The 144,179-nt window shown below is 41.9% G+C and overlaps 1 protein-coding gene and 2 pseudogenes across 1 annotated transcript; 1 reads left to right on the top strand and 2 right to left on the bottom strand.

Moving 5' to 3' along the window:
- Nucleotides 1-58,364: 58,364 nt before the first annotated feature.
- On the bottom strand, nucleotides 58,365-58,835 carry LOC135679696 (brassinosteroid-responsive RING protein 1-like). Its single transcript, XM_065193675.1, has one exon. The coding sequence runs from the start codon at nucleotides 58,833-58,835 to the stop codon at nucleotides 58,365-58,367; it is 471 nt and encodes a 156-aa protein (XP_065049747.1).
- A 4,343-nt stretch (nucleotides 58,836-63,178) lies between these two features.
- On the bottom strand, nucleotides 63,179-65,209 carry LOC135679037 (transmembrane 9 superfamily member 12-like; annotated as a pseudogene).
- A 700-nt stretch (nucleotides 65,210-65,909) lies between these two features.
- On the top strand, nucleotides 65,910-122,463 carry LOC135679694 (protein CCA1-like; annotated as a pseudogene).
- Nucleotides 122,464-144,179: the final 21,716 nt, after the last annotated feature.

The following is a 144,179-nucleotide window of genomic DNA, read 5'->3' as shown; positions in this document are numbered from 1 at the left end:
AAGATCGTTAGTGGATGCCGGTGGCCTCGACGGAAGAGGAATCAGAGGAGTGGATGTAGGTCATGATTGACCGAACCACTATAAACTGTCGTCTTCTCTAGTTTATATTTTATTCTTGCCATTTACATACTATAAACTACTTAGATAGTCACTATGCTTCCTTACGCTTCCATGTTATTAACTTTCCAAAATCGATTTTCAACGTAAATGACTTTTATCGTACGAAGGTTTTTTGAACCGATGTAGTTTTTACCGCTGGACTAATTCACCCCCCCCCCCTTTAGTGCCGACCCCTGATCCTAATAGCTAGTACCCGGGATGAGACCTTTTTTTGCTCTAATTTTGAAGCCATTTAGGGTCTATAAATACCCCAACTATTCCTGCATGGAGTAGCAAGAATTGAGCACAAAATTGAGTTGAAAAGGGGGAAAGAATACTTGAGAAAAGGGTAGTTGATCTTCGCTCATTGAAGGAAGATTGTTATTGGATACCGGTGGCCTCAACAGAAGAGGATTCGGGATTGGATGTAGGTCATGACAACTGAACCACTATAAAAATCTTGTTTGCATTTACTTTAAGCTCTTTACTTTAATTGCAAACTGAATTCTTACTTACATTACACTTATATATGTTTTCAAGTCAAACATCTTTACGATATCAATTTTTATTGTATGAAGTTTTTTGAAATTAATTAAATTTATGTTTTTATCTAGTGCATTAATTCATCCCCCCCCCTCTTAGTGCCAACTCGATCCTAATAGTTGGTACTAGAGCCACATTTTTTCTCGTTTGGTTTAACAACCAAGTGAAATGATTTTTTTCAGCTTTCAAAAGGGTCACTCTATTATTCATCCTCTAATGTTCAATGGGATGGACTATACTTATTGGAAAACTCGAATAAGAGTTTTCTTGCTTTCTATGTATTTGAATTTATGGAATATTATCAAAAGTGATTTTCAAAAGTCTTCTACTCCAATGAACAAATGAAATGACTTGGAGAAAAAAAAAATTCTTTAAAAGCTAGAGCTATAAATGCTCTATTTTGTGCTTTGGATAAAAATAAATTTAATTGGGTTTCTATTTATGAAATGACTTATGACATTTGGCATATACTTGAAATCACACAAGCACGAGTAGGGTTAAACATTCTAAAGTTAATCGTTTGATGCATGATTTTAAGTTGTTTCATATGAAACCAAGCAAAACCATTAGAGACATGTACACTCGTTTTACGGATGTCGTCAATGGTTTAAAAAGTCTTGGTAAATATTTTTCTAATTTGGAACTTATGAATAAAATATTGAGATCCCTTCCAAAGTGTTAGGACCCTAAAGGAACGATCATTCAAGAGGCCAAGGATTTGAATAATTTTTCTCTCGAAGAACTTATTGGATCTTTGATAACCTATAAAATAGCATATAAGACACATGATGACCTTTATGAACATAAGGACAACTTTTCAAAGAACAGGAAGGATTTGACACTTCGAACAAAAGAAAACCACTCGAGCGAAAGCTCAAGTGATGATGACATAGAACTCCTTACAAGTAAATTTATAAAATTTATAAAATATGAAACTAAGAATAAATATGAACTTAAAAGGAAAAAGTTGTCAAAGAACAATAAAGCACTCAAGGTGACTTGGGACAAAATGAGTGCATATGTCGATGAGGAGCAAACCGATAAAGACGAAATGGTGAACTTCTCCTTAATGACTCTCGACAATGAGGTAAACAACTCAAACGAAACAACTTTATCTTATTTTGAAATTACTTGATGCTTTTTATGAGTTGTTTTTAAATTAGTTAGTAAAAATAAGAAAAAAATACAAAAAATATAAAAAATATCATGCTTCTCTTTCTAAGTGATTTTGAAAAAATTAAAATTTGAGAATGAAAATTTCATGTTAATTCCTAGCACTAAGCATAAAAATTTAGATTTACTTAAAAAAAAAAATACATTACTATAACAAACAAAATAATTTTGAAAATACTTTATATTTGATGAAATTAATTTTGATTATTTAATGATGTATAATGATGTAACGATGTAATGAAAACATTAAAAGTTTTTGAACAATGCTTGATGATTTTATTCTATGCATCAGATTTTAAAGTTATACATAATGATTTTTGTGATTTATTGATCTTGATGATTTTTATGATAAATCTTGCACTTTCATTTTAAATGATGATATATGTTTTGATTTGGTAAAAAAAGACAAGTACATGCTTCTATGAAATCAATAACATGAATTGAAACAACTAAAAAAGGAATGCATTTTAAAATTTTCTCTATCTTATCAATTTTTCAATAAGAAATTGATAAATCTATTTATGGCATTTTGAATCTCTTGAAAGTGATTTTGATGATTTGTTAATTTGAATTTGGATGAGTTTCATCTAATCATGATTTTTATCTTGATTTCTCGAAATTTATAACTTGAGATTTATTCTATATGAATCAAGATCTTTTATCCTCGATGTTTCTTTTTGTTATCTACTATCCAAATGAATCATGATTGATATTATTATTATGAATCGAGATCTTTTATCCTCAATGTTTTTTTTTGCTATCTACTATCCAAATGAATCATGATTGATATCATTGCTATGTTTCTTCTTATTTTTTACTAAAGAGGAAAATTTTCTAAGTGAATCATGATTTTTCAGAATTACAATTTTTTTATGATTCATAAAGAATTGAAAGATATTATACATGAATCGAGATCCTTTATATGTTCTCTTATGACTCCTTTTGCTATAGGAATGTCTTTATCTATATCATGATCTTGAATTCTTGATATTGATACTTGAAATCTTTCTATGAATCAAGATCTTGTTTATGAACTCCCATAATTCTTTTTTTTTACTATTTACTATGATTCTTCTTTTCGCTATTTAAGTCATAAAAAAATAATCATAATTTTTCTCTTGATATTTGATGATAACTTGAAAGTTTTATTATGGATCAAGATTTTTCACAAATTGTCCCCCTACAATTCTACTTGGTATGCTCTAAAAAGGGGGGATTCATTCAAATTAACCATGATACATCACTAGACTTCTTGATGTTTATAATTTGAAGTTTATTATGTACAATTTTATTGTATTTATGATTTGTATATCTCGTGATATGATTGAATCATTGTTGTAAAAAAAAGAAGGAAATTGTTAGCTTGTATATTGTAAAAGAGAACAAAAAAAGTGCTAGCTTGAATGATAAACTTAAATCTCACAAATGCATAAACTCTTCTTATACTTTTTTTGGATCTTGATCTTAATTTCTTGATTTTTATGACTTGAGTGTTCTTTTTAAATCAAGATTGTTTCCTATCATTCCTTCTATTTACAAAAGAAAAAATTTGTCAAAAATGACACATGGTCTTTTGGTATTCATGAATTAATCTTTCATTTTTTATGATTGAAATATTGATGCAAATTTATCTTTATTGTTTACCCTTGTCATTATATGAAAATTGATGTACAGGGAAAAGAATTATAAAATTTTATTCTTCCCTTCTATTTGACAATGACAAAGGGGGAGATAAAATTTGCTAGCTTGCACACTTCAAAATGCAAAAACAAGCTATCTTGCACTTCTCAAAAGAGAAAAAGAAACTCACTAGCTTGAATGTTCTAAAGTGATGAAAAATTTGTTAAATAGCTAAGCTTTCATATCTCTAAAACTTGATAGTTGCACTTCTCCTTTTTGTTGATGACAAAGGGAGAAAAGATATGATGATATGAGAATCATACATGGTAGGATGTAATATACTTTGATATTTTGATACCATGATGTAATATACTTTGATATTTTAACCATGCAAAACTTATTATAATGATGCATGAAATGCAATGATATGCATATAATGTGTTGCAAATATTCATAATTAAATTTGCTTTGACTTGAATTCAATTTGAATTCAAGGTTCTATTAATATGGCATATTGATAGGGGGAGTTAAGATTAACTCTGTCATCAATTGGTTGTCAACATAAAAAAGGGGGAGATTATTGAATCTCATATTTTGATAATGAAATCAATTGATGTGTTTGTGATCTAATCTACGTTTTAAGTGACACAGGATTAGCTTCAATCAGGAAAGACATTAAAGTATGAAGAATCAATGTTGGGCCGGAGTGAAACATGTTAGAAGATTGGACGTCGAGCCAGAGGATTGATCGACGTATTGATAGAAGGCTTTGTGCCATAAGTTCCAGCATTGGACCTAGAAGAGCGGACATTGCGCCAAGGAGATCGGAGTTGCAGAGGTCAACATGCTGATTGAGCAAAAGGCCGCAAAAGAGGATGATACGCCGAAGGATTGGATGAAGCACCGATGAACCAATGACATGCTAAAAATATTTGATTAACACTTTATAATAATTGTCTAGATCGAAGTAGTGTTAAGATGTAATTGGGTTGGAATTAATCTAACTCAATTAGGGGGGCTATTGGGCTTGAGTTTGGACTATTTTAGGCCAAGTGAAAGGCCCATTCAGTCATCCTAAGTTAAGAGGAACCACCCATGAGCTGGAAAAGTCAAGAGCATACTTTTTTATACTGTCAGGCGGTGGTACTGCCCAGTATCAGTGCTACAGGCAATGCTACCGCCAGAACTCGGGAAACCCGAGATGAGACCTTTTTTTGCTCTAATTTTGAAACTATTTAGGGTATGTAAATACCTCAGTTATTCCTACATAGAGTAGCAAGAATTAAGCACGAAATTGAATTCAAAAGGGGAAAGAATACTTGAGAAAAATTGGGAAACTCTCTTAGGATTTAGGATCACTTCTTCCTAGTATTTAGAAGTTTGTCTAAAGAGAGAAGTGAGGTCTAAGAAAGAGAGGCTTGTAAGGGTTGCCTCCTAAACATGTGAAAAGGAGAAAGAGTGTAAAAGGGTAGTTGATCTTTGCCAATTGAAGGAAGATCGTTAGTAGATGTCGGTAGCCTCAACGGAAGAGAAATCGGGAGTGGATATAGGTCATGACATCTAAACAAGTATACAAATCTGGTTTGCATTTATTTTAAGCTATTTACTTCAATTGCAAACTGAATTCTTACTTTCACTATGCTTCTATATGTTTTCAAGTCAAGCATCTTTACGATATCAGTTTTCATCGTACGAAGTTTTTCAAAATTAATTAAATTTATTATTTTTATTCACTGCATTAATTCATCCCCCCCCCTCTTAGTGTCAACTCGATCCTAACAAGAATAGCCTCTAAGCATATAGAGGAGAGAACTCAACTTTCTAATAGGGTTTGCAACCTTAGAATCATAGAGTATTGGGGTATTTATAGACCCCAAATGACTTTAAAAATTAGAGCCAAAATTTAAATCCCTGAGATTTTGGAGTACTGGTGGTACCACCACTTGTGCTAGCTAGTACCATCGCTTATAGTACTAACACTAAGCGGTACCACCGCCTAGTCTTGTAATACCACCACCTGAAACTAGGTGGTACCACAGCTCAATCTGGCGATACTACCACTTGACATAATCTTGGAGATTGTGTCTTGGAGACTATGCTCTCCACTAGGCTCAAAAGAGTCCCAACTCAGGCCCAATGGGTCCCTAATTGAGTTAGCATGGTTACACTTGAAACAACTCAATTATGACCTAACTATGACCAATTAAAATAACTGATTACATGATTAGAATTCTATGTTATCCGGCATGTCATTGGTTCATCTGGCGCTTATCTAATCCTTCGGCGCATTGTCCTCTCCTTCGGTGTATTGTCCAATCGGTGTGTTGACCTATCATAACTTCCAATCTCCTTGACGCAATGTCTGATTGTTCAATCAGATGCCCAAATTCACAACACGAAGTCCTTTTGCCGGCACATTGACCGATCCTCTGGTCAATGTCCAATCTTCTGATATATTCAATCCTTTTGCCGGCACATTGACCGATCCTCTGGTCAATGTCCAATCTTCTGATATATTCAATCTAACTCAACGTCTGATTCCTCCTACTTTAATCGATTTGCCTTTTCTAATTAAAGTTAGTCCTACGTCACTTAAAATGTAGATTAGATCGTAAACCCATCAATTGATTTCATCATCAAAATCCGAGATTCAACAATCTCCCTTTTTTTATGATGACAACTAATTGATTATGGAGTTTAAACTAAACTCCTCATATCAATATGCCATCATTTCAATCATGAATTATATACGATACATCATATCATTACTTACATCATAAGTTCAAGTATTGCATCCAAACTATTATACATAATAAAATTTCATTATATCATACATGATCATCACCATACCTTCTCCTCCTTTGTCATCAACAAAAAGGAGAACTGCAACTAGTAAGTTTTTGAAATATGCAAGCTAGTAAGATAGCAAGTTTTGAAAATGCAAGCTAGCAAGTTTTAGATATATGCAAGTTTAGCAATTTTTTTGCTTCTTGAGATGGGCAAAATAGCACTTTTGCTTCTCTTAAGATTGCAAGCTAGCAATTCTTACTTCTCTTTTGAGATAAGTTTGCAAGTTTTGCTTCTTAAGATGGGCAAGATAGTAATTTTTTCTTCCTTTTATATATGTCTAAGGTAGCAATTTTTCTTTTCTTTGCGATGTGCAAGCTAGCAAGTTTTCTCCCCCTTTGTTATTGTCAAAGAGAAAGAAGAATACAATAGTATAATTTTTCTCCCTTTTTTATATCAATGATTCAATTATATCATGAGATATACAAATTATAAATATAAGGCAATTGTATATAATAAAATTCAAGTCATAAACATCAAGAAGTTAAGTGACATATCATAGTTAATTTGAATACATCTCTTCGATAGTTAAAGCAAAATTCTTGATTTATAGAAAACTCAATTCATAAAAATCGAGAAATCAAGAAATCAAGATTGTTAGGATGGAGAGCACTAAGAGGGGGGGGGGGTGAATTAGTGTAGCGAAAATCTTTCAGCGATTAAAAATGAAAGCTGCGTTCGTTCGATAAAAAACGATTTCGATGTAAAAGCCGATTCTAAGATAACTTAAGATTAAGCGCAATTTACGTCTGCACGCAGTTTGCGTCTGAACGCAGTTTGCGTCTAAACTCAGTTTACGTCTAAACTCAGTTTACGTTTAAACGCAGTTTGCGTCTAAACACTGTTTGCGCAGTTTACGTCTAAATGCAGTTTTACGTCTAAACGCAATTTTACGTCTAAACGCAGGTTGCATAGTTTACGTCTAAATGCAGTTTTACGTCTAAACACAGTTTGCGTCTAAACGCAGTTCTACGTCTAAACACAGTTTGCACAGTTTACGTCTAAACGTAGTTTTACGTCTAAACGTAGTTTTACGTCTAAACGCAGTTTTGGAAAGATCTAAACTTAGAAACTCGTTCGTAAAAGCACAGAAGACAGTTTGCAGTTATAAATGGAATCAGAATGTAAATGTAAACTGCAATGTAAAGTTTGTGCGAAAACACCGATTTACGTCTGAATGCAGATTCGGAAAGATCAGAACTTATAGACTTGTTCGTAAAAGTGCAGAGGGCAGTAGCTATGTAGGAGGTTTGCAGTAATGATAAAGTGCTCAAAGTAAAAGCAAACCAGAGATTTAGAGTGGTTCGGTCAGTCTTGACCTACTCCACTTTTGGCTTCCTCCACCGACGAGGTCACCGACGTCAACTAGAGGCCTTCCTTCAATAGGCGAAGGCCAACTGCCCTTTTACAGTTTCACTCCTTTTGACGGGATCAGGAGACAACCCTTACAGAACCTTTCTCTCCTCTCTTTACAACTCAAGACTTTGAAGAACAGAAGGAGGAGAACTTAAAGGCTTTTCAACAATTTTGAGCTCAAGAATCATAGAGAAGATCAAGATTTCGGTGTAGGTCTCTTGCTCTTTCTGTGCTGAATGGGTGAGGTATTTATAGGCCCCAACCTAGTTCAAATTTGGAGCTCAAAACGATCAAATCCCGGAATTCCGGGATCAGGCGGTTGCACCTCCTGACTGGAGAGGTTGCACCGCCTGGCAGAGCTCGGAGACTGAGCCCAGGCGGTTGCACCTCTCTGTCAGGGGCGGTTGCACCGCCTGAGTCTGGCTCGGAGACTGAGCCCCAAGCGGTGCCACCTCCTGACTGAGGCGGTTGCACCTCTCCTACTAGAGCTCGAAGACCGAGCTCAGGCGGTGCTACCTCTGTCAGGAGAGGTTGCACCGCCCAGTCTCGCTCGGAGACTGAGCCCAAGCGGTGCCACCTCCTGCCTGGGGCGGTTGCACCGCCCAGCTTCGCTGGGAGATCCTCTCCTGGGCGGTGCCACCTCCAACCCTGGCGGTGCCACCTCTTTCACTATTTCAGCTCACTTGGTTTGGCTCCAAACTTGGCCCAAACCAGTCCGAACTTGAGCCTAATTGGCCCCTACTTGGGTTATATGATTAACACCTAATCATAACCCTAATTAACATGCTAACTATGAATTTAAAGATATTTTCTAAGCTATTATAAAGTCCGTAAGTCAAGACTTCTTCTGGCGAGCTTCCGGCAAACTTCCGGCGGTCTTCCGATGAACTCTCGGAAAGCATTCTGCGAACTCCCGGCAAGCTCCTAGACTTCACGATTTGATCTTAGCGAGTTCCAATGAGCTTCTTCGGCAAGCTCCGATCTTTCTCGGCGAGCTCCGGTAGCATTCCCGACGAACCTTCGGACTTCCGTCGAACTCTCGAACTCGCAACAAATCCTTCGCGCTTGACTCCGACACTTTGTTTCGCTTTATGTCTTCATTGTTATCATAGTTAATCCTGCACAACAAAAACAAAACTTCGATCGAGACAATTAATCCTAAGCAATTTAACCAAGTTGTCCGGCATGTCATTGGTCCTTCGACGCTTCGTCCGATTCTTCGGCGCATCGTCCTCTCCTGTAGCCTATTGCCCAATCGGCCAGTTGACTCCGCAACTCCGATATCCTTGGCACAATACCCGCTCTTCTTGGCCCGATGCCCGAGTCCACGCCCCGAAGCCTTCTGTCGATACGTCAACCGATCCATCGGCCCGACGTCCAATCTTCTGACATATTCCTTCGGCATAACATTATTTTCCTGCTTTAATTGTCTCATCCTGATCGAAGCATCCTGCGTCACTCAAAATGCAGATTAAATCATAAACATATATCAAGTAGTTTTATCATCAAAATACGAGATTCAACAATCTCCCCCTTTTTGATGATGACAACCACTTGATGACGGAGTTAAACTTAACTCCCGGAGTTTAAACAAACTCCCCCTATCAATATGCCATAGTGATAGATCCTTGAATTCAAACTGAATTCAAGTCATTGCAATATTCATCATGAATACTTGCAACACGTCAACATGAAAATATGCATAAACTTATGCATCACATGTCATGTCATCAACATACTTTCATCAACATACTTCTCCCCCTTTGTCATCAACAAAAAGGAGAAGTATCATAATCAATCGTTTGTGATATGAATTCAACTCATTGCATGAAAAACATAGTATCAAGTTTTATCATCATGCAATCTTGGAGCTAGAAGATTTAACAAGTGTTACATCATGCTTAGAACATTCATGCTTTCAAGTTTTAGATATGCAAGTTTTATATCATTTAAGATAGCACTTTTGGTAATGTTCAAGATAGCAAGTTCTTCTCTTTTGAGAAGTGCAATTTTTGCTTTTTCTTAAATTGTGCAAGCTAGCTATCTCCCCTTTTGTCATTGTCAAAAAGAAGGGAAAAACCCTTTACATCAATTTTTTAAATCATGACAAAGGTTAGTATCAATCTTATTTGTGCATCATTATATTTTCAAATTAAAACATGCACATTTTCAAAACATATAAACTCATTATTATATGCATGATTCCAAATCATCATTCATATTATTTCAATCATTGTTTCAATCACCACTTATAGCTTATCATGCACAATATATAAAATCATCTAACATGATACAATCATTTATTTTCAAAATATTTATCACTATTTTAATGTATGATAATGAAGTATTCATGATACCGAGCATTAAATCAATATTTTTTAAGTATTTATCACTTCATTTTAATTATGATTCCAAACATTTATCATTTAAAGCATTCATGATACACATCATAATAAAAAGCATATGCAACATTCCAAATCATAGATATTTCAAATCATCATGGTATTAATTTGTCACATTGCATCCTACCATGCATGATCGAAACTTCTCATTTGCATACATCAAAATAAATTCATGAATATTTCATGCATTCATATCATCACTTGAGGAATATTGAAAAGAAATAATTGGGTGATGAGATGAATATTTCATGAGTACACAGAATTGCATAAAAATCATATCATGAATACAAGGAATACAAGTCACAATCATTCAAGAGAAAAATCATCATTCATTTTTAATTCATTCAATTTGATAAATCAAGATCATGATTTTGATAAAACTCATTTCAAATTTAAATCATCAAAATCATTTTTATGGCTCACAAAATTTATAACATAAATAGATTCATGATTTCATTGATAATATATTTTTCCTATTTTTAAGTGTTTCATTTTAAGTGGTCGATTTCATGTTAGCATGCCTTTTCATTTATGAAGACATGCATCAATTTTTTAAAGCCACTGTTATTATCATGAAAATCGATAATCCATAAATATCAAGAATCATCATAATTTCAAATATATACTCATTAATCATAACTTCAAATTGAACATGATTTCATATACTCAAAATCGAGAAATAATAATGGAAATCAACATGATACACATTATTACTTTTCAACCACATATAACATGATTTCATAAGGTATTTTTAATCAAAATCATTTTGTTTATCATAAACATACAATTTTCATGATTATTTTCAAAATTACTAGAATGATAAGCATGATTCCTAATTGTTTGTATTTTCATTATAAAATTATTAAACATGTAATTTTTAAGAAAATTTAATAAAAAAGAAAAATGCTTTATGAAAAGCATCATGTAATTTCAAAGTAAATTAAAGGCATTTTGATTACCTCAGCATCGAAAGGCGTAAAGGCGTAGTTTGCCACCTCGCCTTTGTTGACTTTCTCCTCGTCCTCGGAGGAGCACGATTCATCCCAATTTTTGTTCTTCTTCTTGCGTTCAAAGCAAGTAGTTCCGTTCTTTTTACTTTTTAATTTTTGTTTCATTTGTAGTTTAAGTTCACCATCACTTGAGCTTATGCTCGAGTGGTCTTCAAATGTTCTATGTCCCAATTGTTAGGATCGAGAGCACTAAGAGGTGGGGGGGGTGAATTAGTGCAGCGGAAATCTTTCAGCGATTAAAAATGAAAGCTGCGTTCGTTCGATAAAAAACAATTTCGATGTAAAAGTCGATTCTAAGATAACTTAAGATTAAGCGCAGTTTACGTCTGCACGCAGTTTGCGTCTGAACGCAGTTTGCATCTAAACTCAGTTTACGTCTAAACTCAGTTTACGTTTAAACGCAGTTTGCGTCTAAACACTGTTTGCGCAGTTTTCGTCTAAATGCAGTTTTACGTCTAAACACAATTTTACGTCTAAACGCAGGTTGCGTAGTTTACGTCTAAACGTAGTTTTACGTCTAAACACAGTTTGCGTCTAAACGTAGTTCTACGTCTAAACACAGTTTGCGCAGTTTACGTCTAAACGCAGTTTTCCGTCTAAACGTAGTTTTACGTCTAAACGCAGTTTTGGAAAGATCTGAACTTAGAAACTCGTTCGTAAAAGCATAGAAGACAGTTTGCAGTTATAAATGGAATCAGAACGTAAACGTAAACTGCAATGTAAAGTTTGTACGAAAACACCGATTTACGTTTGAATGCAGATTCGGAAAGATCAGAACTTAGAGACTTGTTCGTAAAAGCGCAGAGGGCAGTAGCTATGTAGGAGGTTTGCAATAATGATAAAGTGCTCAAAGTAAAAGCAAACCAGAGATTTAGAGTGGTTCGGTCAGTCTTGACCTACTCCACTTTTGGCTTCCTCCACCGACGAGGTCACCGACGTCAACTAGAGGCCTTCCTTCAATAGGCGAAGGCCAACTGCCCTTTTACAGTTTCACTCCTTTTGACGGGATCATGAGACAACCCTTACAGAACCTTTCTCTCCTCTCTTTACAACTCAAGACTTTGAAGAACAGAAGGAGGAGAACTTAAAGGCTTTTCAACAATTTTGAGCTCAAGAATCACAGAGAAGATCAAGATTTCGGTGTAGGTCTCTTGCTCTTTCTGTGCTGAATGGGTGGGGTATTTATAGGCCTCAACCCAGTTCAAATTTGGAGCTCAAAATGATCAAATCCCGGAATTCCGGGATCAGGCGGTTGCACCTCCTGACTGGAGAGGTTGCACCGCCTGGCAGAGCTCGGAGACTGAGCCCAGGCGGTTGCACCTCTCTGTCAGGGGCGGTTGCACCGCCTGAGTCTGGCTCGGAGACTGAGCCCCAGGCGGTGCCACCTCCTGATTGAGGCGGTTGCACCTCTCCTGCTAGAGCTCGAAGACCGAGCTTAAGCGGTGCTACCTCTGTCAGGAGAGGTTGCACCGCCCAGTCTCGCTCGGAGACTGAGCCCAGGCGGTGCCACCTCCTGCCTGGGGCGGTTGCACCGCCCAGCTTCATCGGGAGATCCTCTCCTGGGCGGTGCCACCTCCAACCCTGGCGGTGCCACCTCTTTCACTATTTCAACTCACTTGGTTTGGCTCCAAACTTGGCCCAAACCAGTCCGAACTTGAGCCTAATTGGCCCCTACTTGGGTTATAGGATTAACACCTAATCATAACCCTAATTAATGTACTAACTATGAATTTAAAGACATTTTCTAAGCTATTACAAAGTTCATAAGTCAAGACTTCTTCTGGCGAGCTTCCGGCAAACTTCCGGCGGTCTTCCGATGAACTCTCGGAAACCATTCTGCGAACTCCCGACAAGCTCCTAGACTTCACGATTTGATCTTAGCGAGTTCCAATGAGCTTCTTCGACAAGCTCCGATCTTTCTCGGCGAGCTCCGGTAGCATTCCCGACGAACATTCGGACTTCCGTCGAACTCTCGATCTCGCAACAAATCCTTCGCGCTTGACTCCGACACTTTGTTTCGCTTTATGTCTTCATCGTTATCATAGTTAATCCTGCACAAAAAAAACAAAACTTCGATCGAGACAATTAATCCTAAGCAATTTAACCAAGTTGTCCGGCATGTCATTGGTCCTTCGACGCTTCGTCCGATTCTTCGGCGCATCGTCCTCTCCTACAGCCTATTGCCCAATCGGCCAGTTGACTCCGCAACTCCGATATCCTTGGCACAATACCCGCTCTTCTTGGCCCGATGCCCGAGTCCACAACCCGAAGCCTTCTGTCGATACGTCGACCGATCCACCGGCCCGACGTCCAATCTTCTGACATGTTCCTTCGGCACAACATGATTTTCCTGCTTTAATTGTCTCATCCTGATCGAAGCATCCTGCGTCACTCAAAACGCAGATTAAATCATAAACATATATCAAGTAGTTTCATCATCAAAATACGAGATTCAACAAAGATTATGATCCAAAAAATGTATAAGGAGAATTTATGCATTTGGGAGATTCAACATGCTTAAGTTTAATATTCAAGCTAGCAATTATGGTTCTCTTGAGATGTTAGCAATTTTATTTCTCCCCTTTGTCATTACAAATAAGAAAAAAGAAGAGGGGAGGTACAAAAATTTACATCAATGATCATCACATGAAAGATATTAAAGATCATGAAAGATTAATACAAAAAATCATCGGTCTTTTGTATTATAAAGAAAATTTTCAAAATATAAGAGATCAATTTGATTATCAATACAAAGGAGTCATAATGAATCTCAAGTTGAGAAATTAAGATTATAATTTATATAAATCTCCTCTTAAATAAAAACATCATAGAGAATTTCAAGAATATCGAGAAATCAGGAGAAGGATCATGATTAAAAGAAATATCCTTTTTAGTGAATAGCAAAAGGAAGAATCATAATAAAGGATCTTGATTCAATAAAAAATGTAAGTCATTGAAAACCAAGAAATCAAGATAAAAATGATGATTCGTTTGGATAAATTAAATAGCAAAAAGAAGAATTATATTAAACAATCTTGATTCATAAAGATCTCAAGTTTTAATTATCAAGGAATCAAGATCATGATTTGGATAAAACTCATTTAAATTCAAATCGTGAAATCATCAAATTCACTTTCAAGAGATTCAAAATGACATAAATAGATTTATCAATCTCTTATTGAAAAATCGATAAGATAGTGAAAGAGAAATTTTTAAGAAAAATCATTCCCTTTTTATATGTTTCAATTTATGTGATTTATTTCATATAAGCATGCCTTTATCTTTTATGTCAAATAAAAATATGCATCATTGTTTAAAACTGAAAAAGCAAATTTGATCATAAAAATCATCCAAATCAATAAACCATAAATCATAAAAATTATCATTACTTCAAATCATCATGCATAATTAAATCATTAAATCATCATTTCATTAAACATAAAGCATTTTCAATCAAAATCATTTTGTTTTTGGCTAGTGAGCTTTGTGAAGTATGTTGGATCTCCGATCATAAGCCTTGAGCATCCACTATCAAAATTTTATGTTTGCTCCTAGCTTTCGATTGTAGATATATCTATAAGAAACGTGAGATTCTTTTAGGTACCCATTTGACTTTAGGTCCCTCATAGTTGAATCTATCTATTTTAATTTTTTGCATTAAGATATTCATGGTTCTTTTAGGAACTCAAACAAATTTATGTGAGTCATACTTTTTAAATGAACATTTAAAAGTAAAATGACCACATCTATCATAAAAATTACATCTATTTTCATGGGATACATATAATGTGGGTCGTTTAATGAAGATAGTTGGCTTTTGTTGAGTGGTATTCACAAAGCCAATTCCTTCCTTTCTATGAACATGACTCTTATTAGCAAGAATCATGTTTAAATATTTACTACCAATTTTAAATTTATCTAATATTTGTTGTAATAATAAAATTTTCTTTTTGCATAAATCTAATTCTTCACATTTAATGCAAGAGTTTAACATGCAATTATAATGCTCATATTTTAATTTTTTAATTCATTAGAAAGTGAAGCATGATCCTTTTTTAGCAATTTATAATTTTTATCAACTAATTTAAATTTATCATACAAATCATTGAATGCATCAAATAATTCATTATAAGATAAAGACATTTTGGTTGAGTCATTTATCTCGTCATCGAGAGCCATTAAGGTGTAGTTCGCCATCTCGCCTTTGTTGGTTTGCTTCTCGTCTTCGGATGAGCTCAATTCGTCCTAAGTTGCCTTAAGTATTTTATTCTTCTTTGGCAACTTCTTTTTTTTAGTTCATTTTTATTTTTTGATTCTTGTTTTATGAACCTTTTAAATTTACTGGTGAGGAGTTCAAGGTCATCATTACCTGAGTTTTCGCTCGAGTGGTCTTCTTTTATTCTAAGTGTCAAATCCTTCCTATTCTTTGAAATGAGGAGTTCAAGGTCATCATTACCTGAGTTTTCGCTCGAGTAGTCTTCTTTTATTCTAAGTGTCAAATCCTTCCTGTTCTTTGAAAGGTTGTTCTCAAGTTCATCATATGCTATACACGTCATTTCATAGGTAATCAAAGACTCGATAAGTTCTTCAAGAAGAAAGTTATTTAAGTCCTTTGCTTCTTGTATTGTCATTATTTTAGGATCCTAACTTTTTGGAAGGGATCTTAGAATCTTGTTTACAAGTTCGAGATTAGAAAAATATTTGCCATAAGCTTTCAAGCCATTGATGACATCCGTAAAACGGGTGTACTTGTCAATAATGGTTTTACTTGGTTTCATTCGAACTAAGTCAAAATTATGCATCAAAAGATTTATTTTAGACTCTTTAACTCAGAGAGAAATGTGGCTCTGATACCAATTGTTAGGACCAAAATCGGCACTAAGATGAGGGGGTGAATTAGTGCATTCGTAAAAGTTACGTTGATTCAAAAATCTCGTTTGACAAAATCATATTAGAAATATGTTTAACTTGAAAACATTCATAAGAATATAATAAGCAAGTAAAACAATTTGCAATAAAGGTAAATAGCAAAATAGAAATACAAACCGAGTTTTATAGTGGTTCAGTCATCACAACCTATGTCCACTCCCGATTCCTCTTCCGTCAAGGCCACCGGCATTTACTAATGATCTTCTTTCCAACAGGCGAAAATCAACTACCCTTACAACTCTTTCTCCTTTTCATAGGTTCAGGAGAGAACCTTTATACCCATCTATTATAAGTATTCCCTCACACTCTCCCTTAGAACAGCCTCTATGCATATGGAGGATAGAACTCGGCTTTCTAATAGGGTTTCCAACCTTAGAATCATAGAGTTTTGTTCTACCTTTTGTGCTTTCTTAAGCAAGAGAGATTAGGGTATTTATAGACCCCAAATGACTTCAAAAATTGGAGCTAAAATTTAAATCCCTAAGATTTCGAGGTATTGGCAGTACCACCGCTTATGTTGGGCAATACCACTACTTGTAGCACTGACATTGAGCGGTACCACCACCTGACATAATCTTGGAGATTATATCTTGGAGACTAAGTCACTAGCGATTCCACCGCTTGGACCGACAGTGCCATCGCCTGACCCAACTTTTAGGTCACTGAATGGGCTTTCCACTAGGCCCAAAACAGTCCCAACTTAGGCGCAATGGGCCCCTAATTGAGTTGCCGTAGTTACACCTGAAACCAACTCAATTATGACCTAACTACAACTAATTAAGACAAGCGATTATAAGACTAGAATTCTATGTTGACCTCCCGTAACTTTCGATCTCCTTAGCGCAATGTCTGATCCTTCGACCTGATACCCGAACTCATAGCACGAAGTCCTTCTACCGGCACATCGATCGATCCTCCGGCCGACATCCAATCTTCAAACATGTTCAATCCGGCCTAACGTATGATTCTTCCTACTTTAATCGAATTATCTTTTATAATCGAAGTTAGTCCTATGTCACTCAAAACGTATATTAGATCGTAAACTCATAAATTGATTTCATCATCAAAATCTAAGATCTAATAAAATATGTAGTTTGAGTCCTTTTACAAATATAGTTGCCTTTTGACATGTGTTACTTCTTGTGAAACCAATATATTCTTTTCTAAATACACAATCTTATTTAGTAAAAAATTATATCAAGTGATTTATTTTTTAATTTTAATTTTTTATTTATTTATCATAGCAATATATTTTCTTTTTTTAAGAGATTCTATTATATTATTATTATTAATTGATTCTCCTAACCAATATTCTAGTTTCTCATTCATGGCAATTAGGCCCTTTTTTTAATTTTTCAAAGCATATAATTTTGAAAATAACTCCTTTTTAAGTTTAAGATTAGATGATCTTAAATCTTCACATTTATAACAAAGAGTATAAGATATTAATATATATTTGTTATGAATAATTTTTAATGTATCAAATTCATTAGTAAGTAATGTATGATCTTTCTTAGTGAATTATATTTTTTACCAGTCTTTTTGAGTTCATCATATAAATCATGAAATGCTTCAAATAATTCTTCATGCGATGAGGAAGCTTGGAGAGAGTCAAATGCCTCATCATTGAGAAATATTAAGGCATAATTTATCATTTCTTCTTCAATAATTTGCTCTTTTACTTCTAACTCACTTGATATATCTTATGTTACTTTGAGTATATTCTTCTTCTTTTAGGTTAATAACTTCTTCTTCAATTATGGATAATCATTTTTTAAATGTGTCGGCTTTTTTCATTCATAGCATACGACTATATCTTAGGCTTACTTTTAGTTTATCCTTCTATTCTTGCTAGATTTGTCTTGTTTTTCCTTATGAATTTTTTAAATCATTTTGTAAGAAGTGTTATTTCTTCATCATCATCACTTAAGCTTTCACTTGAGTAATTTCTTTGGATTTAAGAGTTATATCCTTTATTTTCTTTGAAATGTTTTCCTTTTCTTCATCAGAGTTTTGTATATCATTTAATAGGTCATTAAAGATCCTATGAACTCTTTAAGAGAAAGATTGTTCATATCTTTAGCTTCTTGAATTGTTATTACTTTTGGATCTTAAAATCCTACTCACTTTAGAAAGAGACCTTAAAATCTTACTCATTAATTTAATATTATTATAATTTTTATCAAGAGCTTTTAATCCATTGACAACATCAATAAAATGGATATACATACCACCAATAGATTCATTTAACTTCATTTTAAATCACTCATAAGTATAAATAAGAAGATTAATTTTATATCCTTTTATTCTACTTATACCTTCATGAGTGTGTGTATGTCATATATATGTTACGAACGAGTCGACACTGTAGGGGGGGGGGGGGGGGGGGTGAATTAGTGCAATAGATAAAATCACCAGTTTAAAAAATCTTTAATTCGATTAAAACTGATCTCAGAAAGATAACTTCAAATCTTGTTTGTAAGCATAGTGAAAGCAGTAAGTAGGTAAGGTAGTTTGCAGTAAAGATAAATTGCAAGAATAAAAATACAAACCGGGTTATAATGGTTCGATCATTGTGACCTACATCCACTCCGCCGATTCTCATTCCATCGAGGCCACCAGCATCCACTAACGATCTACCTTCAATAAGCAAAGATCAACTACCCTTACAACTCAATTCTCCTTTTGACAAGTTCAGGAGAGAACCTTTACAACCCCCCCTTCACTCCTCTCTTAAGCAAGACTAACACTTTAGAGTTTGAAGAGTTCACACAAGATTACAATAGCGTTTTCTTTTCTTTTTATTCTCAGTTGTTGTGTGTTAACCAAGGATGAGAGGGTTATTTATAGGCCTCACGTTGATTCAAACTTGAAGCCTAAAAATATCTCATCCCGGGTTTCCCGGGTCTTATCGGTTCCACCGCTTGTGCTAGGTGGTACCATCGCTTGGGAGACTATGTCTAGGCGGTACCACTATCCAGATTGGTAGTACCACTACCTAACACTACCATTGGGCGGTACCAATGCCCAGTCTGGCAGTACCATCGCCTAATATAGTCTCGGAGACTGTGCCACCGACGGTGGCACCAGTTGGGTCATTGTTTAGGACTTTCACTTGGCCCAACACAGTCCATAAATGGGCCCAACTGACCCCTAATTGGGTTGGCCCAATTCTAATCCTAATTATATGCTAATTACGATTTCTAGGGCATATAGTAAGCAAATTCGGTCCGGTTAGTCTTGGTTTCTTCCAGCGAGCTTCCAGCGATCTTCCAACGAACTTTCGATGGTCTCTCGGCAATGTTCCAATGGACACCCAGAAAGCTCCTGGACTTCACGATGATTTTCTTTGGCAAGCTCCTAGACTTCTCGGTCAATTCTGGCAGAACTTCCAATGAACGTCCGGACTTCCAACGAACTCTCGAACTCCTAACGAAATCTCATTCTCGACTCCGGGACTTCATTTTGCTTTATACCTTGATCATTATTATAGTTAATCATGCATAAATAAAAACTACTTCGATTTTAGACAATTATTATAAAGTTTGAATCATGTTGTCCGGTATGTCATTGGTTCATCGATGCTTTGTCCTATTCTTCGGCTCATCGTCCTCTCTTGCGGCCTATTGCCCAATTGGCCAGTTGACCTCCGCAATTCTGATTTTCTTAGTGTAATTTCCACTCTTCTTGGTCCAATGCTTGAACCCATGGCTCGAAGCCTTATGTCGATACGTCGATCGATCCTCCGGCTCTATATCCAATCTTCTAACATGTTCCATTCTGGCCCAATATGATTCTTCCAACTTTAATTGTCTCTCTGTGATCAAAGCTTCTTGTGTCACTTAAAATACAGATCAAATCATAAACACTATCAATTGGTTTTATTATTAAAATCTGAGATTCAATAATCTCTCCCTTTTTTATGATGACAACACCAATTAATGACGAAGTTTAAACATACTCCCCCTATCAATATGTCATATTGATTGAATCTTGAATTTAAGTCGAAGCAATATTTCATCATGAATATGTGCAACATAAAATCATGCATAATCAAATTTTCAATACATCATTCCATGCATGATCATCATTATAACTTCTCCCCCTTTGTCATCAACAAAAAGGAGAAGTGCAACTTTCAAATTTTTTGAGATATGTAAGTTTTACAATATACAAGCTAGTAAATTTTTTCATCACTTTACAACATGCATAATCATCAAATCATCATTAATTTTAAAGATGTGCAAGATTGTAAATTTTGCAAGTTTGCATTCTTGCTTCATGAGATAGGCAAGATAGCACTTTTGCTTCTCTTGAGATGTGCAAGCAAGTTTTTCTATCTTGCAAATGTGCAAGCTAACGAATTAATCTCCCCTTTGTCATTGTCAAAAAGAATGGAAGAATATAATTTTATAATTCTTTTTTCTTTTACAATAATTTTTAAATCATGACAAAGGCAAAGCATCAATCTTATTTCAATATGTTTGTGCATCGTTATAATTTCAAATTAAAACATGCATAATTTTAAATCCTTACATTTCATCCTTCATGCGTGATACAAAAAATAAATCATTACTATGGGCATATCATACATGATACTCAAGCATTCATGATATATCATTAAAAAAAATTATAGTATTGCATACATCATTCTAAATCATAAATTTTTCACATCATAATGGTATTAATATTTTAAATTATATTACATCCTATCATGCATGATCATAACTTCTCATTTGTACGAATCAACATAATATCATGAGTATTTCATGCATAATTTCATATCATCACATGAATAATATCAAGAAAAATTAATTGGGTGATGAGATAAACACTTCATGAATACAAGGAATTGTATATAAAAATCATATCATGAAATATAAAATATTAAAGACCATGAAGGATTAATTCATAAATACTAAATGACATGATTTATCTTGACAAATCTTCCTTTTAGTAAATAACAAAAAGAAACATGGGAGTTCAAAAACAAGATCTTGATTCATAGAAAATTTTTAAATATCAATATTGAGAATTCAAGATCATGATTTGAAAAATCTTTAAGAAGAATTTATGCATTTGAGAGATTTAACATGTCTAAGTTTATCATTCAAGCTATCAAATTTGGTTCTCTTGAGATGCTAGCTATATTCTTTACACCTTTTATCATTATAAGCAAGAAAGAAGAAGGGTAGAAATGCATAATAAAACTCAAGTCTTAAATTCTCAAGATGTCAAGTAGCATACCATAGTTTTTTCTTTTTAGAATAAGTCTCCTTTTTAGTGAATAGCAAAAAGAATTGTAGGAGAACAAAAACAAGATCTTGATTCATAGAAAAATCTCATATATCAAATATCAAGAAATAAAGATCACGATTTGAATAAAACCCATTAAATTCAAATCAATTTCATAATCCAAGAGATTCACAAAAGTATAATATACATGGATTCATAAATCTTTTATTAAAAAATCAATAAGATAGAGATGTTTCATTTGAAGTTGTTGGTTTCATAAAAGCATGCTTTTGTCTTTTTATGCCAAATAAAAACATGCATCAATGTTTAGGATCGAAAAATAAATTTCGTCATAAAAAATATAAAGACTAAAAAAAATATAACACATTAAACATAAGGCTTATTCAAATAAGAGATTTGATTCATCATTTTAATTTCAATGATAATATATTTTCCTTTTTATATGTTTTATTTTATGTGATTAATTTCATATAAATATACTCATGTTTTTCATATAAATACCATTCATCTTGTTTAAAACCGAAAAAACAACTTTCATTGTGACAAAGATCAATAAGCCATGAATCACAAAAATCATCATGCATAATTTCAAAATATAAACTTATTAAGCATGATTATTATGCATCAATACTTTGGGCATGACATCAAAACATAGTTTCAAGTTTTCAAGGTATAACATAAATAATTTCAAACTATAAATTCATTAAGCATGATATCATCAAAAATGATTTCATAAAGCATTTTCAATCAAAGTCGAAAATCATCAATTTAGATACATATTATTTTTTTAATAAAAAAATACATAGGATTAATCATTAGATTTAAATCTAGCATTTTGTTGTATTTTCATAAAACATGGAATTGTCATTATCATTTTCAAAATTAGCTAGAAAAAGAAAAGCATGATCCCTTTTTCTTATTTATTTAATATAATTTTTTTACTAACTAATTTAAGAATAACATATGAAATGCATCAAGTAATTTCAAAATAAACTAAGGGGTTTTGTTTGAGTTTTTTACCTCATTGTCGAGAGTCACTAAAGTGAAGTTTGTCGTTTCATCTTCATCGATTTGCTTCTCTTCTTCGAATGCACTCGTTTCGTCGCAAGTCACTTTGAGTGCTCTCGTCTCCTTTAACAACTTCTTTTTAAGTTTATTTTTACTTTTTTATTCTTGTTTTAAGTACTTTTTAAGTTTTATCGTGAGAAGTTCAAAGTCATCATCACTTGAGCTCTCGCTCGAGTGGTCATCTTGAGTTCTAAGTATCAAATCCTTCATATTCTTTGAAATGTTGTTCTCATGTTCATCAAGTTTCATATAACTCATTTCGTAGGTTATCAACGACCCAATTAGTTCTTCAATAGAAAAATGGTCTAAGTTTTTTTATTCTTATATTGTCGTTACTTTCGAATCTTAATTTTTTGAAAGAGATCATAAAACTTTATTAACAAGTTTAAAATTCGAAATATATTGCCCAAAGATTTTAAGCCATTGACGACATCCGTAAAACAGGTGTACATGTCAATAATAGTTTCACATGGCTTCATTCGAAATAGTTCAAAATCATGCATCAAAAGATTTATCTTAGAATCCTTTACTCTACTAGTACCTTCGTGTGTGATTTCGAGTGTATGTCAAATGTCAAAAGCCGTTTCATAAATAAAAACTCTATTGAATTCAATTTTATCTAAAGCGTAAAATAAGGCATTCATAGCCTTAGCATTTAAAGAGAAAGTCTTCTTCTCCAACTCATTCTAATCATTCATTGGAAGAGAAGACTTTTGAAAACCATTTTCAATAAAATTCCATAAATTTAGATATAAAGAAAGCAAGAAAACTCTTATTCGAGTTTTCCAATATGTGTAGTCCATCCCATTGAACATGAGAGGACGAATGAGAGAGTGACCCTCTTGAAAGCCAAAAAGGGTCATTTCTCTTAGGTGTTAAACCAAATGAGAAAGACGTGGCTCTGATACCAACTGTTAGGCACAAGTCAACACTAAGAGGGGGGTGAATTAGTGCAGCGGATAAAATCACCGATTTGAAAAATCTTCGATTCGATTAAAATCGATCTCGGAAAGATAACTTCAAATCTCGTTCATAAGCATAGCGAAAGCAGTAAGCAGGTAAGGCAATTTCAGTAAAGATATATTGCAAGAATGGAATTGCAAACCAAGTTATAGCGGTTCAGTCGTCGTGACCTACATCCACTATGTCGATTCTCCTTCCGTCGAGGCCACCAGGATCCACTAATGATATTTCTTCAATGGGCGAAGATCAACTATCCTTACAACTCGATTCTCTTTTTGACAGGTTCATGAAAGAACCTTTACAAACCCCCCCCCCCCCTTCACTCCTCTCTTAAGCAAGACTAACACTTTAGAGTTTGAGGAATTCACAAAAGATTACAATAGTGTTTTCTTTTCATTTTGCTCTCAGTTGTTGTGTGTTAACTAAGGATGAGAGGGGTATTTATAGGCCTCAAGTTAATTCAAACTTGGAGCCTAAAAAGGTCTCATCCCGGGTTTCCCAAGTCTTGGTGGTACCACCGCTTGTAGTGTTGAATCTCAGATTTTGATGATAATGTCAATTGTCATTTGTTATCTAATCCATATATTGAGATAAGTGTGCAGGATTAACTACGATGAAAGTAAGACATGCAGTAGGAGTTGCGCCGGAGTCAAGACTATGATCACGTTGGGAGTTTGAGAGCTCGACGGAAGTCCGGATGGTCGTCGAAGGTTCTATGGGAACAAATCCGAGAAGTCCAGGAGCTTGCCAAAAGAAGCTCGTCGGAACTCGCCAAGTGGATCGTCGCAAGTCCAGGAGCTTGCCGGAAGTCCGCCGGAGCATCGCCGAAGGTTCGTCGGATGTTCGTCGGAAGTTCACCGGAAGCTCGCCGGAAGAAGCGATTGACACACCAGAGCAAGTTGCAGTAAATGTCTTAAGAAATTCGTAGTTAGCACGATGATTAAGTTAGAAATTGGAGGTGATCCCATTAACTTAATCTTGGGGCAATTGGGCCCTTTACAGACCCAAATTGGACCGAATGGATCAACCCATTCGGACCCAGATTTCTTGGCCAAAGGTGGCACCGCTTGGGTCGGCGGTGGCACCGCCCAGGGCTCAGTCTCCGAGCTCCGGCTGGGCGGTACAACCGCCCCAGTCAGGCGGTACAACCGCCCCAGTCAAGCGGTGGCACCGCTTGAGCTTGGTCTCCAAGCTCTGGCAGGAGGTGCAACCGCCCCTGACAGGAGGTGGCACCGTCCAGAGGCTCAATCTTCAAGCTCTGCCAGGCAGTGCAACCACCCCAGTCAGGCGGTGCAACTGCCAGACCCCGAAATTCCAGGAATTGATAGTTTTGAGCTCAGAATTCAAACTGGGTTGGAGCCTATAAATACCCCACCCTTTCAGCAATGAAAGGGCAACAAAAACACCAAAATCCTGATCTTATTATATGATTTTTAAAGCTCAAAAGTGTTGTAAAGTCTAGAAGTTCTCCTCCCTCTTTTCTTCCAAGTTTTGATCTTTCAAGAGAGGAGAGAAAATTCTATAAGGGTTGTCTCCTAAGCCCGTCAAAAGGAGTGAAACTATAAAAGGGTGGTTGGCCTTCGCCTATTGAAGGAAGGCCTCTAGTGCACGTCAGTGACCTCGTCGGTGGAGGAAGCCAGAAGTGGATGTAGGTCAAGATTGACCGAACCACTCTAAAATTGCGGTGCTCTCTGGTTTGCATTTACTTTGAGCATATTATCTTTACTGCAAACCTCCTCAATAGCTTACTGTCTTCTGCGCTTTTACGATCGTGTTTCAAAGTTCAGTATTTTTCGAATCGGTGTTTAGACGTAAATTAGTTTTATCATACGAACATCATATTTCAGTTTGCGCTTACATTCTAATTTCCATTATAACTATAAACTACCTTTACAGATTCACTTTAACTGCATCTTGCTTGATCACAAGTTAAAGTGATTTACGAATCAACTTTTCTACCGAAATTGCTCTTATCTTACGAACGCAGTTTTAATCGTTGAAAGTTTTTCACTACACTAATTCACCCCCCGCTCTTGATCCTAACAATTGGTATCAGAGCGGGGTTTACTCTCAAATGGATTAAAACCCAAGAGAGATGGCATACGCCGGAAACCAAGGGGGCCATTCTATTACACGTTCACCCATGTTCAATGGGACGGACTACACCTATTGGAAGACCCGAATGAGGATCTTCCTTATTTCAATGGATTTTGAACTTTGGAATCTTGTCGAAAATGGATTTTCGAAGTCTTCTCTTCCAATGATCGATTGGAATGAATTGGAGAAGAAGACTTTCACTCTTAATGCAAAGGCTATGAATGCCTTATTTTGTGCGCTTGATAAAAATGAGTTTAATCGTATTTTGGTTTATGAAACCACGTTTGATATTTGGCATACACTCGAAGTGACTCACGAAGGCATAAGTAGAGTGAAAGAGTCAAAAATCAATCTTTTTGATACACTCTTTCAAACTTTTTCGAATGAAACCGAGCGAGACTATTGGCGACATGTACACCCGTTTCACGGATGTCGTCAATGGTCTAAAAGAACTCGGAAAAAGTTTTTCGGATTTTGAGCTCGTAAATAAGATTCTAAGATCCCTTCCTAAGAGTTGGGACCCTAAAGTCACTGTTATTCAAGAGGCTAAAAATTTAAGCAACTTCCCTCTTGAAGAACTAATCGGGTCATTAATGACCTATGAAATGACATGCAAGGCTCATGAAGAGCAAGAAGACATTCTTCCAAAGAACAGGAAGGATATGACACTTAGAACTTCAGATGACCACTTGAGAGAAAACTCAAGTGATGAGGACTGTGACGATGACTTGGCACTTCTAACAAGGAAATTCAAAAAATTTATTAAGAGAAACAAGTTTAAAAATGACACAAAAAATAAACTTGAACCCAAAAAGGACCAAGTTATTTGCTATGAGTGCAAAAAGCTGGAACACTACAAAAGTGCTTATCCCCAAGCCAAGAAGAGAACATCAAAGAAGAAGGTGCTCAAAGCAACGTGGGATGACTCGAGCGCGTCCGAAGAAGAGGACTCCAACACCGAGCAAGTTGCTCATTACGCCTTAATGGCCATCGGAGAGGAGGTAACAAATTTAATTGATGCAGATTTATCATTTGATGAGATATTAAATGCCTTCCATGACTTATTTGATGAATGCAAGATTATTAGTAGAAAATATAAATTGCTAAAAAAGGAGCATGATAGTCTTACTTGTAATTTTGATAAGTTAAAAACTAAATATTATGATAGTTTAGGTTCTTGTATAAAATGTCATGATCTAGAAACTATCCAAAAGAAAAACTTGCTACTTAAGGACACCTTAAAGAAATTCGAGGTTGGTAGCAAGTCTTTGAATATGATCCTTACAAAAAATGGTCACATTCCCAAAAGAAGTGGAATCGGATTTGTGAGAAATCCTCATCAAAATCCAGCCACCTTCATAAAAGACCCCAACCTACATGTTCGACACCAAAACAAATGCAACTTTTGTTGCAAACATGGACACAAAATGTATTATTGTCCATTCAAGAAAATTAGTCTGAACAAAGTAATTTAGGTTCCTAAAGGAACCATGATAAACTCTATGCAACATGATAAACAATGTAGATTAGTTTTTGAGGCACCCAAAAGTAAATGGGTACCTAAAAATTATCCTGTCTCATAGAGACGTAAACCATCCTAAGTTGGGAGCATGAAATAATATCATGCTTTTTGGATACTCGATATTCATAACTCGAGATCCAAAAAGAACACACGATGCTCCCTAGCCTAAATAACAAAAAGAGGATTAGAAAATTAAAATTACAAGAACAATGCAGATACAATCCTATCTGATCCCTCAGAATTGGAAACCCATGATTATCCCTTCACATATCCTTTGGATTTTCGAACCCATCAAATTGACTTGTTCGAATCCAACTATATCATGAACTTACGTCTTGTAAGCAAAGTTTGTCATGGACTTGCAAAGCTTACCAACTTGGACAATCTGTCATAAACATGCGTACAACAATTGAAGTAGAGTATGCGCGTCACTAGATCTATCTTGATCGTGCAAAATTTCTCATCTTAAAATGAAAATTCTTACATAATTGCGTAAGTAAAGTTGACTATTCTAAATACAAATTCTTCTCAAGTCAAAAATATTCAAATCAGATCACACAGTAGTCAAAACAAGTGCTCACCGCCCCAGCTGGAGGTAGCACCTCCGGCTATCACTTATTGCAAGCGGTTGCACCGCCCCAGCCAGCGGTGCAACCGACCGCAATCCTGCCCCCTTTTAAACCAAGCTAGGGCCAGCGGTGGAACCGACCCCAACTCACTCCCTTCCCCTCTTTACTCTTCCAAAGCTTCTCCACCTCTATTTCTCCCCTCTTAGCATCCCAAATACTCCTCATTTCAAAGCAAAAGATCAACAATCTCTCCTTCTCTTGAAGATCTCACTTAAGGTATTCTCTAAGAAGCCTCTAAATTCTATTTTTGATTCATTTACTCTTGCTCATTCCTATCCTCTTAAATAACAGTAGTTGTGGGCTCTAGAAGATCCTCAAGGGACAAAGGGAATAGGATATTAGTGGAAGACTTTGATCTTACCCTTTTCGATTCAAAATATCATGCTGAAAAATTTTCCTCTTTCGAATTCAGAAGTGTCAATAAGGGAAAACATGTAGATTTAGATGAACTAAGAGACTTAGAGACAATCCAATGGTTTGCAAACCTATATCTACTCCCTATCTTATAAATTAGCGAACCCATCTATCCAAGACTTGTTAGACTATTTTACAACAATCTACAAGTAGATAAAGAAGAAAGAATGTCTACCTATCTCTTAGGACAACACATCTCCATTACGGATAAATTTATTTGCGACATGATAGGCATTCCGGTAAAAAATAGAGGACTCTATTTTAGAGGATCGTGGGACAATGAAACAGTTGGGACAATATATGTTGAAGCCTTAGGAACTGTTTTTGGTAATCCCAACCTAGTGATAGTTCCTAAAAGCTGTGAACATCTACTACCACTAAACACTAAAGTACTTCATCATATCCTAACTAGCATCATTCTCCCTAAATAATATCATCATGATGAAGTAAGTCAAATGGAATTAGGAACTATGTATTGGATCATGAAAGGATATAACATCTGTTTTGGATACCTTATACAACAAAACATGATAGAACTATCCAAGAGAGACATGATGCTTCCATATGGTGGTATAATCACTAGAATACTTAAAGCCTACGATATTCCAATACCACCCAACGAAGAAGTGATGAAAGTAGATAGGTTTAGCATAATAAACAAAAATCTACTTCACTGATTGAGATGTGTTTATAGAAATGGTAATTGGGTTAGAATGCCTAGAAGAACTGATCCCCCTCAATCTGAACCAGAACCCGAAACACTAGTTTTTAGGGGTACTCAATCTCCTCCGATCTGTCCCTTTGAGGAAACACATCCATTTGGGCAAGCTCCTGCATCATCTATCGAAGACATTGGAATTCGGATGGACCGATTTGAACAAAGACAAGATCGGCTTGAACTTCGAGAAGATCAAATCCTATCTGAACTACAGCAAATTCATCGACAATTTGACTCTTTATTTAGGCACTTTAATTTTTCACCTCCTGAATAAGCTTGTATATATGGACACAATCACCTCTTGTTGTAACAATTATGTTGTTGTAAACTCTTTATATTACTCACCTTGATCATAATGCCTTGATGACTACTAATCGCTGATATGGTTACTTAATGTATTAATTAGTGAGAATATGCTCAATCTTGTTACTCATTGTCGCATTTAATGTTAAAATTAAATGTTTCTATAATGTCTACTTTGAAAACCTCGTGTCTTGGTAAATATGATATGAGAAAGTAACATTACCATGATGTTAAATATTACCATGATATTGATGTATTGTCATAATGTTAATATATCTGAATGCATAAATTTGTTAAAATTATTATTCGGACTTTATTGATTAAATAATCAAATCACTTAATTGCCATTACATGCATAAAATAACATGTTGGAAATTAATACAAAAATTTTCATAACAATGAGCATGTCTTCATGATTGTATAGTCTTGTCTGATTGCATGAAAGTATTAAATTAAATTTTCAGTTCCAATCAGATTTCATGAATACATTATTCTCTTTCGGACTTTGATTCACACCATTGAATTTTGACAAATAAAATCATCTAGCAAATGCATATCTTTTAGACTTATCATGTGAAAAATATTCCCTTTGAGAAATAAATTTAATGATTCCTTCTTATAAAAGCAAGATATTTTTTTGTGTAAGGATTTGATTCACACAAATATCCTGATCCTTGTAAAGCATGCCTTAATATCCTATCAATTTGAACTACATAATTGGCTTTCCTCCTTCATGCAAAAAGATAATAACAAATAAAAAGGAAGAAGTTTTCACTTCATGTCATGTTTTTCTTGAGATGTTTGTATCCTATCACTCTATGTAGATAAATGACATGAACCTACTTATGGCATCACACGTATATTTAAATGTTGTTTATACTATTCTCCTTTTTGTTGATAACAAAGGGGGAGAAATATATGAATTGATGCTATAAATGCCATATTATGTTGAAAAAAAGCAGATATATGAATTGATGCTATGATTATGCCATGCTTGCATCAACGAAAATATATGAATTAATGATAACTATGATTGCCATATTAGCAATATGTCATGTTTGCATTATGTTAAGATAACAAGAACTTGCATCGTAGTCCTATGTGTTGATATCTTACCATGTGATGAAATGCTATGGTTGCTAATAGACTTGAAATGTGTGCATCATGTTAAGATATCAAAATCTTACTTCGAAATTTTACATGTTGATATCTTACCATATGATGAATTGCTATCATTACCATAATTCACATTTGAAATTTGAAAATGGATGTCGAGTCTTGACATCATACATCATTTTCAGAGAGATACATCATGATGGGAATTCAAAGGCTTTGAATTCAAGAATGACTTATCTCAATTATGGCACATAGATAGAGGGAGTTAAGATTAACTTCGTTATCAATTTATTATCATCATAAAAAAGGGGGAGATTGTTGAATCTCGAATTTTGATGATGACGTCAATTGTCATTTATTATCTAATCCATATGTTGAGATAAGTGTGTTGGATTAACTACAATGAAAGTAAGACATGCAGCAGGAGTTACGCTGAAGTCAAGACTATGATCACGTTGGGAGTTCGAGAGCTCGACGGAAGTCCGGACGGTCGTCGGAGGTTCTACGGGAACAAATCCGAGAAGTCCAGGAGCTTGCCAAAAGAAGCTCGTCAGAACTTGCCAAGTGGATCGTCGTAAGTCCAGGAGTTTGCCGGAAGTCCGCCGGAGCATCGTCGAAGGTTCGTCGGATGTTCGCCGGAAGTTCGCCGGAAGCTCGCTGGAAGAAGCGATTGACGCACCGGAGCAAGTTGCAGTAAATGTCTTAAGAAATTCGTAGTTGGCACGATGATTAAGTTAGAAATGGGAGGTGATCCCATTAACTTAATCTTGGGGCAATTGGGCCCTTGACAGACCCAAATTGGGCCGAATGGATCAGCCCATTCGGACCCAGATTTCTTGGCCAGAGGTGGCACCGCCCAGGGCTCAATCTCCGAGCTCTGGCTGGGCGGTGCGACCGCCTCTGACAGAGGTGCAACCGCTAGTCTTCGAGCTCGGGTTGGGCGGTGCAACCGCCCCAGTCAGGTGGTGGCACCGCCTGAACTCGATCTCCGAGCTCTGGCAGGAGGTGCAACCGGCCCTGACAGGAGGTGGCACCGCCCAGAAGCTCAATCTTCGAGCTCTACCAGGTGGTGCAACCGCTAGACCCCGAAATTCCAGGAATTGATAGTTTTGAGCTCGGAATTCAAACTGGGTTGGAGCCAATAAATACCTCACCCTTTCAGCAATGAAAAGGCAACAAAAACACTGAAATCCTGATCTTATTCTGTAATTTTTAGAGATCAAAAGTGTTGTATGTTGAATCTCGGATTTTGATGATGAAGTCAATTGTCATTTGTTATCTAATCCATATATTGAGATAAGTGTGCAGGATTAACTACGATGAAAGTAAGACATGCAGCAGGAGTTGCGTCGGAGTCAAGACAATGATCACGTTGGGAGTTCGAGAGTTCGACGGAAGTTCGGACAATCGTCAGAGGTTCTGCAGGAACAAATCCGAGAAGTCCATGAGCTTGCAAAAGAAGCTCGTCGGAACTCGCCAAGTGGATCGTCGCAAGTCCAGGAGTTTGCCAGAAGTCCGCAGGAGCATCACCGAGGGTTCATCGGATGATCGATGGAAGTTCGCCGGAAGCTCACCGGAAGAAGCGATTGACGCACCAGAGCAAGTTGCAATAAATGTCTTAGGGAATGTCGTAGTTAGCACAATGATTAAGTTGGAAATGGGAGGTGATCCCATTAACTTAATCTTGGGGCAATTGGGCCTTTGAAAAACCCAAATTGAGCCGAATGGATCAACCCATTTGGACCCTGATTTCTGACAGGCGGTTGAACCGCCCAAGGCAGGAGGTTGCACCGCTTGGGCTCAGTCTCTGAGCGAGACTAGGAGGTGCAACCGCTCCAGCCAGGTGGTGGCACCGCCTGGGCTCAGTCTCCGAGCGAGACTGGGCGGTGCAACCTCCCCTTACAAGAGGTGGCACCGCTTGGGCTCGGTCTCCAAGCATTGGCTGAGCGGTGCAACCGCCTCAGTCAGGAGGTTGCATCGCCTGAGCTCGGTCTTCGAGCTCTGGCAAGAGGTGCAACCGCCCCTGACAAGAGGTGGCACCGCCCAGAGGCTTAGTCTTCGAGCTCTGCCAGGCGGTGCAACCGCTCCAATCAAGAGGTGCAACCGCCTGATCCCGGAATTCCGGGAATTGACAGTTTTGAGCTCCAAATTTGAACTCGGTTGGGGCCTATAAATACCCCACCCATTCAGCATTGAAAGTATACAGAATACACTCCGAAATCTTGATCTTATTCTGTGATTTATAGAGCTCAAAATTGTTGTAAAGGCCAAAAGTCCTCCCTCTTTTCTTCCAAGTTCTGAGCTGTAAAGAGAGGAGAGGAGAGAAAATTCTATAAGAGTTGTCTCCTAAGCCCGTCAAACGGAATGAAGCTGTAAAAGGGTGGTTGGCCTTCGCCTATTAAAGGAAGGCCTTTAGTTGACGTCGGTGACCTCGTCGGTGGAGGAAGCCAAAAGTGGAGTAGGTCAAGATTGACCGAACCACTCTAAATCTCAGTTTGCATTTACTTTGAGCATTTTATATTTACTGCAAACCTCCTCTAAAGCTTACTGCTTTCTACGCATATACGATTGGGTTTCAGCTTTGCACTTTTCGAATCAACGTTTAGACGTAAATCTATTTTTTTTGTACGATCATCATATTTCAGTTGGCGTTTACGTTTTGATTTCTATCTTAACTGCAAACTGCCTTAATATCCTTGCTTAAGCTGCATCTCACCTAATCAAGTTATTTACGAATCAGCATTTAGACGTAAATCAGTTTCTTCATACGAACATCATATTTCAGTTTGCACTCGTATGCTGGATTTCATCATAACTGCAAACTGCCTTCATAGATTGACTTTAACGTCATCTCGCTTGATCTTAAGTTAAAGTAATCTTAGAATCGGCTTTCACACCGAAATCGTTTTTATCGTTCGAACGTTTTTATCGTCGAAAGATTTCCGCTGCACTAATTCACCCCCCCCCCCCTCTTAGTGCTCTTGATCCTAACAATTGGTATCAGAGCGGGGTTAACTCTCAAACGGATTAAAACCCAAGAGAGATGACATACATCGGAAACCAAGAGGGCCACTCTATTAAATGTCCACCCATGTTCAATGGTATGAACTACACCTATTGGAAGACCCGAATGAGGATCTTTCTTATTTCTATGGATTTTGAACTTTGGAATCTTGTCGAAAATGGATTTTCGAAGTCTTCTCTTCCAATGATCGATTGGAATGAATTGGAGAAGAAGGCTTTCGCTCTTAATGCAAAGGCTATGAATGCCTTATTTTGTGCACTTGATAAAAACGAGTTCAACCGTGTTTCGGTTTGTGAAACCGCATTTGATATTTGGCACACACTCGAAGTGACTCACGAAGGCACAAGTAGAGTGAAAGAGTCAAAAATAAACCTTTTGTTACACTCTTTCGAACTTTTCTGGATGAAACCGAGTGAGACTATTGGCGACATGTTTACCCGTTTCACGGATGTCGTCAACGGTCTAAAAGGACTCGGAAAAAGTTTTTCGGATTTTGAGCTCATAAATAAGATTCTAAGATCCCTTCCTAAGAGTTGGGATCCTAAAGTCACTGCTATTCAAGAAGCGAAAGATCTAAACAACTTCCCTCTTGAAGAACTAATCGGGTCATTAATGACCTACGAGATGACTTGCAAAGCTCATGAAGAGCAAGAAGACATCCTTCCAAAGAACAAGAAGGATATGACACTTAAAATTTCAGAAGACCACTTGAGAGAAAACTCAAGTGATGAGGACTGTGATGATGACTTGGCACTTCTAACAAGAAAATTTAAAAAATTCATTAAAAGAAACAAGTTTAAGAATGAAACAAAAAATAAATTTGAACCCAAGAAGGACCAAGTTATTTGCTATGAGTGCAAGAAGCCGGGACACTACAAGAGTGATTGTCCCCAAGTTAAGAAGAGGACATCAAAGAAGAAGGCGCTCAAAGCAACATGGGATGACTCGAGCGCGTCCGAAGAAGAGGAGTCCAACACCGAGCAAGTTGCTCATTACGCCTTAATGGCCATCGGAGAGGAGGTAACGAATTTAATAGATGCAGATTTATCATTTGATGAATTATTAAATGCCTTCCATGACTTATTTGATGAATGCAAGATTATTAGTAGAAAATATAAATTGCTAAAAAAGGAGCATGATAGTCTTACTTGTAATTTTGATAAGTTAAAAACTGAATATCATGATAGTTTAAGTTCATGCACAAAATGCCATGATCTAGAAACTCTCCAAAAGGAAAACTTGCTACTTAAGGACATCTTGAAGAAATTCGAGGTTGGTAGCAAGTCATTGAACATGATCCTTGCAAACAAGGGTCACGTTCCCAAAAGAAGTGGAATCGGATTTGTGAGAAGTCCTTACCAAAATCCAACCACCTTCATAAAAGGCCCCATTTTACATGTTCGACACCAAAGCAAATGCAACTTTTGTTGCAAACTTGGACACAAAACGCATAATTGTCCATTCAAGAAAATTAGTCCAAACAAATTAATTTGGGTTCCTAAAGGAACCATGATAAATTCTATGCAACATGATAAACAATGTAGATCTATTTTTGAGGCACCCAAAAGCAAATGGGTACCTAAAAATCATCCTTTCTTGTAGAAACCTATACCATCGCAAGCTATGAGCAAGAGATGGTACCTTGATAGTGGATGCTCAAGGCATATGACCGGAAATCCATCTCAATTCTCTAAGCTCACTAGCATAGACGAAGGCTATGTCACCTTCGGAGACAACAACAAGGGTAAAATCATTGGCAAAGGAACCATAGGTAACAAATCCAACTTCTTTATCGAAGATGTTTTGTTAGTTGATGGTTTAAAATATAACCTCTTGAGCATTAGTCAATTATGTGATAAAGGATATATTGTCATATTCGAGTCTAATGCTTGCATCATTAAAAAACCACACAAAAACACGTCAATGATTGCATTAAAACAAAATAATGTATACACTATTGACATCAATGAGTTATGTAATGAAATGTGTTGTTCGGTTTTGAATGAGGATGCTTGGCTATGGCATAGAAGATTAGGTCATGCTAGCATGAAACTAATCACTCAAATATCATCTAAAGAACTTGTAAGAGGTATTCCTCATATCAAGTTCATCAAAGATAATGTATGTGATGCTTGCCAATTAGGTAAACAAATTAAGGGCAGTTTCAAATCTAAGAATCAAATAAGCACCTCTAGGCCCTTACAATTGATCCATATGGACTTGTTCGGACCAATCTCTACATCAAGCCTAGGAGGTAGTAAATACGCCTTCGTCATTGTGGATGACTATAGCAGATACACATGGACTTACTTCTTAAAACAGAAAAATGAATGCTTTAGATATTTTACCAAGTTTTGTAAACTTGTTCAAAATGAGAAGGGTTCTATGATTTCGTCAATTAGAAGTGATCACGGTGGTGAATTTCAAAACCATGATTTCCAAGAATTTTGTGAACTCAATGGATACAACCATAATTTCTCTACTCCTAGAAATTCTCAACAAAATGGAGTAGTAGAAAGAAAAAATCGAAATTTACAAGAAATGGCAAGAACCATGTTGAATGAACATAGCCTACCCAAATATTTTTGGGCCGAAGCCGTAAATACTACATGTTATTTTTTGAATAGAGTTCTAGTAAGACACTTACTCACCAAAACTCCCTATGAGTTATGGAACAACAAAAAACCCAATGTTTCATATTTTAAAGTCTTTAGGTGTAAGTGTTTTATCTTGAATGAAAAAGATAACTTAGGAAAATTTGATGCTAAATCCGATGAAGGAATCTTTCTTGATTATTCTTCGGTTTCTAAAGCTTTTCGTATCTTCAATAAAAGAACTTTAATTATTGAAGAATCCATTCATGTTGTCTTCAATGAGATTTCCGAAATCAAGAAAAACGATTTTGATGATGATGTTAATTTTAATTCCTTGAATTTAAATGAAACCCCGTCTCCAACTAGCAACTTGGATGCATCCACTTCCGAAACATCCTTACCCAAGGATTAGAAGTATGTAGATGCTCATCCTAAGGAGCTAATCCTAGGAGACACATCAAAGGGGGTTCAAACATGTTCTTCTCTTAAAAATTTTTGTTCCAACGCCGCTTTTCTCTCCCAAATTGAACCCAAATGTATTGACGAAGCCATGAAAGATGATTCATGAATTATCGTAATGCAAGATGAATTAAATCAATTTGAGAGAAATGAGGTGTGGAAGCTTGTTCCTAGACCAAATGACCATTTAGTTATTGGTACTAAATGGGTTTTTAGAAACAAGCAAGATGAATATGGTATTGTGGTTAGAAACAAGGCTAGATTAGTGGCCAAAGGTTTCAACCAAGAAGAAGGTATCGATTATGAAGAAACCTTCACTCCTGTGGCTCAATTAGAAGCCATAAGGATGCTCCTTATCTACGCTAGTAGTAATAATTTTAAGTTGTTTCAAATGGATATTAAAAGCGCTTTTCTAAATGACTTTATTTCCAAAGAAGTCTATATTGAACAACCTCTTGGATTTGAAAATAATAGCGTCCCTAATCATGTGTTTAGATTAACCAAAGCTCTCTATGGTTTAAAACAAGCTCCGAGGGCTTGGTATGAGAGATTTAGTTCTTTTCTTATTGAAAATAATTTCACAAAAGGCAAGGTTGATACTACATTGTTCATCAAGAATTTTGAAAATAATTTTCTCATTGTTCAGATTTATGTTGATGATATTATCTTTGGTTCTACGAATGAATCTCTTTGTGAATCTTTTGCTAAAACTATGAGTCTTGAATTCGAAATGAGTTTAATGGGAGAATTAACATTCTTCTTAGGCTTACAAATTAAACAACTAAGCAATGACATCTTTATTAGTCAAACTAAATATGCTATGAATTTGCTGAAAAAGTTTAATATGAATAACTCAAAAGCTATTAACACTCCTATGAGCACCTCCACTAAGTTAGTAATTGATGAAAGTGGAGAAAGCTTCGATCAAAAAACTTATAGGGGTATGATAGGAAGTTTACTTTACCTCACTGCAACTAGACCAGATATCATGTTCAGTGTAGGACTTTGTGCTATATTTCAATCAAACCCTAAGATATCTCATCTCAAAGCAGTTAAAAGAATACTTAGATATCTTAATGGTACCACAAATCTAGGATTATGGTACCCAAAATCAGAGAATCTTGAGTTAATTGCTTATGCTGATGCGGACTTTGCTGGTTGTAGATGTTGAATCTCGTATTTTGATAATGAAACTATTTGATATATGTTTATGATTTAATATGTGTTTTGAGTAACGCAGGATGCTTTGATCAGGATGAGACAATTAAAGTAGGAAAATCATGTTGTGCCAGAGGAACATGTCAGAAGATTGGACGTCGGGCCGGTAGATCGGTCGACGTATCGACAGAAGGCTTCGGGCAGTGGACTCGGGCATCGGGCCAAGAAGAGCGGTTAGTGTGCCAAGGATATCGGAGTTACGGAGTCAACTGGCCAATTGGGCAATAGGCCGCAAGAGAGGACGATGCGCCGAACAATCAGACGAAGCGTCGAGGGACCAATGACATGCCAGACAACTTGGTTAATTGCTTAGGATTAATTGTCTCGATCGAAGTTTTGCTTTAAGTGTGCAGGATTAACTACGATGAAAGTTAGACAAGCAGCAGGAGTTGCGCCGGAGTCAAGTTCATGATCACGTTGGGAGTTCGAGAGTTCGACGAAAGTTCGGACGGTCGTCGGAGGTTCTGCGAGAACAGATCCGAGAAGTCCAGAAGCTTGCCAAGCGAAGCTCGTCGGAACTCGCTAATGTTAGGATCGAGAGCACTAAGAGGGGGGGGGTGAATTAGTGCAGCGGAAATCTTACAATGATTAAAAACCAAAAGCTGCGTTCGTTCAAAAACTGTTATGATGCAAAAGCAAATTCTCAGTTTGTATCTAAGTGCAGTTTGCGTCTAAGCGCAGATTGCGTCTAAGCGTAGTTTTGCGTCTAAGCGCAGTTTACGTCCAAACTCAGATTTACGTCTAAACGCAGATTTACGTCCAAACGCAGATTTACGTCTAAACTCAGATTTACGTCTAAACGCTGTTTTACGTCTAAACGCAGATTTACGTCTAAACGCAGATTTACGTCTAAACGAAGATTTACGTCTAAACGCAGTTTTACGTCTAAACGCAGATTTACGTCTAAACTCAAAAACTTGTTTGTATACTTGCAGAAGGCAGTATGCAGTTGGAATCAAGATATAAATGTGAACTGAGATCTGATGATTGAGCGAGGAAAGCCGATTTACGTCTGAATGCAGTTTTACGTCTAAATGCTGAAAATCGTTCGTAAAATCGTAGAGGACAGATTGCAGTTATCAATAGGATTAAAGTGTAAGTGTAAACTGCAAAGAAGCTCGTTCGTAAAAGCACGAAAAACAGTTCTGCAGAATCAAACGTAAACGTAAACTGTAATGTATGAAAATACGAATTTACGTCTGAATGCAGATTCGGAAGAACAACACTTGGAACTTGTTCGTGAAAGCGCAGAGAGCAGTAGTAATGAGGGAGGTTTGCAGTAATGATAAAGTGCTCGAAAATAAACGCAAACCAGAGATTTAGAGTGGTTCGGTCAGCCTTGACCTACTCCACTTTTGGCTTCCTCCACCGATGAGGTTGCCGACGTCAACTAGGTGCCTTCCTTCAATGGGCGAAGGCCAAACTTCCCTTTTACAATTTCTCTCCTTTTGACAGGCTCAGGAGACAACCTTTACAGACCTTTCTCTCCTCACTTTACAATTGAAAACTTGAAGAACAGAAGGAGGAGACTTAAAGGCTTTACAACACTTTTGAGCTTCTTAGAATCACAGAAAAGATCAAGATTTCGATGTAGGTCTGTATCTTTTCAGTGCTGAATGGGTGGGGTATTTATAGGCCCCAACCCAATTCAAAATTCGAGCTCAAAACGATCAAATCGATCAAATCCCAGAATTCTGGGATCAGGCGGTTGCACCTCTTGACTGGAGAGGTGGCACCGCCTGGCAGAGCTCGAAGACTGAGCTCAGGCGATTGCTTCTCTCTGCCAGAGCTCGAAGACTGAGCTCGATGGTTGCATCACTTGGCAGAGCTCGAAGACTGAGCTTGGTGATTGCATCACCTGGCAGAGCTCGAAACTGAGCTCGGTGGTTGCATCACCTGGCAGAGCTCCAAGCTGAGCTCAGGCTGATGCACCTCTCTGCCAGAGCTCGAAGACTGAGCTCGGTGAATGCATCACCTGGCAGAGCTCGAGACTGAGCTCGGGCTGATGCACCTCTCTGCCAGAGCTCGAAGACTGAGCTCGGTGGTTGCATCGCCTGGCAGAGCTCGAAACTTGAGCTCTGGCGGTGCTACCTCTTGGCAGAGGAGGTTGCACCGCCCAGTCTAGCTCGAAGACTGAGCTCTGGGCGGTTGCACCTCTCGGCTGGGGCGGTTGCACCTCCCAGCCTCGCAGCCCTGGCGGTTGCACCTCCTGGCTGGGGTGGTTGCCCCTCCCAACCCCACAGCCCAGGCGGTTGCACCTCCTGGCTAGGGCGGTTGCACCTCCCAACCCCACAGCCCAGGCGGTTGCACCTCCTGGCTGGGGCGGTTGCACCTCCTGGTGCAATCAGGGTCCGAATGGTTCACTCCATTCGGCCCACTTTGAATCTTTTCAGGGGCCCAATTGCCCCAAGATTAAGCTAATGGGATCACCTCCCATTTTCATGCTTAATCATCATGCTAACTACGATTAACTCTAAGACAACTTCTGCAGCTTTGCTCCGATGCGTCAATCGCTTCTTCCGGCGAGTTTCCGGCCAACTTCCGTCGATCAACCGATAACCCTTGGTGATCCTTCTGCGGACATCCGGCATACTCCTGGACTTGCGACGATCCACTTGGCGAGTTCCGACGAGCTTCGCTTGGCAAGCTTCTGGACTTCTCGGATCTGTTCACGCTGAACCTCCGACGACCGTCCGAACTTCCGTCGAACTCTCGAACTCCCAACGTGATCCTGATCTTGACTCTGGTGCAACACCTGCTGCTTGTCTTACTCTTATCGTAGTTAATCCTGCACACTTATCTCAACACATAGATTAGATAACAAATGACAATTGACTTCATCATCAAAACCCGAGATTCAACAATCTCCCCCTTTTTGATGATGACAATCAATTGATAAAGGAGTTGTCCTTAACTCCCCCTATCTAAATGCCATAGTTGAGATAAGTCAACCTTGAATTCAAGACCGAAGAATTCAAGTGACGTATTGATAAGTTAGATCAGTTAAACTTATCAATGCTCCCATCATGATGCCCATCATGATGTATCTCTTCAAGAATGATGTCAAGGCATGACATACATCATCAAGTTTGTATGATAGTGTTTGTAACTGTTCATCATGTAAACATATAAAGCTACGAAGGACTTTTTACATGATGCACACATTTGAGATTTTCTAGCAAGTTTGCATTTTCTTCATAATATAGAATATCAAATCAAGATATGATGCAAACTATAGCACATGTTCACATATCTCTTGGTGATGCAAGGATGGCATAACATTGTTTATAGCATCACTCAAGTATTTGCAACTATGACATGATTATGATGCAAACTATAGCACATGTTCACATATCTCTTGGTGATGCAAGGATGGCATAACATTGTTTATAGCATCACTCAAGTATTTGCAACTATGACATAGACATGATTATGGCAGTTCAGCTATGACATAGTGTTTATCAATTCATATGTTTCTCCCCCTTTGTCATCAACAAAAAGCATGATAGCATTATCAAGTATATAAAGGAAGTCATGACACATATATCTCTTTATTGTGTTTGCTTGACGGAGGAAAGTCATTTTTCGAAGAGTTTTCATAAGAGTGTACAGGAACATCCCATACAAATCGAAAAATGAACTTCTTACATGCATTTGGTTAAAAATATTTGTCACATAATTTGCAACATGTTATTTGATCAAGCGTTGTCAAGGCATGTAATAGTAATAACATCCGAAAGATAATTTTAACTAGTTTAAGTATTCGGACACATCAACATTCCTAATTCTCTTCTTATGTAATCAAATTGTTCTTCACATAGGGGTTTTGTGAAGATATCAGCTAGTTGATGTTTGGTATCAATAAACTCTATGGTTACATCATGATTAGTGACATGATCTCGTATAGAGTGAGGTCTAATATCAATGTGTTTGATTTTTGAGTGTTAAGCTTTTGATATAGTAACACAATCATTTCAAGTGCAGTATTCTACCATATTGCATAACAAGATTTTTATTTCAGCAAGTGTAGCATTGTATCATACTGCATAGCAAGATTTTTATTTCAGCAAGTGTAGCATTGTATCATATTGCATAGCAAGATTTTTATTTCAGCAAGTGTAGCATTGTATCACATAGCAAGATTTTTTGTAGCATTGCATCACATGGTGAGATATCAGCTCGTACGATGCAAATTTTTGTTTGATATCTTGATACATAGTAATCATATTAGTAATAGCAACCATATCAATGTCATACTGCTGACTTAACAACTTACATTGGTATGTTGCTTCATATTTTTCAAGGCATAGGCTCTTTAAACCTTTTTAGTTTCAGTGCAAAAATCGAGATAAACAACAAGAGATGTTTGCAAATATGCTTACACAAACAAGGATAACCATATCAGGGTAACATATGTACAGCATATCAGGTAACCATAAAGACAAAGTCTTTCATGAATAACATAAGGCGTTTACAACATGTCATATCAAAAACATCATATGTTCATACAAGCTTATTCATGAGGTGGAAGATTAAAGTGCCTAAGTAAAGAGTCAAATTGTCGATGGATTTGCTGCAGCTCGGTTAGGATTTGATCTTGTCGAAGTTCAAGCCGTTCTTGTCTTTGTTCAAATCGGTCCATCCGAATCCCGATATCTTCGATGGACGATGTGTGAGTTTGCTCAACCGGATGTGTTTCCTCAAAGGGACAGATCGGAGGAGAGTGGGTACTCCTAAAGACTGAGGTTTCCGGCTCTGGTTCAGGTTCAGGTTGAGGGGGATCAGTTCTTCTAGGCATTCTAACCCAGTTACCGTTTCTATAGTGACATCTTAGTCGGTGAAGTAGATTTTTGTTTATTATGCTGAATCTATCTGATTTCATTACTTCTTCTTCTAGTGGTATTTGAATGTCGTAAGCTTTCATTATTCTAGTAATTATTCCACCATATGGGAGCATCATATCTTTTGTAGATAATTCCAACATGTTTTGTTGGATCAGATAGCCGAGACAAATGTCACGTTCTTTCATGATTAGGTACATAATTCCTAATTCCAATTGACTCACTTCATCATGATGGTATTGCTTAGGAAGAATTATACTAGTCATGATATGATGAAGTATCTTAGTGTTAAAGGGCATTAGATGTTCACAACTTTTAGGAATATATTCTATGTTAGGATTGGCAAGGATTGTTCCTAAGGCTTCAACGTAGGATGTTTCAATAGTTTTTTCATCCCATGATCCTTTAAAGTAAAGTCCTATGCTTTTCATGGGAATACCTATCATATCACAAATGAATCTATCAGTGATTGAGATGTGTTGTCCTAAGAGATAGGTTGATATCCTTTCTTCATCATCTATTTGCATGTTGTTGTAAAACAATCTAACTAGTCTAGGATAAATGGGTTCGTTGATCTACAAAATGGGAAGTAGATTTAGGTTTGCAAACCAATGGATAGTCTCTACATCTCTTAGTTCATTCAGATCTACGTATTTTCCCTTATTGATGCTTCTTAGTTCGAAGGAGAGAAATTTTTCAGCATGGTTTTTGGAATCAAAAAGAGTGAGATCAAACTCTTCTACAACTCTCCTCTTTCCCTTGTCCCTTGAGGATCTTCTAGATCCCATTACTACTGCTGTTTTAGAGGGATGAAGATGAGCTAGAGTAAATGAAGAACAAAACAGAATTTAGGAGCTTCTTAGAGAGTACCTTTGTGAAATCTTCAAGAGAATGAAGGATTCTTGATGTTTTGCTCCGAAATGAGAGGTATTTGGAAGGCTTAGAGGAGTGAAATGGGAATGGAGGAGACTTGGAAGAGTAGAGGAGGAAATGGGGGTGAGTTGTGGTCGGTTCCTTAGCCGGCCCTAACGTGATTTTAAAGGGCAGAGCTTGCTGGCGGTTGCACCTCTGGCTGGAGCGGTGCAACCTCTGGCAACCCGTGATGGCTGGAGGTGCCACCGCCAGCTGGAGAGGTGCCACCGCCTGCAGCAGGTGAGCACCTAAGATGATTTGATTAGGGAGTCTTTGCCTTGAGGAAAGTTTCAGAGCAATTAATGATTTCGTATGAGTTTTTTTTTTTTTTTTTTTTTTTTTTTTAAGCTCTTTGTACGATCAAGATAGATCTTTTAACGTGCATACGTATGTTTGTTTGGTATCCCTTTTAAGATCATGACATATTTAGTTTCTACAAGAATTAATTCGTAGAAGAATGGGTTTTGAAGATCAGGGGGGGTATGTGAATTTGGATATCATATGTTTCTAATAAGGTTGTATCGTTTTTGTGATTTCACAACTTCCACTTGTTACTTAAGCGTTACGAGTTCCTTTTTGATTCTTGGTTTATGACCATTGAGAGTCAAGGAGCAGAAAATTATTTCTTGCTCCGGCCTAGACTTTTAATGTTTTTATAGGAAGGGATGATCTTTAGGAACCCATTTGCTTTTGGGTGCCTCATAAATAGATCTACATTTTCTATCATGTTGCATAGAGTTTATCATTGTTCCTTTAGGAACCCAAATTAATTTGTTTGGACTTATTTTCTTGAATGGACAATAATGTGTCTTGTGTCCAAACTTGCAACAAAAGTTGCACTTGGTTTGGTGTTGAACATGTAGGATGGGGCCTTTTACAAAGGTAGTTGGATTTCGGTGAGGACTCCTCACAAATCCAATCCCACTTCTTTTGGGAGCATGACCCTTGTTTGTAAGGATCATGTTTAATGACTTGCTACCAACCTCGAATTTCTTCAAGGTGTCCTTAAGTAGCAAGTTTTCTTTTTGTATAGTTTCCAAATCATGACATTTGATACATGAATTTAAACTATCATGATGTTCGACTTTTAACTTAACAAACTCACAAGTAAGATTATCATGTACCTTTTTTAGCAACTTGTATTTTCTATTTATAACTTTGCATTCATCAAATAAATCATGGAAGGCATTTAATAATTCATCAAAAGATAAATCAGCATCTAATAAATCTGTTACCTCCTCTTCGATGGCCATGAAGGCGTAATGAGCAACTTGCTCGGTGATGGATTCCTCTTCCTCAGATGCGCTCGAATCATCCCATGTTGCTTGGAGCGCCTTCTTCTTTGTTGTTCTTTTCTTGACTTGGGGACAATCACTTTTGTAGTGTCCCGGCTTTTTACATTCGTAGCAGATTACTTGGTCCTTCTTAGGTTCAAGTTTATTTTTCACATCGTTTTTAAACTTGTTTCTTTTGAAGAACTTCTTAAACTTTCTTGTCAAAAATGCTAAGTCATCATCACAGTCCTCATCACTTGAGTTTTCTCTCAAGTGGCATTCAGAAGTTTTAAGTGTCATATCCTTCCTGTTCTTTGGAAGGATGTCTTCTTGCTCTTCATGAGCTTTGCAGGTCATTTCGTAGGTCATTAATGACCCGATTAGTTCTTCAAGAGGGAAATTTCGCAGATCTTTTGCCTCTTGAATGGCGGTGACTTTAGGATCCCAACTCTTAGGAAGGGATCTTAGTATCTTATTAACAAGCTCAAAATCCGAAAAGCTCTTTCCGAGTCCTTTTAGACCGTTGACGACATCCGTGAAACAGGTAAACATGTCGCCAATGGTTTCACTCGGTTTCATTCGGAAAAGTTCAAAAGAATGCAGCAACAGATTGATTTTTGACTCTTTCACTCTACTTGTGCCCTCGTGGGTCACTTCAAGTGTGTGCCAAATATCAAAAGCAGTTTCGCAAGTTGAAACACGATTAAACTCGTTTTTATCAAGTGCGCAAAATAAGGCATTCATAGCCTTTGCATTAAGAGCGAAAGCCTTCTTCTCCAAATCGTTCCAATCGATCATTGGAAGAGAAGATTTTGAAAATCCATTTTCAACGAGGTTCCACAGTTCAAAATCCATAGAGATAAGAAAGATCCTCATTCGGGTCTTCCAGTAAGTGTAGTCCGTTCCACTGAACATGGGTGGACGTGTAATCGAATGCCCCTCTTGGTTTCCGGCGTATGCCATCTCTCTTGGGTTTTAATCCTTTAGAGAGTTAACCTCGCTCTGATACCAATTGTTAGGATCGAGAGCACTAAGAGGGGGGGGGTGAATTAGTGCAGCGGAAATCTTACAATGATTAAAAACCAAAAGCTGCGTTCGTTCAAAAACTGTTATGATGCAAAAGCAAATTCTCAGTTTGTATCTAAGTGCAGTTTGCATCTAAGCGCAGATTGCGTCTAAGCGTAGTTTTGCGTCTAAACGCAGATTTACGTCCAAACTCAGATTTACGTCTAAACGCAGATTTACGTCCAAACGCAGATTTACGTCTAAACTCAGATTTACGTCTAAACGCTGTTTTACGTCTAAACGCAGATTTACGTCTAAACGCAGATTTACGTCTAAACGCAGATTTACGTCTAAACGCAGATTTACGTCTAAACGCAGTTTTACGTCTAAACGCAGATTTACGTCTAAACTCAAAAACTTGTTTGTATACTTGCAGAAGGCAGTATGCAGTTGGAATCAAGATATAAATGTGAACTGATATCTGATGATTGAGCGAGGAAAGCCGATTTACGTCTGAATGCAGTTTTACGTCTAAATGCTGAAAATCGTTCGTAAAATCGTAGAGGACAGATTGCAGTTATCAATAGGATTAAAGTGTAAGTGTAAACTGCAAAGAAGCTCGTTCGTAAAAGCATGAAAAACAGTTCTGCAGAATCAAACGTAAACGTAAACTGTAATGTATGAAAATACGAATTTACGTCTGAATGCAGATTCGGAAGAACAACACTTGGAACTTGTTCGTGAAAGCGCAGAGAGCAGTAGTAATGAGGGAGGTTTGCAGTAATGATAAAGTGCTCGAAAATAAACGCAAACCAGAGATTTAGAGTGGTTCGGTCAGCCTTGACCTACTCCACTTTTGGCTTCCTCCACCGATGAGGTTGCCGACGTCAACTAGGTGCCTTCCTTCAATGGGCGAAGGCCAAACTTCCCTTTTACAATTTCTCTCCTTTTGACAGGCTCAGGAGACAACCTTTACAGACCTTTCTCTCCTCACTTTACAATTGAAAACTTGAAGAACAGAAGGAGGAGACTTAAAGGCTTTACAACACTTTTGAGCTTCTTAGAATCACAGAAAAGATCAAGATTTCGATGTAGGTCTGTATCTTTTCAGTGCTGAATGGGTGGGGTATTTATAGGCCCCAACCCAATTCAAAATTCGAGCTCAAAACGATCAAATCGATCAAATCCCAGAATTCTGGGATCAGGCGGTTGCACCTCTTGACTGGAGAGGTGGCACCGCCTGGCAGAGCTCGAAGACTGAGCTCAGGCGATTGCTTCTCTCTGCCTGAGCTCGAAGACTGAGCTCGATGGTTGCATCACCTGGCAGAGCTCGAAGACTGAGCTTGGTGATTGCATCACCTAGCAGAGCTCGAAACTGAGCTCGGTGGTTGCATCACCTGGCAGAGCTCCAAGCTGAGCTCAGGCTGATGCACCTCTCTGCCAGAGCTCGAAGACTGAGCTCGGTGAATGCATCACCTGGCAGAGCTCGAGACTGAGCTCGGGCTGATGCACCTCTCTGCCAGAGCTCGAAGACTGAGCTCGGTGGTTGCATCGCCTGGCAGAGCTCGAAACTTGAGCTCTGGCGGTGCTACCTCTTGGCAGAGGAGGTTGCACCGCCCAGTCTAGCTCGAAGACTGAGCTCTGGGCGGTTGCACCTCTCGGCTGGGGCGGTTGCACCTCCCAGCCTCGCAGCCCTGGCGGTTGCACCTCCTGGCTGGGGCGGTTGCACCTCCCAACCCCACAGCCCAGGCGGTTGCACCTCCTGGCTGGGGCGGTTGCACCTCCCAACCCCACAGCCCAGGCGGTTGCACCTCCTGGCTGGGGCGGTTGCACCTCCTGGTGCAATCAGGGTCCGAATGGTTCACTCCATTCGGCCCACTTTGAATCTTTTCAGGGGCCCAATTGCCCCAAGATTAAGCTAATGGGATCACCTCCCATTTTCATGCTTAATCATCATGCTAACTACGATTAACTCTAAGACAACTTCTGCAGCTTTGCTCCGATGCGTCAATCGCTTCTTCCGGCGAGTTTCCGGCCAACTTCCGTCGATCAACCGATAACCCTTGGTGATCCTTCTGCGGACATCCGGCATACTCCTGGACTTGCGACGATCCACTTGGCGAGTTCCGACGAGCTTCGCTTGGCAAGCTTCTGGACTTCTCGGATCTGTTCACGCTGAACCTCCGACGACCGTCCGAACTTCCGTCGAACTCTCGAACTCCCAACGTGATCCTGATCTTGACTCTGGTGCAACACCTGCTGCTTGTCTTACTCTTATCGTAGTTAATCCTGCACACTTATCTCAACACATAGATTAGATAACAAATGACAATTGACTTCATCATCAAAACCCGAGATTCAACAGCTAAGTGGATCGTCGCAAAGTCCAGGAGTTTGCCGGAAGTCCGCAGGAGCATCACCGAGGGTTCATCGGATGATCGACGGAAGTTCGCCGGAAACTCGCCGAAAGAAGCGATTGACGCACCGAAGCAAAGCTGCAGAAATTGTCTTAGATCTAATCGTAGTTAGCACGTTGATTAAGCTGGAAAATGAGAGGTGATCTCATTAGCTTAATCTTGGGGCAATTGGGCCCCTGAAAGACTGAAATTGGGCCGAATGGAGCTAACCATTCGGACCCTGATTGCATCAGGAGGTGCAACCGCCTGGGCTAAGTCTCCCAGCGAGACTGGGCAGTGCAACCGCCCCAGCCAGGAGGTGGCACCTCCTGAGCTCAGTCTTCGAGCTAGACTGGGCGGTGCAACCTCCCTGACAGAGAGGTGGCACCGCTTGAGCTCGGTCTTCGAGCTCTGGCAGAGAGGTGCAACCGCCTCAGTCAAGAGGTGGCACCGCCTGGGGCTCAGTCTCCGAGCCAGACTCAGGCGGTGCAACCGCCCCTGACACAGAGGTGCAACCGCCTGGGCTCAGTCTTCGAGCTCTGCCAGGCGGTGCAACCTCTCCAGTCAAGAGATGCAACCGCCTGATCCCGAAATTTCGGGATTTGATCGTTTTGAGCTCCAAATTTGAATTGGGTTGGGGCCTATAAATACCCCACCCATTCAGCACTGAAAAGATACAGACCTACACCGAATTCTTGATCTTTTCTGTGATTCTAAGAGCTCAAATTTGTGTAAAGTCCTAAAGTTCTCCTCTTTCTGTTCTTCAAGTTTTGAGTTGTAAAGAGAGGAGAGAAAGGTCCTGTAAGGGTTGTCTCCTGAGCCCATCAAAAGGAGTGAATCTGTAAAAGGGCAGTTGGCCTTCGCCTATTGAAGGAAGGCCTCTAGTTGACGTCGGTGACCTCGTCGGTGGAGGAAGCCAAAACTGGAGTAGGTCAAGACTGACCGAACCACTCTAAATCTCTGGTTTGCGTTTATTTTGAGCACTTTATCATTACTGCAAACCTCCTACATAGCTACTGCTCTCTGCGCCTTTACGAACAAGTTTCTAAGTGCTGATCTTTCCGAATCTGCATTCAGACGTAAATCGGTGTTTTCATACATTACAATTTACGTTTACGTTTTGATTCTGCAAAACTGTCTTCTGCGCTTTTACGAACAAAGTTTCTAAGTTCAGATCCCTTTAAAACTGCGTTTAGACGTAAACTGCGCAAACTGTGTTTAGACGTAAAACTATGTTTTTGACGTAAACTGCGCAAACTGTGTTTAGACGTAAAACTGTGTTTTTGACGTAAACTGCGCAAACTGTGTTTAAACGTAAAACTGTGTTTTAGACATAAACTACTTTTAAACGTAAAACTACGTTTAGACATAAAACTGCGTTTAGACGCAAACTGCGTTTAGACGTAAAACTACGTTTAGACGTAAAACTGTATTTAGACGCAAACTGCACTAAGACGCAAACTACGCTTAGACGCAATCTGATCTTAGACGCAAACTGCGCTTAGACGCAATCTGCATTTAGACGCAAACTACATTTAGACGCAAACTGCGTAAACTGCGCTTAGACGCAAATTGTGTTTAGACGTAAACTGCACTTAATCATAAGTATTATTAGAATCGGCTTTTGCATCAAAATAGTTTTTATCGAACGTAGCTTTCGTTTTTAATCGCTGAAAGATTTCCGCTGCACTAATTCACCCCCCCCCCTCTTAGTGCTCTCGATCCTAATAGTAGACTAGATAGAAAAAGCACATCAGGAACATGTCAATTTTTAGGACATGCCCTTGTTTCCTGGTCATCTAAGAAACAAAACTCGGTTGCACTTTCAACAATCGAAGCTGAATATATTACAGCAAGTGCATGCTGTGCACAAGTTGTATGGATGAAAAACACCTTAGAAGATTATAAAATTCATCTTAAAAATATTCCTATTAAATGTGATAACACAAGTGCAATATGCTTAACGAAAAATCCTATACAACACTCAAGAACAAAACATATTGATATTAGACATCACTTTATACGAGATCATGTTACTAATCATGATGTAATCATAGAATTCATTGATACTAAACATCAACTAGCTGGTATTTTTACAAAACATCTAAGTGAAGAACAATTTGATTTCATAAGAAGAGAGTTAGGAATATTGATGTGTCCGAGTACATAAACTAGTTAAAATTATTTTTCGGACTTAATTGAATGATCAAATCACTTGATTGTCATTACATGCCTAAATAATATGTTGGAAATTATGTGTTGAATACAAAAATTTCCATAACATAAGCATGTTTTGTCTTCATGATTGTATTTGAAAATCTATAGCATAGTCTTGTCCGAATGCATGAAAGTGTTCATTTCATGTGTGAATTCGCTTAACAATTGGTATCTTAAAAATCGGATTTTCTCATACACTTATATGTGAAAAATATTTTTCTGAAATGGATTTGATGATTCCTACTTATGAATTCCATCTTGAAATATGGATGATAGTGTTTTTACTTGCAAAGAGTTGTTTCACACACATATCTTGACTCAAAGTAAACTCACAAATAGCTGGTATCACAAATGGCTTTCCTCCTTTATGCAAAAAGATTATAACAAATAAAAAGGAAGAAGTATTCAAAGCAATTTACATATCATGCTTTCCTTTATATGCTTGTATAATTGATTTCCTATCACTTACTATTGGAAAATAACATGAACCGAGTAAAGGCATAAACAATTATCGCACTTATGCTCAAAATTTGCTTATATTGTCTTCCTGGTATCACAATTACCAAGCTTTTTGTTGATGACAAAGGGGGAGAAATATATGAGTATTAATGCCATGCTTGCATCACCAAGAGATATATGACTAGATGCTATGATTTGCATTATGCCTTGTATCGTGTCAAGATATCAAACAAAAAACTTGCATCATAATTTTACATATTGATATCTTACCATGTGATGAAATGCAATAATTGCTAAAACATTTGAAATGTGTGCATCATATAATGATATCAAAATCTTACTTCGTAGTTTCACATGTTGATATCTTACAATATGATGAATTGCTACTATTACCATCATTCAAACTTGTAATGAAAATGAATGTCAAGCCTTGACATATAGATACATCATGATAGAAATCATGATGTGAGTATTGATAAGTTTATATGATTTTAACTTATCAATATGTCTCATGAATTCAAAGGTTTTGAATTCAAGAAAGACTTATCTCAATTATGGCATATAGACAAGGGGAGTTAAGGTTAACTCCATTATCAATTGATTGTCATCATTAAAAAGGGGGAGATTGTTGAATCTCGGATTTTGATGATGAAGTCAATTGTCATTTGTTATCTAATCCATATGTTGAGATAAGTGTGCAGGATTAACTATGATGAAAGTAAGACATGCAGCAGGAGTTGCGCCGGAGTCAAGACAATGATCACGTTGGGAGTTCGAGAGTTCGACGGAAGTTCGGACAGTCGTCGGAGGTTCTGCAGGAACAAATCCGAGAAGTCCATGAGCTTGCCAAAGAAGCTCGTCGAAACTCGCCAAGTGGATTGTCGCAAGTCCAGGAGTTTGCCGGAAGTCCGCAGGAGCATCACCGAGGGTTCATCGGATGATCGACGGAAGTTCGCCGGAAGAAGCGATTGACGCATCGAAGCAAGTTGCAATAAATGTCTTAGGGAATGTCGTAGTTAGCACAATGATTAAGTTGGAAATGGGAGGTGATCCCATTAACTTAATCTTGGGGCAATTGGGCCCTTGAAAAAACCCAAATTGGGTCGAATGGATCAACCCATTCGGACCCTGATTTCTGCCAAGCGGTTGAACCGCCCAAGGCAGGAGGTTGCACCGCTTGGGCTAAGTCTCCGAGCGTGACTGGGAGGTGCAACCGCTCCAGCCAGGCGGTGGAACCGCCTGGGCTCAGTCTCCGGGCAAGACTGGGCGGTGCAACCTCCCCTAACAGGAGGTGGCACCGCCTAGGCTCGGTCTCCGAGCACTAGCTGAGCAGTGCAACCGCCTCAGTCAGGAGGTTGCACCGCCTGAGCTCGGTCTTCGAGCTCTAGCAGGAGGTGCAACCGCCCTTGACAGGAGGTGGCACCGCCCAAAGGCTCAGTCTTCGAGCTCTGCCAGGCGGTGCAACCGCCTGATCTCGGAATTCCGGGAATTGACAGTTTTGAGCTCCAAATTTGAACTGGGTTGGGGCCTATAAATACTCCACCCATTCAGCACTGAAAGTATACAGAATACACTCCGAAATCTTGATCTTATTCTCTGATTTTTAGAGCTCAAAATTGTTGTAAAGGCAAAAAGTCCTTCTCCCTCTTTTCTTCCAAGTTCTGAGCTGTAAAGAGAGGAGAGGAGAGAAAATTCTGTAAGGGTTGTCTCCTAAGCCCGTCAAAAGGAGTGAAACTATAAAAGGGTGGTTGGCCTTCGCCTATTGAAGGAAGGCCTCTAGTTGACGTCGGTGACCTCGTCGGTGGAGGAAGCCAAAAGTGGAGTAGGTCAAGATTGACCGAACCACTCTAAATCTCGGTTTGCATTTACTTTGAGCATTTTATCTTTACTGCAAACCTCCTCTAAAGCTTACTGCTTTCTGCGTATATATGATCGGGTTTCAGCTTTGCACTTTTCGAATCAACGTTTAGACGTAAATCTTTTTTTTTTTTTGTACGATCATCATATTTCAGTTTGCGTTTACGTTTTGACTTCTATCTTAACTGCAAACTGCCTTAATATCCTTGTTTAAGCTGTATCTCACCTAATCAAGTGATTTATGAATCAGCATTTAGATGTAAATCAGTTTCTTCGTACGAACGTCATATTTCAGTTTGCGCTCGTATGCTGGTTTTCATCATAACTGCAAACTGCCTTCATAGATTGACTTTAACGTCATCTCGCTTGATCTTAAGTTAAAGTAATCTTAGAATCGACTTTCACACCGAAATCGTTTTTATCGTTCGAACATTTTTATCATCGAAAGATTTTCGCTGCACTAATTCACCCCCCCCCCCCCCCCCTCTTAGTGCTCTTGATCCTAACATTGTAAAGTCTAGAAGTTCTTCTCCCTCTTTTCTTCCAAGTTCTTATCTTTCAAGAGAGGAGAGAAAATTCTGTAAGGGTTGTCTCCTAAGCCCGTCAAAAGGAGTGAAACTGTAAAAGGGTGGTTGGCCTTCGCCTATTGAAGGAAGGCCTCTAGTGCACGTCGGTGACCTCATCGGTGGAGGAAGCCAGAAGTGGATGTAGGTCAAGATTGACCGAACCACTCTAAAATCGTGGTGCTCTCTAGTTTGCATTTACTTTGAGCATATTATCTTTACTGCAAACCTCCTCAATAGCTTACTGTCTTCTGTGCTTTTACGATCGTGTTTCAAAGTTCAGTATTTTTCGAATCGGTGTTTAGACATAAATCAGTTTTATTATACGAACATCATATTTCAGTTTGCGCTTACATTCTAATTTCCATCATAACTGCAAACTACCTTTATAGATTCGCTTTAACTGCATCTTGCTTGATCATAAGTTAAAGTGATTTACGAATCGACTTTTCTACCGAAATCGCTCTTATCGTACGAATGCAGTTTTAATCGTCGAAAATTTTCCGTTGCACTAGTTCACACCCCCCCCCCCCCCCCCCCCCTCTTAGTGCTCTTGATCCTAACATGTAGCACTAACACTAGGCAATACCACCGCCTAGTCTGGTTGTACCACCACTTAGGAGACTGTGTCTAAGCGATACCACCACCTAGACTAGCGGTACCACCACCTGAAACTACCACTAGGTGGTACCACCGCCTGACATAGTCTCAGAAACTGTGCCACCGACGATGCCACTTGTTGGGTCACTATTTGGGCCTTTCACTTGGCCCAACATAGTCCATATATGGGCCTAATTGGCCCCTAATTGGGTTGGCCCAATTTCAAACCCAGTTATGTGCTAACTACGATTTTTAAGGCATACACTAAGTAAATTTGGTCTGGTTAGTCTTGGTTTCTTTCGGCGATCTTTTGGTGAACTTCCGACAATCTCTCGAGAATATTCCAACGGACTCCCGACAAGCTCCTGGACTTCTTGGTCAATTCTGGCAAAACTTCTAACGAACGTCTGGACTTTTGATGAACTCTTGAACTCCCAGTGAAATCTCATTTTTGACTCCGGGACTTTAGTTTGCTTTATGCCTTGATCGCTATCGTAGTTAATCCTGCACAAATAAAACCTACTTTCATCTTACATAATTATTATAAAGCTTGAATTATGTTGTTATCTAGCATGTCATTAGTTCATCGACACTTCGTCCTATTCTTCGGCGCATCATCCTCTTTTGCGGCTTATTGCCTAATCGGCCAGTTGACCTCCGTAACTCCGATTTTCTTGGTGTAATTTTCACTCTTCTTGGCCCGATGCTCGATCCCATGGTCCGAAGCCTTCTGCCGATACGTCAACCGATCCTCCGGCTCGACATCCAATCTTCTAACATGTTCTATTCTGGCTCAACATGATTCTTCCTGCCTTAATTTTCTCTCCCTGGTCGAAGCTTCCTGCGTTACTAAAAAAGACGATCAAATCGTAAACACTATCAATTAGTTTCATCATCAAAATTCGAGATTCAACAGTTATTACTTTTGGATCTTAACTTTTAGGAAGAGACCTTAAAATCCTACTCACTAATTTAATATTATTATAATTTTTACCGAAAGCTTTTAATCTATTGACAACATCAATAAAACGGATGTACATATCACCAATAGATTCATTTGACTTCATTTTAAATCACTCATCAGTATAAAGAAGAAGATTAATTTTAGATTCTTTTATTCTACTTGTATCTTCATGAGTGTGTGTATGTCATATATCATGTATAGCATTACAAATAGAAACTCGATTGAACTTATTTTTATCTAAAATATAAAATAATATATTCATAGCTTTAGCATTTAAAAAAAATATTCTATTTTCAAAATCATCTTATTCATCCATTGATTTAGAAGAATTTTAAAAACCAACCATGACAACATTCCATAAATCAAAATCCACATAAGTCAAGAGAATTCTTAGTTTAGTTTTCCAACAAGTGAAGTCCATCTTATTAAACATAGGAGGAGTGATGAAGTTACCCTCTTGATTACCTAAAAAAGTCATTAGAGATCTCTCTTGGGTGTTGAGAGAACCTTGCTTTGACACTAATTGTTAGGATCTTAATGCTATTGAAAATTTAACTAACTTTAAAGCTCGATCGAAAAAAATGTATCAAAAATATAATTAACTAAATATTGAGTGCAAGTAAGATTTATAAGTAAATAATAATAAGTAAGCAATCACAAACAAAAGTCATAAACAAGAGAAGGAATACATACCGATTTATAGTGATTCGATCTTTCCGACCTATGTCCACTCTCAATTCCTCTTCTCTCAAGGCTACTGACTTTCACTGCCTATCTTCTTTCTAATGAGTGAAGATCATTTACTTTTGTTATAACTTTTCTCCTTTTTATAGGCTTAGAAGAGAACCTCTACACTCACTCTTTTATAAGAGATTTCTCACCTTTTACATCTTAGTATCACAACCAAATTCAAGAGAAAGGAAGAGACTCAAATAATGCTCAAAGAGAGAGCTACAACACTTCACAAACTAAAAAATAAATGCTCCATCAATCAAGCTTAAGTGAGGTATTTATAGGCCTTAAAAGGTTTGAAAATGGAGCCAAAATTTTAAATCCCCAAAAATTTTGAGATTACAACGATTCTACCATTACAAAATTTAAATTCTGGAAGGTACTATCATTGCTTTAGATGATACTATTGTTGTCATAAGCGATACCACCGTTGGAAAGGCTGACAAGCATAAATAGTGCTTGTTGATTGATTTAGACAATACTACTACATGGGCTTACTGGTACGATCACATAAGCCTGCTTTAGGTTATCGATTTGACCTTTTAACTGACCCAATTCAGCCCAACTTTAAGTCCAATGACTTTCTTAATAAGTTAATATTGTTTCTACGTAATACCAACTCTGATCCAAATGATCTCGATCAAGACTTTGTTAAATCAACCATATATCTGACAAATTTATAAAGCTTTCACCACATTGTACACTATTTTGGCATGTCTTTCGATCTTCCGATACTTCGTTCGAACCTCCAGCACATCACCCTTTCCTTGACATAACGTTCATTCCACCGACATGTCGACTTTTTTATGATATTCAATCTTCCGACACAATATCTAATTCTTCTGGCACGATACCCAAACCTATAACACAAAATCCGATCTCCAAATACGTCGACTAATCCTTCGACTCGACGTTCAATTTTCAACACGATAATTTCTCGATGCAATATCCGACTCTCCTACTCAATAGTTAGACTCTCGATGGTCTAAATTCGTGATCGAAATATTTTCTACGTCATTTATCTCAAAAATATGAGTTCAATAAACTTATCAATTAATTTCATCATCAAAATTTAAAATTCAACATTCATGACACCATAATTTATTGCCTCCCAAGAAATGGCTAATTTGGATACGTGAATTTTGTTCCGTCTACGTTGAATGTTGGGTTCTACCCTATTCTATCCTCAAACACTAACTTAGACCGTGTTGTATGTTACTGGATGCATATTCTATAGTTCATGTTAAAGTCGTAGTAGAGTAACTCAGTGATTGAAAATTTTGGGTTGGATTGTGATGCATAATACACACTCAGCTTCGGTGATCCATAACCATATGTTCTTCAATTGAAATAAATTGCTTTATGATGTACACCACCTCAAAAATACAAAAATAACAATCAGGAAGTTAAAATTTTAATTGACCGTCTTGAAGGTCAAAATGCCGACATAATTTCTTTCTATTTTTAGATTCCTTATTATATAAAACTAAGATTACTTTGATACTATTAACAGTTACGGGTCTAAAATGTTTAATAGCGATACGTTTATACGATCCTATAACTCAACTCAAATCTCTTTTCTTCTTGAAGTAAACTGAAACGTCCGAGCTCGGTGTTTATAATGGTATTTCTTATATCATGCATTGGCATGAATCTGAACCTTTCTTTTTTTGATAAAATATTCCTCTTCAAAATAAAAGAAAATTTAGCTTTTCTTTTATTTTCTCTTTTCTTGCTCCCTTTCTTCCTCATTCAAAATAGTGTTTTCGTTAAGTTAAATTCATGTGCGCGAATAGGTAGCCACAATTAGCTCTGGTCATGATTCCATAACCAAACCAATAAGGGGGCTGATTTTAGAACTAGAATTTTATTATTTTTAATTAAAATTTTGAAAATATAAATACAATATATAAATTAAATTTTAAATAATAATAAAAATAAATAAATTTATAAAACCGATAGTTCAAACCGAAAATGTCAATTTTACGAATTGGCTATTCCGATTTCCCGAATAAAAAAAATCAGAATCGAATTATCCTATATCGATTTTTGATTCGATTTGAAATCAATAAATTAAATTCGATTCGGATTTAAATCCGATTCAACGAATCGAATCATGATTAAACATAATCACAATCACCGTCCTCTGACGCTTGCGGCCCATCAGCAGTCGACATGGGTCCACGACATTTTGTCCTGAACAATTGATTTTGTGTCACGCTGGAGGGAGCCTACTATGCTCATTAAGTCAAAGCACACTAGGATGGCACCATTACATACGTACATGTATTAAATATATGTATGATTAGGTGCCACTCTTGGTGTGTATTAATCCCAAGTCCTTTCTGACAAGACTGCTTCGTGGAACAGGACAGACTCGTCTCGCTGTTCCAACTTGCGTGCAACCTCTGGTGCTGGGACCTGCTGTCACCGGTGTTGTGACACGGAGATAAGATCAAGGCGAATCCGTCTTTGAAAGAGAGGGAGGGAGGGATGTGTTCCAGTCAAGGACTGGGACTGGCAGCTTTGGACCCTAGTGCTGGTCGAACGACTTGAAGGTAAATGTTGCCTTTCAAGCATGCCATCCACCAACCTCCCCTGCAAGTTGCGGAGATGCCAATTGCATGAACTTCTCCCAAGCATCAGAGTTTTCCTTGTACCTCTTTTTTTTTTTCTTGTTCTCTACAGTAAATGGATGCCGAAATCAAGACTTGAGGGATAAGATGATGAGAACAAAACAGGGTAAAGAAAACAGGAGGATGAACAAAGAGGCAAAGAGCTTCTGGAACAGGAAACTTAGACAAGCATTAAGATAGCAAGTTGTTCCAGTGGAAGCTTTTCTGGGTTGAAGCTGTGCCTGTTGCTCCAGTTTGGAAGAAGATGCCATATACAGTGCAGTGATTGAGATGTTTTTGAATTACTGATATGTTTTTGAATTATTACCACAGACATCTACACCTCACGAGGTCTGTCCAACCTATTGATTCATCAACATTTGCCTTAAGAAACAAAGGAATCAGATCAGAAAAGACGAGCTTTTTCTATTGTCATTTCGAATGATGTACACCAATACTCGATCAAGGAAAATAATACAAGAGTAAAGGAGTTGAAGCCACTTGTTAGTGTATCACCAAGTCTCTTACCTAAAACTCTTATTATTCGTCAAAGCAAGAACAGTAAGATTCAATCAGCATCCACTCCATACTCCTCCTCCCTTCTACTGGGGAGGAGCTGAGCTCTGCACAGTGGGCAGGTGACATGCCCGATGTCCACCCACTTATCTATGCAGGCCCTGTGGAAGGCATGGGAGCAGTTGCCGAGCTGCCTGACCTCGTGTCGGGCCTCCAAGGCGCCCAAGCAGACGGCGCAGACGGGCTCGCACCGGTGGAGCCTAGTCTTCCTGTGGTTGGAGAACCTGACGACGGGAAGACCGGTCTTGATGGCGGAGGCGGGGAGGGGAAGGGAAAAGGAGGGGGAGGGGGGGTTGAAGTCGGGCAGCGGCAGGGGGTAGAGGAAGTGGTCTTCGTAGGAGGAGATGAGGCCGAGGTGGAAGAGGGCCATGGAAACGGCAAGCTTGATGCGGTCGAGGAGGTGGACGACGAGGGCGACGGGGCGAGGGAGGATGACGGTGTAGCAGACGGAGGGGAAACCCATGGAGGAGTCAGCCGAAGAAGAGGAAGGAGAGGTGGTGACGGAGGTGAAGGAAAATGCGGTGCGACCGAGGAAAATAAATGGTGGTGGCAAGACGTGGGGTCTCGGTGTGCGTGAGAGAGAGAGAGAGAGAGAGAGAGAGAGAGGTGAACATGCCATGTGAAACCTCTATTTCTTCTTTGTTTTGTGTGTACGAAGCAAAAGCTGCCTTCCCCTGAGAAGGACAAGCTTTGAGTGCAAAAGTTTCATGGATTTTTGTCAAGATTTTCTTTTTCTAAAGCGATCATGTGTCAACACCATTTGATAAGATTCTCATCACCACGTTGTGTCATTGGTGAAATCAAGAAGAAAATTTAGAGCCCAGCTATGCCATCTAATAATCAGATTATTCTTGAAGGATAAAAGACAGCACATGATTTAATCCTAAGATCTTAATCAACTAACTAAATCTTTAATTTATAGCACCATCCAGCAAAGAGGATGGTGATAAGCTTTCTCATATGATTGTAGAAATTAGTCAATGTCAAGTTTAACTTATTATGGAGATGTGTCTTTAAAACAGTAGTTCAATTCTTCTACACAAAGAGAAAGTCAAAAGTAAAATATGTAAGATTGTTTGACTAGTTGACCAATAGATATTTATACCATGCTTAAATATATATATTTATATATTAAAAAAACAAGTCAGTCTACCTAAATTAACATGGTGGAACACAATGATTAATTTCCTTGAACATGTGTTGCGTCTTTAACACCCTATAAATCTTGATGATCATGATAAAATACTGCTTCACATGAAAGCACAAATATCAATCTATTTATGCAGTAGAAAGGGAGCGAGATGCATGCATTGAACCTCTTTTCTATTGCCTTGGTTTCATTTGCTTTCCCCACTTCTGCGGCAACGCATCATGGAAGGTCCCATCAAGCCATGAAGAGTCCTGCTATGAACCACCTTATTTCTGAGGACTTAAGCTGATGGGAGTTCCATTTTTTCAATGAATATGACAAACCTCTTGTCTGCTAAATGCTGGGAGGATCAAGCATCAACAATCTTATTATAAGTCTGCATAATTTGGCAAAGAAAATAAAAGAACGCTTTATTCTTACCATTTAGATTTTCTTCTGCTGACAACTTGCCATCCCTCTTCCACAGAAACATGTTAGGTAGAGACTAGCATTAGCACAAAGAATTATATAATTACTTCTTCCACAAAAGGAGCAGATTTTGCACCTGTTATTGCAGACTTAAGGCAATAATTCAATTAGTCAGAACGATATTGTCAAAGCACAAAAGTATTGTTTGACTGAGTGCCTTCCCATCAGGAAAACATGGCATCTGCTCTAAGCTGTATCAAGTCCTATTTTCAAAAAGACAAAATTGCTCGAGTGGTTAATTTCTTATCAGAGAGACATAATACTTGTGTGAATCATCAATTCCAGCATCTGTTCCTGAATGCTTTCAGGTAATTTGTGGAGCTGAACTTGTTAGATTTGTGTCAAAAGTAAATCATACCAGATGCTCCATTTCACTGCTAAGAAACAAACTGCTTTGTTCCAGAGAAAAGATCACGCTCCTATTCAGCTGGCCCTCACTTTTGTTCTCCAGCAGCTGGACAAAAAAGGACTAGAGTTGCTGCACTTATCTTCGACCTCCATGGACTCTGTTTCGAGATGGGCCATCCATCTATTCCTGTCCTTGCAACATATTACTTTTGATTTCACCTACTATGTGTTAGGCATTTGTATGTGACTCCTCATCAGTAATTTGATGAAAAGCACGGGCCAAGATATGTCCCATGAACATAGGGTCCACAATAGAAGCCCCTGAGAAATCAACCTCAACCTGCCAAAGGCATTTAAATCTATCAATGGTCACAAAGTGATCTAGGAAAATTACAAGTAACTTAAAGGATATATTTGATGATATCTGCAATGCAAGCAATTTATATCACAACTTTCTTACTGGAGTGAAAGCCAAGGGTACAAAGTGACATACCATGATTGTGTAGTATAGACAGAGAAGAAGTCATGATACCATGCCCTCGTCAGAGGTCTTCCTCAATCCAAGAACCCACATCCTACTTTTAATGACTACATCACCTCACATGAATCCCAAAAGAAATGACATCAAGATATTACCAAAATTAAAGACTTAGAGATGCAGGATATCAGAATTCAAATATTTAACAGCATACAAACCAACACACACAAGCAATAAGAACCTGATCAAAGTCTCTGAGTTCGTAAGATTCAAATGACTGAAGGAAAATGAAACAAATTGAGATGCAATCTTTCAAAAGAAAATGATGGGTAGTTCACAACATTCTGAAGTATCTCTCTAGTATTTTTTCCCCAATAGATAAAAGGCAAAAAAATTAAGTATAATTCTTAGGCTTAGCTGAGTCTGTGATGATTTTTACATCTAGCATTGTGTTTACTGGTTGACAAGAAACCAAAATGCTCATCCTCAAAGTGCACAAAGCCATGTAGCAATATAAGAGCTAGGATACTAACAATCCTACATTACAAGAGGACCAAGTGAATTGGTGCGACCCACAATAATGGAAGCATGGTTCGTCATGCCGACATGTACCCCCACGGGGGATCAACATGCGGATCGCCTTGTACCATGCAATTCATAATAGGAGATCCCGTTTCGCCCAATATGAGGTTTGTACTAGTCGAAACGATCGAAATCCGATTGTTACCAACCTATACCGATCGGATTTCGATTGATACCAATCAATGACTAAAATTTGTTGAACTCAAATGGTTCAAACCCTTTCTACCCTCACATTCTCTCCCCATTCACTCTCTCTAACTAATCTACTGTCTCAATCACTTCCTCTCTCATATTTCTCTCGTTCTCTCATTTGTATTTTCTTGAAATTCACAAAACTATGATTTATGGATTGGATCAAGTTTAGGGGGCTAATTATAGAGGAATAACACCTGAGTTAGAAGAAGAACTTTCTTATCAAAGGTATGTAGACAATTTCTCAATCGTATTCAACAACCCATTTGGTTTGGAGACATGACAACAACGTAGACAACAGTGCCTCAAGCGACAATAATGATGTCGAGGCATCAATGGTCCCATCTACATAGTTTGAGTGTAGTGCATGGATCGAAGAATAATATTTTATGTATGCTACTCAAGATTTAAATCATGGTGCTCGATATGATAGTTGGTCATTATTCTTTGAACAGTAGTACAATGATCAATCTTATGATATGGAATAATAGATCATTGGTGAAAGTAGAAGTTTCAACATTCTGCATGCTCTGCACTAATATATGCCACAATCATACTTATCTCAAGGGTTACCTCAGACATGTGGTTCACGACAATCAAACTACGATCATCACCATATTGATATACCAATGACATATGGTGTATCCGTATACTATGTCATGAGATCAATTTCAGGATTGAGTTTGACAAACATGTTAAATTGATATATAAATACATAGGATTGAGAACCTTAATCCACTGTCTATTCAGTTCCATTATTCTTTTTAGTGGTAAAATCAAGTATATCTATCGATCAATTACTTAATTCATTTGAATCTTAAAGTTTAGATTATTTAATAAATAATCTAGCAACTCAAATCATTTCTTTTTTGATAATTCAATATCAACAAAAGAATGGTCCAAAACGTATCACAAAGCTACTCCTTAGAACCTTAAAAAGATATATGATACTATTCTTTCCTAATTATCTTTGCTAAATTATACTAAATTTATATTTATTTTTAACTTAAAAACCTAATCTAATTTTTATTCTTCAAGAATTTTTAAAATTATTTTTGACTATTTTTATGTGTTGTCGATACGTCCCACCGTACTGACACATAGTACATCGATACAGAGTGATGCATATCGTACAGATTGATACATCAATATGGACCGGTAAAACAAACCTTGAATAGAAGAATTCAAACTCCTTACATGTTCTGAAACAAATTAAATGGTTTACCTATATCTCTAGTTGTACAAATTAAAGAACTCCATGATCGAAGTAACTATGCAAAAATGTCCTCCATCCATTTATTACAACTTTAAATAGCAGACAACACGAGTAGCAGTGATAAATATCTAATAATGACCTTCAAATAGACAAGAACATAGCTGACATAAATCAGTTAACTCTGCATACAAATCTGGAAGAAACATCTAATTGAGCAAAAACAATTTAAACTGAGACGATTAAGCCTCGAACCAAATTGAAGCGCAAGAAATGTGTCCACATAATTAATAACTACCACAATAATCGCAACAAACATTGATAACCAAATGATATATGAGTAAAAAACCTAATTCCGAACTGAGAACCAAATGATGCTGAACTGAGAACCTTACTCCAAGATTCAGTAAGAAAGAAACATAAATAAGATAAAGAAAGAAATATTGAATGAGAAACATACTGAATGAGATACATAAATAAGATAAAGAAAGAAAATCTAGGACCTTCGCCATCCAAATAAAGCTTAAAAGTTCATGTCTTGGAGGTGGCATAGTGAAATGAAAGATAAAGAAAAGCAAATGATCAAATGCAGCTCAATAAAACTCATCCTAGGAAGATACGTTGAAGCAGCAGGCCTTTAGTACAATTCCGATGAGTTTCAAATCGACCACGAAACTGATCTCCACCCTTCTGAACCACCTTTTATGGCCCTCCATGGCCTAACACCAACATATCCCGCAGAAATCCCAAGGAAGAGATAGAGAATGATCATCCCCGTCAACAGCATGCCCTGCGACGCAGGGGACATGAAGCCAAGAGCAGCGAATACAATCATCACGGCTGCAATACGTGTAATTTGCACTCCATCACCAACCATGACACAAAGTAGCTTCAAGCATGTTGGCTCCCTAAAAACATCACCCCACGACAAGTTTCCAGCCTGATAGCTACTCAGTCATTTGAGCTTGAGACTCTTCATCCAGTTCCTCATATCTAGTAAGGTCCCTCCTCACAGTCCTCAAGAATATTGCAAAGAGTATTCCAGCCGGAAAGAATATAGCCATCAAAGAGTTCATAATTGAGAACCAGTGAAACTTGTCACCCTCCGTCCTGAGATATGCATCCCACCTCGAGGGCCATCTGACATCACTTTTCACAAATACGACTTCATAGGTGAATGAGATCTTCCCTTGTTCCTGAATTGCTTGGGACTTGTCAAGCTCCAATGAGCAGTCCACCGGATCAACTTTATCATACATGCTAAGCTTTGACATAGCAGTTGTATCTCTCTTCACACTGCATGGAAAAACGTCAAACCCAACAATCTCATACCTGGACATCTTCTTCATTTCAGTCTCTGAGATCTTCCATCCCTTCTACCCCTGTGCTAATTATCTCTGCACGGTTCCCTTCATACTCATGGACCAAGACCTTAAACTTCAAGTGATTGATGATATAATATTCAGAACTACCAGCCGGAGTGTAGCCAATAGGAAACCCTGTCCATTGAAAGGTGACCCCATTCTGTTCAGTGAATCTCCTAACATGAAGGTTGTCAAAAATCATGTTCGCCTGATACAGATTGTGCGTCCTCTGCTTCAGGAGCTTCACCTCACGTTCATTCAACGGGCTTGTGGTGCAGAGGTAAAAGGATTCATTGGCGTTGACATGTAGTTGGTAAGGGGAGTTATCAATCTAATCCCCCATGAGAAGCTCGCCCAAATTCTCCGCACTCTTCTTGATCCCTCCCTGCGGTTGGCAGTAGGGAAGGCTGTAGAACGAGGTGAGAGAATTCACTTTAAACGATATCATTTCACCTTAAGAATACGTATGCAAATAACTCCCCGGCAGGTAAAACGCGTTGCTCAGCCCCAAATTTAGGATCACAATCAAGAAAGCAAGGATGAAGATGGAAGACCTCAAAAAGATGGAATTTGGAGCCATCGAGGCGCACCAATCAGTGAGATCCTTTCAATCTCGATCTTTTTTGCAGTAACCTGCGATCAAATTCAAAGATGCGATTTTTTCTGTTCACGCAACGGATCAGCGGGTTCAAACACCCATTGAGGCATTGAAGACGTTGCCAATCTAATCCACACAATACAAATCCAAAACAAATGGGCAATAGAACACAAAGCCGAACATTATCATGACTTGCTTCGCATCAAAAGGAATAGGAAACAACCAAGGAGATCATTCCAGGCATATCTTACGAGGTTGTTGAACAGAAAAACCCTGAAATCCCTGGATTAGCACCGAGCGAAGTGAAAGGATCTGGGGATAAAGAAGAGCTTTACCAATCGAATTGGGCCAATGGGGAGAGGAGATCTGCAGGGAGAGAGGAAGAAGGCGAAGAAGCGCTTCCAACGGATCTCCATTGTTCTCGAGAGCTCGCGACGCAAAACCGTCGAGGGACGAACCACGTCCGAGTTGACCCAAGACAGTTAGATATTAGTGCGGCACTAATCTTGATAGCTTCATCTGGACCGCTCATTGGAGTCATTGGGGGCGCATCCAGCCGTTCAGAGTGTAAGCATATATGGGACTTGGACCAGTCCCCGTTGGTGGACCCTTTCCTTAATCCAACGGTTGAGATTAATAGAAGTGAGATGGACCATATCCATCTTCAACTTGGGAAGTACACGCCCCACACCGTCGAGCAAATCACACTCGGGGACAGATTTCTTTTGCGGGGTTCATCGGAGTTGTTCCTCTAATGATAGAAACGCTGCTCCCCAACGACCGACGTCCACACACTCCCACGTGATCATCACGTGCATTTTGTCCTCCTCGCTCGTCGGCTCCATGCGACCGCCTCGTCCTCCGGGCCACCTTTACACGTCATCCTCCCTACGTCGCCAATGCATAAGCCATCGTGATGACTCCACGTGGCGGAAGCAACGTATGATCTCATCCCTCATAAAACAGTACACACAGTTCTCAGGAAAGCATTGGTTCGAATTGTAAGGTCTTGCTTTTGTGGACGAAAAACGCACCCGACTTAGCATGCCAACAGCAGGATGCGCCACGTGGCATCGTCCTGCTTCTTTGTTTTCTTAATATTAATTTTATTGTTATTATTGTTATTTCTCCGGAGGGTCCAAGGCTTTCTCGGCTCGAGAAAGGGAGCCCGCCACCGGAAAAAGTTCGTGGCCGAGGTTTCTCGTCCCTTCGTCGAGAAAGGGAGACGGCCACCGGCCCCTCCCGCCACTCTCCTTTCCTGCTCGCCGTTGCCGTCGGAACTTCGAGGAAGCGAGCCAAGACTTCTTTCCCTCTTTCTCTCTCTCGTTCCCGTCTCCACCCGTTCGTCTCCATTAAGATTCGTGTCGGATCCGGATTTGAGATGTAGGAGAGTCAGTGCGAAGATGCATTGCCGGCGTTGGTGATGCCACATGGCGGTCGCCTGAGGTGGGTTCCGGTCTCCAGGGTTCCCGTCTTCGATCTCTCAGGTGATGACGATTCCTTGCTTGCTGTCTGGTGGGCAAAGGCTTGATGGAACCGATCCGTGATTTGGTGGGTTCTTGATACTTGATGGCGATGCAGGTCATGGCGAGTGATGAGGTACTTCTTGCGCCAAATTGAGCGTCTGGTCGGAGACATGGAAGGAGGAGTCTTGCTTTTCGTGGATGACTTGAAGTCCAGCTGATCCACGTCGTGCCCCTTTTTCTGCCCTCGGCTTCTTGGGTTTGAGATTAGAGCATGGAAGGGAGTTCTTCCGGAGAAGAGCTGGTCGTCGTGAAGGTCCAGGGGACTGCCGATGCCTCTTCTTCATTACCTTTTGTTTCTTGTTAGCTGGATGCTTACGAGGGTTCGTTCCGATGTAGACAAGGAAGCCTTATACCATTACAAAGCAAAGGGAGAGGTGGACTGAGGAGGAGCACAGCCGCTTTCTCGAAGCGCTGAAGCTCTACGGCAGGGACTGGCAGCGCATTGAAGGTTTGTTGATCTAAGTCAACTCGTGATTCAACTTTACCCCGGTCAATTGTGCTCTGTCAGTTGGATACATACTTCTCCCCCTTAAAGACTTAGTTTGAAGCATGAGTGATACAATGTACTGGAATTGTTTGATACTTGATAGAAGCATGGAGTATTGATTTGTCGGAACATAATAGAGTTACACTTATGTTAACCATACTTCTCATCTTCTTAGTTTATTATGCTTGTGACAGAGCATATTGATACTAAGACGGCCGTGCAAATTAGAAGCCATGCACAAAAGTTCTTCACCAAGGTCAGTTTTCTTTTGTTTGTAGAAATCCAGGTATGGAGCTCTACCAACTCTATGTGCTTGATGCTTGAATCAACTTATTGGATTTCCTTTTAATGTTTTATTGAGGTTAGCTTTGTTGATTCGGAGTAGTTGTTGGCAATACATACATACACGAGTGTAACATAGTCCCAAAAAAATAATTCTAACTTGAACCAATATTAGTAAATATCTGTCATAACAACTTGCAGAGTGGATAATGAAGGTTTATTGGCTTTCAAATGCAAGTATGACCATGGCATATCATCGTAGTGCTGGAGTAAGGACACAAATGGTTTTTTGCAGAAATATTTTTAGATTATCACTACCGAAACATCCATCATGTGCAGAAGTATTTCTATACAATTCACTCAATAATATCCATCTTCTATGCAGTCATTGGGATGTCATAGTCTATTTATCTTCTTAATTAACTGTGTCATTAATTTGACATATCCTATCAGAGTAAGAAACATTATCCTCAATGCAATTTTTATCTTTGTCATAGGGGGCGTGATGCTTCTAAAAATATTTTCATCTAGTAACAATATGATAGTATATGGATTTGCAAAGGTGAAATTCTGGGAGAGATGTAGTAATAGACAAGAAAAAGGTTTCATTCTGAAGGCTAGGGGAACCTCTTGCTTGTGTAATTGAAGCAGCAAGATTAGGCTGCCAAAGAGGGTAATACTAGAAGAATGTTCAGCTATGGCGATGCATTATGCATCAACCTAGTAAAATTATGCCCAACAACTTGGAGTTCTTTCAACCATCTGAAATCCATCTTAATTTCACGGCCAAATTGAGATTTATGTTTGCAATCAGAAATCAAGTGATAGATCAAGTTACCACAAGGCCATGTAAATCCTTAAATAATTTGAGCTAAGACTAGGAGGAATACAATAGCTCAGTTGTTTTTTCCCATTCAATTTAGCATTCAATCACTATGAAAAAAGTTTTAATGAATTGAAGTCAGCTAGTGAGTAGTGAAGGGGGCAACCAATGGTGTACTATGTGAAAGTAGACGATTATGCTCAAAGAATACTAGATTCTATCATGAAGTAAGTGTTGTGATGTTAATTTGGTAACACAACAATCTTCTAATATTATCTTATCACCACAATTGAAAACTTCTGCACAATTATTGGACCTAAAAAATGGAAATGCATGAATATCAGCCGATGCGGGGGTTGGTAATTTCAAATCAACGTAACTAGATAGCTAGTTCTTTATAATCAGAGTCCTAATAATTGGCTCCAGAGTTTGAAAATCATACTGTATATGCCTTAAAACAAGTCAAATTACAGCTTGAAAAAGGAAGCTCTTGAGTGATAGGACGTATTTTGGCCCTATGTGACGCATCATCGTACACCTCCATAACTACGGGGTGCACGCCACGTTAAAGCTCCAACAGTGTTACTATGCGGCCTGAACACCCCAAGAGCTAGGGGAGATGCCGTCTGCTATTAGGGCAGTGTCGTCTGACGACGCTTAAGCACCCCCGAAGATGCCATCTCGTCAGAGAGGTTCTTCCGCCCCCAGAGTCAATGGCCATGCTAGACTCGGGCTCGACCAATTCCCGCACTCAGGTATAAATACCCCCGGGCCCGACCGGACAAGGGGAGGAGAAAGAAGGGAGGAAAGATTCGGGACGAATTTAACTTGCTCATCGGAGGGGCTAAAGTTGGGAGTTATCCGACGAGGACATTTTTGCAGGGAGGCGGTCGCCACCAAGCCACGAATGCCTTCTTCCCACAGACGGCGCTCGGTACGTAGGGGAGGGTGACCTAATGAGTCAGACCCGTCGAGTGTTAGCCTGCACCTCTCATCTCCAGGAGGCTTCCACATCAGAAGGAGGAACTCCAACAATCCAAGGGGAAGAGAGGGCGCGCCTTCCCACAAACAATGCTCGTATCGATCGACCTTGGAGTGTCCACCCGTAACGAGGCTCAAGCAGACCTTGCCACCTCAACCGGCACCCGACGTGTTTGAAGGGCGCAACCACTCCATCAACTCAATAGTTCCACCAGAGGTTCCCAATGTCGGCAGGTGAGCCTAGCCGTGCTGACTCGTCAGTCACGGTATGTTTGTTCACTAACATTTTGGTTTTAAAAGGAGAGCCCATGTCGTAGGAATAGCTGGCACGAACTCGCCCTGGGAGGGAGCTCCCGACCGACCTCCCTTCCGTCGAGCCAGAAGGATAGGCCCTCTCTGCCCCTATGGATGGAAGGATAACGACTTCAACGCCTGATCGTTACTGGCGTCTGTTCAATGACCCGGGACTATCGCCCTCGGGGCTTGCCCCGAGGGGCCCGGCTGTGATGCCCGAGGCGTTCCTTAGCCTAACCAAGCAAGTATAGACCATGGCGGGCATGATGCAGATGCTCACCCCGATCATTCCCTAAATTGAGTAGCTAGCAACCCCCCCCGACCGATCCAGCCCGACAACCCCCGACTAGGGAACGACTCGAGATCAGAGAGGCCTGTGGGCGAGCGATGGACCCGAGCGGTCCTTCCAAGCAAAATGCACTTGCCCCTTGCCAAGCCATGTTATCTCACCTGGAGACCGATATCATATCATCTGACTCGACGGACGACTCGCTTAGAGCCCAGCTATCATGGGTTAACTAGCACCTGGATGCTTTCCAGTGCGAGCTTCGGAGGTTGCATAATGAGACCGGCGAGTGTGCCTCGGACGGGTCCCCTTTTACCCAGGAAGTACTAGATAAACCAGTGCCCCTCAACTTTAGGTTCCCAATATTGGAAACATATGATGGAGGCTCCGATCCCATGGAGCACGTCTCTGTATTTCGGGCCCAGATGGCCCTCTATGGCGCCTCCGATGCACTGATGTGCCAAGCATTTCCAACCACTCTAAGGGGGTCGGCACGGACGTGGTTTAGTCAGCTACGCCAAGCTTCGGTCTCGTCCTTCGACTAGCTGGCCGAGGAATTCGAGCAAAATTTCCTCGCTAGGGCGCGACCCAACCCACTATGGCCACCTTGCTCGCACTGTCCCAGCGCGAGGACGAGTCACTCTCTCAGTTTGTGGCACGGTTCGCCGTCGACATCCGGAGTTTCCTGGATGCTCATCCTTCTCTAATCTTGCAGGCTTTTCTGATGTGTTTGAAGCCTTCAAGGTTCTTTTGGTCGCTGATCAAGAAATCGCCGGCGACCATCTCCGAGATGCTCCAACGCGCCAACTTGTATGTTGCCGCCGAGGCTTTAGTGGCAGGGAGGCGCGTGGAAGGCAAGAAGCCGAGGATGGAGCTGTCTCGAGGAATGGCCTCGGCAGTCCCGACATCTTCCCGCCGAGGGCCCAACCGACAAGAGTTACTACTCCCAAGAACCCCACCTCTCCCCCTAAACGCATCCCGCACTGAGATCTTCCTCTAGATCAAAGAGATGGGTCTCCTGCAGCAGCCTCGCCCTATTAAGGCTGCCCATAGAGGCCAATCTAAATACTATCGGTTCCACTGGGACCACGGCCACGACACGGAGGACTACCATGACCTCCGGAACTAGATGGAAGCACTTATTTGGAGAGGCCACCTCAGATGCTATCTCAAGTCCCAGGAGGAGACTCCATGCCCCAGAGGGCCCCCCGAGAGATAGATCAATGTCATCTCCAGCGGGCCGGTAGTCGACGACACTAGCACGATAGTAAGAAAGGCCTACATACGCAGCACGGTGGAGAAGCATCCCCGGCCTGAGCACGAGTCTACAATTACCTTTGGGGCGGGAGAGGTCGAGCACTCCCACCATGACGACGCTTTGGTGATCTCCGTCCAAATTGCCAACGCCCGAGTCAAGAGGGTGATGGTTGATACGAGGAGTTCCACCGACGTCCTCTACTTCGACGCCTTCGGGAGGCTCGATTTGACCCAGGAAAATCTTACCCCTGCGATGTTAGCTCTTACAGGGTTCATCGGAGACTCCATCTCCCCGCTCAGAACCATAGTGCTCCCCGTCACTCTCGGGGAGGAACCAAGGGCGAAAATAGTGTTGAATCTCGTATTTTGATGATGACAACCAATTGATAATTGTGTTTATGTTTTAATCTACATTTTGAGTGATGCAGGATGCTTCGATCAGGATGAGATAATTAAAGCAGGAAAAATCATGTTTGGCCGGAGGAACATGTCAGAAGATTGGACGTCGGGCCAATGGATCGGTCGACGTATCGATAGAAGGCTTCGAACCATTGACTCGGGCATCAGGCCAAGAAGAGCGGGTATTGCACCAAGGATATCAGAGTTACGGAGTCAATTGGCTGATTGGGTAATAGGCTGTAGGAGAGGATGATACACCGAAGAATCGGACGAAGCGTCGAGGGACCAATGACATGCCGGACAACTTGATTAATGCTTAGTATTAATTGTCTATATTGAAGTTTGTTTTACATGTGCAGGATTAACTACGATTGAAGTAAGACATACAGCAGGAGTTACACCGAAATCAAGACCATGATCACGTTGGGGATTCGAGAGTTCGACAGAAGTCCGGACGGTCGTCGGAGGTTCTATGGGAACAAATCCAAGAAGTCCAAGAGCTTGCTAAAGAAGCTCGTCGGAACTCGCCAAGTGGATCATCGCAAGTCTAGGAGTTTGCCGGAAGTCTGTTGGAGCATCGCTGAGGGTTCGTCGGATGTTCGTCGGAAGTTCGTTGGAAGCTCGTTGGAAGAAGCGATTGACGCACTAGAGCAAGTTACAGTAAATGTCTTAAGAAATATCATAGTTAGCATGTAGATTAAGCTAGGAATGGGATGTGATCCCATTAACTTAATCTGGGGGCAATTGGGCCCTTGACAGACCCAAATTGGGCCGAATGGATCAGTCCATTCAGACCCAGATTTCCTGGCCGGCGGTGGCACCGCCTAGGAGCTCAGGAAAGCTGAGAGGTGCAACCGCCCAGGTCAGGCGGTGGTACCGCCTAGGCTTAGTCTCCGAGCGAGACTTGGCGGTGGTACCGCCCCTGTCAAGCGGTGATACCGCCTGAACTCAGTCTTCAAATGAGACTGGGCGGTGGTACCGCCTAAGCTCGATCTCCGAGAGGTAGTACCACCCAGTTATGGCGGTAGTATCGCTAGGACCCCGAAAATCCGAGAGATGATACATTTGAGCTCTAAATTCAAATCAGTTTGGGCCTATATAAACCCCACCCTTTCCTACATGAAAGGGCAACCAAAAGGCACCAAAAATCCAATCTTACTCTGTGATTTTTAGAGCTCAAAAGTGTTGTATAAGCTAAAAGTTCTCCTCCCTCTTTTCTTCCAAGTTTCGATCATTCAAGAGAGGAGTGAAAATTCTGTAAGGGTTGTCTCCTAAGCCCGTCAAAAGGAGTGAAACTATAAAAGGGTGGTTGGCCTTCGCTTATTGAAGGAAGGCCTCTAGTGGACGTCAGTGACCTCATCAGAGGAGGAAGCCAAAAGTGGATGTAGGACAAGATTGACCGAACCACTCTAAAATTGCGGTGCTCTTTGGTTTGCGTTTCTTCTTGCTGCTTACCTTACTGCAAACCTTCATATGTGCTTTACTTCCTTATTACTTTTACTGCACTCCTTTACGAACTCGCTTTTAAGTTAAGTTTCTGAAAACAGTTTTACGTCGGAAATAATTTCATCATATGAATGTAGTTTTAATCGTCGAAAGTTTTTCGCTGCACTAATTCACACCCCCTCTTAGTGCTCTTGATCCTAACAAATAGTAATGACCACCTTCATGGTGGTCGACCTACCATCGGCCTATAATATCATCCTCGGTTGCCCGACCCTCAATAGGATCCAAGCGATGGTCTCCACCTATCATAGAACCATCATGTTCCCAACCTCGGCAGGGATTAGGGAGGCTTGGAGGGACCCAAGGGAGTCGAGGCGATGCTACCTCACCGTAGTTGCTCTCCCGCCAATGCTTCTCCCAACCCCAGTTCCCGACCTCCGCGAGGCACCTATACCGCAAGTGACGTTGGAGCCCCCAAAACCGCTTATCAAGGTGCCCTTGAAGCGGGGCCAACTCGACCAAACCGTTAGAGTCAGGACTTCGCTCCCCGAAGCAGACCAGCTCCACCTTGTGGATTTCCTAAGGGAGAACGTCGACCTATTTGTTGTTAGGATCGAGAGCACTAAGAGGGGGGGGGGGTGAATTAGTGCAGCGGAAATCTTACAGCGATTAAAAACCAAAAGCTGCGTTCGTTCAAAAACTGTTATGATGCAAAAGTAAATTCTCAGTTTGTATCTAAGTGCAGTTTGCGTCTAAGCGCAGATTGCGTCTAAGCGCAGTTTTGCGTCTAAGCGCAGTTTACGTCTAAACTCAGATTTACGTCTAAACGCTGTTTTACGTCTAAACGCAGATTTACGTCTAAACGCAGACTTACGTCTAAACGCAGACTTATGTCTAAACGCAGTTTTACGTCTAAACGCAGATTTACGTCTAAACTCAGATTTACGTCTTAAACTCAGATTTACGTCTAAACGCAGATTTACGTCTAAACGCAGTTTTACGTCTAGACGCAGATTTACGTCTAAACTTTGAAACTTGTTTGTATACTCGCAGAAGGCAGTATGCAGTTGGAATCAAGACGTAAACGTGAACTGAGATCTGATGATTGAGCAAGGAAAGCCGATTTACGTCTGAATGCAGTTTTACGTCTAAATGCTGAAACTCGTTCGTAAAATCGTAGAGGAAAGTTTGCAGTTATCAATAGGATCAAAATGTAAGTATAAACTGCAAAGAAGCTCGTTCGTAAAAGCACGGAAGACAGTTCTGCAGAGTCAAACGTAAACGTAAACAGTAACGTATGAAAATACGAATTTACGTCTGAATGCAGATTCGGAAGAACAGCACTTAGAACTTGTTCGTGAAAGCGCAGAGAGCAGTAGTAATGAGGGAGGTTTGCAGTAATGATAAAGTGCTCGAAAATAAACGCAAACCAGAGATTTAGAGTGGTTCGGTCAGCCTTGACCTACTCCACTTTTGGCTTCCTCCACCGACGAGGTTGCCGACGTCAACTAGGTGCCTTCCTTCAATGGGCGAAGGCCAAACTGCCCTTTTACACTTTCTCTCCTTTTGACAGGCTCAGGAGACAACCTTTACAGACCTTTCTCTCCTCACTTTACAACTGAAAACTTGAAGAACAGAAGGAGGAGACTTAAAGGCTTTACAACACTTTTGAGCTCTTAGAATCACAGAAAAGATCAAGATTTCGGTGTAGGTTTGTATCTTTTCAGTGCTGAATGGGTGGGGTATTTATAGGCCCCAACCCAATTCAAAATTCGAGCTCAAAACGATCAAATCGATCAAATCCCAGAATTCTGGGATCAGGCGGTTGCACCTCTTGACTGGAGAGGTGGCACCGCCTGGCAGAGCTCGAAGACTGAGCTCAGGCGATTGCTTCTCTCTGCCAGAGCTCGAAGACTGAGCTCGATGGTTGCATCACCTGGCAGAGCTCGAAGACTGAGCTTGGTGATTGCATCACCTGGCAGAGCTCGAAACTGAGCTCGGTGGTTGCATCACCTGGCAGAGCTCCAAGCTGAGCTCAGGCTGATGCACTTCTCTGCCAGAACTCGAAGACTGAGCTCGGTGAATGCATCACCTGGCAGAGCTCGAGACTGAGCTCAGGCTGATGCACCTCTCTGCCAGAGCTCGAAGACTGAGCTCGGTGGTTGCATCGCCTGGCAGAGCTCGAAACTTGAGCTCTGGCGGTGCTACCTCTTGGCAGAGGAGGTTGCACCGCCCAGTCTAGCTCGAAGACTGAGCTCTGGGCGGTTGCACCTCTCGGCTGGGGCGGTTGCACCTCCCAGCCTCGCAGCCCTGGCGGTTGCACCTCCTGGCTGGGGCGGTTGCACCTCCCAACCCCACAGCCCAGGCGGTTGCACCTCCTGGCTGGGGCGGTTGCACCTCCTGGTGCAATCAGGGTCCGAATGGTTCACTCCATTCGGCCCACTTTGAATCTTTTCAGGGGCCCAATTGCCCCAAGATTAAGCTAATGGGATCACCTCCCATTTTCATGCTTAATCATCATGCTAACTACGATTAACTCTAAGACAATTTCTGCAGCTTTGCTCCGATGCGTCAATCGCTTCTTCCGGCGAGTTTCCGGCCAACTTCCGTCGATCATCCGATAACCCTTGGTGATCCTTCTGCGGACATCCGGCATACTCCTGGACTTGCGACGATCCACTTGGCGAGTTCCGACGAGCTTCGCTTGGCAAGCTTCTGGACTTCTCGGATCTGTTCACGCTGAACCTCCGACGACCGTCCGAACTTCCGTCGAACTCTCGAACTCCCAACGTGATCCTGATCTTGACTCCGGCGCAACACCTGCTGCTTGTCTTACTCTTATCGTAGTTAATCCTGCACAACAAAACAAAACTTCAATCGAGACAATTAATCCTAAGCAATTAACCAAGTTGTCCGACATGTCATTGGTCCCTCGACGCTTCGTCCGATTCTTCGGCGCATAGTCCTCTCGTGCAGCCTATTGCCCAATCGGCCAGTTGACTCCGCAACTCCGATATCCTTGGCACAATACCCGCTCTTCTTGGCCCGATGCCCGAGTTCACGGCCCGAAGCCTTCTGTCGATACGTCGACCGATCCACCGGCCCGACGTCCAATCTTCTGACATGTTCCTTCGGCACAACATGATTATCCTGCTTTAATTGTCTCATCCTGATCGAAGCATCCTGCGTCACTCAAAACGCAGATTAAATCATAAACATATATCAAGTAGTTTCATCATCAAAATACGAGATTCAACAATCTCCCCCTTTTTGATGATGACAACCACTTGATGACGGAGTTAAACTTAACTCCCGGAGTTTAAATAAACTCCCCCTATCAATATGCCATATTGATAGAACCTTGAATTCAAACTGAATTCAAGTCATTGCAATATTTATCATGGATACTTGCAATACTTCAACATGAACATATGCATAAACTTATGCATGTCATGTCATCAACATACTTTCATCAACACACTTCTCCCCCTTTGTCATCAACAAAAAGGAGAAGTATCACAATCAAGTGTTTGTGTGTGATATTGGTTCAACTCTTTGCATAAAAATCATAATATCAAGTTTTATCATCATGCAATCTTGGAGCTAGAAGATTTAGCAAGTGTTACATCATGCTTAGAACATTCATGCTATCAAGTTTTAGATATGCAAGTTTTATAGCATATAAGATAGCACTTTTGGTAATGTTCAAGATAGCAAGTTCTATATTATGCAAGCTAGCAAATTAGAGATGTTCAAGAAGGCAACTCTTGCTTCTTGAAAATTTTGCTCATTTTGCTAGATGCGCAAGTTAGCATTTTTGCCTCTTGAGATAGGCAAGATAGCACATTTTCTTCTTTTGAGATAGCAACTTTTTGCTTCTCTTTAGACCAACAAGCTAGCAATTTTTATGATATACAAGTTTCACAATATATAAGCTAGCAAAAATTTCGAAAGCAAATGCAAGATAAATTTCTTGTGTAAGCTCATGATTCTTGCTTCCTATTGCAATGTGCAAATTGCAAGTTTTGCTTCTTGAGATATTCAAGATAGTGATGTTCAAGAAGACAATTTTTCTTCTTGAAATAAGCAAGTTAGCAATCTTTGCTTCTTAAAATAGGCAAGCTCGCAATCAAGTTTTTGCATCTTCTTGACTTGTACAAGCTAACTATCTCCCCCTTTGTCATTGTAAAAATGAAAGAGAGAATACAGTTTTGTAGTTCTCTTTTCCTTTTAGAATGATTTCAAAATCATGACAAATGATGAATAGTCAAGTTATGAATGTCAAGATAATTTTTCATCATGAATATTTTATCATTGCATGTATTATTATCATAAATTAAAGTATTACATGCATGATATTATATCATCATTCATGATTACATTAATATTTCAATATAACAATTTCTTCTCAAAATGTGTAACTTGGCACTCATAGCATTTTAAATCATGATTTACATCATATGCAATACATCACATCATATTTAGAAAGCACAAGTATTGCATGCATAATTGTACATCATAAATGTTTCATATCATGATGGTATCAATTTTGTCAAATTATATCCTACCATGCATGATCAAAACTTCTCCCCATTTTATCATTGAAAACAAGAAGAAAGTAGGGGGTAGAGCATAAAAGTGTTAAATATTTCAATCATTTCAAGGCATTTACATCATAGATAAAGTCATGATTCGTAATTCATCATAAAGCAGATTAGTTTTCAATCATCACATAAGGCATTTAAGGAATTTTTGAAACATAGGAGAAATGAATGTGAAACAAATCTTTGCAAGCAAAAACACTATCATTCATATTTCAAGATGGAGTTTATAAGCATGAATCATTTCATCAAATCCATTTTAGAAAAATATTTTTCATAAGTGTATGAGAAAATCCGATTGTTAGGATACCAATTGTTAACTGAATCCGAGAATGAAATTAACACTTTCATATATTCAAACATGATTTTTGCTATAGATCTTGAAATTAAGTCAAGAAGATCAAACAAGCTCATGATCATGGATAACTTAAAATCACATGCATAAAATTGTTAATAACCATTTCATATTACATCTTTATGCATTACTTTAAATCTAACGTGATTTTCATTCAACAATGTTAATCAAACATGATACACATTATTACTTCTTAACCATGATCAAAATCATCTTATTTGTTTATCATAATATTATTTTCGAAATTATCAGCATGATCATAATTTCTGTATTTTTATTTTTAAACATGTAATTTTCAAGAAAATTAATTCTAAACTAAAAAAGAAAATATATCATGAAAGCATCAAGTAATTTCAAAATAAACCAAAGGCATTTTAATTACCTCAATGTCGTAGGCTAGTAAGGCGTAGTTTGCCGCCTTGCTTTTGTTGACTTTCTCTTCTTCGGAGGAGCTCGATTCATCCCAATTTTTGTTCTTCTTCTTGCGTTTAAAGCAAGTAGTTCCATTCTTTTTGCTTTTTAATTTTCGTTTCATTTGTAGTTTAAGTTCACCATCACTTGAGCTTATGCTCGAGTGGTCTTCAAATGTTCAATGTCCTAAATCCTTCCTGTTCTTTGGAAGGTTGGTTTGTTCATCATTGTCCTCATTACTTGAGTCATCGCTCAAGTGGCATTCATTTGTCCAGAGTTCCAAATCCTTCCTGTTCTTTGGAAGGTGGTTCTCAAGTTCTTCACGTGCATTGCACGTCATTTCATATGTGATCAATGAACCAATTAGTTCTTCAAGTGGAAAATGGTTCAAGTTTTTTGATTCTTGAATAGCAGTTACTTTTGAATCCCAAGTTTTAGAAAGTGAGCGCAAAACTTTGTTAACGAGTTCAAAATCCGAAAAGCTTTTACCAAGTGATTTTAAACCATTGACGACATCCGTAAAACGGGTGTTCATGTCAACAACGGTTTCGCTTGGTTTCATATGAAAAAGCTCGAAATCAAGCAGTAAAATATTAACTTTCGAGTCTTTGACTCTACTAGTTCCCTCGTGCGTGATTTCAAGAGTGCGCCAAATATCGAAAGCCGTTTCACACGTAGAAATCCGATTGAACTCATTTTTGTCCAATGCGCAAAATAAGGCATTCATAGCCTTTGCGTTTAAAGAAAAATTCTTCTTCTCCAAAACCGACCATTCGTTCATCGGTTTGGAGGGAAGTTGAAAACCGTTTTCAATGATATTCCATAAATCCAGATTTAGAGAAATTAAGAAAACTCTCATTCGAGTTTTCCAATAAGTGTAGTCCAATCCGTTAAAGAACGGTGGACGAAAGACCGAACAGCCCTCTTGAAAAGTCATTTCTCTCGGGTGTAAATCCGAAATGAGAAATACCCCGCTCTGATACCAATTGTTAGGATCGAGAGCACTAAGAGGGGGGGGGGTGAATTAGTGCAGCGGAAATCTTACAGCGATTAAAAACCAAGAGCTGCGTTCGTTCAAAAACTGTTATGATGCAAAAGTAAATTCTCAGTTTGTATCTAAGTGCAGTTTGCGTCTAAGCGCAGATTGCGTCTAAGCGCAGTTTTGCGTCTAAGCGCAGTTTACGTCTAAACTCAGATTTACGTCTAAACGCTGTTTTACGTCTAAACGCAGATTTGCGTCTAAACGCAGACTTACGTCTAAACGCAGACTTACGTCTAAACGCAGTTTTACGTCTAAACGCAGATTTACGTCTAAACTCAGATTTACGTCTTAAACTCAGATTTACGTCTAAACGCAGATTTACGTCTAAACGCAGTTTTACGTCTAGACGCAGATTTACGTCTAAACTTTGAAACTTGTTTGTATACTCGCAGAAGGCAGTATGCAGTTGGAATCAAGACGTAAACGTGAACTGAGATCTGATGATTGAGCAAGGAAAGCCGATTTACGTCTGAATGCAGTTTTACGTCTAAATGCTGAAACTCGTTCGTAAAATCGTAGAGGAAAGTTTGCAGTTATCAATAGGATCAAAATGTAAGTATAAACTGCAAAGAAGCTCGTTCGTAAAAGCACGGAAGACAGTTCTGCAGAGTCAAACGTAAACGTAAACAGTAACGTATGAAAATACGAATTTACGTCTGAATGCAGATTCGGAAGAACAGCACTTAGAACTTGTTCGTGAAAGCGCAGAGAGCAGTAGTAATGAGGGAGGTTTGCAGTAATGATAAAGTGCTCGAAAATAAACGCAAACCAGAGATTTAGAGTGGTTCGGTCAGCCTTGACCTACTCCACTTTTGGCTTCCTCCACCGACGAGGTTGCCGACGTCAACTAGGTGCCTTCCTTCAATGGGCGAAGGCCAAACTGCCCTTTTACACTTTCTCTCCTTTTGACAGGCTCAGGAGACAACCTTTACAGACCTTTCTCTCCTCACTTTACAACTGAAAACTTGAAGAACAGAAGGAGGAGACTTAAAGGCTTTACAACACTTTTGAGCTCTTAGAATCACAGAAAAGATCAAGATTTCGGTGTAGGTCTGTATCTTTTCAGTGCTGAATGGGTGGGGTATTTATAGGCCCCAACCCAATTCAAAATTCGAGCTCAAAACGATCAAATCGATCAAATCCCAGAATTCTGGGATCAGGCGGTTGCACCTCTTGACTGGAGAGGTGGCACCGCCTGGCAGAGCTCGAAGACTGAGCTCAGGCGATTGCTTCTCTCTGCCAGAGCTCGAAGACTGAGCTCGATGGTTGCATCACCTGGCAGAGCTCGAAGACTGAGCTTGGTGATTGCATCACCTGGCAGAGCTCGAAACTGAGCTCGGTGGTTGCATTACCTGGCAGAGCTCCAAGCTGAGCTCAGGCTGATGCACTTCTCTGCCAGAGCTCGAAGACTGAGCTCGGTGAATGCATCACCTGGCAGAGCTCGAGACTGAGCTCAGGCTGATGCACCTCTCTGCCAGAGCTCGAAGACTGAGCTCGGTGGTTGCATCGCCTGGCAGAGCTCGAAACTTGAGCTCTGGCGGTGCTACCTCTTGGCAGAGGAGGTTGCACCACCCAGTCTAGCTCGAAGACTGAGCTCTGGGCGGTTGCACCTCTCGGCTGGGGCGGTTGCACCTCCCAGCCTCGCAGCCCTGGCGGTTGCACCTCCTGGCTGGGGCGGTTGCACCTCCCAACCCCACAGCCCAGGCGGTTGCACCTCCTGGCTGGGGCGGTTGCACCTCCTGGTGCAATCAGGGTCCGAATAGTTCACTCCATTCGGCCCACTTTGAATCTTTTCAGGGGCCCAATTGCCCCAAGATTAAGCTAATGGGATCACCTCCCATTTTCATGCTTAATCATCATGCTAACTATGATTAACTCTAAGACAATTTCTGCAGCTTTGCTCCGATGCGTCAATCGCTTCTTCCGGCGAGTTTCCGGCCAACTTCCGTCGATCATCCGATAACCCTCGGTGATCCTTCTGCGGACATCCGGCATACTCCTGGACTTGCGACGATCCACTTGGCGAGTTCCGACGAGCTTCGCTTGGCAAGCTTCTGGACTTCTCGGATCTGTTCACGCTGAACCTCCGACGACCGTCCGAACTTCCGTCGAACTCTCGAACTCCCAACGTGATCCTGATCTTGACTCCGGCGCAACACCTGCTGCTTGTCTTACTCTTATCGTAGTTAATCCTGCACAACAAAACAAAACTTCAATCGAGACAATTAATCCTAAGCAATTAACCAAGTTGTCCGACATGTCATTGGTCCCTCGACGCTTCGTCCGATTCTTCGGCGCATCGTCCTCTCGTGCAGCCTATTGCCCAATCGGCCAGTTGACTCCGCAACTCCGATATCCTTGGCACAATACCCGCTCTTCTTGGCCCGATGCCCGAGTTCACGGCCCGAAGCCTTCTGTCGATACGTCGACCGATCCACCGGCCCGACTTCCAATCTTCTGACATGTTCCTTCGGCACAACATGATTATCCTGCTTTAATTGTCTCATCCTGATCGAAGCATCCTGCGTCACTCAAAACGCAGATTAAATCATAAACATATATCAAGTAGTTTCATCATCAAAATACGAGATTCAACATTTGTGTGGTTCCTCGAAGAGATGCCTGGGATTGACTCGAAGGTGGCGCAACACCAGCACAACGTTGACCCTGGGGCGCAACCAGTAAGTCAAAAGCTTCAAAGGTTTGCCCCCAACTGGTAGAGGGTGATTCAAGACGAGGTCGATCGCCTTATAAAGGCCAGGTTCATCGCTGAGGTTAAGTACCCCTAGTGGTTATCTAATGTAGTCCTCGTCAAAAAGCCTAATGGAAGTTGGAGATGTTAGGATCGAGAGCACTAAGAGGGGGGGGGGGTGAATTAGTGTAGCGGAAATCTTACAGCGATTAAAAACCAAAAGCTGCGTTCGTTCAAAAACTATTATGATGCAAAAGCAAATTCTCAGTTTGTATCTAAGTGCAGTTTGCGTCTAAGCGCAGATTGCGTCTAAGCGCAGTTTTGCGTCTAAGCGCAGTTTACATCTAAACTCAGATTTACGTCTAAACGCAGTTTTACGTCTAAACGCAGATTTACGTCTAAACGCAGATTTACGTCTAAACGCAGATTTACGTCTAAACGCAGATTTACGTCTAAACGCAGTTTTACATCTAGATGCAGATTTACGTCTAAACTTTGAAACTTGTTTGTATACTCACAGAAGGCAGTATGCAGTTGAAATCAAGACGTAAACGTGAACTGAGATCTGATGATTGAGCGAGGAAAGCCGATTTACGTCTGAATGCAGTTTTACGTCTAAATGTTGAAACTCGTTCGTAAAATTGTAGATGACAGTTTGCAGTTATCAATAGGATCAAAATGTAAGTATAAACTACAAAGAAGCTCGTTCGCAAAAGCACGGAAGACAGTTCTGCAGAATCAAACGTAAACGTAAACTGTAATGTATGAAAATACGAATTTACGTCTGAATGCAGATTCGGAAGAACAGCACTTAGAACTTGTTCGTGAAAGCGCAGAGAGCAGTAGTAATGAGGGAGGTTTGCAGTAATGATAAAGTGCTCGAAAATAAACGCAAACCAGAGATTTAGAGTGGTTCGGTCAGCCTTGACCTACTCCACTTTTGGCTTCCTCCACCGACGAGGTTGCCGACGTCAACTAGGTGCCTTCCTTCAATGGGCGAAGGCCAAACTGCCCTTTTACAATTTCTCTCCTTTTGACAGGCTCAGGAGACAACCTTTACAGACCTTTCTCTCCTCACTTTACAACTGAAAACTTGAAGAACAGAAGGAGGAGACTTAAAGGCTTTACAACACTTTTGAGCTCTTAGAATCACAGAAAAGATCAAGATTTCAGTGTAGGTCTGTATCTTTTCAGTGCTGAATGGGTGGGATATTTATAGGCCCCAACCCAATTCAAAATTCGAGCTCAAAACGATCAAATCGATCAAATCCCAGAATTCTAGGATCAGGCGGTTGCACCTCTTGACTGGAGAGGTGGCACCGCCTGGCAGAGCTCGAAGACTGAGCTCAGGCGATTGCTTCTTTCTGCCAGAGCTCGAAGACTGAGCTCGATGGTTCCATCACCTGGCAGAGCTCGAAGACTGAGCTTGGTGGTTGCATCACCTGGCAGAGCTCGAAACTGAGCTCGGTGGTTGCATCACCTGGCAGAGCTCGAAACTGAGCTCAGGCTGATGCACCTCTCTGCCAGTGCTCGAAGACTGAGCTTGGTGATTACATCACCTGGCAGAGCTCGAGACTGAGCTCAGGCTGATGCACCTCTCTGCCAGAGCTCGAAGACTGAGCTCGATGGTTGCATCGCCTGGCAGAGCTCGAAACTTGAGCTCTGGCGGTGCTACCTCTTGGCAGAGGAGGTTGCACCGCCCAGTCTAGCTCGAAGACTGAGCTCTGGGCGGTTGCACCTCTCGGCTGGGGCGGTTGCACCTCCCAGCCTCGCAGCCCTGGCGGTTGCACCTCCTGGCTGGGGCGGTTGCACCTCCCAACCCCACAGCCCAGGCGGTTGCACCTCCTGGCTGGGGCGGTTGCACCTCCTGGTGCAATCAGGGTCCGAATGGTTCACTCCATTCGGCCCAATTTGAATCTTTTCAGGGGCCCAATTGCCCCAAGATTAAGCTAATGGGATCACCTCCCATTTTCATGCTTAATCATCATGCTAACTACGATTAACTCTAAGACAACTTCTGCAGCTTTGCTCCGATGCGTCAATCGCTTCTTCCGGCGAGTTTCCGGCCAACTTCCGTCGATCATCCGATAACCCTCGGTGATCCTTCTGCGGACATCCGGCATACTCCTGGACTTTGCGACGATCCACTTGGCGAGTTCCGACGAGCTTCGCTTGGCAAGCTTCTGGACTTCTCGGATCTGTTCTCGCTGAACCTCCGACGACCGTCCGAACTTCCGTCGAACTCTCGAACTCCCAACGTGATCATGATCTTGACTCCGGCGCAACACCTGCTGCTTGTCTTACTCTCATCGTAGTTAATCCTGCACAACAAAACAAAAACTTCGATCGAGACAATTAGTTCTAAGCAATTAACCAAGTTGTCCGGCATGTCATTGGTCTCTCGACGCTTCGTTCGATTCTTCGGCGCATCGTCCTCTTCTGCAGCCTATTGCCCAATCGGCCAGTCGACTCCGCAACTCCGATATCCTTGGCACAATACCCGCTCTTCTTGGCCCGATGCTCGAGTCCACGACCCGAAGCCTTCTGTCGATACGTCGACCGATCCACCGGCCCGACGTCCAATCTTCTGACATGTTCCTCCGGCACAACATGATGTTCCTGCTTTAATTGTCTCATCCTGATCGAAGCATCCTGCGTCACTCAAAACGCAGATTAAATCATAAACATATATCAAGTAGTTTCATCATCAAAATACGAGATTCAACAATCTCCCCCTTTTTGATGATGACAACCACTTGATGACGGAGTTAAGCTTAACTCCCGGAGTTTAAATAAACTCCCCCTATCAATATGCCATATTGATAGAACCTTGAATTCAAACTGAATTCAAGTCATTGCAATATTCATCATGAATACTTGCAATACATCAACATGAACATATGCATAAACTTATGCATCACATGTCATGTCATCAACATACTTTCATCAACATACTTCTCCCCCTTTGTCATCAACAAAAAGGAGAAGTATCACAATCAAGTGTTTGTGTGTGATATTGGTTCAACTCTTTGCATGAAAATCATAATATCAAGTTTTATCATCATGCAATCTTGGAGCTAGAAGATTTAGCAAGTGTTACATCATGCTTCGAACATTCATGCTATCAAGTTTTAGATATGCAAGTTTTATAGCATATAAGATAGCACTTTTAGTAATGTTCACGATAGCAAGTTTTACATCATGCAAGCTAGCAAATTAGAGATGTTCAAGAAGGCAACTCTTGCTTCTTGAAAATTTTGCTCACTTTGCTAAATGCGCAAGTTAGCATTTTTGCCTCTTTTGAGATAGCAACTTTTTGCTTCTCTTTAGGCCAACAAGCTAGCGATTTTTATGATATACAAGTTTCACAATATATAAGCTAGCAAAAATTTCGAAAGCAAATGCAAGATAGCTTTCTTGTGTAAGCTCATGATTCTTGCTTCCTATTGCAATGTGCAAATTGCAAGTTTTGCTTCTTGAGATATTCAAGATAGTGATATTCAAGAAGACAATTTTTCTTCTTTGAAATAAGCAAGTTAGCAATCTTTGCTACTTAAAATAGGCAAGCTAGCAATCAAGTTTTTGCATCTTCTTGACTTGTACAAGCTAGCTATCTCCCCCTTTGTCATTGTAAAAAAGAAAGAGAGAATACAGTTTTGTAGTTCTCTTTTCCTTTTACAACGATTTCAAAATCATGACAAATGATGAATAATCAAGTTATGAATGTCAAGACAATTTTTCATCATGAATGTTTTATCATTGCATGCATCATTATTGAAGTATTACATGCATGATATCATATCACCATTCATAATTACATTAATGTTTCAATATAACAATTTCTTCTCAAAATGTGTAACTTGGCACTCATAGCATTTTAAATCATGATTTACATTATATGCAATACATCACATCATAATTGTTTCATATCATGATGGTATCAATTTTGTCAGATTATATCCTACCATGCATGATCAAAACTTCTCCCCATTTTATCATTGAAAACAAGAAGAAAGTAGGGGGTAGAGCATAAAAGTGTTAAATATTTCAATCATTTCAAGGCATTTACATCATAGATCAAGTCATGATTCGTAATTCATCATAAAGCAGATTAGTTTTCAATCATCACATAAGGCATTTAAGGAATTTTTGAAACATAGGAGAATGATTAAATTAAGCATACAATGTTTCAATCCAATTCAAGTCATGAATATCAATGCTTTCATATTGTGAGTATCAATTCATGAATACCATAAGATATTATTTGTGACTTCAATTTTGCAAGATCAAGATTATGATTTAGATAAAACTTATTCAAATTAAATCATTAACTTGAAGTTCATAATTAAGTCATTAAAATTAATTTCGAGATTCATAAAATATCATGAAATCATTAATCTCGATCAAATGGGAAAGGGCATTTTTTAAGAGATTCCTTTTCATCTAAGCATGCCTTAGTCTTTATATGCCAAATTAAGATAAGCATGAAAGTTCAAGACATAAGGCAAATAAATCTTGTATTATGAAATATACGATATCAAGGCTCATGATTCATTTGAAAAGATATAGTACAAAGAGCAACTTGAAACATTCTTATCAAGATCACATTTTAAAATATTCCAAGTTTCAAGATATCAATATGACACTTCATTGAATTGCATTTCATTTGAAGAACTCCTTTTTGATAAATGTAGGGAGCATAATGAACGATCTTGATTTATAAAGAGCTTCATGTTATCAAGATCATGGTTTTAATAATTATTCTCTTTAGCAAAGAATCACAAAACCACTTTATTCTTGCATAAGAAATCACATTGTGTTATGATTTATAAATTCTTTTTCTGCACACGAATCATAGGAGATATGAATGTGAAACAAATCTTTGCAAGCAAAAACACTATCATTCATATTTCAAGATGGAGTTTATAAGCATGAATCATTTCATCAAATCCATTTTAGAAAAATATTTTTCATAAGTGTTTGAGAAAATCCGATTGTTAGGATACCAATTGTTAACTGAATCTGAAAATGAAATTAACACTTTCATATATTCAAACATGATTTTTGCTATAGATCTTGAAATTAAGTCAAGAAGATCAAACAAGCTCATGATCATGGATAACTTAAAATCACATGCATAAAATTGTTAATAACCATTTCATATTACATCTTTATGCATTACTTTAAATCAAACGTGATTTTCATTCAACAATGTTAATCAAACATGATACACATTATTACTTCTTAACCATGATCAAAATCATCTTGTTTGTTTATCATAATATTATTTTCGAAATTATCAGCATGATCATAATTTCTGTATTTTTATTTTTAAACATGTAATTTTCAAGAAAATTAATTCTAAACTAAAAAAGAAAATATATCATGAAAGCATCAAGTAATTTCAAAATAAACCAAAGGCATTTTAATTACCTCAACATCGTAGGCTGGTAAGGTGTATTTTGTCGCCTCGCTTTTGTTGACTTTCTCGTCTTCAGATGAGCTCGATTCATCCCAATTTTTGTTCTTCTTCTTGCGTTTAAAGCAAGTAGTTCCATTCTTTTTGCTTTTTAATTTTCGTTTCATTTGTAGTTTAAGTTCACCATCACTTGAGCTTATGCTCGAGTGGTCTTCAAATGTTCTATGTCCCAAATCCTTCCTGTTCTTTGGAAGGTTGGTTTGTTCATCATTGTCCTCATCACTTGAGTCATCGCTCAAGTGGCATTCATTTGTCCAGAGTTCCAAATCCTTCCTGTTCTTTGGAAGGTGGTTCTCAAGTTCTTCACGTGCATTGCACGTCATTTCATATGTGATCAATGAACCAATTAGTTCTTCAAGTGGAAAATGGTTCAAGTTTTTTGATTCTTGAATAGCAATTACTTTTGAATCCCAAGTTTTAGAAAGTGAGCGCAAAACTTTGTTAACGAGTTCAAAATCCGAAAAGCTTTTACCAAGTGATTTTAAACCATTGACGACATCCGTAAAACGGGTGTACATGTCAACAACGGTTTCGCTTGGTTTCATATGAAAAAGCTCGAAATCAAGCAGTAAAATATTAACTTTCGAGTCTTTGACTCTACTAGTTCCCTCGTGCGTGATTTCAAGAGTGCGCCAAATATCGAAAGCCGTTTCACACGTAGAAATCCGATTGAACTCATTTTTGTCCAATGCGCAAAATAAGGCATTCATAGCCTTTGCGTTTAAAGAAAAATTCTTCTTCTCCAAAACCGACCATTCGTTCATCGGTTTGGAGGGAAGTTGAAAATCGTTTTCAATGATATTCCATAAATCCAAATTTAGAGAGATTAAGAAAACTCTCATTCGAGTTTTCCAATAAGTGTAGTCCAATCCGTTAAAGAACGGTGGACGAAAGACCGAACAGCCCTCTTGAAAAGTCATTTCTCTCGGGTGTAAATCCGAAATGAGAAATACCCCGCTCTGATACCAATTGTTAGGATCGAGAGCACTAAGAGGGGGGGGGGGTGAATTAGTGCAGCGGAAATCTTACAGCGATTAAAAACCAAAAGCTGAGTTCGTTCAAAAACTATTATGATGCAAAAGCAAATTCTCAGTTTGTATCTAAGTGCAGTTTGCGTCTAAGCGCAGATTGCGTCTAAGCGCAGTTTTGCGTCTAAGCGCAGTTTACGTCTAAACTCAGATTTACGTCTAAACGCAGTTTTACGTCTAAACGCAGATTTACGTCTAAACGCAGATTTACGTCTAAACGCAGTTTTACGTCTAGATGCAGATTTATGTCTAAACTTTGAAACTTGTTTGTATACACACAGAAGGCAGTATGCAGTTGAAATCAAGACGTAAACGTGAACTGAGATCTGATGATTGAGCGAGGAAAGCCGATTTACGTCTGAATGCAGTTTTACGTCTAAATGTTGAAACTCGTTCGTAAAATTGTAGAGGACAGTTTGCAGTTATCAATAGGATCAAAATGTAAGTATAAACTGCAAAGAAGCTCGTTCGCAAAAGCACGGAAGACAGTTCTGCAGAATCAAACGTAAACGTAAACTGTAATGTATGAAAATACGAATTTACGTCTGAATGCAGATTCGGAAGAACAGCACTTAGAACTTGTTCGTGAAAGCGCAGAGAGCAGTAGTAATGAGGGAGGTTTGCAGTAATGATAAAGTGCTCGAAAATAAACGCAAACCAGAGATTTAGAGTGGTTCGGTCAGCCTTGACCTACTCCACTTTTGGCTTCCTCCACCGACGAGGTTGCCGACGTCAACTAGGTGCCTTCCTTCAATGGGCGAAGGCCAAACTGCCCTTTTACAATTTCTCTCCTTTTGACAGGCTCAGGAGACAACCTTTACAGACCTTTCTCTCCTCACTTTACAACTGAAAACTTGAAGAACAGAAGGAGGAGACTTAAAGGCTTTACAACACTTTTGAGCTCTTAGAATCACAGAAAAGATCAAGATTTCGGTGTAGGTCTGTATCTTTTCAGTGCTGAATGGGTGGGGTATTTATAGGCCCCAACCCAATTCAAAATTCGAGCTCAAAACGATCAAATCGATCAAATCCCAGAATTCTGGGATCAGGCGGTTGCACCTCTTGACTGGAGAGGTGGCACCGCCTGGCAGAGCTCGAAGACTGAGCTCAGGCGATTGCTTCTTTCTGCCAGAGCTCGAAGACTGAGCTCGATGGTTCCATCACCTGGCAGAGCTCGAAGACTGAGCTTGGTGGTTGCATCACCTGGCAGAGCTCGAAACTGAGCTCGGTGGTTGCATCACCTGGCAGAGCTCGAAACTGAGCTCAGGCTGATGCACCTCTCTGCCAGTGCTCGAAGACTGAGCTTGGTGATTGCATCACCTGGCAGAGCTCGAGACTGAGCTCAGGCTGATGCACCTCTCTGCCAGAGCTCGAAGACTGAGCTCGATGGTTGCATCGCCTGGCAGAGCTCGAAACTTGAGCTCTGGCGGTGCTACCTCTTGGCAGAGGAGGTTGCACCGCCCAGTCTAGCTCGAAGACTGAGCTCTGGGCGGTTGCACCTCTCGGCTGGGGCGGTTGCACCTCCCAGCCTCGCAGCCCTGGCGGTTGCACCTCCTGGCTGGGGCGGTTGCACCTCCCAACCCCACAGCCCAGGCGGTTGCACCTCCTGGCTGGGGCGGTTGCACCTCCTGGTGCAATCAGGGTCCGAATGGTTCACTCCATTCGGCCCAATTTGAATCTTTTCAGGGGCCCAATTGCCCCAAGATTAAGCTAATGGGATCACCTCCCATTTTCATGCTTAATCATCATGCTAACTACGATTAACTCTAAGACAACTTCTGCAGCTTTGCTCCGATGCGTCAATCGCTTCTTCCGGCGAGTTTCCGGCCAACTTCCGTCGATCATCCGATAACCCTCGGTGATCCTTCTGCGGACATCCGGCATACTCCTGGACTTTGCGACGATCCACTTGGCGAGTTCCGACGAGCTTCGCTTGGCAAGCTTCTGGACTTCTCGGATCTGTTCTCGCTGAACCTCCGACGACCGTCCGAACTTCCGTCGAACTCTCGAACTCCCAACGTGATCATGATCTTGACTCCGGCGCAACACCTGCTGCTTGTCTTACTCTCATCGTAGTTAATCCTGCACAACAAAACAAAAACTTCGATCGAGACAATTAGTTCTAAGCAATTAACCAAGTTGTCCGGCATGTCATTGGTCTCTCGACGCTTCGTTCGATTCTTCGGCGCATCGTCCTCTTCTGCAGCCTATTGCCCAATCGGCCAGTCGACTCCGCAACTCCGATATCCTTGGCACAATACCCGCTCTTCTTGGCCCGATGCCCGAGTCCACGACCCGAAGCCTTCTGTCGATACGTCGATCGATCCACCGGCCCGACGTCCAATCTTCTGACATGTTCCTCCGGCACAACATGATGTTCCTGCTTTAATTGTCTCATCCTGATCGAAGCATCCTGCGTCACTCAAAACGCAGATTAAATCATAAACATATATCAAGTAGTTTCATCATCAAAATACGAGATTCAACAGGAGAATGTGTATTGATTATACCGATCTCAATCGAGCGTGCCCCAAAGATTGTTATCCGCTCCCCAGGATAGACCAGTTGGTCGATGCCACCGCCGGTCATGAACGCCTTACGTTCTTGGACACGTTCTCTGGCTACAACGAAATCCGGATGGTGGCCCAAGACCAAGAAGATACTGCCTTCGTCACCAACCAGGGGGCGTATTGTTACAAAGTAATGCCTTTTGGCCTGAAGAACGCCGCGCAACCTTCTAAAGGATGGTCGACAAGCTTTTTAAATACTAGCTCGGAAGAAACACGAAGGTGTACATAGATAACATGATTGTAAAAAGCAAGGTCGCAGGTACACACTTGGCCGACCTAGTGGAAACATTCCAAATCCTCAGACAGTTCAACTTGCATCTGAAACTAGCAAAGTGCATCTTCGGGGTCAACTCGGGAAAGTTCCTTGGCTTCATCATTCACCGACGAGGAATTGATGCCAACCCAGAGAAAGTTCGTGCCATCACTAAGATGCACTTCTCCCGCTCGGCCAAAGAAGTGCAGCGAATTGCCGGGAGGCTGGCTACGCTCAGTAGGTTCGTGTCACGCTTGAGCGATAAGAGCTTCCCTTTCTTTCGAGTTCTACGAGAGGCCAGCAATTTCACTTGGACCTTGGAATGCGAAGAGGCCTTCGAGAAGTTGAAGGAATGTCTCGTCCGCTTGCCCCGACTCACCTTATCTAAACTGGGCGAGACCCTCGGCCTCTACCTAGTGGCCTCACCACAAGCTGTCAGTTCAGTGCTAGTTCGGGAGGTACCACCGATGCAACAGCTAATGCATTACGTCAGCCATGTCCTCGGAGGGCCCGAAATATAATACCCCCTGATCGAAAGGCTGGCTCTCGCCCTTATCCTGACAGCCCGGAAGTTACGACCCTACTTTCAGGCTCATACAATCAAAGTAGTCACTGACCAACCGCTGCGGTAGACCCTATCCAACTTCGACACATCGGGTCACATGCTATGGTGGTCGGTCGAGCTCAGCAAATTCGATATCCAGTACTCCCCCAGGACCGCCATTAAAGCTCAAGTGCTAGTCGATTTCATTTTCGAGTTGATGCCTGAGGATCAGGCTGCAGGGCGGCAAATTGGCCAGGGCGCGTGGACGTTGCATGTAGATGGCTCTTCCACTTCCGAGGGGGCCGAGGTCGGGTTCGTCCTCAGAAGTTGGTCGGGAGAGACCTATGAAAGGTCTCTCCAATTAAAGTTCTGGGCCACCAATAACGAAATTGAGTACGAGGCACTACTCCACGGTATGTGTCTCGCTCTGGAGTTACATGTGGGCGATCTTGAAGTCTTTAGTGACTCCCAACTGGTGACGGGACACATCAACGGGAGCTACGAAGCCCGAGACCCCACGATGATATCATTCCTAATGGAGGTAAAGCGGCTAGCCCACTGTTTCGACCACTTTTCAGTCACAAGAATACCTCAGGCGCAGAACAAGCGGGCCAACGTTTTGGCCAAATCAGCCTCCACCTGCACCCCTGAGTCGGTCCCGGCCACTGAGTCCATGGTGGACCCGACAATACCGACTCACGAGGTCGCTGAAACAAATCTACCTCCGAATTGGATAGAAGAGATCCTCCGCTTCAAGGCGGGTGGGAAAGAGCCCAACGATCCCATGGCTGCAAGATGGCTGAGGCAAGCTCAAGCATAGTATTGCGTCATCGGTGGAAGATTGTACTGAAGGGCATTCGCTCAACCCCTCCTGCGCTGCCTCACGCCGTCGGAGGTTGAAGCCATCCTCGCCGAGCTCCATGTGGGAATATGTAGGGAGCATGTCGGGTGGTGGACCTTGGCCTTCAAGACCCTTCGGCAGGGGTACTACTGGCTGACCATGCGCCAGGATGCCATGACGTACACAAGGCAGTGCCCGTAGTGCCAGCGGCATGCCCGACTGCCACACCAGTTGACAGTCCCCCTAACCCCCATTGATGTGGCTTGCCCCTTTGCCCAATGGGAGCTCGATCTCCTTGGGCCTTTCCCTCTGGCATCGGGTCAACGATGTTTCCTCATAGTCGGGGTCGACTATTTCATAAAGTGGGTCGAGGCTGAATCGTTGGCCTCCATCAACGAGAGGCATGTTCAGAACTTCACATGGAGGAACATCATCACCCGATTCAGGATCCCGAGGGCTATCATCGTCGACAATGGGACCCAGTTCAACAATAGTAAGTTCATGGCATATTGCCAGTCCTATAGAATTCAGTTGAAGTTCAGCTTGGTTGCATACCCCTAGACCAACGGTCAGACCGAGGTGATGAACCGAGCAATAATTGAGGGCCTCAAGAAGAGAATCTCAAGCGCGTGCAGGGCCTGGGTGGACGAGCTCCCCAGCGTTCTATGGGCGATGCGAACAACCCTCAAAGCCGCCTCGGGAGAGTCCCTGTTCAGCCTAGCGTGCAGGACTGAAGTCATTCTTCCGCTCGAGATGGTATTCCCGACCTTGCGCACCTCCCACTATGAGCGAAGGCACTTAGAGGAGGGACTACGGGCCAACCTGAACCTCCTCGAGGAGAGAAGAGCTGAGGCACACCTGCACACCCTGACATACAAGAAAGCGACTGCTTGGATATACAACCGGAGGGTCCGCCCGCGGCCTATTCAAGTCAGGGACCTCATCCTCCGAAAAGTAGAAGTGAGCGATCCGGCCCAAGCAAGGGGAAAACTTGCACCCAATTGGGAAGGCCCCTACTGAGTCTACGACATGGTGCGGGAAGGCACCTACCAGCTCGAAACAATGGAGGGGAACCCCCTCCCGAGGACGTGGAATGTCACGAACCTAAAGAAATTCTACCCTTGAAGGGGGAGGAGTTGGTCGGGACACCATAAAGGTATGGAGAGCCAGCACATACATGGTCAAAGGAGAAAAATAAGCCAGGATTCCCAAAATGAAGTCGATTCTTGATTGCAAAGTATGTACATATTCCGGTCGGGTGACCCGACCCCATGCCCGACTGGACAAAAAGAGAGGGAAGGAAAGACAAAACAAAAACAAAGGGAAGCAGCCCCTAGCCCAAGGGAGGAGTCGGCAACCCATCATCAAAAGGCACATTCGCCGACATGTTGACATTCTGGTCCATAGGGTCCTCGGCAAATGGATCCGATTACAGGTCCAGGTCCGGGAACTTCACCCGAAAATGAGCATAGGCCACCCGGAACCCGTACTCGTATGTGACCCGACCTAACCTCACCAAGCTGCGCTCGAACCTTGCGGATGCCTTGTACCCAGTGACCGCCTCCTCCACCCTTCCGGACAACCTCATACGCTCCTCCTCGAGCACCTCCTCAGTGGCCTAGGCCGCCGCCTTGGCAGCCTCAATGTCTTGGGAGAGGGATAGTAGCTCATCATCTAACGAATGGATGTGTAACCGGCTTTCATCAAGCTTGGCCTTCAAACGAGCCACCTCCCCCTCCAGCGCCGTGGCGCGCCCTTCGATCACGGCAACCGCCTCCGCACCCCCCTCAGCCCTTAGCTTCAGGTTCACCTTCCTGAGGGCGTCGTCAAGGTCCATTTGACGACCAAGCGGGCCCCCGACGTCCAGGACCCGGTTGATCAGCGCCATCCCGTAGTGTAGGCCCTGCATTATGTTAGGATCGAGAGCACTAAGAGGGGGGAGGGGGGGTGAATTAGTGCAGCGGAAATCTTTCAGCGATTAAAAACGAAAGCTGTGTTCGTTCGATAAAAACTATTTTGATGCAAAAGCCGATTCTAAGATTACTTATGATTAAGTGCAGTTTACGTTTAAACACAGTTAGCGTCTAAACGCAGTTTGCGTCTAAATGCAGATTGCGTCTAAACTCAGATTGCGTATAAGCGCAGTTTGAGCAGAAGTATAAAGACAATGTGCTGCTATTGTACACCTCAAAAAGTAATTTGCAAAAAGCAGATTTACGTCTAAACGCAGATTTACGTCTTAAACGCAGATTTACGTCTGAACTTTGAAACTCGTTTGTATACTCGCAGAAGGCAGTATGCAGTTGAAATCAAGACGTAAACTGAAATCTGATGATTGTGCGAGGAAAGCCGATTTACGTCTAAATGCAGTTTTACGTCTAAATGTTGAAACTCGTTCGTAAAATTGCAGAAGACAGCTTGCAGTTATAAATAGAATCAAAATGTAAATGTAAACTGCAAAGAAACTCGTTCGTAAAAGCGCAGAAGACAGTTCGCAGTTATAAACAGATTCAAGACGTAAATGTAAGCTGCAATGTAAAGATCGTACGAAAACACCTTTTGACGTCTGAATGCAGATTCGGAAAGATTAGAATTTAGAAACTTGTTCGTAAAAAGCGCAGAGAGCAGTAGCTATGTAGGAGGTTTGCAGTAATGATAAAGTGCTCAAAATAAACGCAAACCAGAGATTTAGAGTGGTTTGGTCAGTCTTGACCTACTCCACTTTTGGCTTCCTCCACCGGCGAGGTCACCGACGTCAACTAGGGGCCTTCCTTCAATAGGCGAAGGCCAACTGCCCTTTTACAGTTTCTCTCCTTTTGACGGGCTCAGGAGACAACCCTTACAGATCCTTTCTCTCCTCTCTTTACAACTCAAGACTTGAAGAACAGAAAAGAGGAGAACTTGTGGACTTTACACAAATTTGAGCTCTTAGAATCACTGAAAAGATCAAGAATTCGGTGTAGATCTGTATCCCTTCAGTGCTGAATGGGTGGGGTATTTATAGGCCCCAACCCAATTCAAATTTGGAGCTCAAAACGATCAAATCCCGGAATTTCGGGATCAGGCGGTTGCACCTCTTGACTGGAGAGGTTGCACCGCCTGGCAGAGCTCGAAGACCGAGCTCAAGCGGTGCCACATCTTTGTCAGGGAGGTTGCACCGCCCAGTCTTGCTCGAAGACTGAGCTCAGGCGGTGCCACCTCTCTGTTAGGGAGGTTGCACCGCCCAGACTTTCTCGAAGACTGAGCTCAGGCGGTGCCACCTCTCTGTTAGGGAGGTTGCACCGCCCAGTCTAGCTCGAAGACTGAGCTCAGGTGGTGCCACCTCCTGGCTAGGGAGGTTGCACCGCCTAGTCTCGCTGGGAGGCTTAGCCCAGGCAGTGCCACCTCTTGGCCTAGGCGGTTGCACCTCCTGGTGCAATCAGGGTCCGAATGGTTAGCTCCATTCGGCCCAATTTCATCTTTTTAGGGGCCCAATTGCCCCAAGATTAAGTTAATGGGATCACCTCCCATTTTCCAACTTAATCAATGTGCTAACTATGATTAAATCTAAGACAATTTCTGCAGCTTTGCTCCGATGCGTCAATCGCTTCTTCCAGCGAGTTTCCGGCGAACTTCCGTCGATCATCCGATGAACCCTCGGTGATTCTTCTGCGGACTTCCGGCAAACTCCTGGACTTTGCGACGATCCACTTGGCGAGTTCCGACGAGCTTCGCTTGGCAAGCTTCTGGACTTCTCGGATCTATTCTCGCAGAACCTCCGACGACCGTCCGAACTTTCGTCGAACTCTCGAACTCCCAGCGTGATCATGAACTTGACTCCGGTGCAACTCCTGCTGCTTGTCTAAATTTCATCGTAGTTAATCCTGCACACTTATCTCAACACATAGATTAGACAACAAATGACAATTGACTTCATCATCAAAATCCGAGATTCAACACATTAAAGTCACTGTGAACATCCACAAAGCAAAAAGGTGAAGAAAAGGGAAGGCCATCACTTACTCGGACGAGTGACTTGGCCGCCCCCTCCACCAGCACCTCCGAGTTGGAGCTGTACAACTCCTTGGCCAATGAGGGGTGTAGTGCCCCTCGGATGAACTCTTGGGCGGTTGCTCCGTCAGCCCAAGGTCGGCTGTCGGCCTTCAAAGCCGACCATCGGGTGGCGAAAGGGTCTCCCGGCTCCTCGACCGGAAGGTCGGCCATTAGTTGGGCTTGAAATTGCCCGCCCTCAGGCTAGGAGAAGATGCGGCACATCTCTCGCATCGCCAAGGGGGATGTCGGCCCCCTCCTAGGAGGGTCGCCACCGGATGATCCGACCAGCCCCTTCCCCTTCTCACTCCCCATGCCCTCTCCCTAGATAGGGGTCCTGGATGATGCCAGGGGAGCGCTCGAGCGCGTGGCTCGATTGGCCGGTGTCTTCCGGACTGCCAGCTTTGTCCTCTTGGGAGGGCGCCCCATTGCTGGTGATGTCGGCGCCCTCTTTAGAGTCCCCTCCAACGGAACAATCTTGCCTCCAGAACCTTCCCCGTCTCGAGGTAGGGGTTTGGCGGCCTTGGTATTGGCCGTCCTCGTCATTGATCGTAAGTCCACCATTCCTGCAAAAACAGATAGCGATCAGACGGCATGGAATGAACAAATAAGTCGTTATATGCGAATAGCCATACCCCCGGTGGCGGGGCTTAACTCAGCTCCAACCATCCACTCCTCGGTCATCTCTTTTATTACCTGAGAAGAGGACAGGATGCTCCTCAGATGGTCCACCAGCGTTGTGTCACTAGTAAGGAGCGACGAGAGGGCATTATCAATGGACCGAATGGCCCACCCGGTACTGAAACCCTACTCTTGATCACAACTGATGAAGAAGAAGCGCCTCTTCCAACCTTTGTTATTGGAGGGTGCACCGCTAATCTTGAAACCGCTTCGAGTGGTCAGATAATATCTGCCTGGTCCCTTCCCCAAGCGAAAGCAAGTCAGGAAGAGAGGGTGGGATGGTTTAATCCCAACCTCCTGACACTCCCGGATGAACACCACTAAGTACCGCCAAGAGTTGGGTGATACTTGGGATGGGAAAATCTCCCAGAAGTAAAGGCAATCCCTAATGATGGGGTGCATCGGAAACCATAGGCCGGCTTCGAGCACCCCCACCGTCAGACCGAATCAGTTAGGGAACCGGTCGTATGGCCGCTGCCCCGGACAAGGAGCATGCAAGCGGTAATGCTCTGGGATGCGATAGTGGTCATGGAGCACTCTCAGGAAGTCCTCGGTGACCACCGAGTCTACATCATGCAAAGACTTCAGGGTCTCCAGCTCGACGGTGCCCTTAGAGATCCTTGGTGAAGTACTACCCGAGGATACGCTCACCACTTCATCACGAGAACTCGCCAAAGGAGAAGGAGAAGTCGGGGGAGAAGGAGAAGGAGTGGGAAGGGGGGATGAGAAGGAAGACGAAGATGAAGGTGAAGACATCTCGATCTCAAAGTCATAAGAAAGAAGCCCGGTCGTCGGGGACTAAAGTTGAACCAAAGAGAGCGGCGAGGTTGCAAGGAAGGAGCCAAAAGCACAAAACGAAAGATTGATCACAAGAGTGACGACAACCCACCCCTGCTAGGGGATATATGAAAGGCGCGACCCACAATAAGACAGCGATTAGGGCCTCCTGACGAGAGCAACAGCTGCGACATTTTGAGGCCCGTCACAACCCCTCGGATCCCCTAGATACGCCTGTTGAATCTCATATTTTGATGATGAAACCAATTGATAATTATGTTTATGTTTAACTGTATTTTGAGTGATGCAGGTCTACTCGATCAGGATTAGACAATTAACGCAGGAGGAATTGACGTTGCGCCGGAAGAGATCACGTCAGGATATTGGACGGCTGAATGCTTCGGATGTCAGGCATCGGGCCAAGGAGAGCGAAATTGCGCCAAGGATATCAGGGTTGTGGAGGTCAACCGCCGATTGGGCAACAAGCCGCAAGAGAGGACGATGCACCGAAGAAACGGACGAAGCGCCAACCAATGACGTGCCGGGCAACAGAATGTCAATTCGCGTTGTAATAATTATCTAGATCGGAGTTGAGTTTTGGTTTGTGTGTGCAGGATTAACTGCGATAACGATGAAGACATAAAGTGAAACAAAGTGCTGGAGTCAAGCACGAAGGATTCGATGGGAGTTCGAGAGTTCGACAGAAGTCCGAAGGTTCGTCGAGAATGCTGCCAGACTAGCCGAGAATGAGTAGGGAGCTTGCCGAAGGGTTTTTCGGAAGCTCGCCGGAAGGTTCATTGGAAGTTCGCGGAGCTCACCGAGAAAGATCGGAGCTTACCGAAGAAGCTCGTTTGAACTCGCCAAGATCAAATCGTGAAGTCTAGGAGCTTGTCGGGAGTCCACAGAATGGTTTCCGGGAGTTTATCGGAAGACCGTCGGAAGTTCGCCGGAAGCTCGCCGGAAGAAGTCTTGACTTACAGACTTTGTAATAGCTTAGAAAATATCTTTAAATTCATAGTTAGCACGTTAATTAGGGTTAGGATTAGGTGTTAATCCTATAACCCAAGTAGGGGTCAATTTGGCCCGAGTTCGGACTGGTTTGGGCCAAGTTTGGAGCCCAACCAGTGAGCTGAATTGGCCTAGGCGGTGGTACCGCCTAGGCTGGGCGGTGACACCTCCTGGGCTGGGCAGTTGCACCGCCCAGCACCCGAGCGCTGAGTGGTGGCACCGCTTGGCTGGGCGGTGGCACCGCCAGCATTGGGAACATAAGAGAATTCAAATTTTTGGAGCCCAAATTTGAATCCTCTTGAGGCCTATAAATACCCCTCAAGTCTCAGCTGAGAATATAACTTTTGAGAAGCATTTTGATTGAGAGAAAAGTCTTAGAAAGTCTTAGCAAGTCTTGTTTTCAATTTGTTAAAGAGTTCTCCTCTTTCTTTCTTACTGAAAATTTGCAAGAGGTTGAACTGCTTGTAAAAGGTTGTAAGAGGGGTATTTACCCTTCCATTTCAAGAGATTTGCTAGTGGAAGGTGGGAGCCTCATCGAAGAGGGGCCTCGCAAGTGGATGTAGGTCATTTGACCGAACCACTTTAAAATCGACGTAATCTCCGGTTTGCGTTTATGTTTATGCATTTATGTTTATGCAAACCTTTACTTTGCTAAGTTCACTGCCCTCATCTTATTACGTACGCTTTCAATGCAATTGAAACAGTTTCAAACGAAACATTATTTTTATCGTACGAAAGATTTTCTAAAACCGAAGTTTTAATCCGCTGCACTAATTCACCCCCCCCCCCCCCTCTTAGTGCCGCTCCGATCCTAACAATTGGTATCAGAGCCACATTTTTCTACCTTGGTTTAACACCCAAATAGAAATGGCTCTTTACAGCTTTCAAGAGGGTCACTCTCTCATTTGTCCTCCCTTTTTCAATGGGACGGACTACACTTATTGGAAAACTCGAATGAGAGTTTTCTTACTTTCTTTGGATTTGAATTTATGGCACATAGTCGAAAATGGATTTGAAATGTCTTCTCTTCCAATGAACCAATGGAATGATTTGGAGAATAAGATGTTTTCTTTAAACGCAAAGGCTATGAATGCCTTATTTTGCGCTTTGGACAAAAATGAGTTCAATCGGGTTTCTGACAGGTATGACTCACGGCCAGCTCGATATTGAGCCTAGAGGGTCACACACATATGGTAGGCATTGCGATGAGTAGAGGTTCGGATATGAGATATCCGACGGAGCCCTTGTCTTATTGGATGCAGATCCAATACCCACTAGTGAAGGACCCATTAGGGTTTGACACGGGATCTCTATAAATAGGAGGGATTCACAGCCTCATAGGCTAGAGTCTTTGCTTGCCTTTCCTATTCTCCTCTCCCTCTCCACCTCAGAGTAGGCCTGGAGTTTTGAGGAGCATCGTCGCAACCCTGCTGTGTGGATCACCGCTAGAGAGGAGGACGCTTGACCTCCTTCACCCTCTCCTAAGGATCTGTAAGGAAACAGGGATATACGATCTCCCTAGGTAACACAATCTCTATACGCAGTTTTGTGTTTTACGGATTTTGCGCACCAATCTTCGCACGACGACGAACATCTTTTTGGGAATCGGGGATTTTTTGTTTTCTTGTTCTTCCGCTGCGCATATGATGTCGCCCCCCATAATTTCCCAACAGTGGTATCAGAGCCAGGTTGTTCGTGCGAATGATTGGTTTTGAACTGCGTGTGTTGCGTTTAGAAAGAATATTGACGTCAAAATCGTTGACGCAAAAGCGAGAAAGGGCAGCAATAGTTGCTACCCTCGATCTGCGTGCGTGCAACGCAGGGGCTGCGTCTACAACAGCCGGCCGGCGGCTTGCTTGCAGCAGGCTTGCTGCCGGCGGGGCTGGCAACCCACGGGCAGAGGCGCCGCAGGGCAGTGGCGCTTGACGCTGAAAGGAAGCAGCGCCTGCCACCGCAGGGCAACGACGCGCGACGCCTGTCGCCGCTGCTCCCGCGGGCGAAACCCCCCCCCCACAGGGGCGGCCGCTCGGCGGGACAGCACCGCCTGCGGAGGCAGCGACGCCCGAAGGGGGAGCCCACCTGCGGCGACAGCGCCGCCAGCGAGCGTGTCGCTTGTAGGCGAGGGCAACGCCCTCGCCCCGCCGCACCGGCCGCCGCCGGCAGGGTGGCGGCGGCGGCAGCAGCGAAAAGGGGAAAGGGTATTAGGGTTTTCTGGGCAAAATATAGTTTTGCCCCTCGGAATTTGAGAAATTCCAGTCTCTATCTTTTGTCCAAATTACGAAAATACCCTTAGGAATTGAGAAATTCCCTACATGTTCCTGATTTCAGAAAAATATTAATTAATTAAAAGGTTTAGTTGATTATTATTTTTATTATTATCTAGTAGTCCCACATGATGATGATTATTTATACATGTGATGTATGATGTGTGGACGGATGATCATGGATCGTGTGATGTGTGTACTTGTGATTATTATTATTGAGGTCTGCGAACCTCCATTATATTTCTCGTTTATTGTCGCGCCTGCATACCTATGATTAAGTTGTAATCACATGAGGAGGCGCAGCGGGAGCGTGGATGTGATAGCGGGACCCACGAGACGGACGATCGTGATGCATGGAGATGCATCAAGATGTCGACGGAACCGACGAGGACGAGATGGACGATCACAGGGCATAGAGATGCACCGTTGCACACATAGATCTTGATGTGAGTGATTAGGCCTACTAGCTCGGGCCTAATCATATTAGGTTGTGGTCCATGATCATCTGATGTGATTGCTTATACACATACTAGATATGTATATATATTTGCATGCGATGTAGATATATATTAAATATGTATATGTGTGACATGTCATATTAGGAGACCAAATTATAGAAACATCTCTCGATAATATTAAGTCGGTAAACGTGAGGCAATTAGATTGACCCACGTGGCCTTCCATCGTTATGAGTAGGAACCGATTCCCGGTGTAGGTTGAGTTGGTCGAGTCCCTCGAGACTCACCTATATCGCGATTCGCTATCTTGCTTACGACATAGAGATGTCACCGGTGACCTGAGGGCATGGTATGCTTGGTCGAGTCCCTCGAGGGTATATCATCAAATCAGACTCATCTTGTAACGAAGGTGTTGACTTAACCGAGCATCATGGTTGGTCGAGTCCCTCGAGGCCATGGTGATTCGGAGGCCGAACAGGACGGGAATCACAAGGAGTTGTGATCGGCAAGAGTTGCCTACCTTTTAGGCTTAGTGTGATTGGTCGAGTCCCTCGAGGTTACACTAAGACGCTGATTGGATCCTGATCCCCACTAGAAGTCTGCCGGAGACTTCCGTTTCACGTGCTGAGGGTGTCGCGTGACTCGTTAGTAAAATAGTGGGAGCATATTAAGATAGAAGTCCATATCTTGATAGTTTATTTCTTGCAAAATCTGCATGTTATTCATTTCTGCTACATCTTTATTTTCAGAAAATGTCGCTTTCAAATCCCTTACGTGGCATACTTGATGTCAACCGCCTCACTGGTCCAAATTATACGGATTGGCTCCGTAACTTGAGAATTGTTCTCACAGCGGAGAAAATCGTGTACGTCCTTGATACAATGATCCCTACGCCCGAAGAAGTGGCAAGCGAGGATAAGATCGCTCGCTACGTGAAGTACATTGATGACTCCACTCTTGCTCAGTGCTATATGTTGGGCTCTATGACTCCGGAGTTACAGAGACAACATGAAAAGATGGATGCCAGATCCATTCTCCTACATGTCCGCAAATTGTTTGAGGAACAGGGAAGGACTCAACGATATGAGATATCCAAGAGCCTTTTCCGCGCTAGGATGACTGAGGGGACACCGGTTCAGAACCATGTCCTAAAGATGATTGAGTGGATAGAGAAACTCACAGGTCTAGGAATGGTCCTAGAGGATAACTTGTGTGTGGACATTGTGCTTCAGTCCCTACCATATTCCTTTTCACAGTTCATAATGAATTTTAATATGAACAAGCTTGAGGTGACTCTCCGAGAGCTCCTCAATATGTTGAGGGAGGCAGAGAGTACTATTAAGAAAGAGAAGCCAGTTCTCTACACTAGTGAGACCAGAAAGAAAAGGAAAGCAGAAAGGTCCCTTAAGAAGGGAAAGGGCAAGGGCAAACAAGGTAAAGCAAAGGTTGCTAAGAAAGACCCAGCAAAGGACAAAAGCCAGTGCTTCCACTGTGGTAAAGATGGGCATTAGAAGAGAAACTGCAAAGAGTACCTTGCAGAAAGGGCGAAACAAAAGCTTGATGAAGCTTTAGGTACATTCATAATCAGTCTCCATTTGTCAGACTCTTATGATAACACATGGGTATTGGATACCGGTAGTGCTTATCATATATGCAATTCGTTGCAAGTTCTGGCAAGGCCTAGGAGACTAGAGAGAGGCGAGATGGACCTCAAGATGGGTAATGGAGCAAAAGTTGCTGTATTAGCTGTTGGAGAGGTCGCCCTACATCTACCTAGTGGAGCTTTTATTGCATTAGATGCATGTTGTTTTGTTCCTTCTATTATCAAAAACATTATCTCCATTTCATGTTTAACAGTTAGTGGATATAAATTTGTTTTTGAGAACAATGGTTGTTCGATATTATTAGATGATAAGATCATCACGAAAGGAACATTGCATAATGGTTTATTTATGTTAGACACCACTCCACATATCATGAATGTAAATGTGTCCAAAAGGAAACGAGATAAGTTGAATAGTGCATACCTGTGGCATTGTAGGCTAGGTCACATCCATGAAAGAAGGATTCAAAAGTTGCTAAATGATGGATAACTAGATCCATTCGACTATATGTCTTATGCAACTTGTGAGCCTTGCATTCGTGGAAAATTGACCAACTCTCTATTTAGTGGAACTGGAGAGAGAGCCACTGAGTTGTTGGAACTCATACATAGTGATGTATGTGGACCCATGTCAACTCATGCCATTGGAGGTTACTCCTACTTCATTATATTTACTGATGATTTCTCAAGGTATGGATATGTGTACTTAATGAAGTACAAGTCCGAGGCCTTTGAGAAATTCAGAGAGTATAAGAATGAGGTGGAGAACCAGACTAGAAAGAGTATCAAAACTCTTCGATCAGATCGAGGAGGTGAATACTTAAGTACAGAGTTTACTCAGTTCCTCAAGGACCATGGGATATTATCCCAATGGACACCTCCTTATACACCTCAGCTCAATGGTGTCTCTGAAAGGAGAAATCGTACATTATTAGATATGGTACGGTCCATGATGAGTTTCGCTGACCTACCCATCTCATTCTGGGGATATGCCCTCGAAACCGCAGCTTACCTTCTGAACAGAGTTCCAACTAAGTCGGTAGTGTCTACACCATATGAGATATGGAAAGAGAAGAAGCCTGATCTTAAGGTTGTTAAGATTTGGGGTTGCCCTGCCCATGTTAGAAGACACAACCCCGATAAGTTAGAATCAAGGACAGAGCGATGCAAATTTGTGGGATACCCCAAGGAAACTTGTGGGTATTATTTCTATCATCTCGAGGACCAAAAGGTCTTTGTAGCTAAGAGAGCAGTGTTCCTTGAGAAGGAACACATTCTTGGCGGAGACAGTGGGAGAATGATAGAGTTGAGCGAAGTTAGAGAACCAAGCTCAAGCACCACTCTACAGCCCGAGTCTGTTCAGGTACCTAATACACAAGTTTTAACTTTACGCAGGTCTGATAGAGTATCTCATCCTCCTGAGAGATATATGGGATATATTAGAGGAGAGGATGCTGAGGATATTGATCCTCAGACCTACGAGGAGGCTATTATGAGTATAGACTCCGGGAAGTGGCAAGAAGCCATGAATTCTGAGATGGATTCTATGTACTCCAATAAGGTTTGAAACCTAGTTAATGCGCCCGAAGGTATTGTACCCATCGGTTGCAAATGGATCTTTAAGAAAAAGATTGGAGTAGATGGAAAGGTAGAGACCTATAAAGCAAGGCTAGTGGCTAAAGGGTATCGTCAAAGGCAAGGTGTTGACTACGACGAAACCTTCTCACCCGTAGCAATGCTAAAATCCATCAGAATTCTATTGGCTATTGCAGCACACTATGATTATGAGATCTGGCAGATGGATGTGAAAACCGCATTCCTCAATGGGAACCTCGAGGAGGAGGTGTATATGATGCAACCTGAGGGATTCGTGTCTAAGAACTGCCCAGATAAGGTGTGTAGGTTGCTTAAATCCATTTATGGACTAAAGCAAGCTTCTCGAAGTTGGAACATAAGATTTGATGAGTCAATCAGATCTTATGACTTCGTTAAGAACGAAGATGAGCCTTGTGTATACAGGAAGGTAAGTGGGAGCGCTATCACCTTTTTGGTGTTATATGTGGATGACATCCTCATCATTGGGAATGACGTAGGAATGCTATCCACAGTAAAGACTTGGTTATCTAGACACTTCTCCATAAAGGACTTAGGGGAAGCATCCTATATCTTGGGGATTAGAATCTATAGAGATAGATCCAAGAGGATGCTTGGATTGTCCTAGTCCAGGTACATAGAAACCATTGTCAAAAGGTTTGGCATTGAAAATTCTAAGAAAGGGCGAACATGGATATGATACCTTATGCCTCAGCAATATGGTATATCATGTATGCCATGCTATGTACTAGGCCTGATATAGCGCATGCTCTGAGTGTCACGAGCAGGTATCAGGCGGATCCAGGCTTGGAGCACTAGAAAGCAGTAAAGTGTATCCTTAAGTACTTGAGAAGGACTAAGGATCTTTTACTAGTATATGGAGGTAATAGCCTTAAGGTTGAAGGCTTCACTGACTCAAGTTTTGAGTCTGATGTCGATGATAGCAAGTCGAATTCAGGGTATGTGTACACCTTGAATGGAGGAGCAGTGTGCTGGAAGAGTTCCAAGCAAGATACCACTGCTGACTCGACCACAGAGGCGGAGTACATTGCTGTATCTGATGCAGCAAAGGAGGGAGTCTGGGTGAAGAAGTTCATCACAGGTTTGGGAGTCGATACAGATAGCGACAAGTCGACTTCCTTATATTGCGACAACTATGGGGTGATTACTCAAATAAGGGAACCCGGGTCTCATCAGAAGTGTTCTGAGGAGGTTCCAGCTTATAAGAGAGATCGTAACCCGAGGAGATGTAGTAGTGGAAAGAGTTCCATCCGAAGATAACATTGCAGATCCACTGACAAAGCCGTTGTCTCAGATTGTCTTTGAGCGTCACAGGGGTCTGATGGGGATCAGACACATAGGTGATTGGCTTTAGGTCAAGTGGGAGATTGCTAGTCATAGGTGCCCAGCAAGCCAATCACGTGAGTGATGGCACGTGTGACTTGATACAGAATCTTTTTGCTTATTATATTTTGGCGTATATCACTTTATAACTATTGCATAAATGCATATATATATTGTGATGTCCTTGGATTTGTGCAATGGGAATCGGATCGTGATGAGATCACGATAATGAGATCGATTCACCTTCAAACACATATCTTAAATAATCCCGGTCATAGGTTACTCGAGAGGGACATCGTGATAACCGGATAGACTGGTGTGCTGTATACTCGTCCATATGATGGATGCAGCTGGTCTCATAGCTGCTCGTGTAGGGACACTAAGGATACAATACAGGTGCTCATTGGAGAATGAGTTCACTGATAGATCCGCTTACGGAATGCTGGATGGTTGATGATGCCTTATTGTCAGACAGTGATTCCGTAGTCTTAGTGGTGTATCTGGTCCTTAGACTTGAGACACCAAGGATGTCCTGTATGAGTGCTCCACTCTTTGATACCATACTTATAGGTTTGGCTGTCCCAAATCTAGTACAGTTGGTCATTGGGAGTGGTAGTCGACCTTACGAGGGCTATTGAGTGTCGATAGAGGATCATCCACTCTCTGCGTCATGAGAGGAATATCCCATGTGTTCTTGCTCAGACAAATCCCTGGCCAGGGTCATTCGGGTTGAGAGAGAAAGAGTTCTCCGGGAGAATCCGATTAGAGCGAGACTCGAGTAGAAACCGTATGGGTCTGACAACACCATGCTCGATATACGGTCTCTGGGATATTAGATGGATGAGGGACTATAGGTACATGGTAACTGAGGACAGACAGGTCCAATGGATTGGATTCCCCTATATCGTCTAGGGACTACGGCGTAGTGGCCTAGTACGTCCGTAGTCGATGAGTCGAGTGAATTATTACAGAGATAATAATTCATTGAGTTAGAAGGAGTTCTGACAGGTATGACTCACGGCCAGCTCGATATTGGGCCTAGAGGGTCACACACATATGGTAAGCATTACGATGAGTAGAGGTTCGGATATAAGATATCCGACGGAGCCCTTGTCTTATTGGATGCAGATCCAATACCCACTAGGGAAGGACCCATTAGGGTTTGACACGGGATCTCTATAAATAGGAGGGATTCACAGCCTCATAGGCTAGAGTCTTTGCTTGCCTTTCCTATTCTCCTCTCCCTATCCACCTCAGAGTAGGCCTGGAGTTTTGAGGAGCGTCGTCGCAACCCTGCTGTGTGGATCACCGCTAGAGAGGAGGACGCTTGACCTCCTTCACCCTCTCCTAAGGATCTGCAAGGAAACAGGGATATACGATCTCCCTAGGTAACACAATCTCTATATGCAGTTTTGTGTTTTACGGATTTTGCGCACCAATCTTCGCACGACGACGAACATCTTTTTGGGAATCGGGGATTTTTTGTTTTCTTGTTCTTCCGCTGCGCATATGATGTCGCCCCCCATGATTTCCCAACAGTTTCTTTATGCGAAACAACTTTCGACGTATGGCACACTCTTGAAATCACACACGAAGGCACTTCTAGAGTTAAAGATTCGAAAATCAACATTTTAATGCATGATTTCGAGCTTTTTCAAATGAAGCCGAGCGAAACAATTGTTGACATGTACACCCGTTTCACGGATGTCGTCAATGGTTTACAAGCTCTTGGCAAATGTTTCTTGAATTTTGAACTTGTTAGTAAAGTTTTACGATCACTTTCTAAAGCTTGGGAATCAAAAGTAACGGCAATACAAGAAACAAAAGATTTAAATATTTTTCCACTTGAAGAACTTATCGGCTCATTAATGATAATAGAAATGGTGCGCAATGCACATGATGAACACAATGAACACTTGAACCACTTTCCAAAGAACGGGAAGGATTTGGAACCTCGGACAAATGAATACCACTTGAGCGATGACTCAAGTGATGAGGACAATGATGAACTTGAACTTCGAACACCAACTCTTAATAAGTTCATTAAACAAAAATCTAAAATAAACAATGAACTTGAATGGAGGAAGAGGCCAAAGAAAAGGAAGGCACCCAAGGATGAATCAAGAACTTCCAAAGGTGAAACGGCGAATTGGGCTTTGACGGGCTTCGACTACAAGGTAAGTAACTCAACTCTCTTGAATTATTTTGAAATTACTTGAAGTTTTTCATGAGTTCTTAATTTAGATAGTTGGAATAGGAAATAAAAAAATTATTTTTCAAAAATTATATCATGTTTTTCTTTTTTAGCATCTTTGAAAAAATTAAAAATTTGATCAATGAAAAGTATATTGCTAAGGTTTCATGCATGTTATGTTTTGAAATGTTGAATGATGTATGCAACATTATGGATTATAGTTATATGATATGTGATAATGCTTAGGATTAATCCATGCATGTGTATTTTGATGATTTTATGTAATGCATGAGTTTTTGAAGTAAATGTTGATTTGATACTCTCATTTTGGATTAACATGTTTTTGGTTTAATCATTTTTATAACGAATTAAGATGACATTCTCATGACATATTAAGATGACATAGTGCATGTACATCTATGTATGAATTTCTTGATAGTCTTTTGATGATAGATGTGATATTATGATATTTTATTTTTGATATGTTTGGTCTTGACGGCTTTATGACGAAACTTATGTTTTGACCTTAAATGATGATACAATGTTTTCACAAAAAGACTTGAACACTCTTACATGAAATCAATTGTATGAAATGGAAATGAATTTTCTATTCTATCGAGATTAATGAATTTATTTTACCAATCTTATGAATCTCATGAAAATAAACATGATGAATATTTTATAAATGAGTTGTCTTATAAGATTTTGTCTTTACATCTTGAACTTTAATGCTTATATTGATTTGGCATATAAAGACTAAGGCATGCTCATAAGAAGCAAATCACATGAATAGAAATTTATAAAAATGAAATGTAATCCTCTATCTTATTGATTTCTACCTAAGAGACCAATAAAACTATCTATGCCATTTTGAATCTCTTGAAAGAAATGTTGAGATTTTGATGATTTGAATTTGAATGAGTTTTATTCAAAATCATGATCTTGATTCCGTGATATTTACAAATTAAGATTTATTATGAATCAAGATTTTTTCATTAATCGATCTCCTAAAATTTTCTTTTGATTATTTATGAGTAGGTTTTTCAAAAAGAAATCATGCCTTTTGGTATTCATGTGTTCTAATCTTTCATGATGTGATTTTTATACAATTCCTTGTATTCATGAAATGTTTATCGCATCACCCAATTACTTTCTTCTTGATATTCCTTATGTGGTGATTAAAATTATGCATGAAATACTCTTGATATTATTTTGATGTATACAAATGAAAAGTTATAATCATGAATGATCGGATGAAATTTGACAAATTAATATCTTCATGATTTGAAATATTTATAATTTGAAATTATACATGCAATTGCTTTGTATTGTGATGATATATGCATCATGAATACTTTATTATCATACATGAAAATAGTGATAAACATTTTGAAAATAAATGTTTGTATCATGTTAGATGATTTTACATTTTGTGCATGATGAGTTATAGTGATGATTGAAACAATGATTGAAATGCTTTAAATGATGAATGTTTGGTATCATAATCAACATGTTGATAAATGCTTGAAAATTTTAATGTTTAAGTATCATGTATGATATGCTTATTAATGATGATTGATTTATTTTTCGGTATCGTGTATGAAAAATAAGGTTATTGAAATTGTGTATGTTTTAATTTGAATATATAATGATGCACAAATAAGAATGATACTTACCTTTGTCATAATATGAAAATTGATATAAGGGTCTTCCCTTCTTTTTGACAATGACAAAGAGGGAGCAAGAATTTCTAGCGTGGACATCATGAAAAGAGGCAAACTAACTAGCTTGCACAATTCAAGATTAAAGCAAAAATTGCACTTCTCAAAAGAGAAGATGCAAATGTAACATTTGCCAAATTGTTTGCTTGCCTCATGTAAAACATTATCTCTTGCTAGTTTGGCATTTTTGCTAGCTTGTATGTTGCAAAACTTAATCACTTTTTCAAACATTTTGCTAGCTTACACTTTGCAAAGAAAGCAAAAATGACACTTCTAGAAGAAAGAGCTTGTTATTTTGAACATCACAAGCTTGCCTATCTTAAGAAACAAAAATTACAAAAGTGCTATCTTGCCTATCTCAAGAAGCAAAACTTGCAACTTGCACATTGCAATAGGAAGCAAGAATTATGAGCTTACACAAGAAAGCTATCTTGCATTTGCTTTCGAAATTTTTGCTCGCTTGTATATTGTGAAACTTACATATCGTAAAAATTGCTAGCTTGTAGTCTAAAGAGAAGCAAAAAGTTGCTATCTCAAAAGAAGCAAATGTGCTATCTTGCCTATCTTAAGAGGCAAAAATGCTAACTTACACATCTAGCAAAACTTGACAAATTTGCATATTTCAAGAAGCAAGAGTTGCTTTCTTGAACATCTCAATATTGCTAGCTTGCATGATGTAGAACTTGCTATCTTGAACATTACCAAAAGTGCTATCTTGTATGCTGTAAAACTTGCATATCTAAAACTTGATAGCTTGAATGTCCTAAGCATGATGCATTACTTGCTAAATTTTCTAGCTTCAAAACTGCATGATGATAAAACTTAATATTATGTTTTTCATACAATGAGTTGAACTCATATTACAAACACAAAGAATAGTTGTACTTCTCCTTTTTGTTGATGACAAAGGGGGAGAAGTATGTTGATGACATGATATGCATAAGTCTATTCATGAGTTCATAATAACGTGTTGCAAGTATTCATGATGAATATTGCAATGACTTGAATTCAGTTTGAATTCAAGGTTATATCAATATGGAATATTGATAGGGGGAGTTTGTTTAAACTCCGGGAGTCAAGTTTAACTCCGTCATCAATTGGTTGTCATCATCAAAAAGGGGGAGATTGTTGAATCTCGTATTTTGATGATGAAACCAATTGATAATTATGTTTATGTTTAATTGCATTTTGAGTGATGCAGGTCTACTCGATCAGGATTAGACAATTAACGCAGGAGGAATTGACATTGCACCGGAAGAGATCACGCTAGGATATTGGACGGCTGAATGCTTCGGATGTCGGGCATCGGGCCAAGGAGAGCGAAATTGCGCCAAGGATATCGGGGTTGCGGAGGTCAACCGTCGATTGGGCAACAAGCCGCAAGAGAGGACGATGCACCGAAGAATCGGACGAAGCGCCAACCAATGACGTGCCGGGCAACAGAATGTCAATTCGCGTTGTAATAATTGTCTAGATCGGAGTTGAGTTTTGGTTTGTGTGTGCAGGATTAACTACGATAACGATGAAGACATAAAGTGAAACAAAGTGCTGGAGTCAAGTGCAAAAGATTCGTTGGGAGTTCGAGAGTTCGATGGAAGTCCGAAGGTTCGTCGAGAATGCTGCCGGACTAGCTGAGAATGAGTAGGGAGCTTGCCGAAGGGTTTTTCGGAAGCTCGCCGGAAGGTTCGTTGGAAGTTCACGGAGCTCACTAAGAAAGATCGGAGCTTACCGAAGAAGCTCGTTGGAACTCGCCAAGATCAAATCGTGAAGTCTAGGAGCTTGCCGGGAGTCCGCAGAATGGTTTCCGAGAGTTTATCAGAAGACCGTCGGAAGTTCGCCGGAAGCTCGCCGGAAGAAGTCTTGACTTACGAACTTTGTAATAGCTTAGAAAATGTCTTTAAATTCGTAGTTAGCACGTTAATTAGGGTTAGGATTAGGTGTTAATCCTATAACCCAAGTAGGGGTCAATTGGGCCCGAGTTCGGACTGGTTTGGGCCAAGTTTGGAGCCCAACCAGTGAGTTGAATTGGCCTAGGCGGTGGCACCGCCCAGCACCCGAGAGCTGGGCGGTGACACCTCCTGGGCTGGGCGATTGCACAGCCCAGCACCCGAGTGCTGAGCGGTGGCACCACTTGGCTGGGCGGTGGTACCGCCAGCATCGGGAACATAAGAGAATTCAAATTTTTGGAGCCCAAATTTGAATCCTCTTGAGGCCTATAAATACCCCTCAAGTCTCAGCTGAGAATATAACTTTTGAGAAGCATTTTGATTGAGAGAAAAGTCTTAGAAAGTCTTAGCAAGTCTTGTTTTCAATTTGCTAGAGAGTTCTCCTCTTTCTTTCTTACTGAAAATTTGTAAGAGGTTGAACTGCTTGTAAAAGGTTGTAAGAGGGGTATTTACCCTTCCATTTCAAGAGATTTGCTAGTGGAAGGTGGGAGCCTCATCGAAGAGGGGCCTCGCAAGTGGATGTAGGTCATTTGACCGAACCACTTTAAAATCGACGTAATCTCCGGTTTGCGTTTATGTTTATGCATTTATGTTTCTGCAAACCTTTACTTTGCTAAGTTCACTGCCCTCATCTTATTACGTACACTTTCAATGCAATTGAAACGGTTTCAAATGAAACATTATTTTTATCGTACGAAAGATTTTCTAAAACCGAAGTTTTAATCCGCTGCACTAATTCACCCCCCCCCCCTCTTAGTGCTGCTCCGATCCTAACAACGCCTGCCTTAGACTCCCCACCAAAGATGTCCCCTCACTCGAAACCCCTTGCCAAGCGCCGCTCAAAATGAAGTTTCCCGTTGTGCCCCATGACGTTCCGCCCGTTGTGCCCCCTGACGTTCCGCCTGACCCGCCACATGGCACGGTAGCATTCAGGTATGACCTAACCCAAGCTCAATTCCTACCCAGGTCACTCCAGATCGCTCTCGACTAGCGACCCGTCAGCAACCCAATTGACCGAGTCACTCTAGATCGCTCTTGATTGGCGACCCGTCGGCAACTCAAGCTCAATTCCTGCTCGAGTCGCTCCAGATCGCTCCCGACTAGTGACCCATTGACAATCCAAGCTCGATTCCTGCCCGGGTCACTCCAGATCGCTCCCGACTAGCGACCCGTCGGCAACCTAGGCTCGATTCTTGCCCGGGTCGCTCTAGATCGCTCCCGACTAGCGACCCGTCAGCAACCCAAGCTAGATTCCTACCTAGGTCGCTCCAGATCACTCCCGACTGGTGACCCATCGGCAACCCAAGCTCGATTCCTGCCCGGGTCGCTCCAGATCGCTCATGACTGGTGACCCGTCGGCAACCCAAGCTCGATTCCTGCCCGGGTCACTCCAGATCACTCCCGACTAGCGACCCGTCGGCAACGCAAGCTCGATTCTTGCCCGGGTCGCTCCAGATCACTCCCGACTAGTGACTCATCAGCAACCCAAGCTCGATTCTTGCTCGGGTCGCTCCAGATTGCTCTCGGCTGGCGACCCGTCGGCAACCCAAGCTCGATTCTCGCCCGAGTCATTCTAGGTCGCTCCCGACTGGCGACCCATTGGCAACTCAATATGGAGCCGAGCTCACAACTCGGTCCCCAGACTCAATACGGAGCCAAGCTCACGACTTGGTCCCCAAACTCAATACGATGCTGAGCTCACAACTCGGTCCCTAGACTTAATACGGTGCCGAGCTCACAACTCGGTCCCTAGAACTAATGGAGAGCCGATCTTATAACTTGGCTCTCATGCTCGACTCGAGGCCAGATCCACCCTCTCGGTCACTGCACTTGGTTTTCGACCAAAGCGTACTAAATCACTCTCGGTTAGTGATCGCCGACATTAAAACCCAAAAACGAGCATAGGCACTTGACCCCCAGGCTCGACACCGACGACCGAGCCCCCTAGGTTGAGCCGAACCCCGCTACCTGAGTCACTTTGCGTCAATCACAAATTGCCCACATCTACGTCTCGGCTTCACTCCATAACACCCCCATCCAACAGGATCAGCCCTGTCCACACCAGGGGATTGACCTCCCTAAATTACCCCCGACGAATCAATTCGTTCCTCCCGCAAAAAGCCCAGTGCTATCATACCCCTTAAACCCAAGCATGCCTCCAGGACCGCCAACGATCCGTCGGCACGCCTCGGGGTGGGGGCGTGTGTGTGTGTGGAGGCGATAGGGCGTATTTTGGCCCTATGTAACGCGCCACTGTACGCCTCCAGAACCGTGGGATGCACGCCATGTTAAAGCTCTAACGGTACTACTGTACGGCTTGACCACCCCAAGAGCTGGGGGCGGTGTCATCTAACGATGCTCAAGCACCCCTGAAGATGCCATCTCGTCAGAGAGGTTCTTCTGCCCCTAGAGTCAATGGCCATGCCAGACCCAGGCCCGACCAATTCCCGCACGCAGGTATAAATACCCCTGGGCCCGACCAGATAAGGAGAGGAGAAAGAAGGGAGGAAAGATTCGGGACGAATCTAACTTACTCGTCAGAGGGGCCAAAGTCGGGACTTACCTAACGAGGGCCTTTTTGTAGGGAGGCGGTCGCCACCAAGCCGCGAATGCCTTCTTCCCGCAGACGGTGCTCGGTATGCAGGGGAGGGTGACCTAACGAGTCAAACCCGTCGAGTGTCAGCCTGCACCTCTCATCTCTAGGAGGCTTCCACATCAGGAGGAATTCCAACCATCCGAGGGGAAGAGAGGACACGCCTTCCCACGAACAACACTCATATCAATCGGCCCTGGAGTGCCCACCCGCAGTGAGGCTCAGGCCGACCTTGCCACCTCAACTGACGCCCGACGCATTTGAAGGGCGTAACTACTCCATCAACTCAATAGTTCCACCAGAGGTTCCCAACGTCGGCAGATGGGCCTAGCCATGCTAACTCGTCAGTCACAACATGTTTGTTCACTAACATTGAGAAAGGTATATCTCCATACAAGAACATGATATAGACATCCCTCCTCCAAGACCTAAAAGTAAGTCAAACGATGGATTTCCACGAAAGTCTGGTGCAGGCTTTCTCACACCTCATGAAACAACAAGTGGGCAGCCATTAAAATCAATATCACCAAGCACAAATAAAGTAATGGACATCAAAGGTGATGCACTGCAAGAGGTAAACACTTGTATACACGCTTTTCATTTGTTCCACAACAGCATTGTATTTTCTGTACTTTACACAAAATTTTATCTCAGTTAGCTGCTTTGACCAGAAATTCATGATGGCACAGAAGCTGCAAAATGAAGAGATTTCAGAAGATCGTAGTCACTCGGAAGTTGTTAATATCTTCCTAGATACGGTGCCTGCTTCCATCTCTTCTGTAAACAAGGGCTCTTCCAATTATAGAAAATATACTAAATTCTTATCCACAGAGGAAATGGAAGATAATATTGCAATTAACAAATCCTTGAACAAGGAGCCAAGTGAAAAGGGCAAATCCTTGAGTGGAAAGGAAACAGGCGTTCAAGGAGATTGTATATATCCACATATCAATTTAGTCTTAGGAAATGGTGCAAGTACGTCAGTGTTTCAAGGTTTAACCTCAAAGAATACTGTAAAAGGGGATCAAACCCACCCAAAGAAACCTGCTACACATATTATTGGCAGAAATGGTAAAAGCATGGACACTGAAGATTCAGATGATCGAAACCCTACTGCAGTAACTGGCCAAGTCGGGGATCATGCAAATGCTAACCCATCCATGAACCCTATAGCGTTTGCGATACCAGTACAGAATGTATCGATAATTCGTTCTGTGCATCATCCATTTCCAGCCTTCACACATTTGACTCACTTCCAGAGCAGTCAAGATGCTTATAGGTCATTCCTAAACATCTCATCTACATTTTTCAAGTCTTATTGTTTCTACATTGTTACAAAATCCAGCAGTTCATGCTGCAGCAAGCATGGCAGCATCTTTATGGCCATCTGCGGAGGCGGAGACCTCCCTTCGGTCAACTGCTGAATTCCTAGCTGGAGAAATTCCAGGAAGGCATATGAATCCAACTCCAAGCTTGGAGGCAATTGCTGCTGTTACAGTTGCAGTTGCAGCTGCATGGTGGGCAGCTCAGGGCCTCTTGCCATGTTCCCTCCTCTTGTTGGTTTTGCATTTGCTCCTCTGAACACAACCACCATCCCCTCAACGGATACAACCCAACTTCAAGGACATGTTGGCACCTTTGGGAGAAAGTTGGAAACCAAAAACAAGTTGAGGATCTAAAGCCTTGGCATCACTCTTCTAAATCATTGTTGTCGTCATCAGACTCATATGATAGTGGAAGAGGTGAGAACTCAAGTGAGCTTAAAGCCACTAGGTCCGACAAGTTCACGCCATCGGTATTCATTGGATTTCATAGTTCAGACAAGGCAAGGAATAAGAAGAAACAGGATTGTTCCTCTTGTGGATCAAACACACCATCAAGCAGTGAAGTAGAAATGAATACTGTTACGGTAAGTAACTTTTTTAGCCGTGGCCTCGGGGCCGTCGCGGCTTGGTTCGGGTCCGGAAGGCGGTGATCTCCTTGGGGGCGCTCCTCGAGGTCTCCCGGCGGCCGAGCTCGGTGGTTCGGGTCGGGAGGTCGGTTCGGCAACTCGGGTCGCCCGGTCGGGTCGGCGGCTCGGTTCGGGAGGTCGGGTCGTCCCGGTCGAGAAGAAGCTCCGCCACGGCGCCAGGAAGAGCCGACACCGTCTCGCCCCTGCACACAGGTCGGGCCGGGGTGCTCGGCCCGACCCCTCCGACGATCAAGTTAGAGAAAGATGCGGAGGGGGTTTAGGAGGAGGAGAAACCTCCGCCTGTTGAGTGTGTCCTCCCCCTTTTGCCAAGGGCTCGGGGGTATTTATAGAGGAGGTTTGATGTTACCTGGTGTAGCTGTCTGCAGGGCAGGACTGTACATTTGGTTGCGTGGGAGGCCGAGCTGCTGCAGGGTATGGCGAGCCTCGGGCAGTGAGTTGGTCAGGGGGATGACGTGTCACATTGCCATTTTTTGCCATATCATATGCCCCCCGAAAGGAGCTATGCGTCGGTTCTTGCATGCAGGGGGTCCGATGCATGGCTTTTTACTTCAGGTGGGCTGGTCATGCATATCCGAGGCGTATGACGTAGGCGGGCTAGCCGCGCGGACGTGTCTCGTGCAACATGGGGCCGAAGCGCGCAACTCAATCAGGAAGCCGAGCAGGGTTAGACTCGGGGCCGATGGAGCCGATGAGGGCTGAGGAGCACAACGCAGGCGGGGTGGCCGCGCAGGCGTGATCTCGGGAGGCATAGAGCCGAGGGCCGAGGAGCACAACGCAGGCGGGGCAACCGCGCAGGTGTGGTCTCGGGATGGCGTAGAGCCGAGGGCCGAGGAGCACAACGCAGGCGGGGTGACCGCGCAGGTGTGATCTCGGGATGGCGTAGAGCCGAGGGCCGAGGAGCACGACGCAGGCGGGGCAACCGCGCAGGTGTGGTCTCGGGATGGCGTAGAGCCGAGGGCCGAGGAGCACAACGCAGGCGGGTTGGCCGCGCTGGTGTGGTCTCGGGATGGCGTAGAGCCGAGGGCCGAGGAGCACAACGCAGGCGGGGTGACCGCGCAGGTGTGATCTCGGGATGGCGTAGAGCCGAGGGCCGAGGAGCACGACGCAGGCGGGGCAACCGCGCAGGTGTGGTCTCGGGATGGCGTAGAGCCGAGGGCCGAGGAGCACAACGCAGGCGGGTTGGCCGCGCTGGTGTGGTCTCGGGATGGCGTAGAGCCGAGGGCCGAGGAGCACAACGCAGGCGGGGTGACCGCGCAGGTGTGGTCTCGGGTGGCGTAAAGCCGAGGGCCGAGGAGCACAACGCAGGCGGGGCAACCGCGCAGGTGTGGTCTCGGGATGGCGTAGAGCCGAGGGCCGAGGAGCACAACGCAGGCGGGGTGACCGCGCGGGTGTGGTCTCGGGTGGCGTAAAGCCGAGGGCCGAGGAGCACAACGCAGGCGGGGCAACCGCGCAGGTGTGATCTCGGGAGGTGTAGAGCCGAGGGCCGAGGAGCACAACGCAGGCGGGGTGGCCGCGCAGGTGTGGTCTCGGGATGGCATAGGGCCGAGGGCCGAGGAGCACAACGCAGGCGGGGTGACCGCGCATGTGTGTCTCGGGATGGCGTAGGGCCAAGGGCCGAGGAGCACAACGCAGGCGGGGTGACCGCGCAGGTGTGTCTCGGGTGGCGTGAAGCCAAAGGGGATGTCCTCGAGCATTAAGCGACCGAGGAGGCCTCGGGCATTATGCGACCGAGGTGGCGGCCTCGGGCATTACGCGACCGAGGTGGTGGACTCGGCAAGCATGGAGCCGAGGCACTCGGCGCAGGCAGGCTGCGGCCGAGGGACGTAACCCAGGTGGGCAAGGCGATGGATATGGCCGAGGAGTTCGGCGCGAGCAGGCTGGCCGCACAGACGTATCTCGGGGTTTATGGAGCCGAGGGGCACGACGCAGGCGTACTGGCGGCACTGGTCTGTCTCGGGAACATGGAGCCAAGGAGCACGACGCAGGCGGTCTGGTCGCGCAGGTGTGTCTCGGGGATGATGGAAGCGAGGAGCACAACGCAGGCGGGCAGGCCGCGCAGGTGTGGTCTCGGTCATCATGCTGCCGAGGAGCACGACGCAGGCGAGCAGACCGCGCAGGCGTGGTCGCGAGGGCCATGCGGCCGAGTAGCGCGATCAGGCGGGCAGGACGCGAGGACGTGGCCTCGGGCACCACGCGGCCGAGGAACACGACAGGCGGTCGGGCCACGCCGAGGTGGGTCTCGGCAGAGATTGGCCGAGGTGCTCGGTGCAGGCCGGCTGCGACCGAGGGGCGTGAACCAGGTGGATAGGGCCATGGAGTTCGGCGCGGGTAGGCTGGCCGTGCAGACGTGTCTCGGGGTTTATGGAGCCGAGGGGCACGACGCGGGCGTACTGGCGGCACTGGTCTGTCTCGGGAACATGGGGCCAAGGAGCACGACGCAGGCGGGGTGACCACGCAGGCGTGGTCGCGAGGGTCATGCGACCGAGTAGCACGATCAGGCGGGCAGGACGCGAGGACGTGGCCTCGGGCACCACGCAGCCGAGGAACACGACAGGCGGTCGGGCCGCGTCGAGGTGGATCTCGGTAGTGATTGGCCTAGGTGCTCGGTGTGGGCGGATAGACCGCGCATGGGGCCGAGGCAGCGTGCAGCACGTTGGCTGCGCATGTGGCCGAGTGGCCGAGGCAGCGAGGTTGCGTGCTGGCTACGCACGAGGCCGAGTGGACGAGGCAGTGAGGCAGCTGCGTATGTGGCCGAGTGGCCGAGGCAGCGATGCTGCTTGCCGGCTGCGCATGTGGCCGAATGGCCGAGGCAACGATGCTGCTTGCCGGCTGCGCATGAGGCCGAGGCAGCGTGCTGGCCGCGCATGAGGCCGAGGGGCCGAGGTAGCGAGGCAGCATGTTGGCTGCGCATGAGGCCGAGGCAGCGTGCTGGCCGCGCATGAGGCCGAGGGGCCGAGGTAGCGAGGCAGCATGTTGGCTGCGCATGTGGCCGAATGGCCGAGGCAACGATGCTGCTTGCCGGCTGCGCATGAGGCCGAGGCAGCGTGCTGGCCGCGCATGAGGCCGAGGGGCCGAGGTAGCGAGGCAGCATGTTGGCTGCGCATGAGGCCGAGGCAGCGTGCTGGCCGCGCATGAGGCCGAGGGGCCGAGGTAGCGAGGCAGCATGTTGGCTGCGCATGTGGCCGAATGGCCGAGGCAACGATGCTGCTTGCCGGCTGCGCATGAGGCCGAGGCAGCGTGCTGGCCGCGCATGAGGCCGAGGGGCCGAGGTAGCGAGGCAGCATGTTGGCTGCGCATGAGGCCGAGGCAGCGTGCTGGCTGCGCCCGAGGCCGAGTGGCCGAGGCAGCGAGGCAGCGTGTTGGCCGCGCATGAGGCCGAGGGGCCGAGGCAGCGAGGCAGCGTGTTGGCTGCGCATGTGGCTGAAGGGCCAGGGCAGCGAGGCAGCGTGTTGGCTGCGCATGTGGCCGAATGGCCGAGGCAGCGATGCTGCTTGCCGGCTGCGCATGTGGCCGAATGGCCGAGGCAACGATGCTGCTTGCCGGCTGCGCATGAGGCTGAGGCAGCGTGCTGGCCGCGCATGAGGCCGAGGGGCCGAGGTAGCGAGGCAGCATGTTGGCTGCGCATGAGGCCGAGGCAGCGTGCTGGCCGCGCATGAGGCCGAGGGGCCGAGGTAGCGAGGCAGCATGTTGGCTGCGCATGTGGCCGAATGGCCGAGGCAACGATGCTGCTTGCCGGCTGTGCATGAGGCCGAGGCAGCGTGCTGGCCGCGCATGAGGCCGAGGGGCCGAGGTAGCGAGGCAGCATGTTGGCTGCGCATGAGGCCGAGGCAGCGAGGCTGCGTGCTGGCTGCGCACGAGGCCGAGTGGCCGAGGCAGCGTGCTGGCTATGCCCGAGGCCGACTGGCCGAGGCAGCGAGGCAGCGTGTTGGCCGCGCATGAGGCCGAGGGGCCGAGGCAGCGTGGCAGCGTGTTGGCTGCGCATGTGGCCGAAGGGCCGGGGCAGCGAGGCAGCGTGTTGGCTGCGCATGTGGCCGAATGGCCGAGGCAACGATGCTGCTTGCCGGCTGCGCATGAGGCCGAGGCAGCGTGCTGGCCGCGCATGAGGCCGAGGGGCCAAGGTAGCGAGGCAGCATGTTGGCTGCGCATGAGGCCGAGGCAGCGAGGCTGCGTGCTGGCTGCGCACGAGGCCGAGTGGCCGAGGCAGCGTGCTGGCTGCGCATGAGAGGCTGCGTGCTGGCTGCGCCCGAGGCCGAGTGGCCGAGGCGGCGAGGCAGCGTGTTGGCCGCGCATGAGCCAAGTCTCTCAGGCGACGCCATATCTCTCCTCATGCATGCCGCGGCCGAGGAGCTACTTGCGCGTGCATAGAGGAAGTCTCGGGCAAGCCGTGGCCGTGGAGCTCTCGGGCATACCATGGCCGAGGAGCTACTTAGGCCGCGTAGAGGAAGTCTCAGGTAAGCCGTGGCCGAGGAGGTCTCGGGTAGGCTATGGCCGAGGAGCTCTCGGGTAAGCCGTGGCCGAGGAGGTCTCGGGTAGGCTATGGCCGAGGAGCTCTCGGGTAGGCTGTGGCCGAGGAGGTCTCGGGCACGCTATGGCTGAGGAGGTCTCGGGTAAGCAATGGCCGAGGAGGTCTCGGGTAAGCAATGGCCGAGGAGGTCTCGGGTAGGCTGTGGCCGAGGAGGTCTCGGGCACGCTATGGCCGAGGAGGTCTCGGGTAAGCAATGGCCGAGGAGGTCTCGGGCACGCTATGGCCGAGGAGGTCTCGGGTAAGCAATGGCCGAGGAGGTCTCGGGTAGGCTGTGGCCGAGGAGGTCTCGGGCACGCTATGGCCGAGGAGGTCTCGGGTAGGCTGTGGCCGAGGTGTTCGGCGCGGTCGGGCTGGCCGCGCGCATGGGACGCGGGCGGTTTGGCCGGTGCGTGAGGCGCGCGGGTTGGCCGCGCGCGTGGGACCGAGGGGGGTTTGGCCAGGAAGCCGAGACCGACCCCAGAAGTCGTGGTGCAGGTCGGCTGTAGTGGAGCAACCAAGGAGAAAGCTAACGTACCGTCATTTCGGGCCCTCCTTCTAGCGCCATTATGTTACGGTAAGTAACTTTTTTAGCCGTGGCCTCGGGGCCGTCGCGGCTTGGTTCGGGTCCGGAAGGCGGTGATCTCCTTGGGGGCGCTCCTCGAGGTCTCCCGGCGGCCGAGCTCGGTGGTTCGGGTCGGGAGGTCGGTTCGGCAACTCGGGTCGCCCGGTCGGGTCGGCGGCTCGGTTCGGGAGGTCGGGTCGTCCCGGTCGAGAAGAAGCTCCGCCACGGCGCCAGGAAGAGCCGACACCGTCTCGCCCCTACACACATGTCGGGCCGGGGTGCTCGACCCGACCCCTCCGACGATCAAGTTAGAGAAAGATGCGGAGGGGGTTTAGGAGGAGGAGAAACCTCCGCCTGTTGAGTGTGTCCTCCCCCTTTTGCCAAGGGCTCGGGGGTATTTATAGAGGAGGTTTGATGTTACCTGGTGTAGCTGTCTGCAAGGCAGGACTGTACCTTTGGTTGCGTGGGAGGCCGAGCTGCTGCAGGGTATGGCGAGCCTCGGGCAGTGAGTTGGTCAGGGGGGATGACGTGTCACATTGCCATTTTTTGCCATATCAAATACCATAGAGAAACATGAGAAAGTAGATGGTGAGGCTAAAGAAGCGTATTCCAGTGACTCTGCAGCTTGCAAGATCAACAACCGCAGGTTCATAATTGGTGGAAACATGAATGAGTCCTGGAAGGAGGTGTCTGAAGAGGTTGCAATGAAAAATTTTCATCGCTATGTCTAATGAGTCCCATTGTTGTCAGGGTCAATTTGCCTTCCAAGAACTGTTCAAGAGAGGAGTACTGCCACAAAGCTTTTCTCCACCACAGGCTAGAAGCAGCAAAGAGATTTCTTCAACTGCATGAGAAAATATCTCTGCTTAATTAAAGAAATATTCTCTTTCATCATATATAAATATACTTTATGTGATATTAATTGGAATATACTTTCCTTATTTCTATCATTTTACTCTTCGTTTCAACATGGTATCAAAGCAGAAATTGTGAATAGCCATTGCTACTGTTGCAGCACCCTCATCGAGTCGACGCCGAGAAAATTTCTTACTGTCCGACTTCGCATCGCCGCCAAATTTCTCCTCATCTGCAGCAGTTTCCCCTTTCCCGCTACCAAAATTTTCCTCGGTGGCAGTCCATTCATCACCTGCGCCGCCCTCACCCCCTTCTCCAACGACCACCAACACCCAGACTACACGGCCCTGCCTAGTGTCCGCTCCATCACAGCCCGCGCAGGTCTCGTCGATTACGGCGTCGTTGCTTCCGATCTGAAGCCCATCGCCGAGGAGACGGTGCTTCTGATTTCTATCACAGACTCGATTGAGGGTCCTGTCGTCTTTGGGACCAGCCTGAGGAGTGGCGAGTCTGCACGCATTTGGACTCCCAACCCCATCCATTCCATTCCGTGTTCAAGAATGGAGATGTCTGATTGCAGCCATCCCTCCTCTGCCATTGTTCTCTGAACTATACCGATTGCAGTTCTTCTTCAACCAACTGACAAGCGACGAAACTGGGACAAGCACCGGTTCCTCCTTACGGTAGCTTTCCTGCTTCCAAGGGAGCAAGTACTCTTGATTCCTCTTTACCGAGAACTTACTGCAGAACTCTTCTTCCTTACTGCAGTCATATCTTACATATATCTTTATCATCTACCTCTACCTCTACTGTTCCAATTACCGTGGAATTCACAGAGCCTTCAAATTATTCAAAGGCGGTAACTATGCATCCTTACGTGCTCAATTTTTTAATCTTCTATTTGGATATGATCTTCTAGACTATGTTGATGACTCTTTTTGATGTTCACTAGTGATGATCAACATCCCAAGAGCACCCAGTCCAATATCAAATCCAGACCACAAATTATGGTTACACTAGGATCGTCTTATTCTTCAAGCAATTTAAGCCTCAGTTGTTGGATCTCTCGCCCTACTCATATCCTCGTGTGACATTGTTGCTGAACCTATGCTTAATCTCCTATCCGGACTTATAAAAACAAAACAAGAGGGAAGTATTGTTGTTGATTATCTACACAACATAAAGATTATCATCAATAACTTGGTCTTGATAGGTCATTCCCTCAATGATGAAGAAGTTACTGTCCACATTTTTAATGGCATAGGAGACGAGTATAAGGAATTGGTAGCAGTAATACGGGCACGCGATTCACCATTGTCGTTTGAAGAACTCTACGACAAATTGACTGACTATCAACAAAAGTTTGACAACGATGCCTCCTGAACCTTTGAGCTCCAACCAAACCCCTCCTCCACATCATCAACATTTCAATCATAATAATCAAGGTAGCTACTTCAATCATCAGTAGCCCTGACACCCTCAACACATAAACCAACGAAGAGTTGTCTGCCAATTATATGATAAAGTCGATCACTCTGCAAAGGTCTGTCGATCTTGACCCTGACTTCCTGCATAATCACATTGGCCTCAAGCAAATCTCATGACTACTCCAACCACTACTAATCATTATTAGATTGTGGACTCTAGCACATCCCACCACATTATCTCTGATCTATAGAACTTGTCGATCCATAACAACTATAGTGGTTATGATGACATTATCATCGGTGATGGTAAAGGACTTCCTATTACTCATACTAGTTCTACAATGCTTAATTCACCTACCACAACTTTTACACTCGATGATGTTTTGTGTGCACCTCACATTAAACGAAATCTTATTTCCATTTCTCAATTTTACAAACAAAATAATACCTCTATTGAATTCTCATAACTTTTTTCTTGTTAAGGATTTGAACATGGGGGCACCTTTAGTCCAAGGCCAGAGTAAGGACAAGGATAATGTTTATTAATGGTCGTCAATTCCACAAATCAAATAGCCCACTGGTTACTCCTCAGTGGTAGCTCTAATCGATATATGGCATCAACGTCTTGGTCATCCCTCTCTCTCTCTATCTAAAATAAATTCTCGTTATTCTCTTTCTACTCCTACAAATAATAGATTTTATTGTGATGTTTGTCTTAGTAATAAAAGTCATAGACTTCCTTTTAGTTCTTCCTCCATATCATATTCTACACCATTTGAAATTATTTATATTAATATTTGGGGTCCTGCTCCCGTCACTTCCTTTGACAAGTTTAGATTTTATATCATTTTTGTAGACTATTTTACTAAGTACACATGGATTTACCTTCTCCGTCATAAATCAGAAGTTTCAACAATTTTCACCAACTTTAAAAAACTGGTCGAAAACTTCTTTCAATATACAATTAAAATAGTCTACTCTGACGGTGGAGGCGAATATCAAGCTCTCACATCCTACTTCTCAAACTGTGGTATCCAATATCTTAAGTCACTCTCACTCCAGTTCTCCAGTACCAGTCTCTATTTGAAAAACTATTTTCTACATTCCCAAACCTTCAAAAACTCAAAATATTTGATTGTTTATGTTATCCGTGGCTATGTTCCTATGCCCCACACAAGATAGCACCAATATCTAAACCTTGTATCTTCATAGGATATTCTCTTGAACATAATGCCTTTCGGTGCTATGAACAAAAAACTCAAAAAGTCTTTATTTCACGTCATGTTGTTTTTATGGAGTCTGCCTTCCATTTTAAAATCATGAGTCTTCTCCCATGCAGGCTACTCCAACAAATATACATCACTGGAGTATTCCATCGATCCCCTCAAACGAACCTCTTCCCATACCATCCAATCCTTTTCTTTAAGATCCATACTCTTTTGTTCTTTCGGTTCAATAGCTCCCCACTCCCTCCATTTCTTCTCCTCTTCATTCTTCATAAGCCTCCCCTACTACTGAAGTAATATCCTCAAAAATACAATAACCTTCTTTATCTAGTGCCACTGATGTATCTCAGCCTATCCCAACCCCTATCGATGCCTCTACACCACCCATATCAATAACATAACTTACATTTCCTAGACATCCAATGACAACATGCTCAAAAAGTGGTATCTTTAAACCACGTCAGGTTCTTGGCTTGCATGCTATCACCAAATCCTCTCCCGAGACCAGTGAACCCACCACAATTACTCAAGCCCAAAAATCTCCTCACTGACGTAAAGCCATGTGTGAAGAATATTATGCTCTACTCCATAACTCCACATGGACTCTTATACCTTTTCATCCTACACAAAATATCATGGAGTGTAAATGAGTCTTCCGAATTAAGCGGAACCCCAACGGGTCCGTTGCTTGATATAAAGCACGATTAGTAGCCAAAGGGTTTTATCAATGACCTGGAGTTGACTTTACAGAGACTTTTAGTCCTATAGTTAAACCCACAATAATTCGGCTTATTCTAAGTTTGGCCATCTCTAAAGGCTGGCACTTATGACAATTGGACGTTAACAATGCCTTTTTATAAGGGACTCTAACTGAAGACATCTTTATACAGCAACCCCCTAGCTTTGTTCATCACCAGTATCCGAGACATGTCTGCAAATTACAAAAAACCATTTATGGACTCCATCAAGCTTTAAGAGCTTGGTATACTGAACTTGGATCATTTTTTATATCAACTGGCTTCAACAACTCTAAGTCTAATACCTCTTTATTCCTACGATAATAACATGAAAATGTAATATATCTTCTATTATATGTAGATGATATTATTGTTATAGGCAATGATCCATCGAAGATTCAAACATTTTTAAAATAATTGGTTGATCGATGCTCTCTCAAAGATTTAGGACCCTTGAGTTACTTTCTGGGAATGGAAGCAACATTTAGATCCTCAAGTCTCCGTTTCATTCTTCGTTTCAACAGAAACAATAATAAATAAAGGAGATGCTGGCAAATTTGCTGTTGATCTTAACAAGAATGCAAGATCTGCAACTGAACCTAACCATCTCAATGGTGACACAAAGGAAGAAATGTGTATAAGAAGCAATGGCAGCATAGGACATCGAAAGCTCAAGGCTCATCAAGTGGGATTTAAGCCATACAAAAGGTGTTTAGTAGAAGCTAAGGAGAACAAGGAGACAGCAGAAGAAAAAGCAGAAAAGAAGAGGATACGTCTGCAAGGGGAAGCTTCCATGTGATGGCATTGGTATGATATGAAGAACTTGTGCTAGATATACCTTCCTCTCGGCACCTAGAATTCATTTTATGGCTTCATAAATAAGACATAGGAGTTCGCCCAGCATCAAAACCTTAGGACTGGATCAGCATTTCAGAGTGTTGTATTCTTAATTAATCAAGTAGCCCTTCTGCAAGGAGGTAAACTACTTCATGATAGAAGCTAGAAATTATAAAAGAAGTTATATTCCACATTGATATGTTCTTCCTATTTATACAGGTTAGTATTAAATTTTAGATTTTGATGATAAAATCAATTGATAAATTATTTGATCTAATCTATATATTGAGATAAGTGTACATGATTAACTATGATAGTGGTAAGGCATAAACCAGATGTTGGGTCAGAGTCAAAGATCGGACGATACGTTGAAGATTCAAACGATGTGTTGGAAGTTTATCGAAAGCTCATCGAGAGTTCGTCGGGAGCTCGCCGAGAGTTCGTCGAGAGTTCGCTGAGAGTTCATCGGGAGTTCGCCAGAAGTTCGTCGAGAAGTTTGCCAGAAGTTCGTAGAGAGAACAATTGACATATCGAATAGAGATTACTTAGTTAAATATCTTAATTATTATAGTTAGACTATAAGTTAAGTTAGGATTAGGAGGTAATTCTACAAACTCAGTTAGTGATCAACTGAGCCCTTAATAGGGCTGAATTGGACCAGTTGAAATAGCTCATTCAGCACCTGAAGTCACGGTCGGCAGTGGCACCGCTTGGGACTCAATCTCCCAAGTGGTCTAGGTGGTGGTACCGCTGGCAGTTATTACATGCTAAGCGGTGGTACCGCCTATCAAACGTGTTGAATCTCATATTTTGATGATGAAACTATTTGATGTATGTTTATGATTTAATCTACGTTTTGAGTAACGTAGGATGCTTCGATCAGGATGAGACAATTAAAGAAGGAAAATCATGTTGTGTCGGAAGAACATGTCAGAAGATTGGACGTCGGGCCGGTGGATTGGTCGACGTATCGACAGAAGGCTTCGGGCCGTGGACTCGGGCATCGGGCCAAGAAGAGTGGGTATTGTGCCAAGGATATCGGAGTTGCGGAGTCAACTGGTCGATTGGGCAATAGGCTGCAGGAGAGGACGATGCGCCGAAGAATCGGACGAAGCGTCGAGGGACCAATGACATACCGGACAAGTTGGTTAATTGCTTAGGATTAATTGTCTCGATCGAAGTTTTATTTTAAGTGTGCAGGATTAACTACGATGGAAGAAAGACATGCAGTAGGAGTTGCGCCGGAGTCAAGACAATGATCACGTTGGGAGTTCGAGAGTTCGACAGAAGTTTGGACAATCGTCGGAGGTTCTGCGGGAACAAATCCGAAAAGTCCATGAGCTTGCCAAAGAAGCTCGTCGGAACTCGCCAAGTGGATCGTCGCAAGTCTAGGAGTTTGCCGGAAGTCCGTAGGAGCATCACCGAGGGTTCATCGGATGATCGACGGAAGTTCGCCGGAAGCTCGCCGGAAGAAGCGATTGACGCATCGGAGCAAGTTGCAGTAAATGTCTTAGGGAATATCATAGTTAGCACAATGATTAAGTTGGAAATGGGAGGTGATCCCATTAACTTAATCTTGGGGCAATTGGGTCCCTGAAAAACCCAAATTGGGCCAAATGGATCACCCCATTCGGACCCTGATTTCTTCCAAGCGGTTGAACCGCCCAAGGTAGGAGGTTGCATCACCTGGAATTAGTCTCCGAGCGAGACTGGGAGGTGCAACCGCTCCAGCCAAGCGGTGGCACCGCTTGAGCTCAATCTCCGAGCGAGACTGGGTGGTGCAACCTCCCCTGACAGGAGGTGGCACCGCCTGAGGTCGGTCTTCGAGCTCTGCCAGGAGGTGCAACCGCCCCTGACAGGAGGTGGCACCGCCCAGAGGCTCAGTCTTCGAGCTCTGTCAGGCAGTGCAACCGCTCCAGTCAGGAGGTGCAACCGCCTGATCTCGAAATTTCGGGAATTGACAGTTTTGAGCTCCAAATTTGAACTGGGTTGGGGCCTATAAATACCCCACCCATTTAGCATTTGAGAAAGCACATAATACACACCGAAATCTTGATCTTGTTCTGTGATTTTTAGAGCTCAAAATTGTTGTAAAGGTCAAAAGTTCTTCTCCCTCTTTTCTTCCAAGTTCTGAGCTGTAAAGAGAGGAGAGAAAATTCTGTAAGGGTTGTCTCCTAAGCCCGTCAAAAGGAGTGAAACTGTAAAAGGGTGGTTGGCCTTTGCCTATTGAAGGAAGGCCTCTAGTTGACGTCGGTGACCTCGTCGGTAGAGGAAGCCAAAAGTGGAGTAGGTCAAGATTGACCGAACCACTCTAAATCTCGATTTGCATTTACTTTGAGCATATTATCATTACTGCAAACCTCCTCTAAAGCTTACTGCTTTCTGCGCATATACGATTGGGTTTCAAGCTTTGCACTTTCCGAATCAACGTTTAGACGTAAATCTGTTTTTTCGTACGATTATCATATTTCAGTTTGCGTTTACGTTTTGATTTCTATCTTAACTGCAAACTACCTTTATATCCTTGCTTAAGCTGCATCTCGCCTAATCAAGTGATTTACGAATCAACATTTAGACGTAAATCAGTTTCTTCGTACGAACGTCATATTTCAGTTTGTACTTATATTCTGGTTTTCATCATAATTGCAAACTGCCTTCATAGATTGATTTTAACGTCATCTCGCTTGATCTTAAGTTAAAGTAATATTAGAATCAGCTTTCATACCGAAATCATTTTTATCATTCGAACGTGTTTTATCGTTGAAAGATTTCCGCTGCACTAATTCACCCCCCCCCCCCCCCCCTCTTAGTGCTCTTGATCCTAACAATTGGTATCAGAGCAAGGTTTTTCTCATTTCGGATTTACACTCGAGAGAAATGGCTCTTCATGGCTTTTAAGAGGGCTTATCGGTTGTTCGTCCACCGTTGTTTAACGGATTGGACTACACTTATTGGAAAACTTGAATGAGATTTTTCTTGATTTCTATGAATTTGGATTTATGGAATATCATTGAAAACAGTTTTCAACTTCCCTCTAAACCGATGAACGAATGGTCGGATTTGGAGAAGAAGTATTTTTCTTTAAACGCAAAGGCTATGAATGCTTTATTTTGCACTTTGGACAAAAATGAGTTCAATCGGATTTCTACGTGCGAAACAGCTTTTGACATTTGGCGAACACTTGAAATCACGCACGAGGGAACTAGTATAGTCAAAGACTCGAAAGTTAACATTTTATTACATGATTTTGAGCTTTTTCGAATGCAACCAAGCGAGACTATAGACGACATGTACACCCGTTTCACGGATGTCATCAATAGTTTAAGAGCTCTTGGAAAATGTTTTTCGGATTTTGAACTCGTAAACAAGATTTTGCGTTCTCTTTCTAAGAAGTGAGATTCAAAAGTAACTGCAATATAAGAAGCTAAAAACCTAAACAACCTACCACTTGAAGAACTAATTGGTTTATTGATGACATATGAAATGGTGCACAATGCACCTTCCAAAGAACAGGAAGGATTTGGAACTCCGGACAAATGAATACCACTTAAGCGATGACTCAAGTGATGAGGACAATAATGAACTTGAACTTCAAATACTAAATCTTAATAAGTTTATTAAACAAAAATCTAAAATAAATAATAAACTTGAACGAAGGAAGAGGCCAAAGAAGAAGAACACAAAGTGGGATGAATTGAGCTTCTCCGAAGACGAGGAGAAAATCAAGAAAGGCGAGGTGGCAAACTACGCCTTAATCGCTTTCAATGATGAGGTAATTGAAATCCCCCTAATTTATTTTGAAATTACTTGATGCTTTCATGATGTATTTTCTCTTTTAGTTTAGAATTAATTTTCTTAAATATTACATGTTTTAAAAAATTATGATCATGCTAAGTAATTTCGAAAATGATAATATTACATATTTTATGATAAACAAATAAAATGATCTTGATTGAAAATATGAAATCATGGTTAAGAAGCAATAATGTGTATTACGCTGATTTCCATTGTTATTTCTCGATTTTGATAAAAAAAAATCATGTTTGATTTGAAGAAATGCATAATGATGAAATTAAATATGTTGATTAACAATTTTATGCATGAGATTTTAAGCTATACATGATGATAAGCATGTGTTATTTTCATGAGTGTATTTGAAAAACTATGGCAAAAATGTGCTCGAATGCATGAACTTGTTAAGATTATTTTTCGGACTTTCTTGATTCAATTTTCAAATCACTTATTTGCCATGATGATTTTACACTATTACATGCCTTAATAACATGTTGAAAATTATGTGTTTTTATGATCATGAGCATGTTTTATTTGTTGAATCTCGTATTTTGATGATGAAACCACTTGATATGTGTTTATAATTTAAACTGCATTTTGAGTGATGCAGGTCTACTCGATCAGGATTAGACAGTTAACGCAGGAGGAATTGATGTTGCGTCGGAAGAGATCACGTCAGGATATTGGATGGCTAAACGCTTCGGACGTCGGGCATCGGGCCAAGGAGAGCGAAATTGCGCCAAGAATATCGGGGTTGCGGAGGTCAATTGCCGATTGGGCAACAAGCCACAAGAGAGGACGATGCACCGAAGAATCGGACGAAGCGCCAACCAATGACGTGCCGAGCAATAGAATGTCAATTCACGTTGTAATAATTGTATAGATCGGAGTTAAGTTTTGGTTTGTGTGTGTAGGATTAACTACAATAACGATGAAGACATAAAGTGAAACAAAGTGCCGGAGTCAAGCGCGAAGGATTCGTTGGGAGTTCGAGAGTTCGATGGAAGTCCGAAGGTTCGTCGGGAATGCTGTCGGAACTAGCCGAGAATGAGTAGGGAGCTTGCCGAAGGGTTTTTCGGAAGCTCGCCGGAAGGTTCGTTGGAAGTTCGCGGAGCTCACCGAGAAAGATCGGAGCTTACCGAAGAAGCTCGTTTGAACTCGCCAAGATCAAATCGTGAAGTCTAGGAGCTTGTCGGGAGTCCACAGAATGGTTTCTGGGAGTTTATCGGAAGACCGTCGGAAGTTTGCCGGAAGCTTGCCGGAAGAAGTCTTGACTTACGGACTTTGTAATAGCTTATAAAATATCTTTAAATTCGTAGTTAGCATGTTAATTAGGGTTAGTATTAGGTGTTAATCCTATAACCCAAGTAGGGGCCAATTGGGCCCGAGTTCAGACTGGTTTGGGCCAAGTTTGGAGCCCAACCAGTGAGCTGAATTGGCCTAGGCGGTGGCACCGCCCAGCACCCGAGAGTTGGGCGGTGGCACCGCTTGGCTGGGCGGTGGCACCGCTAGTCCACTGTCAGTGTCAGACACTGACAGGCGGTGGCACCGCCGGCCTCAGAAACCAAAGAGAATTCAAATTTTGGAGTCCAAATTTGAATGCTCTTGAGGCCTATAAATACCCCTCATTTCTCAGCAGAGAAGATAACCTTTTGGAGAAGCTAGAAGTTGAGAAAAGCTTTAGGAAAGGTCTTTTTTGCAATAGCTTAAGTGTTCACCTCCTTTCTTTTCATTGAAATCTTTGTAAAAGGGTGAACCACTTGTAAGAGGTTGTAAGAGGGGTGTAAGAAGGAGGTTGATCTTCGCCTAGTAAAGGAAGATCATTAGTGGATGCCGGTGGCCTCGACGGAAGAGGAATCAGAGGAGTGGATGTAGGTCACGATTGACCGAACCACTATAAACTGCCGTCTTCTCTGGTTTGCATTTATCTTATTGTCATTTATATTACTGCAAACCATCTTCATTTTGATGCTCTACTTCTTTGTCTCCTTCTTACATATATCTTCAAGTTAAAACACAATCGAAACGGTTTCAAACAAAACGTTGCTTTTATCGTACGAAGTTTCCGTAAGTGTTTAAATCGTCGAAAGTTTTATCATACTTTACCGTTGCACTAATTCACCCCCCCATCTTAGTGCTTCTTCGGTCCTAACAATTGGTATCAGAGCCCAGTATTTCTCATTTCGGATTTATACCCGAGAGAAATGGCTTTTCATGGCTTTCAAGAGGGCTTATCGATTTTTCGTCCACCGTTGTTTAACGGATTGGACTACACTTATTGGAAAACTCGAATGAGAGTTTTTTTTATTTCTATGAATTTAGATTTATGGAATATAGTTGAAAACGGTTTTCAACTTCCCTCTAATCCGATGAACGAATGGTCGGATTTGGAGAAGATGTATTTTTCTTTAAACGCAAAAGCTATGAATGCCTTATTTTGCGCTTTGGACAAAAATGAGTTCAATCGGATTTCTACATGCGAAACGACTTTTGATATTTGGCGAACACTTGAAATCACGCACGAGGGAACTAGTAGAGTCAAAGACTCGAAAGTTAACATTTTAATGCATGATTTCGAGCTTTTTCAAATGAATCCGAGCTAAACCATTGTTGACATGTACACCCGTTTTACGGATGTCGTCAATGGTTTACAAGCTCTTGGCAAATGTTTCTCGAATTTTGAACTTGTTAGTAAAGTTTTACGATCACTTTCTAAAGCTTGGGAATCAAAAGTAACGACAATACAAGAAACAAAAGATTTAAATATTTTTCCACTTGAAGAACTTATCGGCTCATTGATGACATATGAAATGGTGTGCAATGCACATGATGAACACAATGAACACTTGAACCACCTTCTAATGAATAGGGAGGATTTGGAACTCTGGACAAATGAATACCACTTGAGCGATGACTCAAGTGATGAGGACAATGATGAACTTGAACTTCGAACAGTAACTCTTAATAAGTTCATAAAATAAAAATCTAAAATAAATAATTAACTTGAATGGAGGAAGAGGCCAAAGAAAAGGAAGGCACCCAAGGATGAATCAAGAACTTCCAAAAATGAAACGGCGAATCAAGATAGATTCACCTAAAAAGAAAAATGTATGACTACAACAAATAACAAAATGATTTTGTTTGAAAATGCCTTATGCCCAATGAAACCATCATTGATGAATATGCTTTATGTTTAATAGTTTCTTTGGCTTATATGCTCTATCATTATAAATATTTTGAAAATAAATGAAATCATGTTTGATTTGAAGTAATGCATAATGATCATGCTTAATGATGCATTTTTTGATTTGACATAAAAGTGGCTTTAAAAATGATGTATGTTTTGATTTGACATAAATGAAATAGGCATGCTTATATCAAATAGTGAAGTGTCATGCTTGACAATTATACACTTAATGATGCATAAAGTTATAATGAAAATATTAATATTTTAATACTATGATTTGATGATTTTATGCATGACATTGTAAAGTTATATATAATGATGCATAATGATGAAATTGTGTAATAAAAATAATAAATATTTTGAAACCATGTTTTAGTGTCATACATATTGATCATGCTTAATAAATCTCGAAATTATGCATGATGAATCTTATGATTTATGGATTATTGATTTTTACCATAATAAAAGTACCTTATTGATCTTTGTTGTAATAAATCTTACTCTTTCGGTTTTAAACATGATACATGTTTTTATTTGGCATAAATGAAACAAAATCATATGTTTTGAAACAATCGAAAAGAGGGAAACATTCTTGAAAATTATTTTGCTCGATCTTATTGATTTTGATGAATCCATTTGTATCATCTTGTGAATCTCTTGGATTTTGATAATGATTTTGATGATTTAAATTTGAATAAAGTTTTATCGAAATCACGATCTTGATCTCTTGAAATTTATAACATGAAATCCTTTATGAATCAAGATTGTTTTCTATTTAAAAGGAGATTCGCGAAATGTTTCATAGTCTTTTAGTATTCATCATCTTAATAATTATGTTTTGAAACTTTATGTAAACCAAGAATGTTCATCATGATTATCTCTTTGAATATTTAAAGAGGAGAATTTTCTAGATGAATCATGATTTTGATGATTGAATATTTGATGTGCATGAATTGAGATCTTGCTCTCCTACTATTCTTTTTGCTATTCACCAAAAGGAAGACTAATTCTAATAAACTATGATATATGATATGCTATATGAATTTTATTGTATTCATGAAGTAATATCTCATCACTAATTTTTGTTTATATTCCTTCATGTGATGATATGAATGTATGAAACACATATGATATGATTTTTTTTTATACAATTCCATGTATTCGTGAAATATTTATCTCATCACCCAATTAATTCCTCTTGATACTTGGAATATTTTAAAATGTGATCTGGATAAGAATGTTTCAAGTTTCTCTTTGTGCTATATCTTTTCAAATGAATCTTGATCGTGAACTTGTTAAGAAGAATTTTAATGAACCATTGAATCATATCTTTGGTATTCATGAATTGATCCTTATTAATATATTTCATGAATTCTTTGCATATTAAGCTTGTTGAATGGTTGAAATTTTTAGCCATTGAGTCCGCCCTTTCTTTTTTACTTTGATAAAGGGGAGAAGGTTTTTGCTAGCTTGTGCATTGAAAATGAAAGTAAACTTCCTAGCATGCTAAGGAAGTAAAACTTGCAAGCTTGCACTTCTCAAAAAGAGAAGAAAGATCTTGCCTATCGAAAGAAGCAAAAAGTGCAAAACTGTTAGGATCGGCGTGGCACTAAGGGGGGGGGGGGGGGGGTGAATTAGTGCAGCAGATTAAAACTTCGGTTTTAGAAAATCTTTCGTACGATAAAAATAATGTTTTGTTTGAAACCATTTCAATTGCGTTGAAAGCATACGTAATAAGATGAGGGCAGTGAACTTAGCAAAGTAAAGGTTTGCAGAAAGATAAATGCATAAACATAAACGCAAACCGGAGATTACGTCGATTTTAAAGTGGTTCGGTCAAATGACCTACATCCACTTGCGAGGCCCCTCTTCGATGAGGCTCCCACCTTCCACTAGCAAATCTCTTGAAAGGGAAGGGTAAATACCCCTCTTACAACTCTTTACAAGCGGTTCACTCTCTTACAAATTTTCAGCAAGAAAGAAGGAGGTGAACACTAGCAAAATGAAAACAAGATTAGCTAGGACTTTTCTAAGACCTTTCTCTCAAACACTTGCTGCTCAAAAAGTTGTAATCTCAGCTGAGATTTGAGGGGTATTTATAGGTCTCAAGAGGATTCAAATTTGGGCTCCAAAAATTTGAATTCTCTTATGTTCCTGATGCTGGCGGTGCCACCGCCCAGCGCTCGGGTGCTGGGCGGTGCAACCGCCCAGCCCAGGAGGTGTCACCGCCCAGCTCTCAGGTGCTGGGCGGTGCCATCACCCAGCCTAGGTGGTGCCACCGCCTAGGCCAATTCAGCTCACTGGTTGGGCTCCAAACTTGGCCCAAACCAGTCCGAACTCGGGCCCAATTGGCCCCTACTTGGGTTATAGGATTAACACCTAATCCTAAACCTAATTAATGTGCTAACTACAAATTAAAAGACATTTTCTAAGCTATTACAAAGTCCGTAAGTCAAGACTTCTTCCGGCGAACTTCCGACGGTCTTCCGATAAACTCTCGGAAACCATTCTGCGGACTCCCGGCAAGCTCCTAGACTTCACGATTTGATCTTGGCGAGTTCCAACGAGCTTCTTCGGTAAGCTCCAATCTTTCTCGGTGAGCTCTGCGAACTTCCAACGAACCTTCCGGCGAGCTTCTAAAAAACCCTTCGGCAAGCTCCCTACTCATTCTCGGCTAGTTCCGGCAACATTCTCGACGAACCTTCGGACTTCTGTCGAACTCTCGAACTCCCAACGAATCCTTCGCGCTTGACTCCAGCACTTTGTTTCGCTTTATTTCTTCATCGTTATCGTAGTTAATCCTGCACACACAAACCAAAACTCTACTCCGATCTAGACAATTATTACAACGCGAATTGACATTCTGTTGCTCGACACGTCATTAGTTGGTGCTTCGTCCGATTCTTCGGTGCATCGTCCTCTCTTGCGGCTAGTTGCCCAATCGGTGGTTGACCTCCGCAACCCCGATATCCTTGGCGCAATTTCGCTCTCCTTGGCCCGATGCCCGACGTCCGAAGCATTCAGCCATCCAATATCCTGACGTGATCTCTTCTAGCGCAACGTCAATTCCTCCTACGTCAATTGTCTAATCCTGATCGAGTAGACCTGCATCACTCAAACTGCAGTTTAAATTATAAACACATATCAAGTGGTTTCATCATCAAAATACGAGATTCAACAAAAACTTTGAAAACTTGCAACAAAATTGCTCTTGCCATGCTTTGTATCAAAAATAGGTTGATATCCTTAAAAGCATCGCATTAAATTTTTTAGTATCGCAATGTATCACATGTATCGAAAATTAAAATTTTTGAGACTATTGTCATATCATGTTTAACAATTGATGTCTTTCATGACATGATTTCTTTGCATTTTTGTCTTGTATATATCATGTGATGATTGAAATATTGATTGATGCAAATTCATAATTTATGTAAAAGTCTAAATCATTGGTTCCTCTCCTTCTTTTCGGCAATGATATAGGGGGAGGAAGCTTTTGCTAGTTAGAACATGCAAAGAAAAGCAAAGTGCAATCTTGCACAAGAAGCAAGTGTTGAATTGCCATGATTGAACTTAAGAATCTTACTATGCTTTTGTGCTTATATGTTGTGATGAAAATCTAGCTTCATGTTACAAAAACTTGAATATCTTTTAAAATAGCTAGAGCTACTTCTCCTTTTTGTTGATGACATAGGGGGAGAAGTATATTGATGACTTCATGCATTGAATTGAATATTTTATATATATTTGCATGATGGTTTAAATGTTTTTCATAACATGTGATGAATGTTACTTGGATTTGGGATAATCCAAGTGTTCTATCAATGGCATATTGATAGGGGGAGTTTAGTTAAACTCCGGGGAGTTAAGGTTAACTCCGTCATCAAGTGGTTGTCACCATAAAAAAGGGGGAGATTGTTGAATCTCCTATTTTGATGATGAAACCACTTGATACGTGTTTATAATTTAAACTGCATTTTGACTGATGCAGGTCTACTCGATCAGGATTAGACAGTTAACGCAGGAGGAATTGACGTTGCGCCGGAAGAGATCACGTTAGGATATTGGATGGCTGAACACTTCGGACGTCGGGCATCGGGCCAAGGAGAGCGAAATTGCGCCAAGGATATCAGGGTTGCGGAGGTCAACCGCCGATTGGGCAACAAGGTGCAAGAGAGGACGATGCACCGAAGAATCGGACAAAGCGCCAACCAATGATGTGCCGGGTAACAGAATGTCAATTCGCGTTGTAATAATTGTCTAGATCAGAGTTGAGTTTTGGTTTGTGTGTGCAGGATTAACTACGATAATGATGAAGACATAAAGTGAAACAAAGTGCTGGAGTCAAGCACGAAGGATTCATTGGGAGTTCGAGAGTTCGACGGAAGTCCGAAGGTTCGTCGGGAATGCTGTCGGAACTAGCCGAGAATGAGTATGGAGCTTGCCGAAGGGTTTTTCGGAAGCTTGCTGGAAGGTTCGTTGGAAGTTTGCGGAGCTCACCGAGAAAGATCGGAGCTTGCTGAAGAAGCTCGTTGGAACTCGCCAAGATCAAATCGTGAAGTCTAGGAGCTTGCCGGGAGTCCGCAAAATGGTTTCCGAGAGTTTATCGGAAGACCGTCGGAAGTTCGCCGGAAGCTCGCCGGAAGAAGTCTTGACTTACGGACTTTGTAATAGCTTAAAAAATGTCTTTAAATTCGTAGTTAGCACGTTAATTAGGGTTAGGATTTGGTGTTAATCCTATAACGCAAGTAGGGGCCAATTGGGCCCGAGTTCGGATTGGTTTTGGCCAAGTTTGGAGCCCAACCAGTGAGCTGAATTGGCCTAGGCGATGGCACCGCCCAGCACTCAAGAGCTGGGCGGTGGCACTGCTTGGCTGGGCGGTGGCACCAGCAGTCCACTGTCAGTGTCAGACACTGACAGGCGGTGGCACCGCCGGCCTCGGAAACCAAAGAGAATTCAAATTTTGGAGCCCAAATTTGAATCCTCTTGAGGCCTATAAATACCCCTCATTTCTCAATAGAGAAGATAACCTTTTGGAGAAGCTAGAAGTTGAGAAAAGCTTTAGGAAAAGTCTTGTTTTCAATAGCTTAAGTGTTCACCTCCTTTCTTTTCATTGAAATCTTTGTAAAAGGGTGAACCACTTGTAAGAGGTTGTAAGAGGGGTGTAAGAAGGAGGTTTATCTTCGCCTAGTAAAGGAAGATCATTAGTGGATGCTGGTGGCCTTGACGGAAGAGGAATCGAAGGAGTGGATGTAGGTCACGATTGACCGAACCACTATAAACTACTGTCTTCTCTGGTTTACATTTATCTTATTGTCATTTATATTACTGCAAACCATCTTCATTTTGATGCTCTACTTCTTTGTCTCCTTCTTACATATACCTTCAAGTTAAAACACAATCGAAACGGTTTCAAACAAAACGTTGCTTTTATCGTACGAAGTTTCCGTAAGTATTTAAATCGTCGAAAGTTTATCATACTTTACCGTTGCACTAATTCACCCCCCCGGTCCGGTCCGGTCCTAACTTTATCTTCATGATTGAACTTGAAAATCTATAGCAAAATCTTATCCGAATGCATGAAAGTGTTAATTTCATTTTCGGATTCGCTTAACAATTGGTATCATAACAATCGGATTTTCTTATACACTTACGAAAAATATTTTTCTGAAATGGATTTGATGAAATGATTCCTGCTTATAAATTCCATCTTGAAATATGGATGATAGTGTTTTTACTTACAAAGATTTGTTTCACATACATATCTCCCATGATTCATGTGTAGAGAAAGAATTTATAAATCATAATACAATGAGATTTCTTATGCAAAAATAAAGAGCTTTTGTGATTCTTTGCTATAGAAAATAATTATTAAAATCATGATCTTGATCATTATAACATGAAGTTCTTTATAGATCAAGATCGTTCATTATGCTCCCTACATTTATCAAAAAAGAATTCTTCAAATGAAGTGTAACTTGTCTTTTGATTTCTCAGAATTCAATGAAGTGTCATATTGATATCTTGATACTTGGAATAATTTAAAATGTGATCTTGAAAAGAATGTTTCAAGTTGCTCTTTGTGCTATATCTTTTCAAATAAATCATGAGCCTTGATATCATATATTTCATAATATAAAAATAACAAGATTTCTTTGCATTGTTGTCTTGTATGCTTCATGTGATAATATGAATACATGAAACACTTATGATATGATTTTTATGCGATTCCTTGTATTCATGAAATGTTTATCTCATCACCTAATAATTCTTCTTGAAATTCCTTATGTGATGATAAGAATACATGAAATATTCATTAATTTGTTTTGATGTATACAAATAAGAAGTTTCGATCAGTAGGATGTAATTTGACAAATTTGGTACCATCATGTTGCAAAATAAATGATGATTAGGAATCATGCATATTTTATATTTTATGATTTGGCATGATGCATGCAATGATGAAATATTCATGAATTTGAAATGATGCATGCAATACTTATGACAATGATGTACATGATGTATTGCATATGATATTTATCATGAATGCTTTAAATGATGAATGTTTGGTATCATGATCAACATGTTGATAAATGCTTAAAAATTTTAATGTTTGTATATCATGTATGATATACCCATTAATGATGATTGATTTTTCGGTATTGTGCATGAAAAATAAGGTTTTTGAAATTATGTATATTTTAATTTGAATATATAATGATGCACAAATAAAATTGATACTTACCTTTGTCATAATATGAAAATTGAAAGAAAAAAGGGTTTTCCCTTCTTTTTGACAATGACAAAGGGGGAGCAAGAATTTCTAGCATGGATATAATGAAAAGAAGCAAACTAGCTAGCTTACACAATTCAAGATGAAAGCAAAAATTACACTCCTCTATAGAGAAGATGCAAATGTAACACTTGCCAAATTATTTGCTTGCCTCATGTAAAACATTATCTCTTGCTAGTTTGGCATTTTGCTAGCTTGCACTTTGCAAAGAAAGCAAAGATGACACTTCTCAAAAGAGAAGGAAGAGCTTGTTATCTTGAACATCACAAGCTTGCCAAACAAAAATTGTAAAAGTACTATCTTGCCTATCTCAAGAAGCAAAACATGCTAAACTTACACCTTGCAATGGAAGCAAAATTGCGTGCTCAAACATTGCAAACGAAGCAAAAATTTGCTAGCTTGCAACTTGCATATTTCAAGAAGCAAGAGTTGCCTTCTTGAACATCTCTAAATTGCTAGCTTGCAAGTTCTAAAATGTTGTAACATTACTAGCTTGCATGTTCTAAAAGTGCTATCTTGTATGCTGTAAAACTTGCATATCTAAAACTTGATAGCTTGAATGTTCTAAGTATGATATAACATTTGCTAAATTTTTTGGCTTCAAAACTACATGATGATAAAACTTGATATTATGTTTTTCATGCAATAAGTTAAACTAATATTCCAAACACAAGAATAGTTGGAATTCTCTTTTTTGTTGATGACAAAGGGGGAGAAGTATGATGTTATGCATAAGTTTATGCATAAGTTCATGATGACGTGTTACAAGTATTCATGATGAATATTGCAATGACTTGAATTCAGTTTGAATTCAAGGTTCTATCAATATGGCATATTGATAGGGGGAGTTTGTTTAAACTTAGGGAGTTAAGTTTAACTCCGTCATCAAGTGGTTGTCATCATCAAAAATGGGGAGATTGTTGAATCTCGTATTTTGATGATGAAACTACTTGATATATGTTTATGATTTAATCTGTGTTTTGAGTAACGCAAGATGCTTCGATCAGGATGAGACAATTAAAGTAGAAAAATCATGTTGTGTCGGAAGAACATGTAAGAAGATTGGACGTATCGATAGAAGGCTTCGGGCCATGGACTCGGGCATCGGGGCAAAAAGAGCAGGTATTGTGCCAAGGATATCGGAGTTGCGGAGTCAATTGGCCGATTAGGCAATAGGCTGCAGGAGAGGACGATGCGCCGAAGAATCGGACGAAGCGTCGAGGGACCAATGACATACCGGGCAACTTGGTTAATTGCTTAGGATTAATTATCTCGATCGAAGTTTTGTTTTAAGTGTGCAGGATTAACTACGATGGAAGAAAGACATGCAGCAGGAGTTGCGCCGTAGTCAAGACAATGATCACGTTGGGAGTTCGAGAGTTCGACGGAAGTTCAGACAATCGTTAGAGGTTCTGCGGGAACAAATCCGAGAAGTCCATGAGCTTGCCAAAGAAGCTCGTCGGAACTCGCCAAGTGGATCGTCGCAAGTCCGGGAGTTTGCCGGAAGTCCGCAGGAGCATCACCGAGGGTTCATCGGATGATCGACGGAAGTTCGCCGGAAGCTCGCCAGAAGAAGCGATTGACGCACCGGAGCAAGTTGCAGTAAATGTCTTAGGGAATATCGTAGTTAGCACAATGATTAAGTTGGAAATGGGAGGTGATCTAATTAACTTAATCATGGGGCAATTGGGCCCCTGAAAAACCAAAATTGGGCCGAATGGATCAACCAATTCGGACCCTGATTTCTGCTAGGTGGTTGAACCGCCCAAGGCAGGAGGTTGCACCGCCTGAGCTCAGTTTCCGAGCGAGACTAGGAGGTGCAACCGCTCCAGCCAGGCGGTGGCACCGCCTGGGCTCAGTCTCCGAGCGAGACTAGGCGGTGCAACCTCCCCTGACAGGAGGTGGCACCGCCTGAGCTCGATCTTCGAGCTCTGCCAGGCGGTACAATCGCCTTAGTCAGGAGGTGCAACCGCCTGAGCTTGGTCTTTGAGCTCTGGCAGGAGGTGCAACCGCCCTTGACAGGAGGTGGCACCGCCCAGAGGCTTAGTCTTCGAGCTCTGCCAGGCGGTGCAACCGCTCCAGTCAGGAGGTGCAACCGCCTGATCCCGGAATTCCGGGAATTAATAGTTTTGAGCTCCAAATTTGAACTGGGTTGGGGCCTATAAATACCCCACCCATTCAGCATTGAGAAAGCACAGAATACACATCGAAATCTTGATCTTGTTTTGTGATTTTTAGAGCTCAAAATTGTTTTAAAGGCCAAAAGTTCTTCTCCCTCTTTTCTTCCAAGTTCTGAGCTGTAAAGAGAGGAGAGAAAATTCTGTAAGGGTTGTCTCCTAAGCCCGTCAAAAGGAGTGAAACTGTAAAAGGGTGGTTGGCCTTCGCCTATTGAAGGAAGGCCTCTAGTTGACGTCGGTGACCTCGTCGGTGGAGGAAGCCAAAAGTGGAGTAGGTCAAGATTGACCGAACCACTCTAAATCTCGGTTTGCATTTACTTTGAGCATATTATCTTTACTGCAAACCTCCTCTAAAGCTTACTGCTTTCTGCGCATATACGATCAGGTTTCAAGCTTTGCACTTTCCGAATCAGCGTTTAGACGTAAATCTATTTTTTCGTACGATCATCATATTTCAGTTTGCGTTTATGTTTTGATTTCTATCTTAACTGTAAACTGCCTTTATATCCTTGCTTAAGCTGCATCTCGCCTAATCAAGTGATTTACGAATCAGCATTTAGACATAAATCAGTTTCTTCGTACGAACGTCATATTTCAGTTTGCGCTTATATTCTGGTTTTCATCATAACTACAAACTGCCTTCATAGATTGATTTTAACGTCATCTCGCTTGATCTTAAGTTAAAGTAATATTAGAATCGACTTTCACACCGAAATCATTTTTATCATTCGAACGTGTTTTATCATTGAAAGATTTTCGCTGCACTAATTCCCCCCCCCCCCCCCCTCTTAGTGCTCTTGATCCTAACAAAGCGATGGTACCCTCAGAGCTCAATCTCTGAGAACTCTGTCAGGTGGTGGTACCACCCAATGTCAGAGTGTCAGGCGGTGGTACTGCCCAATACTAGCGATGGTACCGTTAATATCCCAAAAATCCGGGATGAGACACTTTTTGGCTCCAATTTTGAAGCCATTGGGGCCTATAAATACCCCACCCTTTCCTACATGAAAGGGTAACAATGTGCAATCAAAGTGTGACAAAAATCTAAGTGTTGGGGTGTTAAAGTTGTTATAAAAGTGAGAAGAGTCCTCCTCCCTCTCTTTAGCTTTGTAATCATCCAAGAAGAGGTGTGAGGCTTATAAGGGTTATCTTCTAAACCCGTGAAAAGGAAAAAACACTGTAAAGAGGTGGTTGGTCTTCACTTATTGAAAGAAGATCATTAGTGGATATCGGTGATCTCAACGGAGGAGGAATCAAACGTGGATATAGCGAACCATTATAAATTTTGGTATGCTTATTTCTATTATACTTTCCATTACTGCCATTACTTTATAAGTTAATTACTAGTTCATTTACTCTAAAGTCAAACGCTTTCCAAGATTAGTGTTCAATGAACAAATATCTTACAAACCGATGACTTTTTTCGCTGCACTAATTCGTATCAGAGCAACTAGTGTTCAACGAACGAACGAGATTGGTGTTCATTTACTCTTAATGCCGCTCTTGATCCTAACAATTGGTATTAGAGCAAGGTCAC

Source organism: Musa acuminata, chromosome BXJ1-7 (assembly GCF_036884655.1).
Source record: "Musa acuminata AAA Group cultivar baxijiao chromosome BXJ1-7, Cavendish_Baxijiao_AAA, whole genome shotgun sequence".
In the NCBI taxonomy this organism is placed as follows: Eukaryota; Viridiplantae; Streptophyta; class Magnoliopsida; order Zingiberales; family Musaceae; genus Musa; species Musa acuminata.
This window is presented reverse-complemented; position numbering and strand designations above follow the sequence as displayed.

Excerpts from the sequence above, each read along its gene's own strand:
- LOC135679696 (XM_065193675.1), bottom strand. The coding sequence starts at position 58,835 with ATGGGTTTCCCCTCCGTCTGCTACACCGTCATCCTCCCTCGCCCCGTC.